The following is a 117,215-nucleotide window of genomic DNA, read 5'->3' as shown; positions in this document are numbered from 1 at the left end:
ATATTTATTTTTTAGCTTGGTTTCTGCAGGAGCTTTCTGCAACCACAGCGCATATAAGCGTCTGTCTGTGGTCTGTGCTTGCCGGCTACCTCGGACGTGCCAGCCCAGAGGCTGCCTCCCATCTGCAGCACTGAGAAGGGAATGGAGGGCTGTGGCTCCTGGAAAAAGCTTTACTGCTGACACTTTGCAGTGTAGGGGAAAGGGACCTGGAGGTCCTGGTGGACAACAGGATGACCATGAGCTAGCACTGTGCCCTTGTGGCCAGGAAGGCCAATGGCATCCTGGGGTGTATTACAAGGAGGTTGGTTAGTAGATCGAGAGAGGTCCTCCTTCCCCTCTACTCCGCCCTGGTGAGACCCCATCTAGAATATTGTGTCCACTTCTGGGCCCCTCAGTTCAAGAAGGACAGGAAACTGCTGGAGAGGGTCCAGCGTAGGGCAACAAAGATGATTAAGGGAGTGGAGCATCTCCCTTATGAAGAAAGGCTGAGGGAGCTGGGGTTCTTTAGTTTGGAGAAGAGGAGACTGAGGGGGGACCTTATTGTTTATAAATATATAAAGGATGAGCGTCATGAGGATGGAGCCAGGCTCTTCTCGGTGGCAAACAATGATAGGACAAGGGGTAATGGGTTCAAACTGGAACACAAGAGGTTCCACTTAAATTTGAGAAGAAACTTCTTCTCAGTGAGGGTGACAGACACTGGAACAGGCTGCCCAGGGGGGTTGTGGAGTCTCCTTCTCTGGAGACATTCAAAACCCGCCTGGACATGTTCCTGTGCGACCTCACCTAGGCGTTCCTGCTCCAGCAAGGGGATTGGACTAGATGATCTTTTGAGGTCCCTTCCAATCCCAAACATACTGTGATACTGTGGATTGATGACACACACCCCCTCTGGCTGGCCAGGCCCCTACCCCTAGAGCAATGGTGAATTCTGTTCTGCTTTGGCCAAGCAGGGACTCTACACTGGTGGAGGCTTTTAGCTTTGGAAGAGATGGGGGAGAAATGATTTCTTAGATTTCTTTAGCTAAAAAAAAAAGCAGCATGTTTTCAGTCTTTCTCTTCTGAAGCAAAAGCAGTGAGCTGAAGTGCCTAATCCCATGCATCTAGAGGTTGCTGCTCATTTAGACAACATCCTGAGAGAGGTGTCTTCCATTGAAATTCAGGTTACGTTGTCACAATCCCTCTTTATACTCAGGGTGTATCTGTAAAACCTTGTCCTTACAGCAGTCGTCATTAAAATATAGTTTACATAGAAAATACATGCGGTCCAGCACTGCCAGCATCAGGGAGTCATTTGAGTGAGTGTCACTGGGACACAGTCCATGCCTCTGACCTGCCTGGGAAGTTGTACCAGGTGGCTGGCAGGGGCTTGCAGAGCCATGGGTGAAGAAGGAGACAATATATACACATATATGTACGATCAATTATTTCAGAGGTACAGTGGAACATCAACTATACAGTGAAACACTGAAGTTTGATATTGATGTCTTTCCACTTAGCTGCAGGCTACAATTCAAGAAAAATTCACATGTGTTGTATTAAAATGTGATTCCTCAGTGCCCCTCAGGAGCTGCATAGCAATAAGCAAGGCAGCACCCAGGACACCTGCCTGCATTTCTGAGCATAAGCAGCACCACAGACAAACAGGAGGGATGCAGTGAGGCAGGAGCAGTAATTTCTTTTATTTAGGCTTCCTTGACAATAATATGGCAGGATCAGTGAAAGTTTCTGCTGCCAGAAATGTGTGTTTTTAACATGAAGTCCATAGACAAAAAAAAAAAAGCAACCAAAAACACTGGAAGTACCTTAATGTTTTTTTTTTTCTCCTGAAAAGCTCAGGGCCTTTGGGAACTGCCTCTGAGGCACCATGTACAAATGGTTTGTGAAAGGAGACTGAAAAGTGGGTTAAGCAGCTCAGCAATGATGCCTTGAGACACAACAGCTCTTGAGAACAGACACATTTTTCTCGTCCAATGAGAATCTTCATTTCATTTTTGAGTAAACTGAATCTCTGCAAGAAGAAGTCACAGAGAAGCCATGTTACCCCACCGGGACACACGGGCTGTCCAGGAAATAGAGTTTGATGTAAAAAAAGATAACATGTATATTAAAAATATTTTTAAAAGATGCTCTAAATTCCTCCATGAATATAAATAAACAAACAAACAAACAAACATTTTCAGGCAGCCCTACATGACCCAGTGTGACTCTGAGCATCCCAGCAGGCTGGAAACTGCACACAGTGGCAGCTGATGCCCCCCTGGGTGCACATCTGCCCGTGCAAGGAAAACGGATTGCTGCTGGTGAGCCCAGGGCGTGCGGGTGGTAAGGAACAGCAAGAGCCCCTCATCTGGATAAAAGCAAGTGTGCCAAGGCGGGATGGGGGGCAGAGGTCTGGGATTAAATGGATGTCATACAATACACTCAGACATGACAGGCTGGATGGCATCCTCAGGAAGGCTCTGGTGACATCAAGGAATCCTGCTTGGATATGAAATGGCAAAGAACCAGTAGCCGCATCCTTAAGCATGGACTAGGCAGGACTGCCAACACAGCACAGCCTGTGGACTGAGAATGTTACAACCTCTGCTCTTGAAGGGAAATGTAGAACAAATTTTCTTTTCCCCTCTCTGCTCGGCCACCTGGATTAGAGCTTCCCTAAGGATCCTTCCCTGGCGCTGCAGGGATTGCTAGACAGCAGACATCCAGAGCATCTGAAAGAAAATGGAGTATCTGCCTTGTAAAGCCTGCAGTATTCACAGAGCCCAAACAACAAAATACTGGAGAAAAGACAATCAGGGCTTGCTTCTGTGCCTCTGGTTTTAATGGCACAAACAGGAGCACTCGTCGTGCTTGCTCATCAGGCACTCGCAACTACCTCCAGGAGCTTTTCAAGGATATTTTTAAAATGCTTGCTCTATAGTTTAATGGAAGTTATTTTGAATGACGTGTTGAACCAAATGAAGTGCAGCTTCACTGACCCAGTTATACTATACACCTATTTTACTCTTGATGCTGCATTTCACTATTTTGTGTGTGGGTTTGCCTCTGTAACCTATGGACAGACTTTCAGTGTGATCCACGTTCCATTATCCAAGAGTGATGTTTACAGACATCACAACCCTGCAGCTGTGGCCAGCAGTAAATAAGGAGTTTCGAAAGCAATTGGCTGGGTTCAGCTCCAGTATTTATTGTGGTGCTGAGCACCTATAATTTCTCTGCCAATACTGATGACTTGCAATTTAAACCCTGTCTTGGTTTTGGCTGGGTTAGAGTTAATTTTCTTCCTAGTAGCTGGTGTAGTGCTGTGTTTTGGATTTAGTATGATATGTTGATAATACATCAATGTTTTAGTTTTTGTTAGGTAGTACTTATACTAAGTCAAGGACTTTTCAGCTTCCCATGTTCTACCAGTGGGGAGATGCACGAGAAGGTGGAAGGGGACACAGCGAGGAGAGCTGACCCAAACTAGGATATTCTATACTATATGGCATCACGCTCAGTATATAAGCTTAGGGAGTTGGCTGGGGGCAGCGATTGCTGCTCAGGGACAGGCTGGGCACTGGTCAGCAGGTGGTGAGCAGTTGCATTATGCATCACTTGTTTTGTTATTATTATTTGTTTGTTATTATTATTATCGTGTTCCATTTCTGCTTCATTAAACTGTCTTCATCTTAACCCATGAGTTTCAGCTTTTTTTGTGTGTGTATCTTTTCCGATTCTCTCCTCCCTCCCAGTGGGGGAGTGGTGAGCAAATGACTCTGTGGCATCTTGCTGCCTGCTGGGTTAAACCTCAACAAACCCCCACTTTATGCTAATTCATTTTGACTCATTGAAGAGAGGACTGGATGCTGCAGAGAAGTTCAGGAATATCGTGATGAGACACCATGTTTAATACCATTTATACAATTTTCTACCATGGCAACTTGAAACTTCTTTTTGAAGCATTGTTTCTGGAAATGTCCACTGGATGGTCCCAGGTTGCTCCCCTGACCAGGTTTAGGAGCAGCTCAGAGGATGCTAAGCTTCTTTACTACTGGGTGAGCTCAGCTGATGGATGGAGCACTTCCACATCACTGACAGTTACTAGATTTCCTCCCCTTGGAACCATTCAGCTATTCTTGCTTGGAGACAGATTTGTAAATGTATTTCCTGACAGCAATCAATAATTTCTTCTATACTCATTGTGATCTCTAACAGGGAAGGAACCTAAAGACAAATTGCTTGGATAGAAGAACTATTGATTGATGCAGAAAGGCCACTTAGCAGGCTACATTTTGGAGAACAAGAATATACAGCTGCTTGCACCGCTTTTGTGGTATTAGGGGAGGTAAGAGGTAACTCTTCTGCCAGGACACAGCCAGGTTGTGTCATAACCAACTTCAGTCAGATCTTAAGACTTTCACATGAGCAGTGCTCCAGAGATCAGCATGAGCATTTGCAAAAGCCAAGCAAGATCTGGCTTTGAATACTTTCCTCATGATAGTAAAAATAATATCTGACAGAAGTTTGTATCTTGTTTTGAAACCGTAGTGATAAATGATAATTTATTAAGACATACAGGGGTTGTTAGAGTTCTGAATTATCTATCCTTAGTGCTAATTATCAGGAAACTAAGGTGCATTGCTTTCTTCTATATGAAAGAAATTCCCAGGTGCAAATATGGATTATGCCATATGCCCTGAGCAAAAGAACTGTGCAGTGCTGTATGCACTGCTTTATTGTCTCATCAAAAGCTGCTGCTCTCCCTATTGCTCCATGGGGAATTATATACATTAACTCTCCATCTGGCACAGACAACGTTTTCTGCATCCTGGTTAAACTGTGTTGGCTGGAGCAGTTTCCTCTGCTGGCACTTGTCCCTTGTCCTTCCCCACCTGTGGGAACCAGCAGGAAGATGAAAGGAATCTTCTTTATCCTGCTGCATTCCTGGCAAGATAAGGAGGGTTCAGCTCCCCATTTCCTGTTTGTGATAAGGAAGACCTGTACCACTAGTTTAGTAGTCAAAAGCAAGGTGATTTTACTGAAGTTTGAGAGAAAAAATAGTAGTGGGTTTTTTGGTGTTTTTATTATTATTATTATTTTTTTAATTCCTATCACATTCTTAAATCTGATCTGCAGTCATATGAGAGGAATTAGTACCATGTGCCACTGGGGAACAAAAACATATACACATACAATGATAAATTGTTTAGCCTGGAGAACAAACAGTCTACAGTGGTAGAAGTAGTTATCTTCAGTGACCAGTAATTCTGTGCAAAAAGTATTGTTGCAGTTATTGCCCGAAGTTGGAGAACAGTGAGGACTTGCAGAACACATTGATTAATCCAACATTTCTGCTGGTTGTTGGAACTTGTATATGGTAAATGAGAATGTAATTATTTCATGAATCATAAAGCATCCCCATGCTAGCACATCAAAGCTCAACGTTGGTACATTCTGCTGTACAGACATTAAAAAAAAAAAAAAAAAAAAAAGAAAGATTGGGGGGAATGATACTAAAATGCCCTTTGTAGTGCATTTTGGAAATGTACGGAGTTGAAGCTAAGTGTTGCATTTTTCCTCTGACGTTTGTTGGAAGCATTTCCTTACTTATGCTACTTCACTTATTGCCTCACAGTGGAAAGTAATTACATTTGGCTATGTTTTCCAAGAGAGTAAAAGCCAGAAAAAAACTCCAACTTTTAAAAAGAGACGATGAAGATACAAAGTTGGCTTTAAAAGAAAAACCAAAACCAACCAACCAACCAACCAAAAAACCCCAATCCACACAAAACCAATACCAAAACAAATAGGTAACTGGTACTTTGGACTTTCTGAAAATCTGTGACTCAAACCTCTCTCCTCACTGTCTCAAAAGGTGTGTAAGAAATTTTTAAAAAGAGCAATATAGAGAAATAGCATTGAAAATAATCTATTTTAAAAATAGCTATTCTTCCAAATCTGAAGTTCGGCTTCATTGAGATTAGTCGGAAAAAAAAAAAACCATTATGAACTCCAAAACGAGTCTGGAGAAAATGACAAGTTCCACTGCTATTTGTTGTCTCTGTGTGAAATCCTCCCAGGTAAGGGCAGGCTTGGCGCTGGGACTGGCAGACTGTAGTTGATTAAGGTGGTTATTTTTCAGTGCTTCTGTGCCCATGGAAGGCTTCCAAAACAATTTAGTCAACTGAAGATGAGGAAGTCCTTGTTACAAATGTAAATGTTGCAATCATACAAGAATTTGCAAGACAAAATGGGCAAAACATTTGGTGTGTCCTCCACAGTGACTTGTACTCTGGTCCATGGACCTCTGGCGATGGAAGGGAGGGATGCATTCACTCATTTATTAAAAACTGACATGATACAGCAGATAAGATCTACTGGTATTTCTTAAAAGGCGATCTTACAATGTATGAGTTTAAAAAATAGGATTAAAATGTCAGCGTTACTTTTATCTTAGTCCCTCATGTTATCAAACTGGAAAGATTATTGTAGCACTGGCCAATGTAAGGTTGTAAGTGGCCTAGTTAGGTCAGATACTGTCTTTGTAGTTGCTATGTTAAATTTTGCAACCACTCCAAATTCCTGAGGCACTTAAACCTCTTTTGCACTGGATGGCCTCCCCTCTGTCTGAATGTTAGTTACAGACTGTACTCCCTGCAGTTGTCTTATCTGATTTCCCCATCTTTCCTTCCACCCCTTTCACATGTCATTTGTCTTTGCAAACTCCTAAGGTTTGGATCAATTATACACTGAATGTTTTTTGCTTTTATTTCCCACATATTATGAATTTTAATGCTCAGTGGCCAAAATAATTCCATCTTCCTACATATTTTAATATTTCAACTGTGCCTCTCTGGTGAGATGCTCCATTTACATTGGAAATGTTTCTCTGAGAATAGCAGTGATGTTTACTCTGATTTCTTCCGTTTTCTGCTCTGTTTTTGCCTGGAAGAGAAGGGCAGGTTGTCAAAACAGCCTGAGATTCTCTGCAACCCCAATAATTGTGATTTGCATGGGGGGTGGTTACATGGAGGGCAAAGTGAGATAAGATACTAAAAGTAGCATCAATTTAATAATTATGTTGGTGTTTTACCCTCATTTTTACATTTGACTGGGTGCTGAAAAAAGGTTGAAAATCAAGGCTTGTACATGTAGGGTCTATCTGTATTATAATTATAATTTAAAATGATAATGTGTGCCAACACATACTAGGCAGTTATTTCCTCTTCCAAGCATAGGGAAAAACTCTGGTATCTGGTTGTTTTATAATGTGAAGGCACTGATTCTGCAAGGAGAGACATTTCAAATATCTTTTTTTATGAAGCTTTAATAAACATTTTAGTGTCATTTTCTTTTGAGGGCTGCCTTCAGCTGTCTAGGCAGGCATGGCCGTGGCTCTGTGAGCTTCAGCTGGCTCTGACCCTACCAGCACTAGGGTGATATGGAAGATAATACCTATTTCTCTGCCCTAAAGCAGGAGGCTGGGAGTTGACGTTTCCATTTTCCACTGTGAGCAACAAAGGTGTCCAGTGCTTGCAGCTCTGGGCAGGGAGATGGTGCTTCTGGAAAAAGAGATGGAACAGGACAGTGTGGTAGAACAGTAGAGCTCGGCTGGGATAGTGAACCTCTCTCTAGGGATTTTTATTTCTGTAACCTCCTTGGGGAAATTTCCAATTCACACTGTGGGAAAAAAGCAAGAAAAGGACATAGGTATGCATCACTCTAAAAAGATTTTTTAAATGAGGCTCCACTAGCCTCAGCAAACACAATTTATTGCTGCTCAAATTCCTTTCTCCCTCTTGGAGGCTGGAATAATAGTGATGGAGCCGCTCCAGATGGTTGGCTGCCGAGCAGCTTCTGTCCGTGCATCCTGGTCTTCAGGATGGGATGCCAGCCTGCGGGAACAGTTGCGAACTGGCTGCCTGCACGCAGCAGATGTTAGTTTTTAATCCAGCTTAATAAAATGACTTGGAAAAATTATCTCCATAGGATTTGTTGTGCATTAGCCGGAACCAGAGTCATCAGCGAACTTTAAAATGCACTGTGTATGGCTGAAATCAAGTTGTCTATAGATGTGGGTGAGGGGGCAAGTTGAGGGCTTTAAAAATACTTAAAATGGATGATTTTTTATCACAAAATATTGTCAGCGTTTACTGCTTGACAACTATGCAGCTTACCTCTCGTTTTAGAATGATTTGACTTCTGTGAGGCTGTTATTGTGGCATGAATATGCAGATCTATCTGACACAGAACATTTTCAGTATAGAGAAAGTATAAATCCTGAAAGTAACTGTTTTCTCAACTGCAGCATGCAAAAGGTAAGAGGAAATAAAAGCTGCTCGTGCAGCACAAGAGGATGCTTCAAGAGTTGGAAGCAGATAAATGCATCTGCAGCACCGCACTTGGAGAAGGGATCATGGATGGTACAGTTCACTTTGGCAGACGATGCAAGTTGAAACAGCTGCAGAAATGCTGCTGTAAATACACATTTATGGGCACTCCCACTGCAACTCCTCGCATGCTCAAATTAAGTCAGCAGTGACAGCAAAACTGCAAATAGTGAATCTACCTCGTCACAAGCAATTGAAGCTTAATAGACCCTGGTTCCTCTTCTACCCAAGTTCTGTGTTTGGCTTCATAATAGATTCTGTTGTAATCTGTGACAAATGTTGAGTGAAATGTTTTTAGCTCAGGTGACGGTGGGTGTGTGTTATTTTTTCTTTTTATTACTAGATAAAATCAAGTTGTAAAATTTCTGAACAGGAAATACAGTTGCTTAATGGATGTTGTTCTCTCTATATAATCTGTAATATCCATGGAAAATGATTGTGAGGTGAATATAAACATGCTCTGTCTGAACTGGTAATTTTTTTCATTCTTTATGTTGCTATTAGATGCTGAGAACATACATTGCCACAGAAAACTGTGTTCAATATAGATATCAAATGTCAGTTTTGTGGACATAAATACTTAGAATGATGTTTTGAAAGAACTATGCTATAAGTAGACTTTAATAGGAAATGTTTGTGATTATAGTCTTGTGGTAAATTTATGTATAAAGAACTTGCCTTGTAAATTGCTTTATATTGGTAATTTTGTATATTTGTCTCATGCCATGATTATACTGTGAGATGCCTCTCAGAGAGTCTACAGCAAATTTAAGGCGAATTTATTGCAGAGAACGTAACAAATATCAAAGCTGTGTAGAACAGTATGCTTAGAACAGTCTTATTAATAATAAAATAATATTTGAGTAGCCTAATACATGTATTTTCAATAAGAAATCCTTCGTGGCAAAGTCTAGGTTGGCTGAACAGAGCTTTCCAGCTTTCCCCAGCCCTGCTGGGCTGTCATCTCCTGGGGCTCCCAGAGGCTCATCTATGGGTTTTGGTGCTGAGAACCTCCAGGTAAAACTTGGGAAAACCTGTCTGTTTTTAAAGGTGGAATCATTAGAACACTGAAGCACTGTTAGCACCTGATTTACCTGCCAAGTCCTTAGCAAAAAAAGTGGGTATATTCAACTGTGAAATGAGGTGGAACTGGGTTGTAAGAAAAATACCTTCTACTATGTAAGTAAGCAAAGAGAGTCAGAAAGTTCCTGTGTGGTTAGAAGTGGGGCATCCGTTTGAAACTTGGAAAAAGATCCCATGTTAAATGTACATTCAAGACACTACCTTGCCTTAGGAGTTAAAAGGGCTGCAAGAGCATTGTATCTAGAGGGTTATTTGTTTTATAGTTTCAGTCTAAATGGCAAATTTCACTTCCTTTCTAATGGAAATAAACAAGTAAAAAAGTAAAGACCTCACTTTTACAACCTGCTTTTTGTAAAGCATTGTGAGTGAGCACATTCCAAGACTCAAGTTGTTCTGTTTGGGAACATTTGTGAAATATCAGGCGTGTTGCTATGTCCGTATCTCTTCTCAGTGGAGATGTGGTCCTCCCAAAGTTTCATAAAGATAGGTCAAGATCGGCACTGGCTTATGCAAGAGGTCATTTTTAAGGACAGAAGTAGGAAAAATATACACAGAAATGCTTTCTTCTGCAAATGAGATATGGGATTTCTTGTCAGCTTGAGTGTAGTGATGAGTTAGTTCTCTGTGCCTGAATTTGCTTCAGTTGCTGTCAATGATGTGAAGAGAACAGAAGTGAACCTGAAACTGCCCATAGCAAAATCTGTTAGAGTTACTTAACCAGAATCTCTTTGGCTCCGAGACACATGATGCACAGGCTTTGATAAGACAATTTTAAAAATTTCTAGATTAAAGACAGCTTTAAAAGCAAGCAATGTTGGAGATATGCAGCTCTAAAATGGTGTGGTATGGTTTCAAAGGTTCTTTAACCTTTCCTTTAGGGTTAAGGCTGGCATCTTTAGAGCCAAGGGCATTTATCAAGCTGAAATAACAGAGCTGCTGTGAGGACATGGTTGCAGTCTTGGCTGGAAGGCTACCTATGGTTTCATAATTAGTTTTGCATCGAGTTCTGCCCTGAATTGCATTGCTGAAATTCCTATAACTTCATTAGAGCTGACTGGGTTTAACTAAGGTGTTATTTACCTGAAGATTACCTACAGTCAAAAATTTGCTGATTGTTGGGAGTTCAGTAATTAAAGCTATGTTTACAGGAAACAATACAGGCAGAATGGCAGAAGAACAACACTTCCCAAATCAGAGTTGCAGCCACATGAAAGAGAGAAGAGGACTGTGAAGAAACTTCAGGGTTACTGTCCTGCAGTGTTACAGCAGTGGGGGAAGCAATTCTGAGCTTTCCAGCAGTAAACGCTGTGGTCAGGAGATCAACCTGGGGCTGGCTTTCACTTGCTAACATTGCTGGTCCCAAATTAATCCCCTGGAGAACACTAGGACGTGTTTTTGTACATCTATGACTTGCATTGGCTAAGTCACGAAGGACCGTTGCTATCTCTTGCTGTGTCCTCCCTGCTCTTCCAGCAGCTCTCCTGACACATCGTGCTCCTGCACACAGCCCTGCTGGCAGAGCTCCTGCCCTTGTGCACCCTGCCCGCCCCTCCCCCCCGCCATCCACCCACCTCTTCATCCACCCATCCATCCATCCATCCACCCACCCACCCACCCACCCAGCCATCCACCCATGCTTCCATCCGCCTTCCCTCCCATCCATCCATCCATCCATCCATCCATCCATCCATCCATCCATCCATCCATCCATCCATCCATCCATCCATCCATCCATCCATCCATCCATCCATCCATCCATCCATCCATCCACTTTGCCCCTCGAGAGGCTCCGAGGGCACGGAGGCCACGCCCCTTTCTTATAACCCCGCCCCCCTCCCCAGTCGCCCCACCCCCTTTCCCGCCTCCTCTCTAGCCCCGCCTACCCCTCCCCGCCACTGCCCCTAGACGCATGCGCATAGGCCGGCGGCCGCCATGTTGGCGCGGGCCGTGACGCGCGGTGCCGGAGGCGGGGCCAGGCGGCGGCAGGCGGGCGCGCGGAGCGGGGCCGCGCTCGGGACTTTGGGAGCGCTCCGGAGCGGGGCCCGCGGCCGGCGCCGGGCGGGCAGCCGCGGCCCGCAGGTGAGAGGACTGCGCGGGGGGTGCTCCTCGGTTCTGCCTCGCTCGGTGTCCCGGAGAGACCGGGGGTCCTGTGTCCTGCGGGGCCTGTGCGGCCGCGGGCCGGCCGGGGTGTGAGAGCGGGGCCGCACTGTCTGAGCGGTGCGGGGCGGCGGGGAGGGGGCTGCCGTTCTGCCCAGAGGACGGGCGAGGGGAGCGGTGTGTGCAGCGGGGGTGCCCTGCTTGCACTTGGGGGGGCTGTAACCTCTGTGCGCGGGGAGCGCAGCGCGTTGCAATGTGGGGAGAGCCCGTTCGTGCGGGAGGAGAAGGGGGTTTGCTCGTCGGAGTGCCCTGCGGGGGGAAGCGGAGGGAGCTCTGTGTGCAGCCCAAGTGTCCGTCCCCGGGGGGTGAGGTGGCCCGGGAGGAGGCGGTGAGGGCGGGCAGGGGGTCCCGGGCGGGGAACAAAGCAGAGCCGGACCCGGCTGGTGGGCTTCGAGCCTTGCCCAAAAACTGTATTCAACTCTCATTTTCCAAGCATTGCTTTGCAGGCTTTGTAATAGTTTTCTTCCTTCCCTCGACCCTCTTTGCTCATCAGTGTTTATTGTTCCCTCGTCTTTAAATAGGCCGGTTGAGGTCTGAGTGCAGGAGGGAGTTTTAGGGATTAGTTCTGAGATGCAGCCATTAGAAACAGCGGTGTAACTGTAGGTTGTAATTAAGTTGCCGGTTTCCTCTTCTTGTACGCATAAAATTTAGGCCAAGCTCTGTTTTTACTCAGTACTGTTCAGGACTTTTTGCCTTCGTATGAAAAGTGCGATATTAACTTGAGAGCCCTTGGAGTCTTCACTCAGGCCCTTTGTATAATTCAGGAGATGCAAAGTGCACATCTTTTTCAGTTTTGTATGGCAAAGGGCTCTTTAACTGGGAGGTTCTGAGTGTTTAATGAAACTGATGCTGTGGACCTGCTGTGAAGTCTGCATCAGAAATGTCTCCCTTACCCATTTAAATATGGCTCATCCATTTGAATAGAATGAATGCCACAGAGGAGTCTTCCTTATTTTTTCTCCAGTGAGCTACACATAGAGATAATGCTAATGAAGAACCTTCAGGGTGCTCTCCCCACTTCTCTGATTTCATGGTAAAGCCTGTTCTGCAATCCCATTTAATACTGGAATATGCTGCAGAGTGTTGATAGTAAAAAAAAAAAAAAAAAGTTTGGGTAGTAACTAGGATTAAATGCTATACTGACTGCACTGCTTGTGATCTCTTTGATTCTGTGATTTTCAAAATTGTGATTTTAAACAGTTGCCTTCACTTCTGAAGTTCAAAAAATTGTAGTGAGCTGCCAGCACAAATTAGCATGCTGCTCTGCTTCAGAGAAACAAGGCTGTTTCTAGTGAGCCTTGGCTTGACACCAGGTGTCAAAAATGAATTAAAGTGACTTTGCCTCAGCCAGCACAGTATCATTATTTTTACTATTATTATTTTTTTATTTTAAAGAGTTTCTTCTGCTCTTCTTTAAAAGATTCAGTAAACTGAATCCACCTGAAGCCATAGTTCAGCTGTACCTAATCTGTGGCAGTAATGGTGGCTTGGGGAATTCTGTGACTTGCAGTGTCGCTGGCACAGCTTTTGACTGTGCCAGGTATGGAGCAGATCGGCAAACTTACCCAGCTAGAAAAAAAGGATCATGCAGAGACTCCCTGATGGAGTCTGCAGTGTGGTCCTGTAAATGACAGGACACCGTGTCCACGGGCAGATGATGAGCTCTGGGACCATCGCAAACAGCCTGTGAGGATTTGGCTCTCTCAAAGCATGGCTGAGCGGGGCGAAGCTGAGAGGGAGGGTGTTCAGCTGATACTGCTACAGAGGCAGCGTGTGAGATTGATGGTGAATCTCCTTCATGGAGATCTGACCGGGCTCATGGGGGGAGTGAAATGGAGCTGCTGCAGAAGTGGCTCTTGTGCTGGCACGTGAACTGCTCGGAAGCATGGTGGAATTGACCATAGAAAGTAAAGCCTTGCCTTTTCTCCCCTGAACTCTAGTAACCTTAAATGTGTTTGTTTTTCTTTTTTCTTTTGTTTTGCAACAAGCTGAGAAAAATGTTGCTGTTCCTTAAAAAAAAAAAAAAAAAAAAAAAAAAAAAAATCAACAAACTATCTCATGTTGAGTGTATCTCAGTGTAATATGATGCTTGTATCTGTTTCTTTGATAGTGGTGATCAAGCTGAGGATGTCTGGATCTGAAGGCATAACCTCTGCTGTCTGAATTCAAAGTTCCAATTATGTTACCTCAAGGGCTGAATGTTCTTAGTGTGGTCCAGCTATCAGAAAGGGGTAATGAGTTCACAATATAAGGAAACATGTTCATAGAGACTCCAAATGAATTTGCAATGTGTTCTGCCAGGAGTGTTTCTGCTGTCACTGCTGTAGCAGCTCCAAAAACACCACAAGCAAAGCTATCACAGGTGCCTTGCTCTTTTGTAGTTATTATATTGCTGAAGTAGCTGTGATGCTTAGTACATAGCTTATTTTTCTTTACTCTTTTAGTTGGTATATCTGCGCCAGCAAAACTTTCTGAGAAACTACCACAGCAAAAACTGAACAGTTATGGAGCACTTGTTTAAAGAGCTAGCAGCCTCAGTGAGAGTATTCAGTGTTTGGCTGTTTCACGATGTCAATAGTACAAAACTTTTCTAATTACTCTTAATAGCTTATGAAAGTTGACTTTGATGGCCTCGGGCTAGGTTCACAGGGGTAGATGCCTTCGTCACAGGTCTGGTGTGGTGTATATGGGTGTCAGTGTGAGTGGGAGGAAAAAGCTCAATGTGTTCTGCTTTCCTTTCAAGATTCTCTACTTTCAGCTTTTTTTTAATTCTCACAACTGTATTCCATTGTCAGAATACTGGATGGAAACATTTTGATGGTTTTCTTTTTAACTGCTTGTGATGCAACAGGTTTCTTAAAATTGGGAGATTAGAGATAAATGAATAAATTAAAAATGCTAATGTGGAAAAGACTTTTCTTAGTATATTTGCTATCCCTAACCAAAGGATCTTTGAAAAACTACGAAGTAATTAAGCAATGTTAGATAGTAGTCTCTGGAAGAGACTGTCTCCAAAGGTTTTACACAGTAGTAAGTGGTTTGGGGTGAAGATGCTCTGTATAGTGCCGGTAGCCTGTATCCTGTGTCAGAAGGATCTGACAAGGGAACTAAGCTGAAAGTGCCTTGAGATGGGTGGTACGGGGAATTACAATGTGTGACTTGGTATTGGTGACTGGAGTTTTTCAGCAGTGGATTTCTTCACGTTATCTTTTGGATTATGAGGTAGAAAGGGATCTCTTTGAACTCAAGAGGAGCTTGCAAGCTGGGGCGAAATTTAAGTTTGACTCCTTTAATTGGCATCTGTGTTTCAGAAAACTAGCAGTAAGAAACTGCAAAAGATTTCCCATGTTCAGTGTCTTGTAATGAATTTGATGCCTTCCATGCCTATTCTGAGAAGGCGTTTTTAAGTGAATCAGGTGTACCAATCTTTTGAAGAATGCACCAGCCATTGATTTGTGTTGTCAATGTTTTTGCTTTATACTTGCTGTGGGAAGTATGTAATTTTGTTTCCTTTTGTGGAAACAGTGCTTTATTGTAAATACTAATGACACTGGTCTATGATTTCTGGGGGCTTTTGTTTTAACGACTTCTTTGTGATTGATGCAGCTGCTTGGTGGTGTGTTCTATAGTTGTGAAATGCGTGAGATTTATTTGGCAACGCCAACACACTCTGCATTTTGAAAGCTATTCCGCTCGGTTCTTTTAATAAGAAATATTTAAAATATGAGAAATCATACGCACAGGTGAAAGTAGAAATGAAAATAGATTGTGAAGAGAAGTTTTGCTTTCAAAGAAGTTCTCAGAGTTTTTGGCCCAACTTGTAGTTGTTTAAATTTTGGGGAAACTTAAAACCTTTTTCCATTTCTAAATTAAATAGTATGCATCTTACCAGGTACCCCACATCTACTCGGGCCGTCAGGTTACGAGTTATGCTGTGCCAGTCGGCACAAATCATGCGGGAATGTGTTGCACAAGTCTTGCACCAAGGATGTGATGATTTGAGTGCCTGTCCTAGCTCCGAGGACTTAAAAGTAAATGTTTTAGAACTGCTATTGCAGTGCTCAGCATCTCAGCATGTTAGTCCTGTTATGAATATAAATTTCTATCTTTGTAAGAAGCAAGGGAAGAATTTTGTTTTGTTATTCTTGGTGAGAAAGATAAACTGAGATGGCCAATTTTATCAGTCTGTATCATTCAGAAATTGCAGACCGGGATTTAGCAACATGACAAATGAAAATTGTGGTGCATTGTAAATGAGCTTGATTACATCTCCATCTGGTCAAGTGCGAATTGTTGTTAGGAGGATGATGAAGTTCCATGTAATGAAAAAAATAAAGCAGAATTTTTGAGGTGTCCCAGTGATAATGGTGAAATATTATACAGAATCCCATAGGTCGAAGCTAGGATAAACATGGGAATTTCAGCTTAGTTCCTTTTTCCTGATTGCTTTTTGGGACCTCCATGTCAGTGGTCTCTTCTAGTTTCAAGTTGAATGTGTTCCATGTGCATTTCATTTAGCATCGTGGGAACTTTGATTATTTTGAATAACTGACCTTATCTGATAATGCTAATGTGAAATATCCAGCAGTATGTTAAGATGATGATCTGAAATATCCAGCAGCTTTTTACTGTACTGGCACAAACCCCAGCTCTCTAAGGTTGAATCTCTATTTCTGTTATGCATTGTTGTAGTATATTTTCGGCATATTTAAATAATTCTGTAAGAAATAAACGCAAAACATTTATTTTTAATCTTAAACTTATGAATAAACCTGCTATGGATTGAAAATTAACTGGAAGAGTCATGCTTGGAGGGCAAAATCTGATGCTAGAGGCTTTGGAGGCAGTTTGGTGGTGCAGGTACCGCATCTGGTGCATCCCTGGGTGGTCCTGCCGCTGATCTCCTGCTGCAGCTCCCTTGGCAGAGCTAAGGCTTGTGTGTGCACAGGGTGATTTCTTTCATGCTGCTTATCTCATGGGAAACTGAGCCACTTGGTAACGCTTTTATCAGTTTGCTAACTCACCCTGTGGCTACACCTTGCCATTGCTCTCACAGGTGTGGCTGGAGGTGAGTGGAGGGAAAGCAGACTCTGCTTCTCCCAGCAGATGCTGGGGACGGAGCATCCAACTCAATGCTGCTCCCACTTCAAACCAGTCATCTTTCCAGGTGCTTCTAAAGAGATGTTCCTGGGACTGCTGTTCTCCAGCTAGCTTTCCACCTGTGTAGGAGCTGGATGATCCGCATAAATTCGTGCTTTCAGTAAAATCTTTACATGAAAGCGTGAATTCTGCACAACAGTAAGGTAGGTAGAAAGCTTTTGTCTCTGCTCTGGAGGACTCAAAACACTGGCCTGCATCCTGCTCGCAGATGGTTTCTGGCTCCTGAAGGAGAGGGTGAAATGGATTGATCTTCTGCCTTGTCAACTTTTGGCTTCTCAGCGCCTGATTCTCAAGCAGCTTTGGTGTTACGAAACCGGGATGGTTCTGGGCAAGTTCATGGCTGCCCACAGATTTTGAATAGAACAGAGGAAGTGAGTAGCACATCCGTTATTTAAAGAAAGCTGTGAGTGGCACTAGAATCCTACAGACGTTGGCATGTGTTCTGTATATATGTATTTTTTTTAGAAGCTGATTATCCACCATGGTGCCAGAGTTGTAGAAGACTTGTATTAATAGTTTATCTCCACACCTCCCCTCCCTGATCATCTTTACTCTCACTGCTAGTGAGTAACTTTTTAAGTAGTAGCAACTAGAAGTTAAAAAAATACACATATGGGGTTATATTGCTGTCATTTATTAACAACCATATTTTATTGCCTGTGATGTTGGAAGCTTTTTAACAGGAACAGAGTGTAACCCGTTTTGTTCTGTTCAATGTTGAATTTGTAATTTAGCAGTGATGTTATAACTAGAAATTTAAGCTGGGCTCTTGTGTTTGCTGTTCTATACAGTGGAATTAAAGTATTTCTGCCAGGGTATATGCCCTATGAGATATATTTTATATAAACGAAAGACTTTGCAAGCTTACACCTTCAAACTGGAATTCGTGAATTAAACACTTGAGCTACAAAATAATTGAAGAATTGAAGGAAAAATCTAGATAATTCAACAATATTGAATATGAACTTACTGGGTTGCTTGAGTTGCCTTACGTTGCTCCCTCAGAGGCTGTGCAAATCACACCAGTCCCTTGTGGCTACTCACATTTGTCACGGAGGAGTAACGGTAAATGTGTAGGCATTCACTGTCTCTGTTCTTAATGAGACTTGGGCAATATAAGACACTGACATCTTTAGTGGTAGAAGGGCCCCTGTGGGGAGTTTTGTAACCCAGGTGAGACTTTGTACCATATTTTCCCCCTGAATCTGAAAATTTTGTCCTTAATGTCCAAAAAGGGAGTTTTGTTACTTAAAGAAGAGTCGTAATGAATGATAATGGTACCAGCTATCTTGGAGTTGGTGGCAGTGTCATTAGCTCAGTTATCTTGGTGATGGTGGTGGTATCGCATGCTATGAGAGGGCCTGGCCTGTGTCTTTGCAAGTAGGCTGATCTTTTTCAGGAATGGTTTAATAGCTTGTCTTAATATGAGGTTGAATATGTGGAGGAGCTTGCAGTGAGGCTCTCAGTGGGCCATGATACAACTCCCCCAGCATCCTCTTTTTGCAAGAAGATAGAGACCCAGACATTGGGTGTCTTTTTCTTCTACCACAATTCCTGAATTTTACTTCTTTTTCTTTATTAATAAAATGGTCTTCCTGGTTGGTATACCTGATGGCATGGTCTTCTAGAAAGTTTGCTATTTTTGGTTAATGTTAAATTTTAGGATTTCATACTTAACTATTTATTTAAGAAAATTTTAATCACTAATGAGAAACTATATTGCATGACTTTTAGTGAGTACACCTAACTTATGTTAATACTATCCTATATAGTCTGTCCTATTAACTTGTTTTCTTTAAAATTGTTGGCACTATTTAAGAGCCACAGTGATAGACCAAGACCTCGGTGTGATTGTGCTTCACATGCGCAAACCAAAAAGGCAATTTCTGTTCCCAAAACTTGTTATGCTGAAGGAGTCTTTGTTTCACCTGTTATTTTTGTGGGGTTTGTGTGCAGTGGGGGGTGGAGCGAGTAGCAGAATAACGAAACGGTTAACGTTGTAGGCAACATCTTAATAAGCATGTAGTCTATGGTGTAGTCTATAGTCTTTAGCCTATGGTGATGGCATTTTTCTCTATCAAAACTTGTAGCCATGAGGCAATTTGATTGATTTTACCAGCATCTCTTCCCTTTCTGTTGCTGTAGGTGCTCATGTGGCTGTCCCTGCTTGGGGGGCTCTGCGAGTTACATCTTCTCTGAGACTGGAGGGAAATTACTTCTCTGGAAAGGGCTTAGCAAATGTAAGCAAGAATCGCCTAACTCTTAAAATGCGTTCCTTGGGGGATGACAAAGTGCCAAGAGCACTAGTTTCTTTTGGGGTGCTGGCAGGGGTTTCTTGTCTGGTTTTGCTGTTGGCTATCATTCCTGGTTTGTAGAAAGAGTAAATATTTCAGTGAGGGGGCTGTGAACCTTACCTCTGGCAGTTGAGGCAATTATGTGAGCTTTTCTGCAGAATGCCAACCAAAATAAGCCGAGCTGGTTTAAACAGCCTGAATAATCACTCTTTGTATTGATTGATCCTGAGTAAATAGGTTAGAAAGTACTGAAGAGCAGCTCAGCTGGTGGCCTTCTGGCAGAGAGCAGGGACGAGCAGCTAAGGATGCTGAGCTCTTCCACCGCGCAGCTGTATGGAGAGGAGGAGATCCAACCCCATGGCAGAGGTTCACAAGCTAGAATGCTGTTTGACAGGCTGAAATGTGGCTTCTCCCCTGCAAATATCCCTGGGAGAAGGAAGAGATTTGGAGTTCATTGTCCTTGTAGAGAATAAGGGTATTTTTCTGGTTAGGCTGTAGTGATCTGCCGGTGTGGAGTGAAAGAAGAAGTGGTTAAATTCAGGCATGGTTGGTGGGATGCTGGGGATGGGTGGCAGTGATGCTTGTGCTGATGGGTGCTGTGGGGCAACAGGATCCTGTCTTCCCCATCTATGTACAGAAAAGTCCATGCTGTGGTTCTAACCAGCTCCCGTTGCTAGTTCAGATTGTTTATTCATTAGTAAAATTAATGGTAGGAGGGAGTTGGGCCAGAAAATGACAATGTGCGAGAGAAGGGGTTGCGTGGCAACAATTTACAATCCGGAACATGGAGTCAAGAAAAAATAATAGTGGAAAAAGAAATGGGAGGAGGAAAAAATGAGTGGGTTGGAGGAAGAAATGCTATCTTTGTATTGACTTTATTGTTTCAGTGCCATCCCAGATGTGTCTAACAAGTCTGACATTGTTTGAGATTTTCATTACTGAGAGCCTTTCATAAGACCTTCCACTGTGGTGCTTGTGCGAGTCCCCGGAGCAGCCTGACACGGCTTTGCAGAGACGCAGGTTATGCAAAATGCTCTGAGCGGGGGTGGTGGGAAGCCTGGATCTTACCCCCCACTTGAGGGCTTCTTGCCGCCTGGAACTGCTTTCTAACTTCTTGTCTTTCCGTCTTTTTTCAACAAAATGACTCGCGTAAGAGGCTTCTTGATGAATTGTGTGTGTCATCCTTGACACATTAACATTTTAATTTTGGAACATGTGTCTTTCTGATGGCTGTCATGCGTAGATGTGCCTATAGGAAAAACAGAGTAATTTGGTTTATTTTAAGGAGTATCAAAGGGAAGAAAGCTTCATGAAATAAGACTGCAATAGCCTCTCTAATCTTTAGGAACTCCTTTGCTTTGGTTAAGAAGTTTGAATGTCCCATAGTGATTCTTATCTGTTACTATTGGTTAACTTGTGGTTTCCTATGTGATTTTGTTGTTAGTATTAGTTTATTGTTTTAACTGGATGAATAATTTCAGGTTGGCAAGGGCTTGCAATTGCAAAAATGTTGTTCGTTCATTGAATTATGGAAGTGACCCTCACTTACTGGTGCTAACTGAATGTGAGAGTACAAGTTGCCAAGTGTAATGTTTCAATTTTCTTATTTTCTGAGAGGAAACCCAGAGGAAGTGAAAGCCGGCAGCATTGTTGCTGGCGTTTCCTCGCTCCGGTTTACGTTAGAATTAATTAAAAAAATTACTGCCGTTGCAAATGGCAATTCTGCTAATTGCTTTGTACATGTTGGGGTAACTGGCTGCCTTCTTCGTTTTCAACTGGACAGAGGGAAGGCTGTGTCTCTTCCCAAGCCCTGCTCTCCCCTTCTTCATTCTGGCCAGTAAAATGACTTCCAAATGGCTGCAAAACCTTTCGCTGTAATTTTATGCTGCTTCAACTCCGTTGTGACTGGTGCTATTTTGCAAGCCCAGCTAGATAGCTTCCTGCTGTGATAGCAACTATGGGTTGAATTTACGAAAAGCATGCCAGGCTTAGTATCATGGCGCAAGGTATTACTTCTGTTAGGACTTCAGTACTTCTTGTGACTTGTATGCGTTTAGTTATTTATGTAAAATGGTGACTCTGCTTCTGGGACGTACAGAGGGACTGTCTTGACTAATTTAAAAGCGAAAATTAGCTCTGAGTTTTTCTCTTCCACACTGTCATTGCAATGGATTTTTATTTGAAGCTGTGGTCTTGCAGAATTGTGTATTAAATAATCTGTATAGATGTAAAAGAGCAGGACACCACAGATTTGTAGTGGGTTATGTGAACTTTTCCTCTGGGCAAGAATTGGTGCTATCCAATTTTCCACTCACAGTGGAGATAGAGCTCAAAGAGCTGCAGAAGCCAATAGTTATCTCTGTTGGAGGTGCTGTACCCTGCAGTTCTTTAAAATAACCTCTATGGTAAATAATAATGTGTGAAAGTGTGTGACTGACTGTTTTTTTTCTCTTCCTGAACCTTGTTCTAGATGTCAAAATTAACCTGGACTACTTGGGAATGGAGAAACATAGCCCTGGGATACTGCCATGAACAGTAAGAAAGTTCAGATGCTTTGTGTATGCAAATCATTATTATTATTATTATTATTTTTTTAATGGCTGAATCCTAGTGAAATTCTTCCTGTTCAATTAACATAACAAGGCAACACATTGCATAGGTCTGTGTGGATTTGCTTCCAGCTTTTCGTGCAGTACAGTAAGTCGGGGGGGTTCAGCAGGGAACACTCTTTGGGAAACAAACTGGGGAGTCTCTGCACCCAGTCTGACACTGCGGGGACGCTACTGTGGGTGGGTTGTTACCAAATTATTGAGGTTGATAGTTGAAGGATGCTTCCCTGTAATGTGTAGTGATATTGTGAGGTTCTGTTGTTATCTAGTGTATAATTATATTGCGACTCTGTTGTCATGGTATATCTTGAGTGCAAATCAGTTTGAAGTGTTATTAGACAAATTAGCAGAAAAGTGAATTGCAAAGTGGTAAAGACGGCATTCTGGATGCAGTTTGTAGAAATGTAGTTTGGCTAAAGAAGTCTTTGGTCTGACCTTTCATATCTGACTTCTGTGTGTTGCTTTCCTTGTATGAAACTTTGTGTTTAGTAGATGCTGATTAAATAATTCATATATTCAAGAACACAGGCACCTTTAATTCTTGAGTGGTGATCAAAATATTTAGGTTGTCGGTATCCTGAAACTTTCTAGCTTGAAGGATACATAAATAAATATTTATATATGTATATAGCCTGTATTCTTTATATAGCCTTTTCCAGATGTTGCTGTAGGCATCCTTCAACTGATGCATTGAGAATTATTCTGATGAATTTTCTCAGTACCAAATAGATGACTTATGAGAGACTGTGGGAGTGAGTAGCATACTTGTAAAGTGTAAATTTTCAGCAGATGCTGTTGACGTTGTTTTTCAGCCTTCACTGGGACACAAATTAGAAGGCTTTTGTGTTGTTAAATATCATGACTTGGATATACATGGATATTGGAAATGAACAGCTTTTGGAAACTCTTGTATATAAGCTCTTTGCAACAGTTTAAATGCTTAACATGCAAACGTCCCAATGAAAAAGATTTCAATTTCTTTTGTAGAACTCTCTGACCATGTCATGTTGAATTTTTCCATGGTAAGAGTGTTTTACCCTGGGCTTTCAAAAGCTGGTTAATACACTTGAAATACTAGGCAATGTTAATACCTTGAAAATCTCAGAGATTTAATTTGAAAATACTGTAATTGTTAAATTGTGGATCAAATTATGTAGCCTTAGGTCATTTATCAGAACAATTGATAAAGACACAGGAAGCACTGAGTTCTTTGTACAAAATAGTGAGTGCAATGCAAGGAGATACTTCTCAAAAAGCTGAAAGCAATAAGTCGTAACAGTTTGTTCAGCTTAGCTGAGAAAGACAACTGTATACGTGTGTAGATTATTAAATAGATAGCTTTGAAATCTTACTAGAATGTGGCTGAAGCTTCAGTTTACTTTTTCTGATTGTGAATAGACTGAACTATCAGTTTTAAGCTGTGCTGGTCGGAGGGTGAAACATTCATTTTAAACTGTCCTGTATAACAAGCTTTACTGTTTGAAGGGTAAGGCAGGAATTTTGCTGGTCATAGATTTGCTTTGACCGAAACCTTGTGGTTTCTTGTGGGATTCAGAACAAATGTATGTCATATCAGAGAATAATCATGCATGTACAGTGCAGTTAAGAGGAATTTTAAGGATGGAAATAGTTCTCATTACAAATTAGGAAACCAAGAAGGGTCTTGGTTTTGTTTTTTCTGCCTCCTGTCAGTCAGTTATCTAAAAGTTATGTGGTTTCTCTGACTCTTCTTTTGACTTGTTTTTTGGGCCCAAGAGAACTGGACTGTTGTTGTGCTCGTGGTCAAGGTTCTCATGTTTGGGAGATGGTGATTCCACTGCTCTTCCAGTGCTGTATTCTGTGCAATATGACAGAGAATTTTCCTGCATCCTGTGGTGCCATTTGAAACTGCAGGTGTTAAAGAACTTATCAAAGAACTGTTTTCTCTTGCTGTATGACAAATACTATGCCAATGAGAAGCTTTTTTTAATACATAAAATATTACTGAAGACTTCTAAGCTTGTGTGAACATGCTGAATCTTGGTTTATTTTGTGTCAATAGTCAAATAGAATTTTTATTGGACATATTTAAAAAAAACATTAAGAAAGGACATTATGTAACTGCAGTTAAAGCGCACAGTAGCAGTGTTTCTGGCAGGTGAAGCCTCATCGCTAAATAAAATTACTGAATTTCCGTTAGGATAAGATCTGTTCTGGTACCTAGAGCTGTATTTCAACAGTCTATTTGCTTCTTTTATAACACTGAGGTTTTCAAAATGCAATACCTTCGCTGACTGAAGTAAATTGGTGGCTTCAGTTGTATCTTCAGTCTTAGATATGGGGCTTATTTTGTGTATTAACTTGATTTTTATTGCGAATGTTTGAATACTTATATGCTTCTAGTTTGTATGTGGAAAAAGTAATGATTCTACTTGTTAATTATTGATTATCAGGTGATATTTGATATATGTTAATGCTGCTCTCAGGTAATGCAACTCTGATGCCTGTTGTAAAAAATGGGAGCCTATGCAAACAACCGGAAAGTGTCCAAAGTTAGTGCTGGAAGTGCCTATGTCAGTCTATTTTACATCCTACTTTTAAGATAAAAATGCCTTTTTAGGCATATACTTCTCTGAATTTAGAGAGAGCTTGCCTTATTACTTCTTATTTAGAGATTAAAGCAGTTCTTTAGGAGTGCAGTTCCATGTCGGATTTAATCAGCTGCTGCTAAAAGGGACAATGCTGCTTTCTGCTGCCCCGTGCAGGGTTGACCCCTGGATGCCGGGGACGTGTGGCTGTCACCAGGTGAGTGGGATGGTTGTGCTGGGCACAGCGTGGGCCGTGCCGGGCACTCCCTGCCCTCGGCAGCCTCCAGAATTGTCTGGCTGGTCGGTTTGTTTGGTTCAGGACAACGTAGGCGAGTGGTAGTTGGGTCAGACTAAGTGCAACACGAACTGTGTCCTTTGTTATGTTCCCAGGCTGGAATTGAGCCTCTTGCTCCATGTGGGTTTAGTCCACAGTCTGTTTTTCAGCAGTTTGGTTTTGTTACGGTTTTAATTTTCGTTGGCTACTGTGCTAGAGAAAGGGCTGCGTTGACGTTGTAGATCAGGCTAAATCACAGCATTTGTGATTTCTGAGCGTCACTGGAAACCAGCCCACCTTCTGTAGAAATGACGTGTTTGCTGAGGTCTGTCCTCTGACCTGACGAGTCTATTTTTCATTTTCACTGTATGCTTTTGTCTTTGCCACGGGGGATGTGTGGGCTTGTTCACTTCATGGCTTCCTAGACTGTGCCCCACACACTTCATTGTCCACTCTTTGACATGTCTTGTGTTGCTAATTTGCTGTTGTTTCTGAAGAGCTGACTGTAACTGATACATGTCACCTACATAAGCCACATGCATCATCTGTCAACTCTAAAAAAAATGGAACATTGTGATAGAAAATGAAATATAGGCATAAAAATGAAAGAGTTTCACAGGGTGTCTGCTCTGTGAGTTGTGTGTACTGGCATATGACCAACACATGTAGTATTTTTATTTATTTCATGGAGTTAGAATTAGAAGTAGCTAACCTTCTCTGTGAAATGGTAATCGATTTTACATGGGGCTTTTACATTTACATGTCCCTTTTAAATTGTCTTCCTAAATTCATGCTGAAGGTTGTTAAAACAACTGTAATCGGCCATAGAGGAAATGAATCGTTATTCATAAATATATGTACTTGCTTTTGCATATCTGAAAGTATGTCAGCAAAATATAACAGCAGCAACAGGAGAAAACACCACAAAGCAAGAGATCTGAGAAATTCATTCCCCGGCTCCTGGTGGGGAGACACAAGTTAGTGCTGGTGATCAGATTTGTCCTTTCTGTGGACGTAGCGAGCAGCTGTAAAGCTGTAAGCGGAGGGGTGTTTTTCTCATATTTGTGTGTTGGGCATGTAGAGTCAACAGTGAGGGTGGAAAAGCTGATAGCAGCTCTGTTGTTGAAAGCTGATGAGAACTTTTGTGAATATGAAAAATTGTATTTTTAACATGGAATTTGAGCTTTGTGAATTTCTGTGGTAATGAGGCTTGGTAAATATTCTTCATGTACTTTCTGAAGTTTGAACTTTATTGGAAGAAAATCCATTGATTTCCAGTTTTGAAACTTGTGTGCATCAGTTTGTACATGCTGCACTATTATTTTTTGTAATCTTTAGTTTTCTCCGACGTACAAGAAAATAATACCTGTAACATTTCTTATGGCTTTCTGCTGCGAACCAGCCATGGAGCTCAAAAGAGGTCATTTCTTTTGTTCCCTCAGTGGTATTTTTTAAAAAATGCCCCAAATTTAAGAAGAATTCAGCTTTCACCTTTCAAAAGTTTAATTGGCTCAGCTTTTTCACAAGCAGAGTGATGTGAGCAGGTAACATATAAACTGTGCCGCTAAAACATCACAAAGAAACCTTCAGGTGAGGGGAGGAGATGGACAGATAGAAGGGATTCAATTTTTGAAATCACTCTGATAAATGGCCTTTTACTTGAAACTGGGCAACACGATTAAAGTTGCTAGAGGTAGTACTGACTGTGTGTAAGTAGTTTGGCCAGTCTAATGTGTTAAACAGTCTCTGGAAGAAGGTGAAACTGTGTTTTCAGGAATCCAGGTCTAGTTTTGCCATACACAGCACAAATTTATTGCGTACTACTAGCACTCTTATTTCTCGAAAAACATTAACAATCTTTCAACTAAATTGGCTTGGAGTGACCATTTTAGAGAGTTATGTAAAATGGAAGGATTAAAAAAAAAAACCCTTTTATTTGTAGTTAATAATGGAAAAGTCAGGTTTTCTTCCCTGTCTTCAAGCAAGCTGGAGTGAACAGTATAGTTGATACCTACAGATAATCAACCCTGTTAAAAACCACATCAAAGGAACATGGTTTTGACCTCATCGGGCTGGTGTATGGGAAGATGCTAAACTAGATACATAAAGCCATCTGCAGTGTATACTTGCCCAAGATGAGGCCAACTTCATTTATTCCTTAGAATTAATTTAATCCCAACCGTAGAGTTTTGCAAAGTTGAGGGCCACCTGTCTTGTGATCCCTTTGTACTGTTTTGCACTGGGTTTGCCTCATCAGAGGAGCCCGTGCAGAGCCTACAGGATGGTAAAATAAGGAGTGAGACTGCAGTGTCCATCCTAATGATTAATGCATTAACCACGCTGCATGTCACATAGGGCTTGACAACTATTTCTGAGCAGGATGGCAGGCAAGTAGCTCAGCTGTACGTGGTACTACTTGAACGTGTTAGTTTTATGATGGAGGACAGATAAAAGCTATCCTATTTACTCAGCAGACTTCTTGAATGGAGGAAAACCTGGAGTTTATTTGAAATGAGAATATCCCGGTGCAGCAGCACCAGGAGTTAAGAACCTTATTCTCCCAGCTGCTCCAGCATCCGTGGGAGGGAGCGGGCAAGGGAGATGCTGTTAAACAATTCTGTTTGATGCCGTCTCTGTTACGGCTCGTTTAAAGTATTGCAAAGCACACACTGAATTTATTATTCATGCTTACAAATACTGCGTGCAATTTCTTGATACCAAATGTCTAAATCTTTTTTAAACAGGTAACATTTTAGACAGGCTCCTAAATTAGCATTGCTTGTGACCTGCTCTCTGAAGTCAGAATTTAATTTCTAGTGGTACAGATCAGTTGGAGAGGAGACGATGATTTGCAGAAGTTTCTGGTTTTTGTTAGATATAAACTGACTTGTTAGTTCAAATCTATTGTATAGATTTACTGTTTTGTGGCCATATCTAAAAAAATGCTAAAAATACTAACTAATACTAATATCTTAATTACTAATACTAATATCTAAATATACTTACTTTCATATGTTAAAAGTACTAATTAAAACCCAGGAATTTCTGCTTTGGGCTGTGAATAAATAGTAATTGCTTTAAAGAAATACCTAATTCATGTGACTACTAATTTTCTGTCATTGACTTATTTTTACCAAGATAAAATATATATATAAGACCAAAAATCAGAAGTGTGGCTTTTTTTGGGGGGGGGGGGTGGGTAGAATAGAATCATAGAATCATTTTGGTTGGAAGAGACCCTCAGGATCATCGAGTCCAACCATTTTGCATATGTATTGCATGGTTTATATTCTGCATATATTGCATAGTTTATATTTTGCAATGCTTGTTGCTAAATTATGTCAGCAAACATAAATGTTACAACGTTTTCATGGTCCCTTCAAATGAAAGTTCCCAAACTTGGATATAGTCTGTAGTCTTTCATTTAGGTTAATGGCTGTAAGATATCATACTCTTGAGACATTTAAAAACAAGAACAAGGAGTTTTTAATCAACTGTATTAGATCTTAAAAATGGAACTCATTAAAATTTTGGCCTCTTCTGTACAAATTAATGTGATTACGTCTTGCATGTAAATAATTCGAGCTGTTCCTCTCTCAAAATAAAAGGTGTCTTTCATGAGTCACAGCTTCCATTTTAGTGAATTGTTCATGGGACAGGCAGACTCAGGAACAACTGGGTTAAATCAAGAGATTATTTGAAAAATCTAGGGCATGTGCTTTCTGTGTTCACTTGATTAGTTTTCATAATTCATCCTTGTTTCCACAGCAGAGAGCAGTGTAATAAATGCAGACAAGAAGCAGTTTTCTTTCTTTTGTGCTCCTTTATCTCTGTAATTTTACTGGAGAAAGTTAGTGAAAAGGGGAAAAACTCATATTGTGTGTGAATGTTTAGAATGAATCTTGCTTTGTTTTGTGCAAATCCATGGGAACTGAGAGGCAGATGCTATTTCAGGATGTCTGTCTGTGACTCTGCTTCACGTCTTTTTTGTTTGACTACAGGTGCATGAAGAACAGAGGAGATATTTCCGCTTATCAGAGATGATGTGGAGAGACACTTTGTGAGTAACTGACATGTGGTTTCTAAAAAGCCCAAAATGCTAATGTGGGAATTCATTTTTATTTTTCCTAATTTAGCAGAACTGTGCCATTTGCCTGACAGTTTCATTTGGTTCTGGAAAGCTGTGAATGTAGAGCCCTTCATGGAAACCATAGACAAAGCTGGTGGTTGAAATAAAGAGCTGGAAGACAGAGCAATAGAATATGTGTGTTTTTGTAAATGATCAACCATAATTCTTTTCTGTAGTGATCAGTTTACGGGTGCTACCTGTTCTACATGACAGGTTATTAACACTTTGTTGTTCTTGTCTAATTTTGATTGGAATTCTGATCTATTTGCCATCAAGATGGGAATAGTAGCAGTCAATGGAAGCTTTCCTGAAAGTTTTCCATTCCTGTCTGCTGGAACACAACAACATCCTGGGAGCATGCAGCTAAACTGTGCTCCCAAAATATTACAGGAAAGGAAGAACCTCTATGGCAAAATATAACTGTACCTAAATAAGTACTTTTGTGGAAACAAGGTCATTTTTTATGACCACAATTAGGTGATGCAGTGTCTTATTTGTCAGATGGATTCCATAAATATGTTGTTTTTAGGGCTGTAGACTCATCAGCCAGCTCTTTCCTTTGGGGCAATTAGTCCCAGGCTTTCCTTCTTTTGCCAAATTTCCAGTAAGGGTTGAGAATTAAAGTAGCATGTTATTTTAGGATTGTCCATGACAGTCTTTTTTTGTATAATACAAGTATATGGTACAAGTAATGTGGTATTGAGTGCTTGCTTTTAAACCATTACCTTTGATACTCTGGAGCTACTGCTTTGTTCTAAAGATAATTATCTAAGAGAATGGTGCTTTTGTGGAGAACTTCAGTGCTTTTCTTGGCACTGAAGAGCTCAGCTTAGAAGAACTGCTGTTACCTCAGGCACCTTGTTTTCTAACTTTTTTTGCATTTGTAGTATTAATGCTATACCATGAAAATGTTGGTATTTTCTTAAACTGAAAAATATCCTTTTGTTATAATAGACTAGTAATTCCTTAAACTCCTAGGTAGGAGCCAGTTTGGATTCTTATATGGGATTTTCTGCTTTTCTTGCTTAGATCTAAGGAAAAGGTTTTTAAATGGTTTTTAGGCTTCCCTTATCCTGGGGCCCATTGCGTATTTTCATAGATATGGTTTTGTGATTTGTAGTTTAGTGACTGCTTTAAAAAAAGTCATTAATGCTTAATTTCCTCATTCTGGGATGAGGTTTGGCATCTGCAAATAGCAGCTGGTAGTCTGTCTTGCTTTCTGTTGAGAGAAAAATCTGATTCAAGATAATATTGGCTTGTAGTCATCTTTCCCTTGGCTCCTTCCAGGCTTTGCTTGCCAGTTCAGGAAGGCTGCGGGAGGATTTCTTTACAACAGTGTCCTGGCCCAGTGCTGGATTCTTTATGAAGCAGCAGGAGAAATCCTTGTGCTGCTCCAGCTGATTTACCCAGGAGATGGTGGTGATTTGATTGAGTCTGTGACTTTGAGATCACTCTCTTGTGATCGAAGTCCATGAAGGCTTTGTCACAGTTGGCTGAGTAGCAGTGATAATATGGAATATTATTTAATAATATATCTTTAAAGAATAATAATTCATATTTAGAATAACGATATTACATTCTGTGATGCCTGTGACACTGTTCTGCGTTAAAATTTTGCTGTAGCTTTCTAGCAGGGATCAGGGTGAATGAGGGAAGTAGAAGTTGTGTCTGTACAGTCCAGTCTGTACAGGCTCATGTAAGTTTGTGCTTCAAACAGGTACAGTGTGTTAGACAAGTACAGCTGTATTTACTTCCCAGCTAGGTATCACTCTACAGAACCTAGAAAAAATTGCAGTTGAGAAATAACTTATTTTTTAATTTTTAAAATATATATATTTTTTTAATGAGGTCTTCATTATTATCAGCTTAATAAAATTGGAACTTGATTGTGGTTTGTTTTTTGGGCTTTGTGTGTGTGTTTTTTTTTTTTTTACCAGAAATATAATTTAGGTATAAATGTTCCAAGTATCAGTCTACACTCCTTAAAATATTTTCGTAGTGATGCCACAGTTACTGATGATACCTACGTTTTTCTTTGAGCGTATTTAGAGATGTCGACCATATTTTCGCGTGGTAACTTTCAGAAAAGGCTCAGTGAGAAAACAGACGACAGTTATTTTTTTGGGGCTAGCATTTAATTCATACAGATGGCTGCTGTTAAGGACCTTTTAGCTGCATAGCAGTCAGCTTTTCACGGGCTTCAGCATATGGCTGGGTCAGGTTGTGCTCTGATACTTAAGAGAGCGGATAAGGCTTACAGCCAGTGACACCCACCGTGAGCAGCGTTTCTGGATTTGCCTACATTAAGACTCCTCTGTGTCAGCATTAGTAGCTGCAATAACAGGTAATGTCTGTCCGTGTAGTTTCATTAATTCTTACGGGATTGTTGCAAGGGTGAATATGGGTAAGATGTAATGGGAGTTGAATAGAGTTTAGTGCTTGTTGCAGGGTGGAGGTGCAGGAACTGGTTTCTTTGCTCAGTTCTACATGATCATAACCTTGGCTTTAACCTCTGTGCTGTAATTCCTCTTTCTGTGAGTAGTATTTATACAGTTATATAAAATTTGTGGGATGTAGAATGGAAATTGCTATTTACCTGTACCCTTTGTTTTTATTGCAGTTATTACTGTGCACTTAGGAATGCGCAGGATTTCTAGTTAAAAGTGGGAAAATGTTTCCCCTTTAAATGTTCAAGCAATCTGTAACGGGCTTAAAATATGTACTACGGCTTAGTCCGTTAAGTTAAAAAGTAGCTTTGCTCATAGAGTGAGAATGTGCAATAAAAGAATTCACATTTAGTAATATTGATTCATAAACTTCATAACTCATAAACTTCATAAACATAAATATTGACTCATAAACTTCAAAAATATTAATTCCTAAGTATACTGCATAATACTTAAAATGGTAGAAATAAACTATTTCAACCAAACCGGAGATGCACACCCCTTCCCTATGCTGCTTTTCTTTTTTCCTGACAGGCTGAATGAGGGTGCCTTGTTCTACTTGACATCTGCCCATGTCTGAGTAAGTCTAATTTGTACAATAGTAACAGGTACTTGAGCTGTGCCCTTGGTAATCAGTAGATTAGGGGTGTATGTGACACGCTGGACACTGAAGGGACATGCTGTATCTAAGCTATTCAGTTTCCTCGTGAATGGACTAATATGTTCCGCTGCCCTTCCCTGATCTTAGTAACCACATAAAGCTTTATGCTCTTAAAATAACTGACAGTCAGCAGCTGGTTTCTTACCAGGATTTTTTTCACTGCTAGTGAGGAGAAAGTGGGATCCAAATGTCATGAGTCCTTTTATCTTCCTGGAGATAATACATGTTTTTCTTTTACTTGTATTTGCTGGGTTGCTTCTGTGTATTTTTTTTTTCCACATGCATTGCTTATCTAATCAAACTTTTGTCAGTGGAGTCTGTTTCACCAGTGTGGATTTATTAAGTAGAGGTGGTGATGAATGAGCTTTAATATGCTGAAGTTTTAGCCGTAGGTGACTTACGCTGGAGAAAGGCTTTATGAAGGATAGAAAATGCAGATGAAATGCAGGTTGTTTACAGAATGATGAAAATATGCTAAATCTATAAGGGCTCAAATGTTTTAAGAACACTTCTACATCAAATTCATCAGGTGTTTTTGGGCTGGCTAATAAGCTTCGTAATATTTTGATTCATCTTGCCATAAATGTGTGAGAGTTGGGTTCATTGTGCAAACCCAGGCATGAAAGAGTTCATCAGCTGACATACAATTCAAAATAATATTTTGTTTAAAATGGTGTTTTGATACACTTCAACATTGCAAAAATCCTGCTTGGAATCTCTTTGGAAAACTAAAAGCTGACATTGCTGATGGTAAAGTAAGGGAACTGAAGAAGGGAAGGGGCAAGGGAGAACCCTTCTGCCACCTGTAAGGTGTTGCAGGTGTATGGGACTTGCCAGCCTGGTTCTTCACAGCTTACCATCCAAAACCTGAAATAACAGCCTGAAGTAGTGGATGTGGCAAGAGTTGTCTGTTCCACTGGGGTCTGGAGAGAAGTGTCTGTGGGGTCTACTGGTTGTGAAGTACTGGTGGGGAAGAGCTGTCTGTCTCTGCTCTTGATGAGGCCATCAGCTACAAAGCCACAGCAGATAGACTAGTTAGTCTAGACACAAGGGTGTAGGATGGAGGCAATGTCATCTTCGTGGTCAATGATGTGGAAAGAGCAGCTGAATTGCTTCAGATAAACCATAGCAATAATGTACAAAGACAGCAGGGACCTCTGACAATGACTTGTGGCTCACACAAACTCATGGACTGGAGTGAGGATAAGTGTGCTCTGAAGTCCAGCTTGTCTGTCACTTAAGGAGTGTATAAGCAGACAGGTTTGTTTTTTAAACTTCAGCTACATAAATGTTTATATAAAATGTAACTCTGTGTTTGCCTTGAAATTTAACAACGACCCTGGTATTGTCAGACCCGTCACTCCTGGAGTTCAAATTAGGAAGCCTGTAACTGCCAAAACATGCGTTGACATGCGAGCCAAGATCCGTTAGGGCACAGATGCTAGTGTACTTAGGCAATGAAATAATCCTGTTTTAGCTCAGGAACACAGAGGCATGATTACGCTCCTGCAAATTCTCTGCAGAGGTGGAAATTGCTGAATGGTTTTGAGATTATAGGTTTGATTGCATTAAGACTGTATAAAGGTTTTTCTTCCCTGTGTAATAGCTCTGTAGGTTTATTTTGCTATCTGTACAATGTCTTATTAAAGGTGGTTGTAGCTGTGCAGTAAAACAGTTTCTGATTTGGTACAGGAGTTCTTCTGAATGATTTTTGGACATGTTTTAGGATAATGAGGGCAAAGAAGTATATTGGAGTTTTTACTCTGCATGTCGGTAATGTTGCTTTTCCCAGCTTGCATCCTGCATATTAGAGAGTATTTTTTACAAGCCCGATGTTTACATTGCTTTATTAGTGCTCTTTTATGTGCTGTACAAGCCAGCTTTGCAGTGGAATGGTTTGCATAAAACAAGAATTACTTGCACTGATTTTAAATACGGTTTAGTATTATGGAGTTCAGTGTAGTGGATCCTGCTCTATTAAACAGTCTCACTTTCTTTTTAGTATATGAGGCTTACCTGAAATTACACTGCTTGTGAATGACATTTCAGGAAGTCTGAGCTGATCCAGCATATACCTACTGCTGATTTTTAACGAACTCCTGTATGCAATATGAAGTGTGTTGTTTTTTTAGTAACAGAAGCCTCCTTAAATTGTAGACTTTGGGCAGTTTCACACAGCTTTTAACAATAATCTCTTGCTTTTGCTTCAGGGAGCTAAAACCCAATGGCTTTGATAACAGTATGTTGATTTATTATTATTACTTTTTTTAAACATAGTAAGGAACAGTGTTGTAGTGTCTTTGCCATTAGAGAGAAATGGGGAGTGTTATTTTTTTAAATGTCTGATGACCTCTAACACTTGCTCCTAGGCAGCCCTCATTCAACAGATGTTGCCTCTGGGCGTTTGCAGCTGGATTAGAATAGCCTGTGATGGAAAGGCCTGAGTCTCTGCTGTTATTGTGCTATCAGAATGCTTGGCAATCAGCTTGCACTTCTTGTCATCTTTAATTCTAGGGGCTTTTGAGCAGAGAAGATTGGCTTTTTGTACTGGGTTTGCAAGAGGCAAAGTGCTGCTGTTAAAATTGCTGCTTACTTGCACTGGTAATGCTTCTTTGTGCTGCATCAGCCTTGAGCTCCTGGTTCTTCCTGCACAGGTTTGCACATAGTCTGCCTTACTGAAGGTAGTCTTGTGTTTTAAATTAAAAAAGAGAAATTGAAAAATTGAAGAAACTTACGACCTTTCTTATGAAGCAGTTTTCTCATTTTTACTTTGTGGAGATGAACGACTGACTGTGACAAGTTTCGATCTTTCATTCTTTTGAGTTTAATGATGCTATGCTTTTACTTAGTTTTGCGTGTATGTGAAAATGCTGCGAAAAGTACGGCTCAGCAGCTAGTTTGCTGAAATTTTTCTTAGGTGTTATATTTTTCGGATATTCACCTGAGAAGCGATGCTGGTATAAAAAGGTAAAACATCTTTCATCCAAAGTGCTTCTAACTCAGAGTGCAGAAGGGAGAGCGGGTGCAGATGGGGATCTGTAGAAAAATCAAACTGAGTGACTGGGAAGAAACAGTTGGGATGTATCAGCACTCTGACCAATGGCAAGTGCTGTGAGTCATTGCCAACTCGGTGTTGTTTTGAAGGAGAAATTATCACTGTGTTTTTTTGAGGCACAATTTTGAGTAAGGCGTCACATAAAGGAAAATGCAGAGGTGCTTGTTGGATGAATTGCCAAAGTTTGATTTAATTAAGGGGAACAAATGTTGAAAAAACAGCAGAGCTGAGCCCCGAAGGGCATGAGGAAGCAGCTTTTCATGCTGGAGGGGGTGAGGGAAGCAGAATTGGATGGATGCGCTGTAGCAAATTAATGTGGGTGAAGGGACAAGGCAGGAAAACGTTTCAGAAATTTCAAAGGTTTAAGAAACGCAGAGCTTGTCTGAAACCAGAATAATTTAGTTTAGTGAAAGATGGATTTTACCTGAGTAGATAATGAGGGAGAAAATGCTGCATCTTGAAGATGTTGGAGAGAAACTTCTGGAAAAAATATATTTGACAGTAACTCTATACAGGCAGCGTACACTTGGCTTTTTTCTTGTTTATCTGGATTGATCGGATGACCTAAATTGATAAATGTAATTTGTCAATGTAACTGCATTTGTTTAAGGCTCTTGCTGGTCTGAATGTTGAATTTCTTTAGAGAAACAGCACCGTTCATGTTTCCTATATCTTCTCTCTTGCCAAGGGAAAAGATCCTGCAAACAAAACGCTCTTTCTTTGCTCCCTCTGGCAAACAAATTACCAGTCAGGCAAAACTGCACATGCCTAATGATGTAGTACTGCAGGCAAGATGAAAAGCACAAATGTAGATCTGTCCAAAGACTCGAAGTAGTACATGGGTAGGAAAGAAGACATGAAATGATTATTTTGATATCAATATTGTCACATTTGCCCAAGGCTTTATAATATTAAAATATCTGCAGACCTAGTTCAGCTTTTGAATTTTATTTTCATTCTTGATGCTTTGCTGGCCAAGGACAAACTAGGGAAGTTAGTAATTTGTTTTATTGCTACAGAATATTTGCATTGCCTGGAATGCTTCGTGGTGACAAAAGTCATTTAGCGTTGATTTTAATTGGAAAATAATTGAGTTTGTAACACATTTTCAAGGAAGACTTTTAAGGAAGAAAAAAGGAAAAAATAAGTGCATCCTTGTGAAACGAGGACTTCCATCTTCTCTATGACTATATTGTAGATATTTGAAATTTGTGATTACATCCCTCTGAACCTTTTCTTCTCCAAATTCAATAAAGATGAGTAATTAAATAAGATAATCGCTTTTTCTCATTTTCTCATTTCTCATTACTGTTAGGCCTAAGTCTTCCATCATATCTGTTCGGTCTTTTAACAGTTGAGGAGCAGTGAAATTGTGGTGCAGCAAAGCTTTGGTCGTTGCATTGAAACAGGATACTATGATTATATTTCCTCTTAGATGTTCTCATTGTGCTCATAAAGTACACATGAATAACAAGACAAGTTAATTAGAAACTGGAATCCTAGATTAGATCTTGTTTTTGCAAGCCGAAAGACTGATAGAAGATTATGGTAGTCAAGGGAGTAGCAGAGATACAGGCGACATAGCTGAGCAGTAGAGAGTGAACTCATGCAGCAAGAGTTTATGTGCACTAGGTCTGTGGAAGATTAGGACAAAAGCTTTTCATTGAGATTGGCCCTTTTTATATTGCCCCCTTTTTTGTCCTTTTTTACCTTCAGACTTTTCGGTTGATGAGGTTTATTCTTGAGTTGGTTTTCTTTCTGCTGCTGCTGGTAGTCTTGACATATCTGTGGAAACCATGGAAGGCAGTATGGGGAGGGACCGCATGCACATACTGTTGTGCTTGAATACATTTCAGAATGCGGCTTGTCTGCTTTGTGGCTTTCTGTGATTTATTTTTTCTTCAAACAAAGGCTAATTTTCTTATCAGAAACGATGGATTCCACAGATGTTTGGCAGCTGCATCTTTATTTCCTCTACCATATCAAGCACACTCCAGTGTGGCTGCTCTTACCTAAAATGACAAATTACGTTTTATCTCCTTTGGTCAACAGGGGAGTTTCTAACCTGGGTGGGATGGATGAGTCTGTGCTCGGAGGGAGGTGTCAGGGATGTGCCAAGTGCCGGGATCCCTGCAGAGATGTCAGCCGGTTGGTTTTTGGGTTGGCAGCCTTGAAGCCTTTTTGCCCCATCTGGAAAACTGAGGAATTCTCGAAGAGCTAATTAGCAAATGAATTTAAGAAACAAAAGGACCTAGTTAGCGAGTTGTAAGATCATTTGTTCCTCACATAACAAACTGTGTGTTTTTTCAAATAAAGCAGAAAAATAATCCCCAGCATTGGTCTTAACAGTTGCCAAATCCCAGATTTCTGTGGATTTTTCTGATTTAGTTGGTGCAGCTGCCATTGCATCTACATTTAGGTATTCAAAGACCAATTTTGGAACAACTATGCAATAACAGTTATTTATCAGATATTTCAGAGCATGCCCAAAAAGATTCCTGATTTGGCTGGAATGGGATTTTTTTCTTAAAATATACTAAAATTAACCATTCTGTTGGTCTTGATTATACGTTACTTGCTATTTAATCTTATTGTGCTTACTCTTGTTTTTAGAAAGAAACCTCACGCGTTTAGTGTAAGAGTTGAGATACTTAAATTATCCTGGAAGAAATTCCAGCAACCTTTCATTGGCTTCCTTTCTGGAAATAAAAGTTCTTAATAAAGGAACAATTATGTTGTAAGTAATTGAACCTGGAAGCTATAAAATTATTTATCTTTTTATCTTATGATCTACTTTGCACACCTGTAATGGTGGTTTTGTCTGTTCTGATTAATGTATGTTAACTGGTTTCATTCTTTGAAGAAAACTAGAAGAATCAATGTGTGCAGTATCTTTCTGTAGAAAATCTTCTCAGATGTTTGCTATTATCTGTATTAGTTTTTGTGCTTTTTTGTAGTTGAATTAGGAACTTCATGCCTAAATGAAAAAGACAACATAAGCGTAGGTGTCTTAAGTTTATAGCGAAATAGCTGCTAGCACAAAAGTTTCTGCCACCCCTTTGTGAAGGAGTTTCATCATGCCAAGAATGTTAGTTTTGATTTGATTTTTTGATTTTGTGAGCATGTGACAGGGATCTATTGGGTGCTGTCTATTCTGTACTTCTGTATGAAATACAGCAGCATGAATATGAGTATTTCAGTTGGTAAATAGTGTTAGTAGGGTTTGTTTTCCCCTGTAGATGGTTGAAAATATTGCTGCATCAAATGGCATCATTCATGAGTAGCAATTTTCTGTTGGTGCCATTTAACATGACCTTTTAAGGTCCCTTCCAACCCAAGCTATTCTATAATTCTAAGATTTCCACATTCTTCATTTTGATTGTTAATGACATTTAAACCTTTCATTTAACTGGACTAATATAAAGACCTGTTCTGAGCATTCTTCTTATGAATAAATGCTTGATTATTTCTGTTCCAAAGATGACATTAACATTAAGGAACCTCGTATTTTAACAAGTTTAGATTAAAGACATCTATTAGAGCTGTTTTTGTAGTTTCATTGATTGATCCTGTGTCCTTTGGTTTCGGTCTAAACAGATAATTCCTGCCACGACAGTTTAAATTATTGAAGTTATGTTTTGGCAGTAGCTAAATCATTCTTGAAGAATGATCAAACTCATCAGTATGCTGCTCTCTGCTTCCGGGGGGATTTTTCACTCGATGTTTGATCTCGGATTAGAAGCAACAGATTTTTTTTTTTTCAAAACAGGCACACAAATGCCTTTTGTCTGCTGGATGCATTTATGGTCACTTGAGCGTATTCAGGCTCAAGTTTCACTCTGCAGACTTATGTATGAGTGAAATTCCTGTGCCGTGCTGTCTCCCTGTGAATGCGCACGGCCTTGGAGCAGCGCTGGGCTCAGTCACGTTTCTGCTTGGCATGACGAATAGCTGCTTAATGAATCATGCTGGGAAACTTGAAGAAAGAAATTGTAAAAGCTTTCCTTAGAGCAGAGTTATTATGTATGTGTTCTCTCCGTCTTCAAAAGCTTCCAGTCTCCAGTCATCCCAAACAGTATCTCTTTTCTCCATCCTATTTCCCTCTGGTTATTCTGTTGTACTTGATTTTATTTAGCAGCCCTGCTTCTCTCTGTCCCTAGCAGTGATGTTTACCAGTGTTTTCTCTCTTTCTCATTAGGTCCATGAATTTACATCACAGAATCACAGAATGTTAGGGATTTGAAGGGACCTCGAAAGATCATCAGGTCCAATCCCCCTGGCGGAGCAGGAACACCCAGATGAGATTGCACAGGAAGGTCTTGAATGTCTCCAGAGCAGGAGACTCCACAACCTCCCTGGGCAGCCTGTTCCAGTGTCTGTCACCCTCACTGAGAAGAAGTTTCTCCTCAAATTTAAGTGGAACCTTTTGTGTTCCAGTTTGTACCCATTACCCCTTGTCCTATCATTGATTGTCACCAAGAAGAGCCTGGCCCCATCCTCGTGACACTCACCCTTTATATATCTGTAAGCATTAATGAGGTCACCCCTCAGTCTCCTCTTCTCCAAGCTAAAGAGCCCCAGCTCCCTCAGCCTTTCCTCACACGGGAGATGCTCCACTCCCTTCAGCATCTTTGTTGCCCTGTGCTGGACTCTCTCCAGCAGTTCCCTGTCCTTCTGGAAATGAGGGGCCCAGAACTGGACACGATATTCCAGATGTGGTCTCACCAGGGCATCCTGAGTTCTTAGGCATGTGCTCTTGAATATTCCAGAAGTAGTATGTTTTCATTTGAAATGTGAATGTTGGCATTTTCATTTGAAGCCTTTTGAATATATTCATGTAGGAGCTGAAGTCAGAAAGTAAAGAACTGGAACAAATTCAGTGGATTCTTTCTGAGGATATGACAAGTTTCTTACCTTATTTATTTGAGATTTATGTTGGCCACATCTGGTCTCAGTATGGCGTGTATGATGGTGTTTGTGCTTGTTTAGGAGGAAATGATTTTGTAACCTCAGTGGAAAAATTAACCGTTTCAATCAAAGTTTGTTTCCCTAGTAGATGCTTTTAGCTTTCCAAACTACTTTTTTTAACCAACCATTACAAATGACCTAACGTTTAATAATGTGAAAACTCACAGATTTAGTGTTGACTTATATTTAAATAATCTCTGGAGGTTTTTTTCATTATTTATAAGGTAAAAGTAATATTTTCTTTGTGATGATGGACTATTTGATGAAAAAGCTAAAGTTTCTTTTGTATGACTAGAAATTGATGTACAGCGGTGATGAATAAATTGGTAGCATTTAACTCTTAATTTTTTTTTCATTAAAGGAACGTTGGTTCAAACTAGTAACACCCTCTCGCATATTTAAGAGCTGGTTTTTGGTTTTGGTTCAGGTGCGTTTCTGGGTTAGTTGCAACTGAATTTCTCTGTATGGCTTCTGGATCCTACCATCGGTCCCAAAGCAGTTTCAGTATGATGTTTATCATACAGTGCCTTTGACTCATGAAGTGTGAAACTCTATGTGAGCAGGAAATAGGTGTGGATCTAAAATTTATTTTCTCTCTGCAGGAAGCCAGGCTACAGGTTTTAACGGGATGGCTAAGCTTGGAAACTAGATTAGCTGCTTGGAAAATGTGACTGAGTTTGTACTTGTTCAATACTTAATGAGCTGTTTGTGCTGAAAAGATACAACTCCAAAAAGTTCTCTGACTGGTGACGTGTTGTTTGTAGTGCAACATAATCTCACGTTGTAATTTTCCCTTTCATTTTCATATCTCCATCTTGTGTCACTTGGGGGGTGAATGTGTTGTAACTGTTCTCTTGACGGCAAGTGGTGGGTTTGGTGTTATGAGTCGTCATTTCTCTGCTCAGTTTGGGGTTTATTTGAATGCATCAAATTAAAAAGAGGAGCTTTATCCTAAGCAACTTTATTCTTATGGTAAGGTACTTTACAATCCTAAATCTAAAATAATCTACTCAAACAGCTGAACACTAAAGCAATTTATGAAGTTTTTGTATCTTCTTCAGAGGGATTATAGAAGCGTCTTGCAGGACCAGCGAAGGCTGTCGAGGGAAACAACTCAGTATTTCAGGGAGCACGTTCTTCTATAGCCTGGTGACTACCAGTCCCATAAACAGATGCATACTGAAATCTGAATTCCAGATATTAGTATGATTCCTGCAGGTAATAGTAAATTTAACAACTGAAGATAACAGTGCACTGTTAAATGTAGGAATGTGTCCATTATAGAAAGGTTTCAGCTATAACTACAATTCTGCCTCATTACGATATTGTACGTATATTTATGCCTGACCTCCCTATGACATTTCTGAAACCTTAGCATCTTGATAATCTCCTTCCATCTTCCCAAGCTGTGTTATCACATCTAGCTCCATCACGCTGGATTCCAGACATTTCCAGCATGCAAACTGCCGTGTTCCAAATTCCAGACTTCTAGTTTCATTCTTCTGCTCCATCTCACCTGTTAGAGGATGGTTGAATCAAAGCTGACAGCCAGGAAGGTGGAGGTGCATTAGCCAAGGATCTGGAAGGAAACTTAATTCGAAGTGAGTGTGTTAAATCTTCAGCCACCCTCAATTTCCTTCTGTTGTCCAAAAGAGCGTAGGGGTCACGTATCAACAAGTCAGCAAGTTCCTCCAGACCCCAGCTGGACAAGGACAGCAGAGACATATCTGCAGTTGCTTAAATGTGGATTGATGTGATGTGAGTCAGAGCAATGTGGGAGTAAAGCAGAACTCGAGAACTGAAGCAGAGGAGTTTGCAGGCTTTGTAAAGCTGTTCTCTCCTGGCTAGAGCAGCATCTTTGGCTCTTGTCAGGGCTCCTCTTTGCTCTCACAGTGAGGTTTTCTCCTCTCTTGTTCTGCCTCCCAGTAATTAGAGGACCAATGTGACTGTGTTAAGTTCTGTTTTCAGATAATTAAGGCTGGGCACATACAGTAAAATATATAGTGGTCTGCTTTGGATTTTGCTTAGGGCTTTGCCAGGACATCACTGGTCTGTCATTGCAAACCGGACATCCTGGTCCTTGCTGCTGTTTAGTGGGCTGTGACAAGCTGTCAGCTGATGAGGAGTGATTACGTGATGGATGTTGGCTTGATCTGAAGTTAGGCTGGCCGTGTCTCTGCTATGTGTGGTTCAGGAGTAATGAGGAGTGCTGCTTAGGAACAGGAACGGCCTTGTTCTCTGGACAGTTAACATGCTGGGTTATAAGACCATTTACAATGCAGAACTTGGGAGGAGAGGGAGGGGGAAGGAGGGTAAATGAACTGAATCACATTACTGGAATTTGTCGTTAAAAAGAATTTATTATGTGGGTTCAACAACAGAAAGCTCAGGCTCAGTAATTTTATTTACTTTTACTTTTGCCCTTTGGATTCTGTATGCTTTTGTCAGATTACAGTAATGAAGTCAAAGCTTAGTCACACCGTGCCTTGTGCATTGTTCTGGGGTGTTGATGAAAGATACTAATAAACAGGCTGCTAATTTGCAAGTACGTATTCAGTCATGTTGTATTAAGGCACTTGGTACGATGGCTGAGAAACCTGAACAACGTCTTATCTGTTTATTGAATGTAGTTATTTAACAACCCTGATGGTCTTCAAAGAAGTCTTTTATTTGTAATAAATCAGTACTCTGCGCTTAAGTTGGGTCGTGCTATTGTTCCCCTCCTCAAGCCCTGAAAACTTGTTTCAGGACCCAGCGAAATTTTGTCACATTTGAAAGAAATTTTCTTCCCAGAAGCTACTTCTAGTGCAGCAAGGTATTGGTAGTTTGCTTATGTTTCTACTGCAGTTAAAGAATCAAACAGAAGGAGGTGTGTTTATGCAGCTTGTTGCTTGATTCAGAATACAAGCCAGAACATAAGTTTGCAGAAATTTGATAAGAAGCACTAAGGAACTAACACTTTTCACATAACAGTGTTTACTATGTAAACTCCCGTGGTCCAGTAGTTGCTGTAGCTGTTGGTTTTCCTGCATATGGGTGTATTATTTACTGGCTAGTTTTTATTTCACTGTTTACAGGGACTCTTGTGGCAAATGTTCATCTTATCTCAAGCTACCAAGTGTGTTTTGCTTCAGGTTCAGTACTGACCCTATTGAATAAATATCTGACTATTGACCTGCCTTCCTCCCTTTCCAATCTAACTGCTGGGTCCTGTGCTTTTGGATTTGGAGCGCTGTATGGCTGGCTCAGCAGAGATTTCCCAGGTGCTCCTAGAGTTAATCTCGCTGCCTTTTCATGTTTCCAGTATATGCTACTCAAAGGCCTCAAAAGCTTCAGCTTTCAAGGATTTTAGTGTAATGAAAGTACTGAGTTCATTTGAGATTGCCTTTGAATCACTGGACACCAACACTGCTTTCAGGTTAAGGTTTGAAATTGAGAATTGGTGTTTCAGGTGAGTGAAGAAATGTTTTGCTAAACTGCAAAAATCTATTGAGTGGCAGTTGCAAACATCTGTAAATACAGGCAGGCGAGAACGGTTGAGGCAGGACTGATGTCAGTGCTTGATTTTTTCATTTTTAAAATTTTTTAAATTTGATTATTTTGACACTGCAGTATGTGGGTTGACAGCATTGCATTTTCCAGGCAATGCTTTGTGCAATATGCAGCAAGACTTTGTTCAGGTGGTCTCAGTCACATTATGCCTTGTTTGAGTTACTATAATGATTCTTCTGAAGTATTATTGTGCAACTTTGTTATATTAGGTATTTCTTGGGTTCTTGGAAAGTCAGGCAAATAAAGTGGTGTTGCAGCATGACTTGTGGTGTTCTTTGTGGTGGAAATAATGTTTTGTACTTGTCATGATGTGTGTATACCCTTCTGCATGTTATCATCTGCCTTGTGTGAGTAAAATGGTAATTACAGCATTTCCAGAAACCAAACTGCTGAACTTGAGAATGAGTAAAAAAACCTTAATTGTAAGAACATGTTAGAGCAAACCTTTGCTTAATGTAAGTTTTGCTTTGTTAGGAGATCCAGAAAATGGTCATACAATGGGACACATACTGCAAGGAACTGAATAGATATAGCTGAAAGAATATGCAAAGGCTTGTGGAAAGGTGTGATGAGCAAGAGGGGGGATGTTTATAGATGTCTTTGTATTTCAGCTGAGTCTTATGTTGGTTGTGCTACTTGTGCGTAAGTACCTGAGCATGGTCTTGGGTTTGTCTGACACACCAAACTTCTTAATTACATTTTAAATTCCTATAATTAAACTTGCATAGTTCAAATTTACAATGGAAAATTATAGTCAGAAATATCTGTGTGTCAAATATTGTCTCATGTTGGAGAATCGCTAGATGTTTGCCTTGTGAGGAACAGTGGAGCATCAGAGTTGACACACTTGGTGCCCAGTTATCCACATAATTTATTAAGGTTGTTTCATACCTAATTCAATGCTTGATTGCTTTCTTCACTGAAGATGCACTGCTTTTTATTTTTGAGAAACTGTTGGTGGAATCTTGACATCTATAAAAGGTTTTATATTAAAAACTTAGGTTGGAAATGATCAAAAATTTATTGAAGTCATAGCTTAAATTCATCCATCCTTGTGTGCTTAGCAGTACAGATTATACTGCATAGATCCAGGTATAATACAGAAGGAAGGATGTTTGTAGTTGTTCTTACATATGCATGCATTTGCATTTGTCTTGCTTTAATATTAATGATGCTTTGGTGGTGGGAGATAAGGGGGAGAAGTTTGATCTCTGGCCTTGTCTGTGACTCTGCTTGAGCCGCCTCCATGCCATCCTGTACAAACCACTTTGAAAAAGTTACTTTTCACAGTTGCTTCTGTGAATCTGTGTCGTAAGAAGAAGCGGTTACTGAAAAGCTGATGATGTAATAGCTGAAGCATGTTATGTGAAGATGTTTCCTCTGTTTTTTTTTCCACCAGACATCTGCTAGTTTCATTTGAATTTTTTTTGTTGTGCTGGAGAGTTGGTGAATAATGATTCCCTGTACACCTTTACCATGCTTTTTGTGATACTATAGACTCTTAATGTATTTCTTCTTGCCTATCTGTCTTCCATACTGTTAAGTCAAATCTACAAATTATGCCTTGCACAGAAGCACCCCCACCGCCCCATTTAAAATGGGAATTTAGGCAAATGAGTATTTGTCTTGTAGAGCAGTTCTGATGAAAACCAGAAGGTGGCATAACTGATTTTCCTAAAAGTGTTTTGAATGCAAGAAATATACAGGATGCTACTAAGCTTATTTCAAAGCTCTTGGTCAAATTTTCATCTAAGGAAAGCTGGATCAGTTTAACCCTTAATATCGAAGGGAGATATTTAAAGGTGTAGTTATTCTACTCTTTTTCAAAATGTGAAAACTCTGGTGGGATTCATGGTGGCTTTTATAGCTGAAGTTTTTGAAGTCGGAAGTGGCTTAACTGAAGTGCAGGATGGAAAGGAGGGCTGTCCATCCTGCGTGCAGTGGAATTCTTCCTTGAGCTGTTTGTTCATGGGAAACCAAGATTCTGTCACATTGTTTAGATATTTTGCTTTATCGGTTTGCAAAATGAGGGCAATTCCTGTCTGTTTTAAGCTCTTCAGGTTAGCTGGTGCTATGCAAGAATAAATTATTAGCATGGTAACTCATAAATTGTAGATTTATGCTGTAGAAACTCTAATCCCATGCAGATTTATAGGGGTAGCGATGTTAAGAGTTAAAAGCAGTTAACTGGAAAGACTGTGCAAAAAAGACCAATAAGCGCTTAAATGAAAATCTAGTATGAGCATAATATGTATTTCATTCTGGCAAACTGAAAACTTGTGCAGTGTTGCCACACATTTGATGACAAGTTGATGTAATAAGGCATTAGGTGCCATCTCACGTGTTGCTTTCCGTCTTAACGAAGTGTGTGTCTGGTGCAGTCGTCCCCAGTATGGTGTGGACAAAAAGTAATGAAATATACCTTAGAATTAGGTATTATTTCCATTCACAGATCCAGGGGGGCTCATTCATAGAGCGTATGTATTGGGCACAATTGGCAGGGTTTTGTTAGTGGGGTGTTGGTGCAGGCCTGTCCTGTGTGGGATGGGGCTGTGACTGCCCTGTGCCAGGCACACCGGCCTTCATTTTGCATTAAAACTATATTTTTTTTGAGTAGATAATTACCGTAGGACAAAACCAAAAGTTTAGAAGTATTGAGATGCATGGATTTATTATTTTTCTTTCCTTCAGCTCCCTCTGGCAGGCAAACACCTGAATTACAACTGCTCTATTGTAAACTGTCAGAGAAAGGCTTGTACCAGCTCACAGTTATCACAGTTGTTTGATGGTGTCTATGTATTCAGCAAAAAGAGACTTTCTGCTGTAGAAGAGTAGATGACCGCAGCTGCAGAAGGTGCTGAAATACAAATATTTTTTGTTTTAGCTGACTTTTGTGCGGTCCTTTTGTGTGGCAAAGCTGTGCAGTGCCATTTCACCCCAAGGGCCTCTATACCATGCTCGTCTTTCCTGAGACTGTTGTGATTCACTAGAGCAGCACAGATGAGAGTGATGTGGCTGTTTTGCATAGAAGTCTGGTGTTACTTGCAGAATTTTTAGACCATTTTATTTTGCTGACTTAACCCCCTGAGGGAGGGTGGGGGGCAGTGGTGCAGCTCTGCTTTGGTGGCTTCACCTGGGCTGAGCCCTTTGACTGAGCAGTCCCCTCCTCACAGCTTTGTTGATGATTATGATGATGATTATGATTATTCAGTTCTGTTTTTTCTAAGGGACAGTTTCCTGGGATGAAGTGGTGTGATCACAGGTACAACACTACAAACACGTAGAAAACTGCCCAGAGTGTGCGGTGGTGCTGGTGAAATGACCCAGTTGTGGGACCCGTAGAAGCTGCCACATGGACATTTCTGAAAGCCCTAAACTTCAGTTTTCATTAAGAGTCAGATGTTTGAAGTTTTATGAAATAAATGTTTGTAATGAGGACACTTTATTAAATATTTCATAGTTTTAAAAAATCCAAATAAGATTAGCGTTCTTCTATGGGGCTTTCTAAAACAGCTTGTGCTTAGGCTTCTCATGCTATGTACAGTTACTTTATGCAAAGCAGCATGTCCTGATTTGATCCTAAATTATCCGCATAGTCACATTGTCACTAAATAGGGATGCTGTAACTGCAAAGTTGTTCCAGTCTGCTAAGTGAATATCTTAAAGCTGTCACTTTAAATCTGGTTTTGGAAATGAATTCATAGATTGTATGTTTGCACACTATAATAAGCTTGAGTGAAACAAATAACTTGCATTTTTGAAATTTTGTCTAGGAAATTGACATTTTTCCTTGAATTTATGTTCTCATAGTTGCTGGAGAAGAAAGCAGTTTGTAAGTTTCTGTCTATAATTTAATTTTTATGCAGGAATTTTGACATTTGACGAATTAGAAATAGAATGTAGTGGTATATTTAGGAGAAATTGAACTGTTTTATATAAAGCGTCATTATCTCCTGGAAAAAATCTAAATGTAAGCAAGGTCTGAGTTTGAAAGTCTCTTTTTTTTTGTTTTTTAATGTTAATAACCACAAAGATTGTGCTAATTTTGTGGCATGAACATAATTGTTGATTGTACACCCTCCTTATACTCCCATTTAGCTGAAATTTAAAGGGGTGCCTTTTGGGTCCTTTGTGAAGGAGTCTTTGGCCTACTCCCACCTTTATTGAACAGGAGGAGCTGATTCCTGATTGCCTCAGGCTGTTATAGGAAAAAAAACGAAAAAAAAAGGGCAGAAATTTAAAGTATGAGTGTTTAGTACAAGACTTCCTCTGTCCCATGTGGCCCATGTTCTACCTTTGGTACTAATTTCATCTGTTCTCACAGCATTTAGTTGGAATCATCTGTGGACTTGAAACTCCTTATCTAGTGTAGAGAAACTGTACATTTTTATTTTTCACACCCGACACGGGAAATACTAATGGTAGTGATAAATTTCAAATGGAACTTTTTGCCGCGTAAGCCTTTCACATGCCTTTGTCTGTGAACGCAGGCTGAACTTTTAAGTTCAAGTTGCTGTTTCCTAAAAGCGTGTATCTAACATGCCTGAGACTAAGTGATGACAAATAATTATATTTATTAAATCCATGTGTCATATTTTTTGTGACTGCTTAAAGGAATCCAGCCAGCGGCAGTGAAATGACCGTGTGCAATGTGGTGCAGGAGCTTCAGGCCTTCTCCTACAAGAGGCCTTCTTGCTCTTTGTTGGCTCCCAGGTTGCGCACAGCGATTTCTGACAACCTCGACTTGAAGCATCAGCATCTTTCTCAAACTCTTTTCAATCTCTTTCTCTGTCGGGGTCTTCCCAAGGGACTCTCGCCTTCAGATAAAGACGTCAGACTGCTCACACTGGCAGTTTTGTGGGTTGTGGGTTAGCGGGCTGGATCCATCAGGGGTGACAACGCAGTGGGAATTCCTATGCTTGGAAAAAGTTAATCTTTTTGTCTTTTAAAGAAATCGAGCCATTATAGGAGTGCACGATAACAGCAGTGATCAATGTGCTTTATTCTTGCCTCCCTGTGCCTGCTCTTTGCAGCAGGGACAGCTCTGCCAGGTGTGCAGGGCCTCAAGCGCTCGGTGGATAAAGAGAGTAAGGCTTAGGGAATGCAAAATGACTAGGAGATTCCATGTAAATAATGGAAGGATGAAAGAAAAGAGCCTACAAACTTTAATTTTAAGAATATTTTCAAAATACTTTAATTGACACATGGCTAATATTATTTGCCGTTTGCTGTCTGTGGTGCAGGAAATACCAAAGTTGTTACTGACCGGTGCTCAATCCTTGCCTCCTTTTAATTACTAAATTGTTTAATATATTTGCATCGTATGAGTCAGATGTGTAAATGTGTTTAGACATACTTTGCTAAAATAAATTTTGCAGCCAGCAGACCGTAACGGCTATGGAGAAGTTGTTTAGAAATAAGTTCTTTGTAGTTCATAGTTTGACCTAATAAAAATAACTGTTGCTTCAGACTAATTATTTTCAGCAGGGTCAGTCTGGCTGCTGTGACTGTGCATTCAGCTTTCTGTGATGATTTATTGAATACAATGACCTGGGGAAGATGAGCACAGTTCTCTGTATAAATCTGTATTAATTCAAAAGCATTTCTTCTTAGTGTGTTGTCAGCAGAGTGTATGGGCTTGGATCAAAAGTTGGAAACCTTCATTAATTCACTCTGGTTTTACCTCCTGCTAAGTGTTTTAAGACCTTATTTTACCTTATGTGTGTGTACCTTTTATATGAGAGTAGTTTGGCCAAGCAAAGCTGAATTTGATTTATTTTTTTTCCATATTATAACCTGTAGCTTGTCGTTAAGTTAACAGTGCATCTTGACTTTTGGAAATTCTTTATTGTTAGGAATCTTACCTCAATTTTAAGGCAACACCCTTTTCAAGAATACACACTAGAAAACGCAGGGCATCCATAAGTGGCATAAAATAACTACTTTCATGGCGAGAAACACAAATAGATTTGAGATATTTCTGAGACCTTTGTGTAGGTATAAAACATATCTGAAACTGAATTTAATATTGTAATAAATTAACACTTCTGAATACTTAAAGTGTGAATTGTATAGGGTTTTATTCATTTCTGTTGTGTCCTTATTTTCCTGTGAGTTTCTGGGAAGCTGACTTAAGATTTAACCTAAGTTACATTTGTAAAATTATTTTAATATCTGATTGTGGCCTGACAGGAAATGGTGTCAGTGTTTTTAACTGTTTACTGTTGCTGAATAATTTCAAAAATTTCATCTGTAAACTATGAAGATATTTTTCTTGTTAATGAATGATACTTGCAAGGACCAGGGCTGTGGGTTCTTGAAGAATATATGTAATGGAGAAACTCATTACTCACATGATTACTTCTCAGTCAGCCAGCTGCTACTACCTCTTTGGTTTGTTGAAGAACATGCGTTTTGATAGTCTGAAAAATCATATGAGAACTCGAATATTTCTTAACTGAGTTGTCTGGGAGGAAGGGGAAGTGACTGTGTCAGATGCAGGGCAATATATATTTGTTATATATATATATATTTTTTTTTTTAAGTGTGTGTGTGTATATATATGTATAGTGTGCATATATATAGTGGTATGTATATATACACTTGATAGATGTATATGAACACATAATATATATAGTATGCATATGTATATTTATGTATAAAAGCATTTTTCACTGAAAGGATGCATCCTAAAATGCTGCAGCAATTTCCTCATTTATAGCGGAAAAAATGCTGAGTGGGTGGATGGCAAACTGCAGTACTCCTTATTAAATATGTGGTACATGCCCTGACGGCTTAATATTAAAAGATTTGGGGATTTTTTTTTTTCCTGTTCTAGAGGTGGCACTATAGATATTGCTATAGAGACAGGAGCCCATCCTGCTTACAGCATTTTGACAGCAGGAGGGGTTTGCTGCAAGCCTAGTTTATCTCCCTTCTTTATGCTTTCCAATTCACGATTATTCCTTGTTCCTTGAGCAGTCAACCCAATTTAAAAGAATTAAATGTGTTTGACAGTAATTATTTTGTAAGTATCTCTGTTCCATTTGTGAAGCTGTGTACATCTTGATGTCCACAGTGCAATTGCTTCCAATAGATTCTGTAACTAAGAGCTGGTGTCGAACGGGCTTTTTTTTCCCCCACTTAAAAACAATTCTTTGAGACAACATAGTGGATAGTAAGTCAAAGTATGTGTGCAATTCTCAGAACTGTCTTCAGCTATTTTAAAGCTTTTTTCTTAATTTACTTAAATTAATTGAAAGACTGTTTCTTTGTAAGACTTTGAGGCTTTTAGAAAAGTTGTAGTTTCAATAAAGGTATTGTCAGGTGCATATTGCTGGGTTTTTTCCATACTTCAGTATTTAGGGAATGTGATGGTTTCACTGTGAGGGGACTGCAGACAGAACTGCGCTGATTTCCTTTGGATTCTTCTTTGAGCAGAGATTTGCTTTCCCTTTATGAATGTTGGTATGAATATTTTCATGATATATGGTCAAAGAAATTGTATTAATTAACTGACTTGTATATAGGGCAGTACTGTCAACACCATCTTTTAATTATTCTCTTCCAGTAATTGGAACAGCTGCAGTTTAATAGATTGAAAAGCCAGAGGTAGAGGCATGAGGAGCATCCAAGTGAATGGGAAAGAGCTGAATAAGGAAGCCAATTAAACTGTCACACTTCTGATTTTTTTAGAGGTCCTGAAGAGAAACATTATACATCCTTATTTGCTCGTATTCAGTTGCTAGACTTGTGCCTTTACAGCCATATTTAAAATGCTGAAATTATTTGATGTTGAAATGATTATTGCATTTGAGCTCCGTGGCTTTGTGAATATTTTACTGGATTTTGGAGCTTCTGTTTTATTTTCCTCTGTATCAAAGTGGCCTTGGGTAGTAGTACACAACAGCTCAGCGGGCTGGTAGTTGTAAGAAATGCAAAAGATCAGAGCAATTCCTTCCATTCTGAAACTTGAGTTTCTGCCTTCAGTTTGGAGTGAGCTTTGCTAGTGCTAATATAATAAAACAGAGGATTTATCATATAGTAACATATATATACCCATTTAAAAGTGGAAACATGGCTTTGCATCAAGGAATTTTTAGGACACAGATGTTGGGAAAAAGAATCTCAATCTGAAGATGTTTACTGGTCTTAACACCATTTTAATCTATTTCTCTGTGGCGTTGAGTCTGGTATATTCTTTTATACAAGCAAAAACTTCATTGCAAGAAAGTAGTCTAATGTTAGAAACCACATTTATGACATAGGTATTTAGACCTGTCTGTCTAGATTTCTAGGTGAAAATGGGAGATGTAAATCACAGTCACTGTCACTTTGAACGTTTTTCTTTCTGTAAGGCCAAGCGAAGCCTGGGGTTCTGGAAGTGCAGAAGACTTTTCAGGTCATGCCTATAAAGGGTTTGTAAGATTTAAGAAGCAAAACCCTATTTCCACCTGGTGCATTCAGTTCCTCTGATACTTGGTAGGTGAATAAACAGAGGGAGGTAAAGAGCTTGCTAGAGCAGAACAGCAAATCTTATAACTGCAGCAAATCATTTGACTGAGCAAATATTTTTCAGTTTTGTTTTAACAGTTTAAGGCCTGAAAAAAGACATACAGCTCAATCTGTGCAAACTGATGAAAATCCAGTGGCATGTCTAGAAGTTAATTTATACTCTGCTTAGTTATCCCACGAAATTCATGTGGCATTCTAAGGCTAAGAATAAATATTTTCAGACTAGTATAGTTTTATGTTGCCACTGGGCATCTTTCTGCCTGTGACTTCTTCTTTGTTGAACAACCTTGAAGGGATGTCTCATGGGAAATGCAGAAATGGTTTAAAAGTTTTGTTGGAAGTATATATGCACCAGAAATATAAACATGCTGAGCTGTAAAAGGAGAACTTGTATTTTATAATGCAGATAAAAGGCAGCAAAGGCATACGTGTTGATAGTTGATATGTACGAAACTGTGGTAGCATTTGAGTTGCACAAAGGAAGGAAGAGGTTATCACAAGAAAAAAAGAAGAGAATTACAAGAAAAAGGAAGAGAATCACAAGAAATAGGAAGAGGGTCACAAGGGAAGCAGTTTTAGCTGCATCCCTACCCTGCAGCTCAGGGAGAGCTTGCAGAAGAAAGGACGCTGTGCCGAGTGCACTTGCAAGGGCTGGTGCTGTGGATGGTTTGCTCACGTGCTTGGGGTGCTGCATGCCGGCTCCTCTCATTTGGGGCCAAACCTTGCTTTTTGGAAAACAACAAAGAATGATTTGGGGTGGGAGGTGCAGGAAGAGGGATAAGAAATGCCGTGTTCTGTTAAGCGCTCTACTATGTGCCTCCTTTTTGTGGGGTCAGAGCTGCACTGCCGGATGCCCTCAGTCAATCGCTTCTGGCCTTGCTAACAGCTCAAGTCTGTAAAATTGCAGCTTGGGATCTTGCCTTGGTCTTTTTTTTTTTCTTCCTTATGCCACCTGTTCAGTCATTTTTGTGGAGGAGTTTTCTGCAGAAGCGCTTGACACCCCGTCAGTTACTTTGCTGTCAGTCGGCTCAGTGCAGCTTTGGAAATACTAGTGTGGAAATCGTTGCTTAAAAACCAGAGACTTCATCTTTCTCATTTTGTATACAGAACAAAAGATGTGGAAGAGGCTTGGAAAATAAGTAAAATATAACTTTAAGCAAGTTATAAATGGTAGGTGCTTTTAATTGTGAATGTGAACTTGTGAGAAGAATACAGAAAACAAGCCCCTTGAATGGTCCCAAGAAGCTGTTTAATCTGTGCAGTTATTGTGGGTCTTCAGCATTTAAAAGAGTTTTAAACTTTAAGAAAAGCTGATCTGCACTTTGGTGTTCCAATTTGATGTGTTTTCATAGCAGTTATCTAGGAATAACTTTCCTTGGCAAGTAGGATTCTGCTCAGAGCTGTCATGCTGCTTTTGGTCCTCAATACTAGTCAATTTGTGGATGAGTGGCAAAGCAATGTAATGTGAGACCAGAAAATGTAGTATATTCAGTGGGTTCAATGCACTCCAGGAGATCAGATTATTTTTCTCAAATTTTTGAATGCATAACGAAATTGTTATTTGGAAGTTTTAATTAAAGTAACAGAATACTATACTGTGATTTTCTGCTGCCTTAGGAGTAGTTTAAGTAAAGCGTAGAATACATTTAGGTAATCTTTTCCCTGGGAATACGCAACTGATTTGTGACTGTCAGGAAGAAAATGGTGTTTGATTTTTTTTAATAATTTTTTTATAATTTTTTAATAATTTTTCCCTTATTTGCAGATAGGTGATTAATTTCTCATGTGGTTCTTGTTTTGCAAATGAGAAGCACTTGCCTGTGGAGTACCTGGCACTGCTACTTCCTTCAATTCCATATGTTGTACATTAGCTGTTTGATCAAATAGTGTGTGCTGGACATTAGGAGGAGATTAAGTTGGGCACTGCTTGGGATTCATACGCTTACAAAAAGAATTACTTTCACTGTTATTTTCTGTAAAGGTTTTAATTAGGTTGCTTGTAAACTAAATGGAAAAAATAAAAAGGAACAGAAGCACTCATAGGAGAGCAAGTGTTTGAGGACTGTTGCCCTGTAGGTTGAATGATGTTGTTGGGGTCAGGAGTGAGAAGTAACTCTGCCTTCCGGACGTGCATTGATTGACTTAAACACCAGTCAATGCTCGGGAATGACTGTGTGGCTTGAGCAGGCTTTGACTTTACTGGTCAGAAGAGTATTTCAAGAGTTACTTTTGAAAAAGTGTCCCATTGATTGTCCTTAGACTCATTCTTTTACGTTAGTAATGCTGCTGTTAGTAAATAAAATGTGTAATTCTCTCATTGGGGTTGGCGGAGCAGAGAGAGCAGTTGCCAGTTGTTTGCACTGGCTGTGTACTCAGTGCAAGGAAGGGGATAACAGCATTTCCTTCTTGTATTTTAAGATGCTTTTCAGTATGATGGCAAATGCAAAAGCAAAATTGAGTGTATGAATTCAAAACGGTGATATTTTTTCTTTGTGCTTATAATAGCTGCTAACATCTCTTTCAACTTAAATTTCAGGCCTTTGCAGAGAAGGCACTATCTAGTGGTCTGGTGTTATGTATATGTATGAGGCTGTTAGACGCAGTATTTACAATGTGTGCAGACAAGCATGGCTATTGGCATGTAAATGCATACATTCTTTTAGTAAAAGTAAGACTTCTTTATGCTAAAACTGCATCCTTGCTCTCTGCAGGGCTAGTGTTTCTTAATATTTACAGCATATGAACTCGGTTGTCCTACAGAGCAAATGTCTGTTCAGCATTCAAGTAGCAGTTTCTGTGAGATTTGCTGCCTGTGTTAATGCTGTTCATGTGTAATTTAGAACTTCTCCAAAGAAGTGGGAGAGAGCTCCTCAATTGTTTGTCAAATAGGTGCGTCTGGTTTTGAATTAGTCCTCAGCTCTGGTCATCCTGGGTTGGTTTAGTTCCTTGCCTGTGGTTATGGTAACAGCTTTAAATGTCCCAAGCTATTTGGGGCAAACATTCTCAAGAATAATAATCAGAAGCAGCAAATATTCCCCAGTGATTTCATCCCCAAAATAAACTTGACAATGTAGGTTTCACCATTATGAAAAACCGATCAGAGTGTTATTAAACCGCTTAAATTTATAGAAATTCTGCTCCTGGTTCTATTCTTTATTCCTGAGCAGCGTGACAGGGTGTTTGCATTTTGTGATGGGATTAAGCTGTCCTGATGAACAGAAAAATTGTCATGTTGTACAAAGACTATTTTGAAACCTGTAGAATAAACATCTTACTGTGGTAATATATTAAAAGTGTTTTTCTTTGTCTTTTTTTTTTTTTTTTAAGGGAGTCAACATAGTTGAAGCTCTACCTTATTTTGCCTAGAAACCTGCTGTGCTTATGCTGTTAAATATACTATTAAGTTGTCCGTTCCCTTTTGAATAGCTTGCATTTTATGCTCCCTGCTGTCGTCAGCCCCGGGAGGTCACCAAGCAGAGCGGAGAGTTGCAGAGTGGTCCCTGGTGGACACCTGCGCGCCCGTCTGCTTCCTCAGTTCTTCAGGCAATTTGGGAGCTGCTGGGGGGGCGCGTTCAGAATTAGATTGTTGATAGCATCCCTACAAGGACTGCTATTAACAGCATGCTACTCTCTGCTTCTCTACTGCAGAAGACAGAGTGGTATTTGTGTTCCCATAGCATGTTGTAAAATGCATGAGATTTTGCTCATCCTCCTTGGAAATGAGAATAGGAAAATGAGAGCATCCTCAAGCAGAAGCTATTAGAAGAGCATGCAGAAACCTGCAGCGATTGATGCTTTATTTTGTCTTCCTAGCTATGGATTAGAAGGACTGATTTTTGCAATGGGCTTTTTCCATAATGGCATTCTTGTATTGTTTGGGCAGAGCTTGCACAGGAGGAAAACAGGCTGCTGAATTTAGTCACTGATCTCTATTAGCCGTGGCCTAAGGCTATGCTGAGATTTATATCCCATTTGTATTGTTGCAGCTCAAAAGAAGAATGTTCAGAGGATGACAAGTGTATTCTGAGTAGGTATGTTGTTTCATTTTCATATGAAACCCATTTTTTTTTTTTCTGCTTCCATTGGTCAGAAATGAGGGTAATAGGAAGAGAATATAGTACAGTGCTGCAGTGTCCCTGTTAAGGTAGAACAATAGCATCAGAAAACCGTTCTTTGAAAATTAGCTGCTTTTATTAAATAAAGCTGCATTGTGCTGGTGTGCACAGTGCAGTCTTTTTTTTTAAACATATACTGCAGTCAGTGCTTCCCTAACGAGGTGGCACTATTGTTGAGTTAGAAGGATAGAATCATCATCTTGCTTTAGGGGACAGCAGGATTTAAAAGGAGATGCCTTGCAGCCCTCTTTTACAGATTGGAAGCATCGGTTTAAGGGCATTGGCAGAATCATTTCCTCGTTCTTAGCAGCAGCCACTGCTGTGTCAGTAGTGTGTGGAATGGAAGTCCTAGTTGGTAGTCTGTTATGGAAACGCTGTTTACTGTTATTGTAGTACCGTGGTGACAACATGCCATTGAAATGGAAAACGAGCTCTCCTGCTATCTGGAAATTCCCAGTTCCTGTGCTTAAAACATCCAGGTCATCGCCACTTTCTCCAGCATACATGTAAGTGAGAGAAATGAGGATAATAAGGTGGGATTGCTTTCGTGAGACTACCCTGTGGCAAAATACCCTCTTGTATATTGAATGACATTGGCACTCAGAATTTTACTTTGTTTTCTGTGTGGACTCCCTGATTTTATCCTGGATGTTTCATGATGGATGTTGTGTTGAGTCTTTCCCTCTTTGTTGAAACATAGAGAAATTGTGCAGATTAAACCATATTCATAACAATATTGCATATGTTCATTTGAAAAGTTTGTGTTGCTGTTAATTTGTAGAGCTGATGTTGAATTGAGAAGTTAAGATTCGAGGCAGCCTTTCTTTGTAGTGTGTATGCTAATATTTCCTCCTTCTGACTGTTCTTGGAAATTAAACATGGCATCACCTGCTGTATTATACTGCACTTTTGTTTGTGTAAGTTCTCGTATAAGGAAAAAATCTTGCTTTGGTCTTGTTTTATTCTTGAAAGTCTTAGCTTTAATACAAATTGAATGTCTTTTTAGAAAGTTACAATAAAAGCTTAAAACATAAATACAGAAATCATTTGTATCTGAGTACTTACATAGTTATGCAGTTTGTCCATGTAAAGTAGCTTCACATAAAAGAGTATTTTAATACATATGGAACAATATGCTTTTGTCTTGCAAATCTTGATGGAGCTTTTGTTCACCTTTTGTTGCTGTGTTAGCATATACAGGTGGCTCTTTTTTTTTCCTTCTGTGGAATAAAACTAAGCATAGGGTACTGAATTGCTTCTGCCTTTATTTAAGTAAGCAGCTCTTTTGAAAATAAGGAAGAGTTGCTTTAAAATGCACAAGTAGCAGTGTAGATGACTCCCCTGTCTGACAATTATCATAAAGACTCTTATTTCAATAGTATTCCAGCCTAATACCTACAATATTAGTACTTTTTAGCTTGTATTGTCTTTTTGCAGATAGTCTTTTGCTCCAGCTGCTCTAGGGATGTTCTGTAAGAAATAGGTATTTATAGGTCCTCTAAATGTCTTCTTTTTTGGTTGTTGCTGAGAATTGCACGGATAAGCAGTGGAGCTGAAACAATACAATGCCGTATGCGTGGTCACTATTGTTCTCGGGCAGAAGGGCTGGGGTTTAAGAGCCAACCTGGCGGTATGGAACCTATGCTGTGCACACTTCAATTTTAGAATTAATTCCCATGGAAGTGCTTCAGCCTTTTCACTCACTGGATGCATCAAAAATGTTTAAGGCTACCGGAAATAAGCTGTTTCCAATAAATTGCTACTTACTATGACTTTTAAAAAAAATATGACTAAATATAAAGAAAGTGTAATAATAAAAAAGAGTTGTAAGGCTTTTGAAGCTATTTCAGGGTAACACTGTCTTTAGTGTTGTATGTTATGTTTTTGTTTCTTAAACTACAGTACTTATTAAATGCACGAAAAATCAGAGCCTAGTCTGATCTATCTGCTGCTGAAACCGAGCATTTCTTTTGTGCGTTGCCTTTAAATTGCTAATCTAGTTCTGTGTATGCTCTGGCTTTTATGATGGGGATCATGTAGCTGATTATCTCAGTGTGTTGAAAGTATGTGAACAGGTTTAGTGATCATGCTTAACTGTATGATACTGAGCTTATCTGGAGCATGAGAGATGCGATCAGCAGACTTAATCATCTTTTTATAATGAGTCAATGTATCCCAGTGTTTATGGAGACATTTCTTCACTGCCACACAGTCCTGATGCTAGCAGGACTCTGCAATCTAACATTAAAATTGTTCACATACTTTATTAAAAAGAGTGAGAAACAGTACAAAATGGCACCTATTTAATTAGGCAATATATATCAACTGATTAAAAAAACCTTGTCATTTAGGTTGCAGAGATTACAGTAAATGTGCTACTGTTTAATGTGCTCTGATGTTTTTTCACATTCACATTTTTAAGTTATCTTTCATGGGTAGTGCTCTGCACGCTAACAAAAGCGTTACATTTTGAGTAAAGGATTCAAGAGCAAGTGGCGTGTGAAATGGAACATACATTGCCGTAAAATAAATGGCAATAAAACTCTTGAATTCACAGAAGAACACTTACATACTTGATATTTTATATCTAGAGTATACAAAGATATAATTGAGCTTTTAATAGTTAACATCGTAATCTTATAAAATAGGTTTGTAGTGTAATTTGGAATATGAAGTAGGGAGGTCTTAACAGTGCTTTTTTTTTTTTTTTTTTTGTATTTAAAATGAAATTAAATTTTTGCAGGTTTTTCTAGTAAGGTTGACCTTAGCTTTACAAGCTTCATCCTGCTTATGATTTACAAGTAACTTAGCTAGTGGTTAATCTAATTGTCAGGACACATAGATTTTCTTCGTGTTTTATGTAGTCTATGTACCTGATATCCAAACTTGGCGTCAGTTTCCCTGTGTGGAAATGCCGAGACTGGTGGTTACCAGCGTGTTTGACTTCTTGGATGAAGCCGGCATGTATGTCCACAGTCCCACCACGCTATGGATACCTGTCCTGCAAGCTCTGCAGCTGTGGAGGTTTAGCTTCAGTCTCTGCTTGGAGAGTTTGCCATAGTTCCTGAGGTGGGGAACAAGTACAAAGAGCTTGTCCCAGTGAGTTCTCTGCTGCGGGGAATGGGTGGCCAGGGAGCACAAGAAAAAAAGGACCTGCTGAAGTTGAGCTGATGACTTTGTAGGTGAGGATGTGGTTCTGTTACTGGGAAGTCTGCTGGTTTTGCTGGGTCTGGTACTGCTGTCCTGGAAATAGAAATGAGCAGCAGTGAATTGCTGCTGCTTGGCTGGTGGTTTTGTTTCCCACCAGTTACTAATTAATGATATTTTCAGGATATCCTGACTGCAAGAGGTAACTCTTAACATTGGATGAAGGAGGAAGGTTCCCTCTGAAGGGAAATGCAGGCACCCCCTGGCTTCTGGTGGAACCAGTCTGGAGTAGCTTGAGCTTTTCCCCGAGTTGATGGAGAGATCCAGTGACATTGTGCAAGGAAAATGAAACAGTATTAGAAGTGGAGCACTGCCATGTGACCAATATGTGTGGGTGTAATGCAGCCCGGCTCAGTGCACGAGTGAGGATTGTGCAGATACGTGTGTTTGCACGTGCCTTCATCAAGCTACTTTACATTTTCTTTCACAACACTCTGGCGTTCAGGTTTAGAATATAGATTCCTTTTGTCAAAGTGAGTGTGAAAGCTGTTACAGCAAGTTTATGCTCTGCTAGTGAAATCATATTCTTATTTGTGATTGTGTTGACTATGTGGGTACGGACGTAGGTGACCTAATATATTATGTGGGCAGGTGAGCAGTTTTGGCAAGTGAATCAGAGGAAAGGACAAAGTGAATAGTACAGAGCTGGAAAAGTAGTATTCCTTGGCATTGTAGCCTTGTATTGATGGCCACATGTTAAAAACCAAACAAAACAGTGACTAACATAAGCAGAGGTTAACAATTAAAGCACTACTTTAGAAAGGGTAAAGGGCAGTTCAAAATTGGTTATATGTAACAGCTTTGAGGTGTAAAGGAATATTGTCCCAGTTAGTGTTCACAGCCCACAGATTAAGAACTGAGAGTAGAAGTCCTTCTTATTCACACTAGCAATGTCATTTATATTGTTTTCTGAAGTTGTGCTCATCTTTCACTAACATAAATGGAAGAAATGTTTGTGGAAACTCTGGAGATTAAAGTATTATGATGGACATTTATAAAGAATTCAAAAATGCAAAGATATTGTTTTCAAAAATCACGTGAGAATGATTTATAGCTGTTTTCCAAAAAGGTAAATGTTAAGAGTTCTTAGTCTGACTTTTTAGGAGAAATAAACAACTGTGATATTCCAAGTATACTGCTATCAAAGGGTTTATAACACAGTCTTTCCATCCTGAGTCATGTGGTTGTGAAATTTGTCTGATAGGAAATGCTTTGCAGTAATGGAAATCAGTTGCTGGGCAGAAAAGTAGAATAAATTCTTAATATGCTGGAGCAATCAGTGTTAGTTCTAGCTGCTTATATAGATTATATGTGTTTATGCTTTTGTGTCTCTCAAAAGATTTGCTCTACAATGAGCTCTTTGAATTCATGCTATACAATGAAAGGCACTTAAATGGGAAAAGGTGTGTATGCATGATTCATCAGACTATCTGTATTAAGCAGTTTTCTTTTGTGAGACTGCCCTGTATGTCTCTACTGGCTTCAGTGGTCATTTTTGGTAAAGAAGCCCTTTTGCTGGGCTCTTGAGCATTGGACAGGCTACACTGTATTTGCACCAAATCAGACTCACCGGTCTTTGGCAACATGCCATTTTAAGCAATTACCTCCTAGATACATTGAATTTCAACATGTTGAAAGTCAATGTGGAGGTCACCCCAAATATTTTTTAAACTAATCTGACAGTGTATGTAAACAGGTGAATTGGGTGGGTGGGGAGTAGAAGGGGTTTATATCTTATAATTAGAAGACTGCTTCTATAAAAAAATTTTGTACGTAGAGTTCTCATTTGTGCTGTTAATCTTGCTTTTTAAATAATCGGTATTTCGATAGATTATTTTAAGTTTGAAATGGGAAATTTCATTCCAGTAATAAACTGGGAAAAACAAGGAAAAAACACCCAAATATGGTTTTCGTGAAGTTTCCCAGCGCCGTTGATTTTTCTGGGCAGACCTTCATAGGTGATGCTGTGGCTTACAGGTCTTCAAAATCACATTTTCCTTGTACAGTGTGATGTTGCAATATTGACATTATATTGTGACATGCTAAAGCATCTTTATTGAATTATCTTGAATGTGTTACTCAGCATGTTCTGCCTGAATGTCAGTTCTGCCAGTTTGTCATTTTTGCCATTATATCCTTGTTATTGTGGAAAAATCTTGATGTCCGATCACTTTCCACTAACTGGGTTTTCTAGTGTTATGCAGTATTTTCTGTTGAATTTTGGATGGGGATGCCTATCGATTTTCATAAAGTACTTGGTGAATATTGGGGTTTTAAAATAATAGACACTTGTTCTAAATGGTAATAGTGGGAATTGTAGTGTAATAATGTGTACCTATAACACTGAAGTGGAAGTGCACATCCATATTATTGCTGTAATATTTCATGCAGCAGTGACTGAGATTGTTGCAATATCCAAGTTGCAATAAATGTGTTTTTTCATGGGATGGACAAGTCACCTACATCTGTTATCTGACATGCTAAGACCTAAACTCTTTATGTAGGGGAAAAAGATTTTACTATTCAAAGTAATTAATGTTACCCTACATTCTTCCCAGGAGATCGTAATGGTAGAGCAGACCTGGCAACAGAAGGAGCAGGGGTTACTTATCAAACCCTAACATCAGAATCTTGTTGATGTGTTTTTGCTGCCTTATAAGCTATCAGAATTATTCTCTACAGTGTATAGGGGAAAAAAACGCCAAACACACAAACCCACAACATTTTGGAAAGGAGTTGTTCCTAAATCTATTACAGGAATACAGTGGGATGTATATATTCTATGTCCAAATCTTGAATATGCAAGTGCTATCTTGGACATATGTAGGTTTTTGTCTCTAAGGAACCATTCTGTAAACTTAACAATATCTATGTGTAAGAGAACTAAATTTAAAGACACATCAGGTAGAACTGTAATTTTCTGGTGCATGCAAAATGTTTTTCTCCAGTGTTTTGTAATGCGCAAGGAGGATTGAGCTGCCTATTTGAAATTATGACTTGCCTTTTGAACAATGAAGACCAAATATAAAGGGCAGAGAATAGGATGTGCAGTGTCAGTCCAGCCTAAACTGTGAAACCTGAGTGACTGTTGTGTTCTACCTTTTTGAATGTCAGGGAAATAAACTAGTTCTGTTTCTATAGAAAAGCTATAAAGCATGTGTATTTGCTTTGCTTTTTCTGTTTTTAATAGCAGGAATCAATAGACTAACACCAACTTTGGCAAAAAGTCATTAGAGAACCGTTTCTAATTTAGCATCATTAAACAATCTGAGTCTGTGAATTTAAGCTACAAATGGCTCAATGGATGTAAACCCTTTGTCAAATAGACAAATGTGGATGTGATACTAAGGCTCCCAGAGAGACTAAATACTGTTAGGAACAAAAGCTTTATAGCAATGACTGAGCCAAATATTGCTTTGTTTCTGTGGAAAACAAATTTGAATTAACCAGCAGGCTGTAATTATGCTGCAAACAGCTTGAGACCTCTGATAGTTTAGATGTTTAAGAAGGAATTCTGAGGAGAGTATTTTCTATGCATGTATCCTTGGGAAATCACACCGAAACGGTTGATGATGTTGCTCAGTCTGCTGCTGCCTTTGCGGGGCCTGATTTTGTGCTGGTTTGGGTCACAGCATGGCCTTGTTTTGAAGTGATCCAAAAAGGTTCAAGTGATGTTGGGAATATCCTTGTTTCTGTGTTATCCTCCTCTCCACCCAGATCCGTTGGTGTTTGGAACAGCGATCGTGTCTTCAGTGTGAGTTTTCTAGCAGCTTTCTTCATTTCTTTTTGCATCATGGGCTTGTGTGCTTGGCCGAAAGCTTTTTGTCAAGATGCCATTTGTGTGTTGATGTCCAAAGAGACTTGACTGTAATTTTGCAGAGAAAAAAAAATCTTGAAAGCTTGACATTTATGCATTAGTCTGTAAAACTTTGCTTCTAAAATAGCTTAAATAGGTTACTTCAGGCTTATGGTTGAGTTACCAAGGTTTGGTGTCCTGGTGTCCCTGTCCTTCAGGTTGGTTTGTAGATGTTCTGCTTGTGGTCTTGCTACCTTTGGTGATTGTGCTTGCAGAGCTGCTCAGGCTACATCACTTCAGTATTTTATTTCCCTTTTAGACGCCTTCTTAAGGTGGTTATTTCAACGAGCATCTCAGGCTGTAATTGTGTTCGAGCAGCAGTTAAAGTTGGGGACCTGCCTGCCTCTGTTTGCTGCCCATCAGCAGGTGTCCAGGAACCATCTTTCTCCCTCTCTGCTGATTTTGGGGTTTGGAAGCCCCATGTCCTCCTTTCTTGCTGCCCTTGGCCAGAGCCTTGGGAAGGTAAAATGCCACTTCTCACTGGTTTGCTCGGCTAAAGAGAGCCTCGTTTTCTGTTCTACTGTTACAGAACACACTTAGTTAAGAGGAAAGGTGGAAAATTGTTTTAGGAACATTATTAAAAAAAAAAAAAAAGGCGGTAAGCTTTACTTTATGCCTTTCTCCTGGAGTGGATATTCAGAAGAGCTCAGTATCAAGTTACTAAACAAATGTTTAAATGTTCTGATGTTACTGGTGTCCTAATCTATAAACAAGGTCAGGTGTAAAAAGTGAGATATTCAAATATAACCATCAGAGCGTTGCCTGAGGTGAGCTGTATTCTGCGCTAGCTGCTGTAGCTACTTTTGAAAACTGCAGCACGGTAGTTAAAATGGGATGTTCATTCACTTGAGGTAAAGCTTTGCAAACTTCTGGTTGTGGCGGCCCCTTTCAAGTGAACAGCATTAAAATGGCATTTTTAAGAAATGCAGTAACCCGATAAATGCAAAGTGTTTCAAGTTACATTATCAGCCTCTAGTTCATCTATTAAAAATACAGCGTTTAAGCCGTTCAGTAAAAGCAATGACATCTGAAGCTGATAGCATGAGACTAATGGTCATAATAAGAAAGGGGGAGTGGGGGAAAGCTGTGGTTCATACTCCTAATGCTTTGTGTGTATCACAGGTCAGTTTGGTCCCGCCTTCCAGCGCTGGTTTTGTGCTCATCCTACTTTCAGCTCTGGCAGCAGCCTGTGGCAGAACCTGTTGGCTCGCAAAGCGAGAACTGAAGTTTGCTGAACATGTTGGTTGGTCTCTTAGGAGAGGAGTTAACTTGCTCTATCGACCTGTCGGAACAAAAATGACCTTTTGTCTTTGTTTTTTCTTCTGGCTGAAATAATGTATTTATTTTAAAATAATGTAAACTTGTGTTTCCTATGGAAACTTTGGTGTGTTTTTGTAATAAGAAACCATTAACAAATTATAAAACTGACTGGTTTTACTGGCTTACTGCTACCATGAAGAAATAAAGTTAACTGCTGTTAAGAAATAGTAATTAAAAAATAGTAACTAAAACATAAGATGTTTTTAGATGATTTTAGGGGAGGACAAGTGTAAAACTAACTTTTTCAGAATAAAGGATTTCCTGAAATGGTATGGCTAGAAGATAGGAAGTAGAAGAAATGTGACATACCCTGATTGTGTAATTTGCTCATCTACATTATATTAATATTTGAATTTATTAATAGTAGCATTATGAGATTTTCTTTTATACAATGCTTCCATATCAGTTATGCTTATTGAGCTCCTAGGTGGCCATGTAATTTGGGGAATTCCTGAATTCATTACTCATGAAGCTGGAACATCTGTTCATAATGGGAAGACAGTAAGACAGTCAATATGTAAATTATTTTTTGGCAAACTAAGCATACTAAAATACTTTTTGGCAGGTAATGCACACAAAGTAAAGAATTATTCTATATCTAATAGTAAATGAAAGTTTCATTGTATTTCACTAGCCTTTTCATGAATAGGTTCATTAGCAAAATACACGCATGTGTAGGGTAGCCCTGTAATATACTACATTTTTTTGATAGATCATAAAATAGTTAAGATTTGTCTTGTGATAATAGTATCTTAATATGAATTTGAAATCTGGTTTTTTGTTTGTTTGCTGATAAATACCAGAGTACTGGCACCTGCCAGGAGTGATTGCTGAAGATGCCATTCACCAGTGGCCAGAACACTTGCAGTCATGGTTCATTGGACAGTAATTTGACAGAGAAAATAAGGTTATAATCCTTTCAAAAACAAGCTATTGAGCTTTACCAAATTAAGAATTCACTGTCTGGCCAGTATGGCTTTGGCAAGCTTGTACTGAGTTATGTAAAGTCTGTGGGTTTTAAATAAATCAGAGAACATGCACTCTAAAATATCTGTAGCTGTAGGCTGATCTCCTTACTTTGTTTTAAAAGACTGCACTATGCTCTGACAATTTCAAACAGATCAATGGTTTACTGATAAATGAACAAATTACCAATTAAATTAATAATTGCCTTGTTTCTGTTGCGTTAGAATGAGTTCAAGTACTTCTGAAGAAAACATCATAACAGAATATTGTTCTATTCCATTCCTGCCACTGAACGCTATACCAAACGGCAATGCCATCCTTGAATATTTTAGCTGATAGTAAAGCCTGTCTTATTTGCACAGATCCCTGCTTATCCTGGGTCACCTGGATGCCTCTGAACTGTTTTAACAGGTTAATATTTACTAAGTGCTTTAGAAAGCAATTCGTGGATCGTGTTGTATTTCACGCCAGTTCAAAAATATTTGTCAGCATTTGTTGGAAAGTTCCAGTGCTTAAAGCATATTCTGAAGGAAGCTACAAATGGCAGTTACGACAGAGCTGCGGAAAGTGATGTTGGTCGGTCCTTCAGCTGAGGATTGAGTGAGTAAGGCTCAGGTTCTGGGTCTGACTCAGGGTCTCGTGTCCTGTCCTGGTCACAGGGTTAGCGGCTCTTCTGCTTTATACGTATTTCAGTTTCTCCTTTAAAGTCAGTTCACACAGTTACCATAATTCACCGCAAATAATCTAGAGAAGTTGCGTATGGAGTTGGGAGCAGTAATGGACAGAACTCCTGTCAACGCTTGGGTCAGTCTGTTTTCAAATTGCTTATTTAGCATTCTCTGGGAATACTATGGTCCTTAATATTTGTGTCAGTCTGGATATTTACTTGTGCCACATCACAGTATCACAGTATGTTTGGGATTGGAAGGGACCTCAAAAGATCATCTTCAATCGCTCTTCTCTTTGTGCGATTGAACCTAGACACTCATGAAGACCAACTGACATGATTTCCAATCTTCTTTTCATTAACAGAAATCAACTGTTCGTGTTGTTACACCACTGTATTTAATCCTACATTGTGACACGATTTAGGGAATTATATACCTCATAACATTTAAAAGCCACTGAATGTGTATCTTTCAAATCAATTTAATATAAATAGTACTACTGAATTGTTCCAATTTCAAGTCTTTTCCACTAGGTTGGTTCTTAGTTATTGTTTGTGCTATGAAAAAACCCACCAACTAACCAACTAAAAAACCAACAAAACAAAAACCAAGCCCCAAACCCAATCCACACCTCAAAAGTCAGTGTAGCTTCACATTAGCTTGGCAAGACTCTTGAACTATTGCCTTTTTTTTAATAGTTCAACATCTGGCTTATGGTTGTCTTTCTAGTTCTAAAGTAATTGCTAACTGCACAGATTGTCAAAGAGGGTGTTCAGGTACCTTTTAGTAGATTAACAAGGTTAAAAATCTTAGAGAGAAAATGAATGGATATGAATCTAGCAGGCTATCATCTACAGCAAGAAAACTTACATGTTGTTTTTTTTTTTATTTATGATAAACAGCGAAGTTATCTTCCTTCAAAATTAACAGGAAGTTAGGAAATTAAGATATATAAATTAATATCCATATAATGCACACTCCATATTTCATCAGTACAAAAATTCCGATTGGAAGTACTTGGAGGATTAACTTGGAGTCATGAGAAAAGCACATTTGCTGGGAAAAAAAAAAAAACAAACTATGCTGTACTTGAAAGAATCAGCATAAGTTTAGAAGGAAAATTCTGACTGGCAACTTGTTCTGTGATGGCAGCTCATGAACCCCCGGTGCCTTTCTCTGAGCTGCCTCTTCCCAGAGTTTGGAGACAGAGTCAGGCAGCTCCTCTGCTTGGCTATTGCAATGTTAATATTCGTTTCATATTAAACTCCAACATTCCCTTGTTCTTAACATTATAATGTTCAGCTCCCTCCAGACCAAGTGTATGCATTGAAAGTGGTGTTAATATCCCCATTTAGAGCTACTTGTTGTGAATTATCACTACTCGTTGTTGTAGTTTTAGCTGTCTCCTCCAGGTTTGCCTTTTTTTAAAACGTGGCTAAAAGTGCTACTGCTAAACTTGTGTAATTATTTCTGTTGATCAGAACAATAAAATTAATTAGAAAATGAATTAGTTTTCTTATTTTGTAGTATGCTTAATTGTGATATACTGTACTTGCAGTAAAGTGAAAAAAATCAATATGTTTACATTCATTATTATCTAATTAATTATGGTGCTTAGCAGACCTATGTTAATGAATGTAAATAACACCTTTGGTAAGTGCCCAAACAAGACAGATGAACTTCTGTGTTTTTGTTGGGAATGCGGTCAGCTGTGGAGCGTGTTACCCCTGTTCTGGCTGTGAATGGCAAAGTTATTTCTGAATGTTCACTTTACAGCCCCCCGAACAGAAGTTATATCCTGAATAGCTTAACATTTTGTTGCAGTGCAGTTTGAAATCACTCTCATTGTATATGATATAGCGCTTGGGTTTGCTCTTTCTTTGTGTATTGGCATCAACACAGTGCATAAGAGCTGTTGCATTTTCACTTTGTCTTACAAAGATGGGTTTATCTTATTGCATGGAGATAAATGCTGAAAGTGGTACAAAACCAGAATTTCTGGTTGGTCCGGGAATGCTCTTTCCCTCTTGGTGAATGTCACAAGGCTGGGATTCGGGGATCAGTCAGATCTTATTGCTGACTTGCATTGTAACCTCTGCCAAAACCAGCTCCTGAATGTCACTTTCTGCATAACGGGAAAGGGTGTTCAGCGTTTTGAAACTGTTCAGCTCTGCGTAAAAAAGGTGGTATATTAAAAAAAAACAAACAAACCAACCAACCTATTTTTCCTAGTGATTTAGATATAAAGCAAAGAGAAGTATAAGAATAATATTTTTTTGTTATCTCTGAATTTATTATTGTGGAGTCATATGCAGCCAAGTCAATGTTTTAGACTAGAACTGTAATGTTTATATTCTGGTGGATTTTTATAGTGTGGAAGTCTGTAAATTTTTCATGTCTAATTCACATATACAAGTTTCTGGACATAGCAGCAAATGTTGAAAAGAAATAGTGAAAATCTCTTTTGCAGAATAGCATCAAATTGTGAGCTGGTGAGCTTGTATGTGTGATAGGTATTAGGCAGCTGCCCGTTGCGTATTGAAAAATCAAGTAGGAGAAATAACTGCTTATAGCCACACTTGGCATGTTGAACATGTACTTGTAAGTATGACAAGTATTTTGAAATATATTGTATCCTCTCTGTTGGCTGTGCAGTTGTAACAAGGCATCTTGTGCTACAGGGGACCTCTCAGGACTTGGGAAGTTGTATATAATGTGGCCTGTTGAGAACAATGTTTCCATCATCACTGCCGTTCTTGGACTAAATGAATCGTGGTCAAGGTCTTTGCCTTCATTTGTAAAATTTTTGAAGTATGCTGGCTGTTGGGAAATAAGGTAGCATGGTATATGTGGCCAACATGCTAAAAAGTCCATATGAAACACCCAAGAAAGTTGGCTTACTTGTTCTCTTCCTAATGATTTTAAATGATGTGTACATCTTCTGTTTTCTTCTGTGTTTAGAAAAGGTCTTTAAAATTCCCCTTCATATAATGGCTATCTGATCTGACATTTCAGGAATGTATTTCAAGAGCAATGCAGTCAGATTCATTCTAGTTGGATCTGTGGTTCCTTCCCACCCACACTTACAAATCTCCCCACGTTATTTTCTAATTATTCTTAGACAGACATGTACAAATTTAGAGAATGAGCGTCCTTTGAAATTATGTTAGACTCTTTCCTTGGTGTGATTGTATTAAAACTAAAACAAAACCACACACCTCTTAATGCAAAATACCCTAGAACAAAATCAACACAAATATTTGGGGTCATGACCTAGCAACTGCTTTGCTGCTGTATTACATCATTGTATGTATGTTATAGATGCCAAAGATAGTTTGGAGACCACTTTTCTAAGGTACACCCTGTAAAACTTGATTGAAATTACACTCTGCGTTTATTTTATAAAATGAAGATATTTCTGTTTCAAAAATGACACAATTCTTGCGTGCTGCGACACAGCCACATTTGTTAATTTTTTTCAAATGTCACATTATTGGGTTGCTACATTAGAAGCCAAAGCTGTTCAGATGTATTCTTGTTCCTACAATCTGTTGTTATGTCTGCATGCATAAAATCTCACTGTTTCAAACCCATGTACACTGTTAAATGGTGATTTTGTTTTGAATATGTTTTCATAGCTGACCTTACGTACTCATGGGTTTGAACAAGGCACATCAGTGCTCTCAGGGTAATGTGTGAGTTTCAGAAATTGCTCTGTAGTGTCCATGTACCCAAAAAAGGAGGGGGGAAATATTTTTTTAAAAAAAGAAATAGCTTTTTTAAAAAAATATGATTTTTTTTTTTTAATATGCAAATTCCAAATTTGTCTTTCCATAGTGATCCCGGTCAAAACCTGGGGAGAGGGGAATTTAAGCACATTCTTGTCACTTATTTAAAGTAATTTCTGAAACTAGCTTGGAGGCCAATGTTTGTACCTGCACGTTTAAGATTTGGAAAACTTTCTGTATGCAGGATTTGCAGCAATTATGTCAAAGTGCAATGGGTCTTTTTATGAAATGTGGAATCTGTTAACACTGAAGATGCCCTCATCTGTGGATTAACAGCTTATGTTTGCTAATTAATATTGTGTACATATGCATTATACCTCTATGCATGCTAATAGGTAGTATATTAGATCATGGAAATTAGAGCAACTAGTTATTGTTAATATTTCTGGAGATGAAATTTATTTACATTTTATAATAATTACAGGTTAGGGTAGTTAGAATCTCATATGCATATCTCTTTATGTAAACCTAATTTACATCTCAAGATTAACATGGAAGGCTAATAATAGTGCAATAATTCTTTAACAATTCTACCTAAAATTGGTCCTTCCTGTCTAGATTTGGACAGGAATTGCTTGGAGTCAAAAACATAAGTATTGAGTTCACACTAACAAATCTTAAAATTATGAAGTGGTTGCCTGCAGAGACAAACTCTTTGATATCTTGTCCTAAAGGAGTTCTTCTAGTTGTTTATGAATGTAGCTTACAGTTCCAGCTCGAAATTCCACTACGTGTATTTCACGCTTGAGCAAGATCTTGTAAGCCATAAGAACAAAAATACTGAATATTATATTTAAAGTTTCAATCTTTTGCCTTTCCTTGGCAATCTGCTAAGATATTTGATTCTGAAAACTGAACAAAGCTCTTGCAAGCATCCTACAGTACTGGGGGCACACGTAGAAATAAAAGAACTTGCAAGTGTCTTAATCAGGGAGGCAGAGTGGAAGGAAAAAATTATTAGCTAAAAATATGTTTTTGAAATTACATTGTTTTAGGGGCTGTTAACACTTCACTTTCTTAGATTATCTGAAAGGGACCACTAAGGACTGGTTCTGTCACCTGCTGATTTTTGATGTATAGCATGTATGCTGTTACATTTCATCCCAGAAGACTATGGTTTTAATACACAAGAACACTGAATGGAAATGAGTTTGGTCTTAAGGTTTCTTTGTTCTATTCCTCTTAGATCTCTGGTGGAAGAGGAGGATCCTCATATGAAAGTATCTCTTGGTAGCAGCGATATGGGCGTCTCTGCCCATCTACAGTCTTCTAAGACAGGGACCACAAGATTTTTCACCAGCAATACTCACAGTTCTGTGGTATTACAGGTAATTAAATGTTCTTGTGTCAGTATTGATCTGTACTGAGAATTTTGGCTGCTCTAAACAATGCCTCCACTCAATAGACTTTATCAGACTAGTAATTCCTAAAAAGCCTCAAAAAATGTGTTAGTGTGCTGTGCTGACAGTGTCCACAAGCAAGTATGGCTTATAACTCCTTTTCTTGTGAGGTAAAGGTTCAACTTGTAGCAATAGCTTGCATAAAAACCCTGGCCTTTTCTTTGGGTTGTATCTCTGTCCACTCTGTGTTTCTAAGAGGTGATGTCATTTAAACGGTGAAGTGGCAGCTCTATTGAAGAAGCTCACTTGAATATAACCATGTCATTGCGGTAGGTGAGCCCCAGTACCATCTCCTGTGCGAGAGCTGCCTGAGGGATGTGACCGAGGAGAACCCCACGCTCCCTCCTCACGGCCCTGCCATGGCAGAGCCCGGCCAGCTTTGCTGTAACGCTCTGTGCTGGCTCTGACTATATGGCACTACCGTATGGTGGAACAGATAAAAATGTTGTTCTCTGGGAAGCTTTTAAGAATTTAAACCTAAATTCGTTTTATCTTCTTGTTTCTGCTGGAGTTTCTACACACCATAGAACTTGCCGTAACTCTTGCTGCTCTCCAGCGCAGACTTGCGTAGGAGTACAGATGAATTCTGTGTGGCATGACTGCTTGGAGAACTGACATTTAGTTTTTTTGATTTGCTGCCATTTTAAATAAATTGCCTAAGTTTTAGAACAAAAATGAGAAGGATTTTTTGTTGTTTCTTTCAGGGAAGATAGTGATTCTTTTGTTTTAGTTTCTAAGGCTTGGGCGTCTGTGCACAGCTCTCCCTCATTTGTAAATTTTGGAACAAGTTAAATGGTTCTAAATATTTTTCTCTATGTCTCTTTAGGTTTTATACTTATTGTAATAGAAACTGTTTATTTGATGTGCTTGGAGTTGTCCCCTTGCTGTAGGTTTTCTAGTTAAAGCTAAAGTCAGCTAATGGAAAGATTTCCCTCAATGCAAGATCGCATCAATATGAACTGGTTACCATCTGAAAGGAAACCGCTTAGACTATATTGTATATTTTATACTCAAAAAAATCATCAGTGAAGGACGTTTACAAACTCTAAAACACCAAATGTGGAGTTGTGCCTTGCACAGTTTGTACTTTGTCAGAAAAATACTCTGGTCATCAGTATACTAGTAGCAAAGATACTTTTAATGTGGCAAGGGACATAACAGTAAATAATGATAGTGAGAATCCTGGGTGAAGTGTTCAGAACTTACTGCCCCTCATTTAATTTTTTCTTCAAAATTTGAGCAAAAAGTTGAAAAGCTTTGATTGTAGAAACTACAGACAAGTCGTTTGAGGCATTGAAATGCATTAGTTTTATATCAACCTGTGTTTTGCTTCTCGTATTTATTTGAGCTAATAACTCATTTTTTCATTTGCACTCTGTTCTGTGCAACAAATTTGAATGTTCATTTCTACTTACCTTTGCAGTTTTAAAAATGCAGCCTTTCTTTAAGATAACATTTTAAACCTTGGGGGCTGATGCCAAGACTAAATGTTAAAACTATAAGGACGATGTTTTATTCTTGTTAGTACTTGAAAAACATCAGGCATGACTGGTTGAAGGAGATTGGTTTATGTTTGAGCCTTTGTTCTGCAGTGCATGAAGGAGACGAGTATTCAGACCATCTTCTGATATCCCAAACCAGGCATATCTTCAGTGGAAGATGCCATGTAAACTCCAGTAATAAATTTGATAATCATAGAAGCAGGTGACACCTTTCTTTTAGGCCCCCATGTTTTGCAGCCTCTTAGGTTGCAAAGCACTTAAATTGGTGTGGGACAGAAATATGTCTAGAATGCATATGTGTCCAGAAAGGGCATGTCCAAAAAAGATTTCAGACCCTACCTGGAGCAATTGCTAGAGCTTACAAAACAAACTCCTTCCTGGAAATAACTTAATTAGCTGAATAAAACTAAGGCCCAGTGTTTGCATTCTTTAACCATTCCTGGAAAATAATAATTATTCTGCTTGTTTTCCAGTGAATAATTATCATTGAATATATTAGAGAGAATGGTTGTAAGATGGCAAATAACTTAGTGACTTTTTGGAACTATAGTACATATATAAATAAAAGTAAATAAGTATTTACGTAAAGGAAATGAAAGAGATTCCCACTCTCCTCCCAGATCAAGTGAATGCTTCACATGGTGCTTTTCTTGCAGGGTTTTGACCAGCTGCGGGTGGAAGGTTTGCTTTGTGATGTGACGCTTGTTCCAGGAGATGGTGACGAAGTGTTTCCCGTTCACAGAGCGATGATGGCTTCTGCAAGTGATTACTTCAAGGCGATGTTCACAGGTGGGGCTTCTGTTAAAGTAATGCCCGCTGCTATCTCCAAATTGCCATCGTTTGGACACTCAAACACATGTTCAGTATTGTGTGAATTAGCCCAGGACTGCAAATAAATCTACATAGTTGTACTCTCTCTACTGTTGCATATGGGTTTTTAAACTAGACTTCAAAATTGTATTTAAATTTTGTATAAGTTTATGAAATTATTTCAAATCAGTCAAATTGATCATATAAACTTACCTACGTGTCTTTTTCAGGAGGAATGAAGGAACAGGATTTAATGTGCATTAAACTTCATGGTGTGAACAAAATAGGCCTGAAGAAGATCATTGATTTCATTTATACTGCAAAACTTTCCCTTAATATGGACAACCTTCAGGACACTCTGGAAGCTGCCAGTTTTTTGCAGATTTTACCTGTTTTGGACTTCTGTAAAGTGTTTCTTATCTCCGGGGTAAGACTTACTGCTTGTTTCACATTTACTTTTTTTTTTTAATATATAAGAACAATGACTATGTAATGGTCAAAGTCTAAAATGCTGTTATTCATAATTTGGATTCACAGAGAACAAGTTTGCTTTGTAGTTTTCTTGAAAATCTTTTTTTCTTCTAAGTATTATGTACACTCTTGAGTTTGCTATAAATGTTATAGCACATTAAAATTCTTTTAATTCCTGAGTGCACTGCCATGATGACAGCAACGATGATGATCAGAGTTCCCAGATTCCTTACTGGCACATAAGGAAAGAGATGTGACATGAAAACACTCCTTTCATTTATCTGGCTCCAGCCTCTTGTTAAAAGCGTTTGGTTTATACTCCTCTGTTTAATCCTGTTGTTTATCAAGCATAGCTCATGTATACATTTGATCACCTAGGGTTGCTTTTCAGAGGTTTTCTTTTTTGAACATCCTTCTTAAATCTCAGATGTCAGAGGTTTCAGGGTCTTGCTGCATGACTGCACTCATTCTAGCGCTACAGTCAACTTACCACGTACATTTTGCATGTGTCAGTTATGTTTGCTTTATTCTATAGTTAAAACAGTGCAGCTATCTGTTTTCTAACTTAAACATAGTATATAAACAATGCCAACATGATGCTTCAATACCTTTCCTAGGGCTTGCCCTACTGTCTTGTATTAATATAGTTCCGTCCTGCCAACAATAAGGAGCACCTACTTTGTGGGGCTGCAGAATGAGAGAGCTTTAAGAGTGGTGCTGTCGGAGCAGTTCTGCCTAGAGGGACACTTGGGCATTATTTCTGATGTTTCCTGGAGGTTGTCTGATGTTAATGTAAATTGCTTATATACCTTAAGAGAAATCTAACTTTACCTGTAACAGGGAAACTAGTATGTTCTACATGAATTATAATAGGTGGAATTCAGCTTTCTGATACTCTGAAATGAGAAATAAAGAAGCAGGTATTCCAGTTGATCCTTGGGGTACAAACTTAGAATTGTGACCTCCCTAATGAAGACGTGTACCAGGATTTATGCAAACCAGAGGACTCCAAGCTGCTAATAACAGCAATCTGTTCCATAGGGAAAGTGTTAGAGGCATTTAGGCTTTATAACACTACTGTTTTGCTTTTAATTTTGGCATCTTTTCTAATGGCCGCTTCTCTGTGAATGTTGTGATAATACTCTTAAATCCTACGCCATCTATTTTTCTGTTGCGCAGGTTTTTTTCCCTTCCAAAAGGATGCAGTCTGCCTCTCCAGGGTGGATGCTGCTATAAAAGCCAACTTGGAATAAGGTCTTGCTGTTCTTTGAGTCAGGGCTTCGGAGCAGCCTCCCTTTGGGAGGGGAGGCCCAGGGACACTGTTGCCCTTTCCCCTTCCCTGCTCTTTTAGGGCAAGAGCTTCTTTATCTTAAATCACGTTATTTGGAAGAATTGTTTTCGTTGTTTTGAATGCTTGTTTTCTGGAGGTTCCTTCACTTACAGTGTTGACTCAGTCACTGTTTTGGTTCAAGTAGGAGATGTCTTGTTTGACGCTACATTTTGAAAGAATCAGGAAGACTTCTCTTAATTTTATTGATTCTCTTAAATATTTCCATTTATATTGATGTCTAAGGAGACGATCTTATTCATTGTATAAATGTAGAGAAAGTACAAAACTAAGTTAGTGCTGTTAGCCTAGTTATGTCCTCAGCATTTTTATACAAAGAATTTTTGAAAGAAAACTTACTATTGAATTTGTTGGAACAGGAACCAGAGTTGGTTAGCAAAAGGGTTGTTTTTTTTCTTGAATGACCATATCTTAGCTTTACAATGGTTACTCCCCACTGTACTAGCTTTGCTGAATTTTTGAAGGAACATTTCTGTAATTTAAGTGAGTTTTCTGAGCAAGTCTTGAGCTTATTTCTGTTGAAAATAGCTGAGAGCAGCATCTGATGCAACCATTCCCAGACAAATACCTAATTGTCTTTAAATTGTCTAGGGAGTCCATTGTTCAAGAGATTATAGAAGTCAGTTCATGTAAAGCGGAATGTAACTGTGTTACTTCATAAGAAATATTTACAAAGAAAAACATAGGCTTAAGGTAACAGCTTAATTTGTGCAAAAAATGGTGTGACCTTCAAAGAGTGCTACATGTTGTAGCTGACCGGTGAATGTTCTTTTGGCTGTTGTGCTTGTCCACCCCTCCTGTCAAGTATCCCATTGCTCTGACAGTCTTTGCTCTGCAGCTGAACACACTCCCAGAGAAGCACTGGAATGTTTCCGAAGATGTTTCCAGTCTTACTTCTAGTATTGCTTTTAAATATTTATAGCCATACGATAGACTTGGACTGCTCCCACATTCAGATCTAAATGAGCTATAATGTAATTAAAATTAATAAAAATTCCGTGGAAATATTTTCAGGGTAGTGAGTGTTAGAAAATGCACAATAATGTTTTTGTAAAAGTAGCAGCAGTGTACAAAATGAAGGAATATGAGAAACCTATCCACGTAAATTACAGCACTCAGGGGAAAATCACTGAGTAATGGGGAAGGGGATGTTATACTGTAATTAAAGAAAACATTCCAAAACACTGAAAATTAATGTCATGGCTGTAGCTTTCATATAGCTGCATAAGTAAATTTTATTCTTTCTGTAGTTCTGTGCTTTGCATTTTTGTAACAAATTATCAAATATTGAGGGCTTAATATTTGGAAGTCCTGTCTTGTCACAATAACTTGGTTAACTGAGGATGGAGGGAAGCGGTCTCAGTTTTGTGGTTGTGTGGGATGGAATGCCGGGAAGCTCTACCAGGCACCAGAAATTCACCTTTTCTAGTGTGAGGGTATGATTAAGTCTGTTTTCTGAGCTGGTTAAACTTCTGTGCTGTTATTTCTGGACTTCTGTATATGGGACCCCACAGAAAAATTGAGGATTTCAGGAGAATGTAAGCTCTTGTAAACTTAGAGCCTTTGAAACACCATGGTGGGTGCTTCAGCGTCTGACAGTCATTGAAACCGAAGAAAGGCGCCTAATTATTTTGTGGTACTGGGCTTGAGGACATGATTTTCCGTGCATGTTATTTCTCCTGAGTTGTTCTCCAGGGTTTTCATGCTTGCAATCATTTTGTTCTGTGTCCAGTTTTGTAGTATTTCATAGTCAATTGTGTTTTCACCAGAGCTGGGAAGTGATTACTTCAACATTTCAAAGAATTGTCAACTGCTTTCTCAAGAAAGTACTCGAGGTTTTGCATTTGGTTTTTCAGGCTGTAATAATAGTGTGCGGTGCTTTACCTTTCTTTTTTTGAAAAGCTCTTTAGTATTTTCTGGAACTTTCACTCAAGCTTTCTAATGAGCAGTTACAATGGGAATGAGCAGCTATGTTCAGTAGTCAAAGCCCAAGTAAAACAGGGTTTATTTAAAATTCTTGGCGACTTATGGCGGTTGCTGTTTGACCAGTTATGGCTTGTAGCTCTTTCTGTGTGTCTTTACTAGTTACTGGATTCACTGTACAGCCAGTCTTGTATTTTCATCTGATATTTCTATTCTTCCCGTTCACTTCAGTGGGATTTCCAGAAGTAGCAGTTGTTGATGAGCTCCTGACTGACTGACTTCCATAGAGAACGGTTTCCACACCTCTCAAAAGTACCATACCATAAGTCAAACTTTTTCTGAAAATCAACATTTGAGTAACTCTCAAGTACTTAAGTGTTTAAACAACATTGTTGTTCTTCAATGCTGTCCAATTTTGAATATTTAGGTAAAAATAACTGTGTATTGAAGGATTATTTTTTGGCTCAGGACTTAAGAGTCTTTAGAGTATGTATTTTTATGACTGTGAAATCTTTGCAATATAATTTAGCCTGGTATGTTGATTGCTATCTTAGAGCACAGTCAAGTTGTTAATAGTAATTTTGCCAATGAAGGTAACTTTTAATAAAATATTTAATATGATACCCTGATGTGAGGTGAGAGATGGAATTTGTAGGTAAACCAAAGTACACAATTTCATAAGCATAATGGGGAGTGCTTGCAATGATAGTATGAAAAAACCAACCCTGAGTGCAGTACAGTTCCAGTGGATTAATTAAGGCAGTGTAAGGCAAATTTTCAGAGAGTTGGGGGTGACTGGAAACTGCTGATGTCATGTTCATCAGTTGTTAACAGTATATAATGTGACAATAAATTCCTCAACTGTAAGCATTCCAGGAACACATTCAACTGCATAGATTTACGGTGCAACATAGTTATGATGATACATCAACTGGATGCACGCTGGGCACTTGATAACTGGCATACATTCTGTGCTGGGTCTATAAATGCTTCATTGCAACCTGAGCACCATGTGCCAATGGGACATAATCTGGACCTTTTTTGCTTTGTTCTTTTGACTTCAGGCATGTCTTTTCTGTATGCCATAGTACCTTTCTGTCAGCTTACCTTGATATGGAGGAAGTGCTGCATCTCTGTAGTTTGATACCAGGGAATATATTCCAATGTAGTTTTAAAATACAATTACTGTGTAGCAAGAGTTAAATTTTGTGGTATACGGTAAGCCAGCTGTTCATTAAGGGGTGATTTTTCTGTTGCTTTATTTTTATTATACAGCTTGAAAGAGATTTCAGAAGTAAGACTGTCCTGTTTCAGGTACTTAATTTAAGGTATGCCGTTACTGCAATTATGCGATTAATTTATGTAAATTAAAAATACTGAAAGGAAATGCACGAAAATTAGTTTGATACTGACTCTCAAAAACAGTAAAAAGAAGAAAAAAATGTTTCTAAAGCATCAGAGGATGTTTTATAGGTCATTGCTTGCTGAGGCGATTATATTTTGGTATAAGCAATGTGGTCTTTCTTCTAATACAAAAATAATTTCCATTCATGCATTACACAGATATTCTATGATAGAACTCCTGACAGTCTGCCACACATTCATCTTCTAGATAGGACCTGAATACAGGATTAGAGTTCCTGGAGATGAAGAATAAGATTTGGAATATTTGACTGTATGAAGATGTGTGAATGGAGACTTTGGGTGACTGCAGATCTTAACTCTAGGGCACCTTAGATCAGTGAATTAAAAAACCCTCCTATTCCCATGCTCATTAGACTTTTCAATTTTCTAGTATTAAAGGACAATGATCAGATTGAGTTATACAGTATTAAAATCTTGTAATCTCTGTCATGACCAGAAGGTCATTTGAAGGTTTTTGGGTTCTTAGGCTGCAATCAGGTCATAGTCCTCAATCTTTATAATCTTTTTTAAAATAACCATGAGATTTGGAAGCTTAAATTCTTCTGGCATTACAAATATAATGAGAATCACAAAGTTGTGGAAATTGTCAACATTGAGTAGGACTGACATGCACAGGGACTAGAAGGGGTGTGTAAAAGAAGCTTGGGTTAGAATAAGGACTGAATGGAAACAAAGCTGCAGTTCTCAGCAAGAATTATCCGAAAATTGACTTGCTTTGCATGTGTACTGTAGAGCTTGCTGAAATGAATTGGCTGGGTTCACTGGAGACCCGCTTTAAGTTGTGTCCCATCCCTCCTGTCTTTCTTCCTCCTTGAATCACAAGTGACCTCAGAAATTTAGGAGCCAAAGATGTAAGAAAGACAGATACAGCAGCACTGTGAAAGATGTGATTATCAAGATAGGGTTGCTCAGGTATTGGATGGAATTAGGGCATGGCCCCTACTGCTAAAGCATTTCATGTGCTGGGTATTTCCAGGGGAAATCCTCCCAGATTCATTCTTTAAAAAAAAAAAAAAGTTAAATACGTGTTAAAAGTTCACTACCTTTGTCTTATTTTTGACAATGCCATGTATTTGATTTTGAACATAATCTGTAAGAGCACCACCTTGATTTATTAAAGATCCAATTTTGTTTGTTTCTAAGTAATGTATTCATGGGATTGAACACTGTTAATAAATAGTCTGAAGTATGTGGCTTTGGAGAGGTAGCTGTGCCATTCTCTTTGACTGCACTATGACAATACAATTTTAATAATGTTAGAAAATGTTTGTTGGTGAGACCTACTTTTGTATTATTCTCTGTAACCTTGAGCTGATCACTTCTCCCTTAACTGCATTTTCCATAACATATTACTTACAAAGATGTTTGCAGAGCTTTTCAAAGATTAAGTGCTGCGTAATTGCTATATGTCATCGTTGTGTAATGTATTTGACATAATTAATATATGCCATATGCTTTTTACTTGTCTCATTTCTCTCCTCAAAATAAAGAATACATTGGATCTCCCCTTGCAGTCATGAATATATACATCACGTTGAATATTTATTTGCTCGTGTGTGAATCACCTTGAGCATTGTGACATGATGTAATATTGCTGATTCTATAGTATTCATTAATTCTACGTTAACATTTATATGCCAAATTAGGAAAGTGTTCTGATTCCTATTTCTGTTTACTTAATAGGTTTCGTTGGAAAACTGTGTTGAGGTTGGGCGAATTGCCAACACATACAATCTCACAGAAGTGGATAAATATGTTAATAATTTCATCCTGAAGAACTTTCCTGCATTATTAAGTACTGGTGAATTTGTGAAACTCCCCTTTGAGCGTCTTGCCTTTGTGCTTTCAAGTAATAGCCTTAAGCACTGCACTGAACTTGAACTCTTCAAGGCCGCGTGTCGCTGGCTACGGTATGAGGACCCTCGGATGGAGTATGCTGCAAAGCTAATGAAGAACATCAGGTTTCCACTCATGACGCCCCAGGATCTTATTAACTATGTTCAAACAGTGGACTTCATGAGAACTGACAATACCTGTGTCAACTTGCTATTGGAAGCCAGCAATTACCAAATGATGCCATACATGCAACCGGTGATGCAGTCGGAGAGAACTGCCATTCGGTCGGACAGCACTCACTTGGTGACCTTGGGGGGCGTGCTGAGGCAGCAGCTGGTGGTCAGCAAGGAGTTACGGATGTATGACGAAAAGGCCCACGAATGGAAATCCTTGGCTCCCATGGATGCACCGAGGTACCAGCATGGCATCGCCGTGATCGGAAACTTTCTGTACGTGGTTGGGGGCCAGAGCAATTATGACACGAAAGGAAAGACGGCGGTTGACACGGTCTTTAGGTTTGATCCTCGCTACAACAAGTGGATGCAAGTCGCATCTTTAAATGAGAAGCGCACCTTCTTCCACCTAAGTGCCCTCAAAGGACATTTGTATGCAGTCGGTGGTCGAAATGCAGCGGGTGAGCTAGGTGAGTGCTTATTCTCAAGTGTGGCTGCTTGCCATGCTTTTTAGGCCTTCAAATCATAGAGTTAGAGAATAGTTTGGATTGGAAGGGTCCTTCAAAGCTCATCTAGATCAACCCCCCTGCAATGAGCAGGGACATCTTCAGCCAGATACTGTGCTGCCCTAGGAATGGGTGGAGAGGAAACCAGTTGCAGTTTTTGGCATGCAGCTTCTTTCTGGAAATAGTACAAATGCATAGAGAAATTTGGGCACTATTAGCAGTTAATTTTAGAAGGGCTTCCACAAAAAAAAACCCACCACACACAACAAAAGCAAACCATGTATCTTGTGTATTGATGCATAGTATCCAATGCCTTCACCTTTATCATCAAACATGAAGCGTGTGTGTGTGTGTGTGTATATATATATATATATATATATATATATAAAAATGTAACTGTACACAAAACCCCAAATCATTACTTAAGTGAGAAAATGAGAAAACAAATCTGGTCTTTTCACTCTTAAGGGATACATGACTTTCTAACTGAAACTCACTGTTGAATTAACATTGCATTTTAAAAGATGCAAAATTTCTGGAATAGTAATTATTTTTAAAGGTGGGCTAATGACTGAGTGATTTGTTTCACTCACAGGTCAGTGAAATTCACATCTCCTGACATTCTGGACTTTTTTATTACTAAAAATGTTATATTTTGCCTGTCATCTGTGCTCATGTGACCACGCAGTGAACTTATTCATATGAATGACCCTGTCCTGCTGTCTCCTTTTTTCCCCCGTTGCAAATGATGATTCATTTTATTTGACCAAAAAAATAAAAAAAAAATCAGCTTCTGGGAAATAAGATGGTCAGAAACAAAGAATAAATACATGGTAACTTTTAATTGAATAGAAGTCTGTAGGGGGTGGCCCAAATTAATGCACTGCATTTTCCAAAACTCTAGCGGTTAGCATTTGCTGTCAAGTGTGGGAGCATACAGTCAATTGGAAATTTGTCTGTGCTTCAAAATTGAAGTGTAACAATGATTATGCTTGGAATTTTAGCATAATGTTATATCTAAACCAGATGTAACATTTAATTATTTTATTTGCTGCTTTCAGCCCAATACACAACCATATCTTGACAAGTCTTTGTGGCAGTATCTCTGAGATTTGCTTTTTAGAAGTGCATTGATATCTTTAAGTGAGAAACATGTTTAATTGAAACAATACAAAACCTAATTTGTGCTGCAGCACCTGTGATATTCTTTTTATTAGTGTATCTCAGTCATTCACATATACACTTTGTTTCATGATCAGATTGCAGACTTTCTTAGGAAACACAGAGTGCATTGCTTCCACTACTCAAAACCAAGCTGGTTTTGCTAGAAGTTTAAAATCTGTTCTAATGTTTGATGAAATGAGACATTTAAACATGTCTCCTGTTTCCAAAAAGGCATGGGAAATTGTTTTGCAATAACTTGTTTTCCCTAAACAGCCATTTTCTGATGCAGATCCAGAGGTTTTCAGAGTTTTTCTTACATGTCACTTTATCTACCTGGAAATACATTCTAAAAGCAAGCTTAATACCCTGTAAAAGACCAAATGTACAAATTAATGTGTCTTGATCTTTATCTTGAATAGCAGAAAAGCTGACCTTCATTGAGCTATTTTCTAATCAAATAAATTAATAGCAGATAATTAGATTGCTGTCCTTGTGTACTGTACCATCTTAAACAGAGTAGGGTTATAAGAATGGCAGTGAAAAAGTTACAAGTCTAACAAAATCAGTATGAAATAATTCAGTGACTAAGGCAGTGCAATCTGGGTGTACAGCAGGCTTTACGCGCAGTGTTTGTCTTCAATTAGATCAAGCGGTGTCATTCTGCTGACCTCAACTCTTCTGCAGCTCTAATGAAAAGACAAAAATCTATCAGCTGTCTAAAATTCTTCTGTAAAGATATCATTAAAATGCTGCAGCGATTTCCACGCAGACCCGAAAAATGTCGTTGGATCATTCTGTGGGAAGAGAATTGTATAAATGCTAAATATTGTAGCTGTCTGATGCTTTGATTTGGGGCTTCAGGTTCTTTTCTTGTTAATTGTGAGGCAAGTCACTTTTCATTTTCATGTTTCTTTCATAAACCCTGACAGCCGAAAGATGAAATCCAGCTTAAACTTCCCATTCTCTTCAGATGAGAAAAACTCTGGAGCATTTCATAGAAGAGAAGGTCAAATGTATGTTGGACAGGTATTAAAGATTTTGCCCTTGGGTTCAAACTAATTTCAGTCTATTGTTAGAGAGGAAAAATTCCCAAAACCTGAATTCAGCTTTCCAGAAGATCAGCTCTTACGGAAAACAGCTGAAAGATTAAAATTACTATAATGGATTTCTTTATTATTTTTCCTCCTGACACATTGACTGGAATAAAAATTACACTTTTTTGAGTCTCTCTGTCAGGCCATCCCAAAACAGCTTCCAAATGTTTAACCTTCTGTGACCTTTGTAAATACCACTTTCTACCTTAGTAGTATGTGCCTTGGCAGTAATAAGGAGCTACTATTTTATCAGCGTGTGCCACTGAGAAAAGTTTGGTTCATTGGTAGGGACAGGTGAATTTGAATGTATGTGGTACATTCATTGGGATATGGTAAATGGATCTCTGAAACGTATTGAATTATGAAATTGTAGTTCAGATTTTTCAACGCTGTGACAATTTAGTGCCATGCAGAAGCATGCACCACTCCTAGGAGGATTGTATCTAATTCTGGTTGGTTCTTTTTACGTGTCAAAGCAGGCACCTGCCAAAGATATTCCCAGCAGGCAGGGAGAGCAGCACCCTGGCACGAGGAGGAGAGCACCTGGAGAAGGCAGGAGTGCAAAAGGCAAGATGGTTTGGAAAAGGAGACAAGGGGAAAACCAGATGTGGTTCAGAGATGCTCATGAAGCAGAGCTCATTGGCAGTTTCCAGCTGCTCTGGATACTGTTTTCTCGGACAAGTAAATTTTTTTTAGCTTTTTTGAAAGAGTTCATTTGTGGTGCTTGATGATGGTGGCAGAAGTTGTGCCTTTAAGCATGATAAGTTAGACACTCTCCAGATACTTCAGGCTCTACTTTTGATGGGCTTGAGTGGAGTTTGAGATTTTTATATATGGGCTTTTCCTAAACACTTCAGAGCATGTTGGGTTGTGACTAAACCACAGATTCATTGATACCTTCATCATCATGCTGCAAGAGAAGACTTCTAGTCCAGGGCAGAACACTTTGGTGTTCTTCTGACCCGCTGCCCAGCAAGTGGGAAGGCATTTATTTTCCAGGTGCCTGCTATGATGCTTAACCCTCAATTCAAACAACTCCTTGTTTATGTAAAATTTCTCTTATGATTCTATATAACATATATATTTTAAATGTTGTTGGTTAAGAAGAACAATATGCAACTTTACCCAGTTGGGCTGTTGGTTGTCTGTGTATTACTGTGAATGTCAAACTGAAGCGTGAACTGGGGATCTCTTGCACAGGAGCTTATTTTGAAGTGCTAGGGACAGAATTACTCAGGGTGCTGTATAATTTAACCAAGTCAGCTTTGAGTTCTACAGAAGCAAGCTGTATTACAGAAATAATATAACAAGATGAAGATCCTGGGTTTTAGGATGTCACCCACAATTGCTAAGTGCGGCTGTAAGAAACACGTTAGAAGGTACTGACAGAGAAGTGGTAAATATCTGTATCCTCCTCAAACAGCATCACAGATGGCACTATGAAATGAGTGCAGACTGAACGTCCCTTGGGACTGCCGAAGCTTTGTGTCTTTTTGAGATTGCTTAATTCTATTAAAATGAGGCCTGTCTTCCCTGGATTATGGTAATGAACAGATTAGAAGTTCCACTGTTAAACATAAATAAAGCCTGATTTGAATCATTCATGCTGTTGGGAGAATGAATCAACCAGTCTCATGCTATATAGAATATATACTTGGGTTCAGTGAAGTAGCAGTTCTTTTGAGTGTTTCATGAATGATACTTTGTCTGGAGATGATGTAGAGAAAACATCCTGATGCCTCTGAAATTAACAGGCACCTTTACTAGCTGAATTTTTGTGGGTTTTTTTTCCTTTTCCATGCAGAGGGAGAAGTGGAATGAGCTTGCAAGGGAGCAGGGAAACAACTGTGCAGAACAACTGAACAGAACAGTAGGGCTTTTTTTCAGCTGGAAAATAATCAGCTTTGTTTTAAGCACTGTAGATTTGAGATATGAGTTGGAACGATTTGTCTGAAATGCTGTCAAACTGTACTTTATTTCTACTGGTGATGTTTAAAGAATTTTGAAGCCACATCAGACAGTGAAGGATCTTGGACTCAGCAGCATCCTTTCTTAGATAACTAATGTCTTCACAGTGAGGTGATAGAGATGTAGTAATGTGTACCAATCTCTGCATATTTCATCTTCTCTTGCTGAAGTGACCGTTTGGCTGTGCTTCCTCTCTCAAATGCATAGGGCAGAGTGAGGTAAACAGTTGTCCGGTGTTGAATGTCACGTTAGTCTGGCTGCTGCTGGGTTTGGGGTTGCGTTGCACGGACTCTGCTCTTCCTGTCCTTGTGGTCTATTAGAAATTTAAGGTCCTCACCTCAGCACAGAGTGGGAAGCACTTTTGTTTTTGGGAAAGCAAGTAGAATGATGATTTTGGTGCAGCATAGCATCAAACAGCGGGTCAGAGGGTCTGCTGTCAGGGTAGAACTGGGACAGCTATAATTACTTGCACGTCAAATCTGTTTTTCTCCATTCTTGAAATTTCTGTGCTGCTTTGTTTTCTTCTGATTGCTAAGTGGAGCGGAGTAGAAAGGAGCTTTCCATTTTTAGAGAAGTATATTGGAAAGGATAAATACTTTTATACAGGAAAGAGCATGGGTTTATTTGGGGATTGGGCAAATACTGCATGTGGTGTGAACATGGCAGTATGCACAAATACAGCTCATAGATTTAATTTTAGGTGTGAATTGTGGAATCAGTTCTTTGTGCCTATGCCTTTATTTGAGCAAAAGGCTGTCTTCAGCATTCAACGGCTTTATGGCTGCATAAGTCCTTGGTGGATATACATAATCTGCAGGATATCAAATGGGATAAACACAAAAATTTTTAAGAGGAGATTTTTAGGTTCATTAAAAAGAAAACAAAAATGAAGCCTGACTTCAAAACATTTCATTGTAGAAGAATGCTTGGGTGCCTTTTCATACATTTCCTAATGCAGATTTCTACCTGTACATGTGTGTAATGTGAAAGGCAGCTCGAGGCTCATGTCTGATGGCTGAGGTAGGAAATGTGGGAACAAGAGGACGAGATTATAGACAAAGTGTTTAGTGAAGGACGGATCTCTTAGACTAAAATTGGGAACTTGCTCATGTCGGGCAGGTTTTTAGGTTTTTGGCATGTCAACAGTAGTGTATGGACACACTTTACTTCAGTTACTTTGCATAATTTTTTGAATCTTTTGTCCATCTTACAAAGCCCTGAGATCACTGGTGTAACTTGGGGTCCATGTGGAAGGCTCTCTTATAAAACAAGAAGCATTTCTACTTTTAAACAGTTTCAAGTAAATGAAATTAATCCTTTCATACCTGCAAGTCAATGTACATCATTTGCTTTGAAAGAAACAGTAATTTAGTGTGTTTTCCCTTATAAAATGAATAGTGTTCTCGACCAGCACTTTTCATATTTCTTAAATTTTAATTTTAGCTCCTGGGTGGGGAAAAGCTGAAGAAAATCCAGTGTGCTGTAACAATTTAGCAACTAGTATGTGCAATATAGATTTAAAAAATTTCTAACCTTAGATGATGCTCAACTAGTTGTGAAACGGTATTGCTGACACTGGAACTGGAAGCTTTTATTTTGAGTGTGTCTGCTTGAGATACTAATTGTATGGAATTAAAAATATGATCCAGTTTTGCAACACTAAGGACGTTATGTGTTTTGTAGCAGCTAAAAGAAAATTCAGGAAGTCACTGTAATGTGTTCTTTGCTACATTTTTCCATGACTAGGGATTTTTTGGTGGTAGGCTGAGACCGTAGCTATACCTTACTCTTCCAAAATTCTCCAAAGGAGGATGATGATGGGTTTTTTTTGTGGGTGGTGGTGTTTTTGTTGTTTGTTTCTTGTTGTTTTTTTGTTGTTTTTTTGTTTGTTTGTTAGGACAGATTAGGAGTTAGGATGAGCTACCTTATAGTCACTGTATGAGTGTCACTGATTGATATTCTTCACTGGCCTGCCCAGTATTGCTAATTCTGCAGGCTTATGCTAACACTAGCTAGTTTTTGCCTTTAAAATGACAAGCTACTCAGCTTCTGAATATCTTTTTGTCTCTTTTCAGTTGATGTGTAATCCTGGCCTGTAAGTCACCATCACTGGTTCCATAGAGCTGGCTCGGATTTTTCTACCCTCGATTGAAAAAAAGCTTTTTCTAGAGCGAGTAAAATGCCACTGTCAAAGACAGATTCAATTTTGTACACATAGTTCATAAACATCTTTCTTCAGAGATTAAGCATTGTATAAAAAGCATTAGAATCTGATTCTTAATTTTCCTTATTTAAAATGAGATTTAGTTTAAGATAACACAGTTATTGATAATTGCTTTGTGTATCATAAGGTCACTGTATTACAGGGTTTTTCAGGTTCACTTGCCCTTCTGGTCATATTGTACTATTCAAGCTGTCAATCTCTACAGCTTGCTCAGATCCATTATTAAATCTGTGTCTTATTTCTGTTCTCTGTGCTTATTGCATTATCCTTTTCCTGCAACCCCACATTTCTTCCATCCCACTTCAAAGAGGGGATCCCTCCTCAGAACTGCTTTCTGCAAGGACACCTGGGTTCTGCGTTTCTTTTTAACTTAGAACTGATTTCTGATTTGATGGATCCTCTGATAATGTTAACATTCCAGTTCACAAAGAAAACTGCACAAACGGGGCTGGGTATTGACACAGACACTGCTGCTTTCCATTTCAGAGTCAATGATGTTTCATCTTGTATTTTTTTTAAAGCTTGGCTTTTGTAAACTGTTTGAATTAGTGACTTGCATATGCTGCACTGTATGTTGCTGTGCAAGTACTTAGTAACACATTGCAAGACAATAGAAAATTAGTTGACGGTTGCTGCCCTCTTTTGAGGGCACAGGACCATTTCAATTTGAAATACCAAGAAGAAAATCTATCCTGATCTTTCTGTATAGGTGGGATGTTGCTGAAGACTTGAGCCTGTTCTGGTTGCCAGATGTATTGATCCTCTTAGAGACAGGTTTTAAGTTTATTCCCCATCTCTCTACAGCAGGCACTGAAAGGGAGTTGTACAAGAGGAAAAGGGTGGAAAAGCTGAATTCACCCACTTCTGTTGCCATTTTCTCCGCTGTCCCACAACTGTACCCCCAGCCGGGTTCAGGAGCCAGGGCAGGTTTTTGTGTCAAGCAGGAATGGGAATGATACAAGTAGAAGGCAAGAATGCAAGAGGGTGTTTTATTCCTTTTGTTCCTCTGGGATGAGGCTTGAGGTTTTTTTTGCATTGTCTCTCGACATAATGCTCAATAATTCCCTTGATGCTTTCTCAGCCGAACACTGCTTCTCATTGATGCTTCCTCTGTTTATGAATATATTACTGCCACTGCGACTGTACTCAAACCCAAACTGCTTCAACGTTTTTATATTCTCATTTGTTTTAAACAGCCACTGTGGAATGTTACAATCCCAGGATGAATGAATGGAGCTACGTTGCAAAAATGAATGAACCCCACTATGGTCATGCTGGAACAGTCTATGGGGGATTAATGTATATTTCAGGTAAATAATTCTTGTGACCGTATCATCTCTATGAAACAATTACTTATGTAACTTTTCCTCTTTCAGTGGGAGACAATAAAGATTGTCTCTGGTTGCAGTAGGTTTGCTATGGTGTAAGCAGTGATGCAATTTCCTAAGAAGCCAGTCAAACAACATATATACTGCAGAGCCTGAGGAAACTATTTTAGGTAATATTATGCATTTACATAATAAATGACAGCTCTGAATTCCAAAGCAGTTATTCACTTCAGCCAGCAGAATGTTTTTCTATGGCAACACCACATATATACATTTATATAGCAATAACCATTAAGTATGCCCTTTTTGATACATTTTGGAAAAGCACTGGAAATTTTAATATTTTGAGGAAGAACATCTGCCTTCATTGAGCTAATGGAAAGGGACAAGTTTTCATGTTAATCACAATGTATGAATGGTGTCTGTACTTTCACTGGCCTTTCAACTGTGATGTGCTCCGTCCTATATGTCACTGTTTGATTCCATTTTTTTTCCAAACAGGGGGCAATAGGTTTTCTGAAAATCTGGTCTCTGCTCAATTTTTAAAGGAGATTCAGCCTGTCTGTCAGTGATCTCTGCAGAGATCATGGCCCTATGAATGTTCTCCTACTGTGGTTTTAAGGGATGTCCTCTAAGAACTAAGCTGAAATTCAGGGTGAGAGGTGGGACAAGGTTGCTTGGCTGTGAAGAACTGGTGGGGAGATGCACTGGAACAGATTGGTCCTTGGGGCATTATGAATTAGGGGGCCTTGTATCAGTAGGCTAGGAGGAGGGATTTGTTTTCAAATCTACAATAAAGTACATCTGCTTATTTTTCTATGACCAAGTCCATTAAGCCAGCTTCTAATCATTGTGCTGCTTTTTGTATTTTGTTGCCCCTTTTGCTTGTTTTACTGCAGGTGGCACATGTATATTCTCCCTGCTGTGCTTTTTTTTCATGTAGATGTTGTATATTTCCCAGATGTTCTCAGATATCCCAAGTCTAGACACTTTTGGGGTTGAAAATGTGAAGGTTGGCTCCTTTGTCATTAAAGCCTCTTCTCTCTGACAGGCTCCCAAGTGCTGCCTCTACTTTTGCTGTCATTAAGTGTCAGGGCCAGACAGTCCTCTTATTTATTCCAGATTTAATTCTTATTGTCCAGCTGAAGAATTAAGTAATTTCTTGCATAACTCCTGCAGACACCATGCCATCTCTGTCAGCTAATAATCCAAGCGTGATAATTCAGTGTTGAATGGTTAGCCCAGCAGGAGGTTGTTCAGTAGCAGTGTGTTCTCTGCATATTTTTAGCACCTCAAATACAGTTGCATTATGGTCTTAAACCATAGCTAATGAGCGTACAGTGTCTGAAATTGGTGTGACTGCTTTCTGACCTGCCAAGTGACCTTACAGAAAGGTGGGACGTTTCATCCACTGATGGGAAATTGTCCTGTGATTTCCCCTGAAGCCTCTCCAACTGCTTTTGCAGGGAACCGTGGAGAAGCTAAATATAGAAAGAACTGTAGGCATCTGTTAACAGAAGAATATTTGAAATCTGTTTCCTCTCTCTCTTTAGTTCAAGTTGATGAAAAATGTTTTCTGAAGAAAATTCTGCTATGTGATAGCAAAACACAATAGCGTAGTATCAAAATGTGAAAGGGAAAGGAATTCCTGGTTTCTTGATGTTGGGAAAGAAAACTAGCAAACCGAACAAATGTAAGCAAAGAAATAAATTTGCCAAAATGAAGCATAGGTAACAATTTTTTGTTATTTTAATCTGCCAGTATCATCTTAAGTAATGAGGTACTGTATGAGACGTGGCTTCTTTCCATATTCAGGTTTAAAGGACCAAGGTATATTAAAAATGTCATTTGAAATGGAGCACATACGTGATAGTAATCTAAGGTAATGTGATAACGATTTAGGGAAGGCTGAATTCATTCACAAAAATTTGTTTTTGCTATTTATTGCTTATTAAAGGTGAGCACTGCTCTAACATGTGTTTTATTTCTCTAGGAGGAATTACCCATGATACTTTCCAAAAGGAACTTATGTGTTTTGACCCTGACACAGACAAATGGACTCAGAAAGCTCCAATGACAACAGTCAGAGGTCTACATTGCATGTGTACTGTAGGGGACAAGCTATATGTTATTGGTGGAAATCACTTTAGAGGAACGAGTGATTATGATGATGTCCTAAGCTGTGAATATTACTCACCAACTCTAGACCAGTGGACTCCAATTGCTGCCATGTTACGTGGGCAAAGTGATGTTGGGGTTGCTGTCTTTGAAAATAAAATCTATGTTGTTGGAGGATATTCTTGGAATAATCGGTGTATGGTGGAAATAGTTCAGAAATATGATCCAGAAAAAGATGAGTGGCATAAAGTATTTGACCTTCCAGAATCGCTTGGTGGCATTCGAGCCTGCACTCTTACTGTTTTCCCACCGGAGGACAATACAGGGTCACCGTCGAGAGAATCTCCTCTTTCAGCACCTTAGAAACATCCCTTGACTTATGATGTTGTAGTAACACCTTTGCACTGCATCATGGAGTCTGTTAATTTTTCTTCAGTAGTTTCTGTTAGGCTTAGCCTACAGCATTTCGTACAATTACTGGAAAAAAAAAAGACTTTGACATTATTTGTGCTGTTTGTTTGGCCTAGAATGTTCGTCAAGTGGTTAACAAAAAATGATGTACTTACCCGAGCCAAATGTTTAACAAATGAGAAAATACTGTCTATAAAATGTATGAACTAGGTACGTTATTAATGTTGTGTATTGGGTGTGAGGTACCTTATAGCTTACATTTGGAAGCCCAATGAGTCAAATTGGAAGACTTTGTATTGACCATATTCTTTCACTAAATTTCATAGTTGAAATACTTTTTCCTTTCGTTTTTGACTGCCAATTACGAGGGGGGGGTAGACCGCACCAATGTGAACTATGACAGAAGGTTGCCAAGGGGCCTGAGCTACCTCCCTCTTTTCACAGAGTATTTTTGACATATCTGTTTACCCACCTGCCTCTGTGGGTGCATTCAGAGCATTTGAAGTTTCTTAGGCAGAGGGGGGAAATAAAGTAATTTTAAAATATTAGCACTATACAGGAAGCGGACCTTATAGAGGCTGGGAGTTTTTTATAACGTATATCAAGTGTTTTATCCTGAGTCGGTTGAATGATACTTCAAACAAAAGATTTGAACTGTTTGGGTTTTTTAATTTGGGTTTTTTTCAGGAATTGGCTTCCACTCACATGGGAGCACACACTATTAACAAATGGGAATTCAGCGCAGTTGTACATTCTGTTGTATGCCTGTGCTGAATATGGGTAGATAAGGGCTAGAAACATTAACTTAAGCCACTGAATTTGACCAAATCGTTCCATCAGATCAAATTTAATCTACCTTTTCTCCTTTGCTGTTGAGATAACTTGCATAATGTGTCCTCTGTATAGTCTCAGTTAATAAGGTTATCTAGCACAAAGTGCAGCTTCGGCGAGAGAGCTGCTTTTGCTCAGTGAACTTGGACTACCACATTTTACCTTCTTTTGTTCAATAAAACTTTTAACTGCAGTTATTCAGTCTAAGCTACCTCATTAATGTATTTGGTTTTCTTCCTCTGCCTCGCTGTCTCCAGGATACGCATTACGTATATCTGTGTGGGTAGATTAGTTTGCCAGGAAACCAATGCTGAAGTGATCACGAATGGGTGTTTTTGACCTACTTTTGAGGAACTATTTTGGCCTAATGTTTTCATTTTATCGTTAAGGACGGACAAAAGAACAAACGGTCTTAATTTTATTTTCATTGGAGAACTACTGCTGATGTGTGCAGCCGTGCAAAGTTACAGAAGTCGCTATCTGGTCCAAAATACAGCGCACTGCTGACAAATGGCAGCTCTGAGAGCTTGGAGGAGGCGAATACCATTGTGCTTGTTCTCAGCTTCCTGTCGTATGTTACGAGTGGTTTTGCTAATGAACACAGGGGACCGTCATCTAGCCAAAACGGTTTAAACCAGTTAGCTTATTTGATTGTGCTGCATATTACCAATAACCATGTAAAGCTTAATAGACTTCTGTTGGGAGGATACTATTTGTATTTTGTCCCTGCTTGATGCATCAAGCAGCAGTATTACTATGGTGTCAAATTTGGAAGTACTGGTATTTATTCTTTATGCAGTTTACTAGTAATAATCACTACCAAAATATATATGTAAACTTCAGGTTCAATTATAATAATTGTTTTGGTTAAAATTAAAAGCAATTATTCTTCTTTAAAAAAATAATAAACTTCTACGTAGCTCCGCAAGGTTGTTACAGGTGTTAGTTGTGGTACCAATGGAAAGTAGCCAGGCAAGATGAATTGACTCATCACCTTAAAAATCCTCTTCTAATGATGTGCAAAGCACAGATTAGTAAAATGTTGCTGTGTCGTTTAAGTGTCACATGCTACTAATTCTTATTTTTTCCAGCTCAGAGACCAGATTTTAGAATCTACTTGAGTTTAAATCCTCTGGTTTGAACATGCTGACATGAAGTCAGGTTCATCGGGGGCTCAACTTCAATGCCTCTGTGCAGACACACGTAGCACGGGTAACGAACACCTCTGGGGCTGTGATCTTATTGGCACCACAGATGTGGTGGGATGGCTCCTATGACAGGAGTGTTGGAATAGTGGATTAAATATAGTGCTTCAATCAAATTAATCTTCGAGGTTTTTTTCTTATATCTCCCTCTGGATTAAAATGTTCATAATTACATTGGTTAACATCTACTCACCGGGATTGAAAAGCTAACATCAAAGATTTGCCAAATACCTGCAAACTGTTTTCTTCTGTAATGCAGTGTAAAATGACTTGATGCTCATTAGATCTTTAACCATAGCATAACAAGCCCTTTGCATCACTGACTCCACAGCTGTATGTATACATATAGATAGAGCAGATACTCAATCTCCATTTTCAGTAAGGCTGCTTTTGTGAAGAGTAAGCCTGTCATAGTATCTAGACCCAGCAGTGTACATATGATAAGCAGCCGCCTCTTTTTTTCACAAATCTGGAATGCTTTCATTTTTGCAGTTACAGTAGCTAAATTAGAAAAGCATCTGGATAAAAAGCAATTAGCAGATATTTGTCCTGCATGTGAATAAGACTACATTAGCGCGCTAGCAGTGAGAGCTGCTGGAGCTGTCTGCCCTCTCCTGATGATCACAGACACACACTGCAATCTCAGAATTCATGTGGACTTTGCTATCTTTGGTGCCCAATTAGCAACACCAAAAGTGCTCACTTCCAGATACAACTCATCAAAAAGCCCAGCTGATATCCCTACGAAGAAACAGGGCACACAGAACGACCTGAGACAGCTTGGATGATGTTTCCCTTGTGCGTGTTTTGAAATAGGACAAGAGCAATGGGGAAGAAAACCTGGAAAAACCCAGATTATTTGACATTTCTTTGCCCTGTTCACACTGAAGAGCTGATCATCTGCGGGTGTCCAGTTTTCTGTGGTTCCCCTTCCCTTAGCAAGTGTTATAAAGTCTAAGAGTCTGGCCCAGGGCAAGCAATTCATGGCAGGGCCAAACCTCTCCTGGGGCATTTGCAGTCCTGGCATTCTTGGGACAATGGACTTGTCACGATGGGGTGAGCTGGAGCAGCACAAGGCAGCTGACGGCCTGACCTGCGGCTCCGGAGTTCCCTTGTGCTGAAGAATCACTGTGGGTTTTAACCTATTCCCAGGACAAAAAATGAGTTGTTTTTCATACCGTTGCTATTCTTAAATTGCTCATTCTGTTTCTTTGGGGGAGAATCTTAAGGGAGTAGCATTTTAGTAACAGCTCAAATCAATAGTAGGATTCTTTAGCAGAATAACGGAAATCTTAGATTAGGGTAGGGCAGTTTGCATACAGACAAATTCTTCCCAAAGGTTTACAGTCTTACTCTGATGTTCTGGTTGGACATCAAAAATAACTTGATGCCACAGCAATAAGTGCAGTACAAATGTCTGGAGAAGTTTATAGCCAAAGATTTTGGGATTATCTGATCTTTTTTTTTCCAAAGTTCACTCTGCCTACTAGAATTGTTGTTACTTCTTAATTTAAACTCCAGCTGGTAATTACTTTGTCTTTGCATTGGTGTCTGGCTCTGCTGGTTGCTAGTTTGTCACTCTTCCTTTTTGTAGCCGGCATCTTTGTTGCTTCCCTCTGCTCCTGATGAAAATCGATAAAGCTGAAGCTTTTCTAGTGGTGTGGTCCTCACGTCAGGGGAGAAAATATCCCACTGCTGGTATGTAACATACTTTTGATAAACGTAATCATAATTCAGCTTGTGCATACTTGGAAATATATAAGCAGTTTTAACCTAGTAAAAGGTATGTGTGTGGTGTGTGTGGTGAAGGAGTAATGCACGCCCCAGTTCCTCCTGGCTTGCACCTTACGTGGTGGTTTAGATCTGGAGGAGGAGTCAAGCTCTCCTATATTGCACTTTATGCTTTCCATGCCCTGTGAAAGTGTTCTTTACTTGCACAGCATATATAGCTTATCAGGTATCTTTTTAATTTTAGTTTAAATGTGAATGAAAATTCTTTGTGTACAGATGTGTTCAGGAAAAAAATAATTCTTAAAATGCAGAGTTATGTAGGCTTCACTTAATGATAAAGGTTTTGGACCCATGAGTATTGCAGGACCAATTCAGCTTGGGAATGTGATCACAGTTTTGAGAACAAGCGAGGGAATTAGGATGACTTTACTGACTGGCGCCAGTTCACGTGTTCTTGTTGCCAGACTGTTACACATCATGCAGGGAACTTCTTTTCTCAGTGTGTTGGACCTGCTGATTACTTATTCTGGGGAAAACATGGTGGGATTTGCTCCACAATTTATCTTAGTAAAGCGACATGGCTAGTTTTTGTCAGGAATTCCAGCGTGGGTGTTACATAGGAGTTTATTTACTGACCAGGTGATTTGCAGAAGATGCAAGTCCAGATAAGCTGGGAGTGGTGCCACAGCAGGAGCCCTGTGTGGTCAGCATTCCAGAAGGGACGATATGGAATGGGGATTGCCTCCTCCTCTGTATTATTTTGGATCTTGAGTGCAGGTTTATTCTCCCCATCTTGGGGTGTGTTTGTGGCTGCTGTTTGGGTTTTTCACTTCTTATTCATGAAACAAGTGATGCCTCTGAATCTGTAGTGGGAGTGAAAGGTTCAGTTGGTTCTCTCTGAAGCAGCTGCGTGCCGTCAGGCCATCCACATGGTCATTAAAGAGTTTTCTGTTTGGGGCTCTGTTTCCTAAGCATTTAAAGGAATTAGGTTTGGGATGTGAAAAGATCTTAGATGAAAATGTCTTTGGGACTGGAAATATGCAAAGCTAGTAAATTTTCAGAGTAAAATTATAATTCTAGGCAGAAAACCCACATTTTTTAGAATCTGGCATGGTTCAGAGGTTCACTTGGACACTGAGCTTCTACAGACTGTCTGGAGTGAGACATATTTATATATATATAAAGAATAATAATTTGTAGTTGGCTTGGGTGAACCAGAGCTCAGTTGTTATACCCGCCTGCACTCTTGGCTGGCCTGTCTCTGTGTTCTCCCTTAGACAGCAGCATTCTGCGTTGGCTGGGGTCTGTTTTCTCTGGGCGAGTGTAAAAGCACCTCTCCTGTCTGCCATGTTGCCTCCTCATTGAGCTTGAAAATAAATCTGAGCTTTGATTCTTCTATCTAAGGTACATTGTGGCTCTGGTCTGCTAAAGATCATGTGGAGCTGGGGCATGAGGACTACAGCTTTGCAATCTCATTACCCACTGGCCCCTTGCTGCCCTGCAGGCAAATGTTCCAAACGCAGCTAAAACTCTGTGTGCAGGAGAAAAATCTCTTCAGGCTGACCTAAAATTCTACTTACCTTGGCACGTAAGACCACCAGAATCTCCTCGTCCTCTTTTCACGAGGGGTGTATACCAGAGCTGCTGAGTCCTCTGGAAGGGGTAAATACAAGGGGTATGCAATACTTCTTGTTGGCCATTGCTTCTGCCCTTTATTTCTTCGGTGCCTGTATGGAAATTGCAGGAGAGGGGGTCAGGGTCTGGTCACACTTTCCAGATCCCAGCAAGAGAGCAAACTTGTTCGCTCCCATCTATCTGCACAACACTGTGGGGAAAAAAGACCTGTAAGGACGCTTCAGATTTTAAACATTAATTCACAGAACAATAGCAATTAATGAAGGAAAAAATTAAAATTCATCCATTTTAACATGTGTTCCCCGTATTCAGGATTGTTCCAAAATGCTTGGCTTCTGTTAAATTAATAACTTTGCCTTTAGCTGCCATGTTCAACATCACTGTAAAAAATTTGCTTGATTTCTTTTCCATTTGTTTTTCATTGCTTGTAACCTTTTCTTAGAAGTGTGGAAGTAATTTTCCTTCCATGTTTTAAGCACCAAAATAAACACACCACTGATCACCTGAGTCCCCTCCCCATATTTGTTACCAAGTTCCTGCCAGTGTATCTTGCCATATTTTTACGCAAACCTTTGACAGTTGTCAAGAAACATAATTACAAAGTGCTATAACTCCTGCTAATGGGTGCAGGTTCTTGTGCTGCATCATTAGGTGTGGCAAGGAGGGGCCATCCCTTTTCTTAACAGTAGAATACATATGAAAAAATAATTTGCTTTGAAGAACAGGCCTGCCCTGGATCATTTAAATGCAGATTATTTTGGCCTGTGCTTGTTAACTTCAATTTTTAATATTTTACTTTTTAAATACATTTTTGCAAATAGTGCCTATATAGCATTTTTTTTAATATAGAACATGTATTCCTTGCTAATGGGTGGGTAGAGCTTGTGGGGTTTACTCAGCCTCTGCCTGCCAGGCTGCCCACAAAGGCTGGTTGAGAGCGATGCTCTCCCAGCTTCAAAGGAACAGCCTTGTGTAACTAAAGAAAACCTGCACCAGGGACAGGAGAACTGAGCTTGGATGCCAAATCAAAGCAGTTTCTGAATTGCAGTTAAGAAAGGTCAAGCTGAGGGAGAGTTACTGTCCCTTAGGCGTGTTTTGTCGGGAGTTTAGGGTATTAACAATGAAAGGATTGTTGCTTTAAATAAAGACCGTTAAGTAAATCCCCCAGTCTGTCCCCAAAACAGAGACAGATTGCTTCTGTTGATATGCAACACTTAACATTTGGCTGTGTGTATATATGGGATGTCTCAAGTGCTCATATGTAACAAACGCATCACTTCTCTGCTGTAACCACATGAATGATGCCTTAGTTCCCATGAGTCACTGTGTGTTCTTCATAATCAATCCTGAATAATGTTTTTAAATTATATAGAATATTAGGGGATATCCTTCCTTGTTTTAAAGCATTTCTAAAGCAATTTTCTGTATGTAACTGTTACAGCATTATTGTGTTTACTTGAATCTGGCAAAGATAACATGACATCTCAGGTTTTGGTTCATCATTCAGGATTTTTGGCATTGCTGCTGCTGCTTTTTGCTGTAGAGATTTAAGGGGGAATGTTTCTTCCTGTGGCAAGAAAAAACATAGAAAAGGAAACATCAGATGCCAACAGGATTATAACATGTGCTGTCAGCACCTCTGCAATTTGGGACAATTTTAAGATTTACAATCCTGTCAGATTTTTCATGTTTAATAACCCAGGAGGTTTCCATTTGGCCTGCAGTGACACAGTGCTGGGAAAGGAAAAAAAAATCAAACATCTTTGCATTATCCCCTGTCTGTAACTTTTGTCGTATGCCAAGGAATAACAGAGCACTTGCGTCTACACTGTGACAGCAAGTGTGGAAACGCCACTGCTCTGCCCCAGCCCGTGGTGCTGGGGACTGAAGGTCTCTGGTGGGAAGGTGAGTTTGTGAAGGTTGCTGGGTGCTGGCTGTGCCCGTCTGAGCAGGACGAGCGAGGCGTATGGCGTGGCTGCTGTGCAGAGTGGAGCCTTGAAAATGTCTTCATCTGATAGCGTGGAAGAAGAATTCTTTATTTTTTTTTTTTTTAAATCCATAATTATTTGAATCTTGGCTCTCCAAAGCACAGGGCAAGCCTGAGCTGCAATCATTGCATATAGAGTTCACTGTAAGAGGTTGTCTAGACGAGACCACTCAGTTTTAGCACTTGTCAGACACTGATTTTGGAGAGAGGCCTGGGGGTGTGTTTTCCCTCCAGTTTCTGCTTAGTCTTTAAATATTTCTCACTATTTTTTTCCTCTTATTCTAGGCAGGTTGAGGCACGTGGAGGCTAAAAGGTAGGAATGTGACTGTGACCTCCTTGTGTCAGGAAGCGTATGTCCTGTACTTTGTGAGGCCGATGGGAAAAAAGCCCTGTTTGTTCTCCTCCTTTCTTCCTCCCCAAAGAAAACCCATCCTATTTGTAAACATACATCTGCACTAGACCAGGCATTAGATGTGGGAGTTTTAAAAGATGTTTCACATTATACATCTCACTCTTCATTTTTGCTGTCTATTCTAAATGAAGATGAATTTTTTAGGCTTCTGTTAACACCATGTGGCATGAGAAATCATGCCAGTCAATAAACAGCTGCATCTTACAGCTTAAGGTTACTCCATAAAATGCACTCCTTAAGGAATACATTTCATTTTCCTCTTCCATGTTTACACACTGATAAATATGGACTTTCTGGAATTTATAGATAACTCACTAGAGATGACGTGTGCCATATGGTCACTGGGACAAATTCCAGCTTCATTAACAGTCCACTGGCTGAAGGAAAATAGTGACTATTTTGAGCAGTATAAGATCAGCTTATCAATTAGCAAACAAGTTAAAAATTACGGGAGTTTCCTTTTACAGAAGCCCCTTCTCTGAGTCTTCTCCTCCTCCCCATGCCCCATACAGAGCTGACTATGTAGTATCAAACCATTAAACCCTGTGTTCACCTTCCTGCTCGGCCGTTTGAAATGGCTTAAAATTAAGCAGAGAAATGCTTAATGTGTAAGATGCAAATATGTAAGCTAATAGGCAAAAGACACCCCTATCTTACTAAATGTTACTGGCATAGTGTTCCCAGAGTGTGGAGGGAGGGACCTGCTGGAAGAATCCTTGAATGTTGCTACTGGTGGCCATAAGCTGTGCCCTGAGAGTAGGAGCATCACAAATCTCTAGCGGTATATGAGCACCCAACAGCAGCTCTTCAGCTTCACAGGAACATGTGCTGCTGTTGGGGAGAGCAAGAGGAGTCTCGGGGGGCACCCTTGGCCTGGGCTGTCCATGAGCCGAGCTCAGGGAATTGAGTCTTGGTAGGAGGGTGTGATCCATCTTCATTTTACTAATTCTCTTGTTCGCTAAAGGAAGACCTTTCTCTTTCAAGTTCCTTTTCTAAGCCACCTGGAAAGTCTACATTCCCATGAAATGAGAGCAAATGATTTATCAGACTTTTCTGATGCTTGTTATGATCTAAGGTTTAAAGTATTTGTTTTCTCTGACTGTTTATTGATATTTTATTTATTTTCTCAAAAGCCCGGACATCTTGTGGTCTGCCTGAAGGCAGATGATGCATCAGGTTCAGAGCTTTTTGATGTCAACATCAAAGACAACACTGTCAAGCAGCTGTGTTGACCAGACATGGAAGGCATAGGAGAACCTCATGAGGAAGCACCGGTTGTTTGATGAAAACAGTTCTTGGATTGCTGCAGGTAAGTGGGCTCATTGAAGAAGCAACAGATTGAAAGTCTGGTGTGGTACAGGTTAAATGTCTAACGCAGTACAGACTGCCTCTCCTGGCTCAGAACCATCCCTGCTCAAGCGTGGGAGGTGTCTGCAACCTGGCTGGGTTGTCACACTGAAACAGCACTGCTGTGTGCACGGTGAGAGGGCTTCCCCGGCTTCCAGAGGAGCAACTGCTTAAAATAATGTGGTGGCATCTCAGCCAGCTGCACTCTGAGCCAAGAGATGCTCGTCCCTGTTAGTTAATGCCTCTGCCACAATGCTGCACGTCGCTACTGTCTGGTGTGAACCGTCAGCCCCTGAACCTCCCAGTGCCACTCTCACAGAAGGTGGTGTGCCCTTTGCTCAGTTGTCAGTGCCTACTTGCTAGCTGAAGACTTTATCCATATGATTTGACAATCTTCAGTAACATAACTCAACTAGCAAGTAAAGCAGCCTGACCAGGCCTGTGACCTCCTCGTCTGCTCTCAGGGGCATTACACTGAGGTATGAATATCAAATAGCTCTGTGTGCCCTTCAGAAATAGACAGTAATGTTTTGGAAGGGCCCAGTCAAAAGAATGCAAAAAGTGGCTTCTTCTCTGGATGTATTACTTGGTGTTTTTCAAGCAGCCAAAGCATAAGATGTCAAGACCCTCTAGCAAGGGAGACCTCAGGTATCCAAGTTCTGAATTTACTACTGCTAGAGATACTAATTTGGGCTTGTTAGGAAATTTCTTTGCTTGCTTGGAAAACACACGGATGACTTCACATCTGAGAACTCTGAATATTGGAGGGGAGTGTTTCCCCACAGGCACCTCTGCTCCTGCAGATCAGAGCAGTCATGACACTCGGCAGTGCCTGTCGCATGGGCTCCTGTTACCATAGCACTGTGGAGGTGGCATCAAGGAGAAGGTCACCGGTGCACAAGCTGAGCTGCAATAATTATTTTAGTAACTCTGCTAACGACAGTGGAACTGAGCTGAAAATGTTCCTGTCTGAAAGAGCTGAGCCACAGAAAGCCACCTACTTTTCTCTGCAATTCAACAGAAACTGGGTCTGCTCCTAAATGCAGTCAGTTTTGAAACCTAACCTTGCCTGGAATTGCAGGGGTTAATGCCCATCTCTACTTTCAGATGAAAACTTCAAGGCTGGTAGGTACCTTGAAGCGTGCAAAGTAGCTCACAGCCCTGTTGCGTGTCTTCTGCTGTGCTGTCTATGCTGTATTTAGGCTGTCTTGTCTTGCTAATCACATCACATCTGTCAGCTGTCTGTGGCCAGAAACAAACTGTAAACAAGCTGTCAAGGTGGAGTGGGGTGAATTTTTTTAAATGGCAAAAAAATCAAACCGCCTTGAACGGCTGAATAAAAAACCTGAGTGGCTGAATGATCTTTCTTCAATTTTTAGTGCTTGTTCCACCATAGATTATGATTTATCCATCAACATTTGGTTGTAAAAACATGCACTACAGTGGCAAATATATGGCAGTTTTGGCTCCGCTGCTTCTCATTTTCTGTGGGAAGCGCTATACCAATTCTCAACAAGCCCCCACTTTTGCTTTCTATCATTAAGACACTGGAAGGCGGTGCAGTAGTTTAGTGGCGACTTGTTTTTGGAAACTGTACAGCCCCACCAGCCATTTTTCCAGCAACATGTGCCGTAAAGGGAATGAGAGGACGTAGCTGTCGGTATGATGCATGGTCTGAGCACAATGAGGTGTATGGTCTTATTTATATATAGACAAGATTATTGCTAGCTTTTGCATGTACTAGTTTGTTTGCTGTGGGTTTTCTTTTCCCTGTTATATTCTCACAAGAAAATTACTGATCGCTTTGACTAATTTTACTACTCAGAAAGGTGTAAAGCCATCACTTAGCTTCTTTGATGTATTTTCCATGTATATTAGTCTGTGCTGTTGTATTAGATGACTAACCATGATTTGCTAATGAGAATTACTGTATTCCCAGAGACAAACCAAGAGTATTTTTAGCAAGAGGATAGACTAACGAGACCACCAAGAGAATACATGGCCGCATTTAATTTTGCTATTTAATATGCAGACATTTTGCAAAGGATTAGACACTATAAAACCAGTGCTCTTTCCAAGTAGGATAAATATCACTTTAAATTATATTTAATTGTCCATTCTAGACGTTTATATCATTTACTGTGTCTAATCATGTTATTAGTGACTTACATCAGGGAAAGCCTACTGTGACCTTACAATACACAAGCAGTCTCTCTCCATCCTTGTCTCAGGGCCGTCTGTTGTTCAGGAATAAAGGCTTGGTATGAAGGAAAATAAACTTTAGCTGCAGCAATAGTGGGAGAAAAAAAAAGAAGAGCCTATTTGTACCCTTGAGGCTCTTGAGCTGATGGTCTTGGGATACCTGGATGGGTCTGATGGCCTGGGGCCCCTCAAGCTCTGTATCAAACCTACCTTAGAGAAGGTCCCGAAGTTGCCATTGTAGAAAGGAACCAGTTTTGAGGCTGGGAGGTCTCTGGGAGAGATCAGAAATGGGGATTAAAATATTTTCTTTAAAAAAATTAAACCCAGAGGTTTCACAATAACTGCAAAGTGGGTTAATTCCCAACTGGAGTTGCCTCTTACTAAGTGTCTGATGGCGTGAGAGCTGACACGCAGAGCTCCCGCCGAACTGCACTAAATGAACTCCTAATGGCTTTTCTCCTCCAGCAGGATTAAAGCTGCTTTCCCCAAATTAAAGCTGCCTTTTCTGTGTAATGAGTGCAGCAGCAAAACTCACTCGCACGTAAGCAAACTGATCAGATGACTCATCACCCTGGTTCATGGAAATGATCCTTGAGGGCTGGTTGCAAATACTAAGTGATGATATGTGCAGCCACCCGAAGGAAAAGGACCACTTGAGTCCTGGAGCATGTTGCCCAGAGTGCCAAAGGGTGAGAGCTCAGGCTCCCAGCTGGTCCCTGGGGAGGAAAAGCTTTGCCCTCTGAGTGCCCATCCTGGCTGAAAGATGCTGCAATTAAAGCTGACTCCTGGGGAAGGTAGATATTCCAACTCTCATCACTCATCTGGGTGCATAACACCTATGAGTGAGCAAGGGAGGTGCTGATGCCCAACACATCACTGCCTCTGGCTCTGTAATTGGGCTCCGAGACAGCAGCAGCTGCCCAGCAAACCTTTGCAGTATGCAAGTGAAGGGGCCTGAGCCTGCACCCTCTTGATGAGGACATCTCCAGCAGTGGCACCATGTCACTGGGCTTGCATGTGCAGTGAGATCCCTTTGCATGGTGAGCCCTGTGTGCATGTTCTTGATGGCAGCAGGGACTGTGAACCTCTGCAGGAGCAGAAAACCCTCTTCCCTGTGAGCAGGGTAAGAACCCAGCTTAGTACCTGGTTCTCTGCAGAGATTTTTAGCCACTCAAGATGGGATACATGTCTCTGTGGTCTTTGGACCCTGGTGCTCATCGTCCCCTGTGTTACAGCTGCCCTCCCTTCCTGCTGCGGAAAGCTTCCCTTCTCCTTCTCTGGGCAGAGGCTTACAGGAACCCCAGGGGCTGTTTCCCTGCACTGGGGCAGCTGACCTGGCTGCATGGCTGAGCAGAGGTACAGAAGAGTGAGCCTGGCTTGGTAGGAAGGAAAATGCAGAATATGCTAGAGGTCTTAAAAAGTGAAGGAAAAAAAGAGTGCAGTTACAGGAGTAGGGAGCATGCAAGGAGAGGATATGATGTGCAGGAAAAAATATGCTTTTGTATCCCTGGCTTATCCAGCATTGTAACCTCTCTGCCCTTGGAAGCTCTCCCTCTGGTGCAGCACCAGATCATGTTTCAGAGGGTCTCAGTGGCCTGGGAATTCTGATCTGTGTGTGCGTGATGCTCGGGATTGCAACTGCTGCGCTCAGCAGGCACACCGGGCACACCCTGGGCAGGCTGCATCTTCCCAGTGGTGGAACTGGGTTACCTCTGGTCTCTGCACTTGCCATGGCTGTGAATCTCAAAACCCAGGTTCTAATGAGATTGTCAGACAGAACAAAAAGTGTTATTAAAGAAAATTAATAAATGTAAAAATCCATGTAAAAAAAAAAAACCCACCCTAGTTCTCATTACTCATATGCAGTATGACACCCCAGAACTGTAATTTCCAACTTCACTTTCTCTGGCTGACCACAGATATGGATTCATTCAAATAGCATGAAAGGAATTAAGTGTTAATTTAACAAAAAAAAAAAAAAAAAACCCAAAACCAACCAACCAAACAAAAAGCTACTGAAGAATTAGATTAGATTCTTAAATTAAATAGAAACCTGTAAAAAGGTCCCCAGCCTGTCTCATTGATAAGTCTCTGCAGTAATAAAACAAAGTGGTATCAAGTGTATGGCAAAGTGCTGAGGCATTACCCCTAAACAGCAGGACAAAAGTGAACTAGTAAGTAATGTCATTTATTTTGGAAGAAACTCGAAAATTCCAGTTTGCCTTCTTGCTTGTGCTGCAGCTGATATCACTCAGAGCAGCTGGACTTGGAGCAGCTGAAACTGGTGGCAGGAGTAGGTGGGTTCAGGGCATGGCCTGGGCTGAACATCGTCTGCAAGGGCTAGTTTTAGCAGCAAGGTAGCGAGGCTTGCATATCTAATTTTAAATAGGTTTTTAAAAGCCCTTTGTCTAATGGAGCACCTGATCGTGCTCCATAATTAAAGATTGTGGTCCAGCCAGCTCTGCCCGTGCAGGGGGAGCCGAGCCCGTGCGCTGCTGCTTGCTCCTCTCTTATCATCCTGGCTTGGCAGAGGACGCCTCAGAGACCTGTCACAACTGAGATAAGGACAGAAGCAAATTAAGATTTAGCAATTTCTTCTGGGACTTTCCTAGGCAAAAAGAGGTTTTTTAATCGGTTTTCAATTCTGCAGCAGCCAAAGGTCTTTAATTAGGTTTTACATCATTCTCTGGTATTGCTCTCCTTTTCTATGCTTAGCCTACTGTGATTTGAGCTTCTTTAAAGAGAGAAAAATTTACTGTTTGTCTCTGTTTTAAAACATTAAGGTGCTGAAGGATTTCATGTAGATGTTAAATAACAAATGAACTGATGAAATTTAGCCCTGTTAAAGACAGTGTTTTAGTCTAATACTGCTATTTTTAGCTGTTATATTTAACAGCTATATTTAGATTGATAAAAATAGTACTAAAGACATACTAACTTTATATTTAATTATTTTTTTGTTTCTCTTCCACTATTTTGCCTGTAAACTGGCTTTAAAGTTTTCAGCTGAAACTCTTCATTTCCTTTTTTACTCACTTTCCTAATTTTAAAAATAGCCTCACAAATATCCTGCCTTGCAGAGCTCTGCTGCAGCATCGACAGTTTAGAGTTAATATTGGCAAACAAACAAAAAAAAAGTGTGTATGTAAGTGTCCTTAATCAATTGGGTTTTTAATGGAGCTCCTGCTCTGCAGGGCGATAGCTGGGACCGGTGGGTTCTGCCTTCAGTCCAGGCACCAAAGCCCCTTCCCTGTGCCTGGGGCAGTGCAGCCTCCAGGAGGTGAGCCCTGACCAACACCTTCCCAAGTCGGTAAAAACGGTCCTTCTGTCTAGGACTGGATCAAAAATGCATCAGTACTCCACTAAGAGTCCATGTGGTGGATTATTACTGAAGTCCAGACAATAGATTTGTTAAAAACCAACCAAACATGTGAGGAACCACACTGTCATTCATCCTGCCTGGCTGAATACAAACTAACTTTTGGGACTAAATTATCTTCTGGGTATTTCCATTGATTTAACTGGAATTACTAAGAGTGAATGCTGCTCTGCTATAGTGCATGTTGTCAGGAAAGAAACTTTACAGTAGTTAGGGAGATTTGTCTCTGTATACTGATTTACTCTATTAACCAAAATGTTTTTATGCCCTAAATCTGCAGTGGTTTTGGAAGTTGCTCTCTCCCCTGTGTTCACATCTGCAAGTGGATGATGCGTTGAAGTGTTTCAGCAACAAAGCTGTTTTCAGTCATGGTACAATCAGAAAAGGCGGTTGGACATGTGGGTGATGCTGATGTGTAGGAGCTACTTAGGACAAGCACCAGCTGATCCCGGCACGTTGTGCCCTGCTCGAGGAGCATCGCTTGTCTTCAGCCAGAAGATGCAGCACCAACCTGGGGGTGAAGCCACAGCTGCCAGCACCTCTCCACCACCATCCACGGACACCACTGATGCAGTTTTCCTCCCAGTGACTGGCAGTGCCATTTTGGTAGCATTTGCGGTCACCACAGGTTGCACAAAACGCTGGGTAGGTTCAGACATGGGTCCCCTGTACTGCACCCATGTCCCCTGCATCTGTTCCTCTCCCAGCAGTGCAAAGCAGGAGGTTAATCCTGATGACAATAAGGGCTTATGTTAATAAAAAAATTATAATATAAGGGCTTTATCCCCAAGAGGGAAAAACCCCAAATGTATGGTCAAATCACATTAGTTCCACTATTTCAAATTATTATTCTGTTTGCATGGGAAAGATTGCTGGTTTTGCTCGTAATTCCTATAAAGAAAGGCTTTTTCATGTGCACCTGGGTGCTGCCGGCTATGAAGGGAGATGCTGCTACCACTGGCTTGTGGAATGTGACAGACCTTGTGCTTTAACACTAATTGATCATTAGTTAGATAATAAGCAGCTGTTTGTTAGTCAACAGCTGTGACTGTACAGTTTGTTCCACCCTCTCTCAAGGGTCTTGTTCTCCATGCTCTCTGCTGGATTTTCTTGAAGTAGAGCCCCAGTTCTGAGCAGCTGCCTGGGGTGCTGAACACCCCTGGGCAGCTGGAAGAAGTTCTCCAAATTTCTACCCTGTTTGACTCCTGTCACTTGTCCCAAGGAGGACATCAGCTCCCGTCAGGGCTCTCATGGGAGGCTTTGGTGCTCCTCAACGCTTTGTGAATGGCTTTGTTGCTGCCTCCACAATTTGCCTGTGTTTCAGCCCCTTGCAAATGCTTAGTGGCTGCAGGGAGGATGAGCATTAATATGGTTAAAACCACGTATTTGGCAAGGGAAAGGCTCTGGCAGACCCTGATCAAGACATTTATACCATATTGTATGTACAGTGTATTGTATGTACACCATGTTGTACATACACTGTAGTGCAGCCTTGGGAAGGGCTAATTGGTGACAAAAGCGTCTGCTGTACTGGTTGTCTTCCTTGGGACTTTTCCCTCTAAAACAAGAAGGGATCAGTCTGCTGGGTAGATTTCCTTGGACAAAATTAGCAAACTGAAGGTGCGGAGAAGTCTGGGAGTTTTGCTTCTATCCTGGGAAGCGTTTCTAGAGAAGCAGGTGCTCAGAAAAATCTGCTGCTCCATGCTGACTCCACAGCTGATCCAAAATAGCAGTAATTTCTCCATAGATATTTATAAAAGCTTTTTATGCTTAAAAATCCTGTGGAAATACTTCTATTAATTTCTTTTTATGCACTATCTTGTATTTTTTTTCCTTTTTAGCCTCCTTTGAAAATTGTGGTATTTTCGGTTTAAAAATGCAATATAAAAGACTGAAAAATGCCACCTGCTTTTTGTTTTTTTGTTTGTTTGCTTTTGTTTTATTCCCTCCTGTGAAAATTATGGTTTCTGATGAGCAGACATCCTCTGCCAGACATGTTCTTCAATGAGAGGGGCTGGGCGGCTCTACTGTCCATAGAAGAGCCCAGGGCTGCCTCAGTGCACAGCCCCAGCATGCTGCCGCTTGGGATCCTGCTCAGGTCCATCAGCTGCCTTGCAGCTGCAGAAGGACTGGGATGGTTTTAGATGCAAAAACCTCATTAGCCCTCAGCCAAGCACTGATCCTGCCCTGGGATAAATGCAGCAGTGCAGTGAGCAGGGTGCCTGTCCGTTCTCCCCTGCATCACATGTGCTGCATCTGGGTCTCAGTGAGCTCCTGCCTGAGCTTGGGTCCTCCAGCTTGGGGCTCATGGGGGTACAGAGATGCTATTACTTTAATAATAAGCTGCTGTTTCTCTCAGCGGATGCCATCAGGCAAATGGAGTGTGAAAGCACAATGACTCTGGTTTAAATGGGTGAGCATTAAAATTAATGCAGTTTGTTGATGTAATTGGTAGACCATTAGGATGAGTGTGCTAAGCTTGCCTCACCATGATGCTGTGGGCCAGAGTCTGCCCCTGCTGAGCTGGGGTAGGAGCAGCAGCCTCAGCCCCGGGTGCAGGTCCTGACAGCTCGCTGTGTTGCTGCTTCTGCTCGCCCCTGTGCCCTGATGGTCCTGGATGAGCTGAGGAAATCCTGCAAACTTCCAAGGGTTTGGTGACTGCAGGCAAGTCACCACGAGGCCTCCTGACTTGATGTGGGAGTTGCTGTCCCCGCTGTGTGGACTAAACCCTTTGCACCAGCTGAGCCTTTCCTGGTACTCCCTACAGGGCAGAAGCTTTGCAGTCAAAGGCAGCTGACATTATAAAGCCCCTTTTTCCTCCACCACTTGATTATTTAGAAGTGAAGATTTTCTGGGAGGCAAATGGGAGCATCTCATGCTCTGAGTCCTGCACATCTTGCACAGAGGAGCTCAAATGCCGTCTGAGCCCCCAGGCTCAGTGCAGCAGAGAAGAGCCAGCGATACACCAGCCTGTGCGGGGCTGGTTAGCGCAGCATCAGTGTGGGTAGTCAATGACAAGTCACATGCACTGAAGACACTTCAGCAGTGATACTGATGGGTCTTCAAGAGAGGTGATTCTGGTGGAGTGGCTTTCGATTTGTTCCTGGCCCATATGTCGATCCTCTGCAGCATGGTGGTAGGAATTGCTTCATTATAAACTATTTTCACAGCAGCAGACCTCGAAATTTTCTGAATTAGAAGCAAATTGCACCATTGATTGCTTTTTTTTTTTGTTTTTTTTTTTTTTGGTTTTTTTTTTTCCTCCAGATCTTGGTTCTTCAGGAGGTGAAATATGTTTCTTATTGTTTCCCTTCCCAGGGGCCTGGGGCAGCAATTCCCAGCCCAATGCAGAGCTAAGGCAAGCTGTGTCTCTTTGCAGCACACTTTGCTCTTTAGCTGGATTAGTCCATCTGAAATCACCACCTTTTCTCTGACTCTTAGGCTGAACATTTCAAGGTTTAAAATTAAGGAAAAGCCTGGTCATACAGTTCAGTTTTACACAGGTTTGGTGCAACATCTACTTCTGTAAGACAGCTATTGCCTTGAACGTGAGCCTGACATGTTCCTTGAACATCACAACTACTTCGTGTACCAGGATCCTTAATGGCCACCATGAACAGAATTGTCATCACTGATAAAGTCCTTGCTCTGAGAAGTCTCGTTTCAGCATAGGCTGCTGGTAAACCCGACTTAAACTGTCATGCTCTGGATAGATGAGGACAAGCTTGCTTCCCCAGTCCAACACAGTAGTTTTCTTATAAGGAATGATGTGCTGTTGGTCTGGCATGACTACCCATGGATGAGAACACACAGCATTTTATTCCGTTTTCCACTTGTTTTTATCCTGTTGTCTTACAGCTAATTATCATGTTCTGACAGAACAACAGAAATGCTGTCCCCCTAATTAGATTTATTACAAATGTCCAGCCTCCCAAGTATTGACAATTAGCAAGTGTTCTTCAGATGGAGATAATTGTCCAATATGGGAACATCGATAAAGCAATAGGGTGATTAACGGAATACCAAAAATACATGGATAAATCTGAAGCTGTCTGATCTGGGCCTTCTCAAGGTAAGCAAACAAATAATGAGATTAGTCAGAGGACAGATTCATCACCATTGTGAGAGCAAATTGGTTTTTATAGCATCGTGTGATTAAAAAGATTCTTGCAGGTTGATCTGGCTGGAGGCCAATGAGATATGATTGAAGGTATTTGGGAGACTGCAGTTTTCTCACCGTAGCCTGCAAAAATTACTTTGAACAAGAAGGCTGGTCAATACCTGTGTATGACTCTTGTTGATATTGCCCATAATTTGTCTAATCTCTTATGTACATATTTTCAAAGGTGTTTTCTTATTCTCTGCGCTGTAATGGAGGAACAGCAGAAAAAAATATGCAGTTTCTGCTATCAGCTATAGTTCTCGCTGTTGTCTCTGCCTTGTTTTGTTCCTTGCCAAATGCTAGGAAGTGGGTTGCTATTGTCTTAGGCTTCTGTTTGGAAGTATTGGTTCCATAACTAATTATGTATGAAATCAGACTGCTTTTTTAAACACTTTGAAGTTTTTACAAGCATGACATAGAGTAAGAATAGTACGGAAATAGATCAATATTTCCCCTTACTTTGAAGTTACTAAACCCACATCTAATTACAAAGTGATTAAGACTGAGTCACCACAATTGTCTGTCTTCTGAACATAGTTTTCAAGCAGTATTAATACTCTTAAATATATAACATGGAATAAATAGAGCAGTAGCTGCAAGGTTAGACTCTCTGTGCAGTGTGAATTTTATGCTGAGCTCCCAAGTTGCCTTTCAGTGAGCAACAGAATTACATAAATATCAAAGCCAGAAAAAGACAGAAAAAGACCTACCTGCTCAAAAAGCCAAAATCAATGATGGAAGACCTTGCTTAGTTGTCCGTTTCTACAACTTTTCCTAGTCTTTTTAAAATAATCATTTATTTATAAGTTGTAGAATTAATGCCTGAGCTGCTTTAAAATGAGGACCTGGGAATGCTCCAAGGTTAACAATCATATTTTTATTTTCATAGTGCTCTATTTCAGTTATTAAAAGCTATTGCACCTGGTGATAACAGTTACTCAGAACAACAGATAATTGAATAGGTTTAATGGAGCCTTGATTTTACATACTTGCTTTGAATGACAATGTGCAGAGTTAAATGATGGATGAGAAAGATTAAATGGAATAGAACTCTAATCTGTTCTACATAATATAGGAGACATTAATATAATTCTAAAATACCTGTAGTTAAAGGCTATGAATGTCATAGTCAAGGAGAACATGGATGCTGCTTGTATGCATTATGTTCAGGGTCTGGGTGCAGTTTTACATAGAGCAGGAGACCCTGAGCAAACTGAATTTGAGCGTTGAAAGCCCAAACACATCCTTAGGAAAACACACACTTGTTCTGGCTCAGGGGTAGTGGCAGCTCATGCAGGTATGGGTTAATCTGGGGTTAACACTTACATCTTGTTGGGTCCATCTGGACTTTTGCTCTGCCCTCCAGTCCAGGAGGCACTCGGTATTAACAGCATTTGTGCCCCTTCCGATGGCCAGTTTTGGAGGATGGGTGAGATTTCTGCAGAAATCCTCAAATTGTCTTTTTAAAGCTCTTCAGGTGTGAAGAGAACAGCTGGACAAGGTGCTCTTACAGCACTGCCAAGGCTCACAGTATCATTTTGGAAATGACTGAACATTAGTGAACCTGGCAGTGCTTCAAAATTATTTTAAAGAAATGCACAAAGGTCATTTGGGGATTTACAAATCTAACAAATGATGATTAAGGCACCCTGCATGTGTACAAGCCCAGTCGAGGGAAGAAACCTGCTGACCACTGCTCTCCTCCAACAAAGCTGTCTGCAGTGTTGCCTGAAATGATGTACTCATCCTGTGTTACTCTCATCTCAGGGAAGTACTTTCCTTCTTCCATCTCTGCCAAGAGATACTATAGAGAAACAGACAATCTCTACATATCAAATTTATTTTTTCTAGTGCTGGACAGTGAGCCAGTGCTTAGTAGGTACAAAAAAAAGCAATTAGCAGAGTAACATGGGGTTAGAAAGTGGTTCCTGTTATCTAGCAATCCAGAAGAAAATAGTACAAAATAATATGATTAGTTGAGAAGGTCACAAGTCTGCCCTGATCTGATTATGCACTGTTAAAAACTACAAAGGCACTGAGAAATTGGGTGCAGTCACCTGGCAACATTAATCAACAGAAAACCCCAAATAAACATGCAGTTAGGAGTGAAGACAGAAATGCTGGGGATGAAGGGCTTTAAAATGGGCGTGATGTTGCAAAGCAACATGCTCATTGTGATCTGTGCAGGGAGAGGCCATGGATTTTTGCATTTGGAGCTGTGTTTTTGCTGAGAACATGGAGATGCTGCTTGCAGGAACCCTATGCCTTCATCCTGACCCCACAGATTCTCCATGCATCGCTCTGCAGGAACATCGCAAGCTCGGTGCAAGCTGGGGATACTACTGAAGTTGTGTCTTTTCCAGCATTCTCAGTTTGTATAAGTTTGATTTTAAACAGAAACGGAAAGATATCCTACATGTTCATCCTCCTGAGGCAACTTTTCTCCAAGGCAAAACAGAGACATCAATGCTCGTACAAAGTTAGGCTTGTTTTGGTTGTGGTTTATATATATATATATATATATATAAAATTTATTTTTTCAGACCATAGAATCGTAGAACAGTTTGGGTTGGAAGGGACCTTCAACAGTCACCTCACCCAACCCCCTTGCCACGAGCAGGGACATCTTCACCAGCTCAGGTTGCTCAGAGCCCCGTCCAGCCTGGCCTGGGATGTCTCCAAGGATGGGGCATCCACCACCTCTCTGGGCAACCTGGGCCAGTGTTTCACCACTCTCATTGTAAAAAATTTCTTCCTCATGTCTAACCTGAATCTCCCCTCTTTTAGTTTGAAACAATTATCCCTTGCCCGTTTGCAACAGGCCCTGCTAAAAACTCTGTCCTCGTCTTTCTTACAGGCCCCTTTTAAGTACTGAAAGATCAGCTTATTAAGGAGTCGGTTCAGAGCCATATTGCTTCTGCACTTAGTCATCTGGATTGAGAAAAGGACAGTTTTCAGCCATCAGATTAGAATGATAAACAAGTCTCATCAGACATTCTTCAGGGTCATGGGTTAATAAGACTGTAGATCTAAGGGTAATTTCTCTGAAAGCCACAATGAAGTCATAGTCTTCAGCACAAAATGTCAGCTTTATTGTTCAAACGTTATTTATCTGAGAAGAGCAGTTATAGGTAATTTGTGAATTGTGCAAAAACATGAACTCATGCATAATAATCCTAATGGAGCTTGTTTACATCTTCTTCTTGTGCATAATTAGTAAAACATATGATCCAAGTTGTTCTCCTCATTTAGAGCCCTGTTTTGGCTGGTTGACATAGCGGAGTTGGTGTTGCCAAGAGCTATACTGGGTAATGTTTTCTGATAGATTTAGTGTGTGATATCTGTACGCAGCAGTAGGGCCTGTAAATTTCTGACAAAAAGATCAAGGCTATCATAAACAGTAATGTCTGCTGGAAACAAAAGCTGTGATTCCAACACTGGTGTTTCCTCCCTGCCATGCACAAGTGAGTGTCATCAGCTGCATCCCATATAAAAGCCTGACATGGAGTGACTGAGTATATCACAGACTTCAGATTGTGCCTTCTAATTAGATATTCAGAGTGAATAATTTTAGTTCAATTAGGTGTTTCTGGCTGGACAGCCAATAGCATAAGGTATGTCTACAGTAAATATTATTAAACCCTTTCATGTCCTTGGTTACAGACACTCACGTACTGGAAATGTTTGCTTTTTTTTTTCCCATACTTTGGCGTTATTTTACAGCATCCAGCTAAACGAAAAGCATCAGTAGATGTTATTTAACGTATTTCTACACATTTTATAGAAAAGCCAGCATTTTTTTTATAGTAGTGCAACAAAGATACTAAGTCTGAGGCTGATAAAATGTTTGTTGTCAATTAAGATTCAGTGAGCTTTACCTTTTTTTCCTGTTTTCAAGTCAATTCTGACTCATACAGATGTAATAAGTTTTTTGGAAATTGTTTAGGTAGCCTGCTCCAACAGAAAACTTACTTGCAGATAGATCTTAACAAGTTGCCTTTCCCCTATTCACTCTGTATCACATTGTGATGTGCAATTTGCTTGCTAATTATGTTGTTTGTTCCCTTCTTGGGTTTATGAAGCACTTTTAACAGCATAAACCAGTAGGATTGAATAACCCAGGTGAATGGGCTCTCCCAGAAAGCCCCAGTGAGCAACCTGCCCTCTCCACAGCCATTCCTGATGTAGGTGCCCACCTCCTCCTCAGCCTCCTCCTGCTCTCCCATCCCCCCTGCTGCCACTTTTCCCTTCCCTTCCCTTCCCTTCCCTTCCCTTCCCTTCCCTTCCCTTCCCTTCCCTTCCCTTCCCTTCCCTTCCCTTCCCTTCCCTTCCCTTCCCTTCCCTTCCCTTCCCTTCCCTTCCCTTCCCTTCCCTTCCCTTCCCTTCCCTTCCCTTCCCTTCCCTTCCCTTCCCTTCCCTTCCCTTCCCTTCCCTTCCCTTCCCTTCCCTTCCCACTTGGGCAAGAGCTGGGGGCTTTCCTACCCAAGCACCTGGTACAGAGCCCCTGCCTCTCATCAGGAATTTCTGCTCCATTTTGACTTGCTGAAGGTTGATTTTTCTGGTAAGTTCCCCAGCCCCTGGTGTAAAGGTTAGGAGTGAGAAGTTTTGGGTAATAGATATATGGCTGTTGTTGATAGTGCTGCTGGAAGGGGAAAATGTGGTGGCAAGAGCCTACACAGGCAAGATGAGGAGAGAGTGCAGCTGAAAGGAGGAAGAAGATCAAACTCCACAGCAACAGGGCCACCTTCATCAAATCCAGGTGCTCAGCCAAGCCAGCTGTAGCTGCTCCCCCTTCCTGGAGCCAGAGAGCAGAGTTCCCTGGGGCAGAGCTGAGCCAGGGAAGTGGAAACACTGGGTTGTACATGCTCCATCTCCAGCTCAGCCACTTCCTCATTACCTTCTCCGGTAACTTCTTTAATTTTAGCTGCTTTTTAGGATATACTGTGGCAGCCTCTGGGTGAGAACACCCTCCTTCTGAAGGGAAGGCAATCGTGCTTCTTTCTGACACCCGTTTGTGTTTTCACCCCGCTCCAGGATCTCTCTCCCTTGACTTTGATGCCACCATCTTCAAATAATGACAGCTCATTAGCACAGCAGAGCCAGGATTTAATTTCCCCAAATCAAAAGCCTTTTATAGCTCTGCAGTGTGTATGATCTGTCCAGAAGGTGTATCTGCCTGGGCCAGAGAGAAGAAGGTATGCCTTACACAGCAGTGTCCTACCTGTATAGGCAGAGAAATTACTTATCATGTCTTTCCTATAAATTAGTTTCTTGCAAGTACCTAGTAAGCTCAGCACAGACTCTTTCTGAGAGTCTCATCTGAAGCCCTTCATTTTTGGAGCTTTCTGGTCCCACTGCGTCTTAGTGGTGCTGTGCTGGACTATCTGCAGCACAGAGTGCTCCCATCCTGCAGCTCCAGGTACTGCTTGCGGCAGGTATCTTAAGCCCCTAGATGGGCTCCGTAGCATACCACACAGGCCTGGAGGATTGGGTCTGATCTTATCCTTATGGTTTATGAATACAGCTCCTTCTAAATGTGTGGATCATGAACCAGCCCTGCAGCATGTCCTGCATGAGCCTGGGAATCTGGGGGAGAAAAAGAATATAAAAGCATGTAATTAAAACTGGCCTACCCCATACATACATGAAGCATTTCTTGGAGTGCGGGTTTTCTGCATGCACTCACCATAGCGTTGGAGACATTCTGGGATGAGCCTGGTCACTGGTCATGGGGATGTAAAACGCCCAGTCTCAAAGTGCCTTTCTTCTGCCAGTCCCTGTGAATCAGTTTCAAAATCGTTATAGAAAAGTGATTGGGGACTTATTAGCAGGCAAAGTGACATATCTTCCTGATTTCTGTCCTGGAAACAGCTGAGCAGTTGAGATTTCTAAAATAACTGCAGTGGGATGTGGCTGTCCTCTGTGGAGGCGATGGGCAAGGAGCAACCAACTGGAAAACGGGTTCCCTCAATATCAGCAGACAGACCCCCCTCTTTTTCTTTTCAACATTGATGTAGGAGGCAGTAAATGATGAGAGTGCTATTGATTTTTCAATTACAGCTTTTGCCTTTCAACTTCTGCCATTTGCTAGGGGTGAAGGTACCTTGAAGGCATCTTTATTTTAAATCCTACTTCATAATCAGTAAAATATTAAAAAAGGACAAGATAACCTTGTCAGACAAATTTGATATTGGTTTTCTGATTGTTTTCTTTATAATAAGTTTTTAAGCTTGGTTGATTTAGGTAAAAGGATTATAGGAGAGACTCTACCACCTTGTGAATCTTTCCTACATTGAAAGTAACTACATGAAGAATTTATTATCAGCAACAGCATAATTTATAGTCAGTGCTGGACTGGTGTAGAATAAGCTGATTTCAATACAGCTAAAAGCAAGGTGAAGTACAAGGCCAAAAAAAAGTAGGCTGTGTTAGAAAGACAGTGAAGTTTTTGCTTTAACAGAGTGTTTCAATGAGAATTTATTGTTTACAGTTGCCAGATACTTGAGCGTTTGCAATGGCCCTGGGTCTCTAACTTGGGGGTTGGTAGCTGGTATCAGCTTGGTTAGAGCCAAAAAAACTGAGCTGATCTCTGTCATCCATGCTGCAGAAGAGAGAGGTGTCAATGGAGACTTAATTTGTCTTGTACAATTTGCTGCTCTCAGTTGTCTTGCTGCTCCAGGTATGACCCTATCCCAGTTGCTGTCAATACTTTTGGTGGGTGGAACTGGCAGTGATCTTACGTGGGCAAGGAAAAAAATCATCTTTGATCTTGTCATTAGGAGACAGCTTTAATATTGCTACAGGTAAGATCACAGGAGGGTAAGAGATTGCAAGGTACGAAAAACCCATGTGTGTCTG

At 40.0% G+C, this 117,215-nt stretch overlaps 1 protein-coding gene and 2 long non-coding RNA genes across 7 annotated transcripts; 2 read left to right on the top strand and 1 right to left on the bottom strand.

Moving 5' to 3' along the window:
- The first annotated feature begins 11,410 nt into the window (after positions 1–11,410).
- Positions 11,411–92,490, top strand: KLHL13 (kelch like family member 13). Of its 5 annotated transcripts, none has more exons than XM_082062003.1 (9): positions 11,411–11,537; positions 21,540–21,604; positions 28,521–28,579; positions 70,952–71,093; positions 73,324–73,456; positions 73,708–73,904; positions 80,328–81,123; positions 88,806–88,919; positions 90,931–92,490. In XM_082062003.1, the coding sequence occupies exons 3-9, from the start codon at positions 28,560–28,562 to the stop codon at positions 91,416–91,418; spliced, it is 1,890 nt and encodes a 629-aa protein (XP_081918129.1). In that variant the 5' UTR covers positions 11,411–11,537; positions 21,540–21,604; positions 28,521–28,559; the 3' UTR covers positions 91,419–92,490. The 5 variants fall into 5 exon arrangements, with proteins under 5 accessions (XP_081918129.1, XP_081918128.1, XP_081918130.1 ...); XM_082062002.1 differs by having other exon boundaries at positions 21,540–21,627; XM_082062004.1 differs by lacking the exon at positions 21,540–21,604 and having other exon boundaries at positions 11,519–11,537.
- A 2,927-nt stretch (positions 92,491–95,417) lies between these two features.
- On the bottom strand, positions 95,418–116,168 carry LOC309444038. The gene is made up of 3 exons (XR_014184909.1): positions 116,044–116,168; positions 115,639–115,943; positions 95,418–96,960 (listed from the first exon to the last, which is right to left on the bottom strand). It is a non-coding gene; the product is annotated as an uncharacterized lncRNA (long non-coding RNA).
- LOC309444039 lies at positions 101,637–108,097 on the top strand. Its single transcript, XR_014184910.1, has 2 exons — positions 101,637–101,739; positions 106,476–108,097. It is a non-coding gene; the product is annotated as an uncharacterized lncRNA (long non-coding RNA).
- Positions 116,169–117,215: the final 1,047 nt, after the last annotated feature.

Source organism: Streptopelia decaocto (genome assembly GCF_964273445.1).
Source record: "Streptopelia decaocto genome assembly, chromosome: 10".
NCBI classification, from domain to species: domain Eukaryota; kingdom Metazoa; phylum Chordata; class Aves; order Columbiformes; family Columbidae; genus Streptopelia; species Streptopelia decaocto.
The sequence above is the reverse complement of the archived record's forward strand: the minus strand, read 5'-3'. Positions and strand labels throughout refer to the sequence as shown.

Excerpts from the sequence above, each read along its gene's own strand:
- KLHL13 (XM_082062001.1), top strand. The coding sequence starts at position 56,369 with ATGCCATTGAAATGGAAAACGAGCTCTCCTGCTATCTGGAAATTCCCA. Across the intron at positions 56,467-70,951 it reads CCACTTTCTCCAGCATACAT|ATCTCTGGTGGAAGAGGAGG; the intron begins GTAAGTGAGAGA and ends TATTCCTCTTAG. Across the intron at positions 73,905-80,327 it reads AAGTGTTTCTTATCTCCGGG|GTTTCGTTGGAAAACTGTGT; the intron begins GTAAGACTTACT and ends TTTACTTAATAG.